This window comes from Elaeis guineensis, chromosome 15, assembly GCF_000442705.2.
Source record: "Elaeis guineensis isolate ETL-2024a chromosome 15, EG11, whole genome shotgun sequence".
NCBI lineage: Eukaryota > Viridiplantae > Streptophyta > Magnoliopsida > Arecales > Arecaceae > Elaeis > Elaeis guineensis.
The window spans coordinates 16913158-17057336 of NC_026007.2; the positions used below are offsets into that span (position 1 = coordinate 16913158).

Genomic DNA, 144179 nt, shown 5'->3' on the forward strand with positions numbered 1-144179 from the left:
GATAACTGTTATTGTAAGCGAACTCAATCAAAGGTAGATGCTCATCCCATGAACTTTTCATATCCAAAATACAGGTTCTCAACATATCTTCTAAGATTTGAATAGTTCTCTCTGACTGACCATCAGTTTGTGGATGAAAAGCTGTACTGAAGTTCAATTTTGTTCCTAATGCCTTGTGTAAGCTCTTCCAGAACTGTGATACAAATCTGGTGTCTCGATCCGATACGATGGTCACTGGAATTCCATGTAATCTTATAATTTCTTTCATATATAACTTTGCTAGTCATTCCAAAGTAAATCCAACTCTAATTGGAAGAAAGTGTGCAGACTTTGTCAATCGGTCCACAATCACCCAGGCTGCATCATTTTTACTGGGAGTCTTTGGTAGTCCAGTTACAAAATCCATAGTGATATGTTTCCACTTCCAAACTGGAATATCAAGAGGTTGAAGTAGTCCCGCCGGTCTCTGATGTTCAGCTTTAACTTGTTGACACACCAAACATTGAGCCACGAATTGAGCGATCTCTCTCTTCATATTATTCCACCAGTACATTTCTTTTAAGTCTCTATACATCTTAGTACCTCCCGGATGAACTGTATAACCGGTCTGATGTGCCTCCTGAAGTATTTCATGCTTGAGTGCTGAATCATTGGGTACGCAAATCCTGTTGTCGAACCTTAACGAACCATCTTCATGTATCTTGAATTCAGATTGAACACCAGCTTCCACGGAATTTCTTATTTTTATTAGTTGTGGATCATCATTCTGGGCAACTGAAATTCTTTCAATGAGTGCTGGCTGAATCCTCATGTTGGCTAACCGTACTGTTGAGTCATATTTTCGGATGTCTAATTCTAATTTTCTTATATCCTTTAACAATTGGCTTTGGTGTGTGATTAAAATTGCCAAATTTCCCACAGATTTCCTACTAAGGGCATCAGCAACAACATTAGCTTTTCCCGGATGATAATGGATTGTTAAATCATAATCCTTTAATAGTTCTAACCACCTTCTCTGTCTCATGTTTAATTCTTTCTGTGTAAAGATGTACTTCAAACTCTTATGATCTGTAAACACTTCACACTGCGCACCGTATAAGTGATGTCTCCAAATTTTTAGGGCAAAAATCACTGCAGCTAATTCCAAATCATGTGTCGGATAATTTTGTTCATATGGTTTCAATTGTCTTGAGGCATAGGCTACTACCTTACCATGTTGCATCAATACACATCCGAGTCCCTTTTTAGATGCATCACTATATATTGTAAAACCTTCATCTCCTGTTGGTATAGTAAGGATAGGGGCTGACACTAATCGTTGTTTTAATTCTTGAAAACTCTGTTCACAATCTTCAAACCACTCGAATTTAATCCCTTTTTGAGTAAGACGAGTCAAAGGTGCAGCTATGCGGGAAAATCCTTCTACAAATCATCTATAATACCCTGCCATTCCCAGAAAACTTCGAATCTCAGAAATATTTGTAGGTCTGTTCCACTGCATCACAGCTTCCACTTTTGCTGGATCCACAGAAATTCCATCTTTAGATACGATGTGTCCTAAAAAGGCTATTTTGTCCAACCAAAATTCACACTTCTTAAATTTGGCATAAAGTTTTTCTTTCCTCAATATTCGTAGCACACACCGTAAATGTTCTTCATGCTCCAATTTACTTCTTGAATATATCAGGATATCGTCAATAAATACGACAACAAATTTATCAAGATAAGATCTGAATATTCTGTTCATTAAATCCATAAAGGCTGCTGGAGTATTGGTTAACCCAAAAGGCATCACTAAAAATTCATAATGTCCATAACGAGTTCTAAATGCCGTCTTTGGTATGTCCTCTGTTTTAATTTTTAACTGATGATACCCTGAACGAAGGTCAATTTTAGAAAAGACTTGTGCACCTTGCAGCTGATCAAACAAATCATCAATTCGGGATAGAGGATACTTATTTCTGATAGTATTTTTATTCAATTCTCTATAGTCGATACAGAGTCTCATACTACCATCTTTCTTCTTCACAAATAAGACTGGAGCTCCCCAAGGAGATACACTAGGCCTTATAAAACCTTTATCCAATAAATCCTGTAATTGATCTTTTAACTCTTTTAATTCCATAGGGGCCATTCTGTAAGGAGCTTTGGAAATCGGATTGGTATTAGGTGCCAACTCAATAGTAAATTCAATCTCTCTATCTGGGGGTAGTCCGACTAAATCATCAATGAATACATCCGAAAATTCATTTACGATAGAAATATCCTGTAACTTCAATTCATCATGTTCTTTATTCTTTATTGATACTAGGTAACCTCTACATCCCTTTCTTATCATCTGTCTAGCTTGTTCAAGTGAAATAATACGTGGAGGGGTGGTTCCTGTACTTTCATCAAAACTAAAAGTTAATTCTTCCGGTAAGTGAAAATTCACTCTCTTTCCATGACAATCCACAGAGGCATGATAGGTAGCCAGCCAATCCATTCCTAGAATGACATCGAAATCATGTATATCCAGGATCACCAAATCTGTCGGTAATTCTCTTTCTCCTATCTTGATACTACAGGACTTGCACACACTTTCGGTACCCAAAATACCACCTACTGGTGTCTCAACATATAATTTGGTTTCCATGGGTTCACAACCTATATCATGCTGTCTAATAAAAGTAGTGGATATAAAGGAGTGTGTAGCATCAGAATCAAACAAAACTGAAGCATGAATACCAGATACAGGAATGGTACCTGTCACCACAGCATTGGAGGCCTGAGCATCTTGTTGTGTGAAAGCATAGATTCTTCCTTGAGTTTTCGGCCTTTGACCTCCGTCCTTTGCTTGTGTTGATCTATTTTCGTCCATCTGCGGGCAATCTGCAATCTTGTGTCCTTTCTGGCCACATCTAAAACACGAACCAGTATTCCATGGGCAATTAGAAGTCTCATGCTCTCTTCGACCACATCTCGAACATTTAGCTGTCTCATTCTCACGATTCTTATCAGTTGCTGGCTTCTTTGCTGGAACCTTATTGTTCTGGTTTTGTCCTTGAGTTTCACTAAACCTTTTCTCTTCTTCTGATTCCGTTCACGCTCCGCATGAGCTTCATTAGCTTCTCTCTCAATTATTAGAGCTTTGTTCACAACTGAGGCATAGGTAGTTAGCTCATAGGGTACAACCTGTCTCCTGATTTCTGTCTTCAGTCCCATTTCAAATTTGTGTACTCTGTCTTGCTCAATCTCAACTAGTCTCGGAACAAATTTGGCTAACTCCGTGAATTTGGCTTCATATTCTGCAACGGATCTGTTACCCTGTCTCAGGTGAATGAACTCCTGTTCTTTCTGTATTCTGACACTTCGGGGGAAATACTTGTCAAAGAATTCGTCTCGAAATCTCTCCCAAGTGAGTGGTATCCCATCGTGCTCATATTTTTGTTCCAGTATACGCCACCAGTTGTATGCCTCGCCTTGTAACAGATATGCTGTATAGCGGATCTTCTCTTCATCTTGGCATTCTTGCACGGCGAAGGCCTTCTCCATTTCCATAATCCAGTTATCTGCTTCTTGTGGCTCGATGGTCCCTTTGAAGGCTGGAGGAGCTAGCTTCTTAAATTCGACGATATTGTTTTTCTGCATCGGATGTTCTCCATATCCAGGTGCCGGTGGAAAATGCTGATGTGGCTGTGCATGTTGTTGTTGAAGTAACTGTTGTTGTGTCTGAACTACTCCGATCAGAGTTTGTATTAGTTGAGTCATGTTCGGCTCCTATGCTGTCGGAGTATTTCTGGTAGGATCATGGATTCCCTCCTGCTGAGTTGTACCGCTGTTTAATTGGGGAGTATTATCGCCAAGTGGATTTGATGTCCCTCCTACCATTCCTTGAGTATTCCTCTCTCGTCGTGGAGGCATATTGACCTATGTTAGATTTGAGATAATAACTTATCCTTAATAAGGTTATATCTTGTGACAAGTCAAATCATAATTATCATAACTTAACCTTTCAATTTTCTAATGTCTACCCATCACTCACTTTATTCTACATGTCTCTATCTATCTACTTATGCTCTGATACCATATTAATTGTCACGCCCCCGACCCGAGATTTGAATCGAGGGTCATGGCAATCGCCGCATACTTATAGAATACTTTTTTCATAAGCATGCAAGGCATCTCATCATGATATCTTCACAAACAGTTAAATAAATTTTTCTTCATTTAATAATCAAATCTTGGTTCAAATAACAAATCAAAACTAAGTGTTCAAAAGAAAGTAACTGTCTGACAATGTCAATACTAAAAGCAAAACTAAAGGTCTTGAATCAATTCTGAGAAAATCCTAAATCAATGAGTTAACTCCATCTCTAATCGCTCTCCCAACCGAAATCCCGCATCATGCTAATTTTCTGGATCTGTAAGAAAAACATAAAACTTATCATGAGCTAAATAGCCCAGTAAGCAGTGTATACCTTTAACTGAATAATCAAGCAAATAATACTATGCACAACAATTCAATATGTATTTTCATGAAATCATATTCATACTGTCAATCATATTTAGAAGTCAATTCATCACAATTTTCAATTATGCTTTTCTTCTTAATTTCATCAATTTCTTAAATTCTTCTTACCAACCATGACTATGACCACATTATCCCTGTGGCAGGGTCATAATACCGCATATCTGCTTGCGGTGGGCTGCGAATCATCTGACAGCCAAGTCCTTTGGAACCGCTGGTCTAACTGGCGGTTTTGTCGCTGGTCTATCTGGCGACATGTCGCTGGTCTATCTGGCGACATGTCGCTGGTCTTACTGACGACGTAAATCCTCAGGACAGTCAATTGCCAACGTATATGCCCCCATTGGCGGGGTCCTCAACACAGTCAGGTTGTCAATTTCATATTGTCTTCCAATTCATATATTATTTTCAAGAATAATAAAATTAATTGATATTCGAATCAAATCAGTTATAACATTCTTTGAGATCATATATCATCAAAATAATTGTTCCACAAATAACTTCAATCATAAATAATTTTCTACAATTAACTTTCATCATAAATAATTTTCAACAATTATTTCAATAAATAATTACAATCGCAAGCATGCATAAATTTATTTAATTCATAATTTACCAGATAAATTCAGTAAAAGTAAACACTACTTACCTCAAAAGAAAGTCCAAACTAAAAATTCTAGGGATCTCGAAAATCCTTCTCAGAACCTGATACGTCAAATATCATATTTTAAATCAAATTTTTATCAAATTAAAAATAACTAAATTATTAAAATCTAATATCTCCACTAGGATCAATTCGTCGACAGCATCCCGATTTTCGAATTAACCCATGGACACCCTATTTTTATTTTTATTTTTATTGCTAATTTTTTTTTAATAATAAATTAATTCCATAAATCCTATGATCTAGAGAGAGAAAGAGAGAGAGAGAGAGCAAAGAGAGTTTCTCTCTCTCAGCCCTTTTTTTTTTTTCCTTTTCTTTTTCTTCTTTTTCTTTTCTTTTTCTTCTTCTTCTTCTTTTCTTCTTTTTTCTTCTTTTTTTTTCTTCTTCTTCTTCTTCCCGCGCCGGAACAGAGGACTCTTGTCCTCAGGCCTCAATCGGCCGTTCGGGCCGTGGCTGCCACGGCGGAGGCCGGTGGCCGACGGGCCATCTCCCCCAGTCATGGAGGAAACAGGGCCGGCGGTCAATTCCGATCGCCGGCGCCGGAGATTTCAAGGAAAATAAGCCCAAAAACAGGGGTCTTTCCCGACCCAAAAATCGGCGACGTTCATCGCCGGCCACCGCGCACAACGCACGGGGGAAAGAGGAAGGAAGAGGGGAAAAAAGAGAAGAACTTACCTCGGCCTCTTGGGACTTCGTCGGCGGGCAATCACGACGGAATTCACAACGGTGTCCGCGGCTCTTCTTCGGGAAAAACGGAGAGAAAGAGAGAGGGAGGAGGCCGTTCTTCGGTCTCAAGGGGGAGGGGTCTACTTATAGAGGACCCTAGGACTCCGAGGGGTCCTAGGAGTCCTGATTCCGTCCGGATTTCGCCGGAGAAGGAGACTCCCATCGGGAGTCTTCTTCCCGATATTGAATTCCCCTATTTTTTTTTTTTTTTTTTCGTTTTGGGCTTTAATCTGCTGGGCTGAAACGGGTTTGGGCTATAACAATTGGTGAGTTAGAAAAAACTAACTGGATTAGATTGTAAGCCCATGAAAACAATCGAACTATAATTTTGATGGGTTATAGTTGGAATTTTTAAGTAGATTGACCGGAAGAATAGATGTGGGTACTGAGTTTAGTCCTGAAATACTATAAATCTTATTTGTGATTGTGTTGCTGTGTTTATCTTTTATTTTTTACTGCTTAATTATTTTTTGTTAAGCACATCACAAATACTCTTCAATTTACTTTTGGACATAAGTTTTAGTAATTAAATTTTTTAAGAAACTCAATTCATCCCCTCTTAGGTTGCCTACTTTGGGGAATAATTAGAATTTCGTGCAAGTTTTGGTGGTATAAGTTGGTTTCTTAAGGCTTTGAAAGGTTAATCTTGGTTGAAGCATGATATTTTATGGGGTTTGGGAGATTTTTGGCCAAAAAAATATGGTTGGAGGACAATATTTGTCATGGTAGTTTGCACTGGCCACCACATAATGGGAGAGACCCAACACTCATGATTTATTCCGGTTAGGATACTTGAATAATTCGATCCAAATGGGATGGATTTGGATATCCGATGAGTATACTAATTTTAAGTGGGATGGGTTTGGGATTTTTTAGTTAATTTTGCAATCAAGATTGAGATGGGGGTGGGGGGCTTCGGATTGTCACTTTAAACGGGTTTGGATATGGGTAGGGTAAATTTTGTGGGCACCTTACCCGTTGCCATCCCCGCCGAATATCTCCCACCGCGACTTTGTTCGCAAGCCTCAGCTTTCGCAGGAAGGCTCGGAACGTCCAAAATTGCGACGACGCGTCTTAAATTAGGAAAAAGCAAAAGTGAAAGTTTCTCGCCTGACCCACACTCCCTCCGGGTAAAAATCAACCTATCGACTTGGAGAGGACCAGAACTCCCTTCTCGCAATCCTCCGTGTCTTCTTTCCCTGCCCTCTGGACCTCAACGGACAGAACTGGCACGCCGGTCCAAGTGGCTCTAGCGAAAGCGGGGACCTGCGAACCAAACCGATAAAACCCGTTTGTTCCGTGGCCATCTCCGCCACAAGAATAACATGAGCCCTTCACCTCTCATTCCCCCTCCCACCAGTACCGTCCCTCTTCTCCTTCGCCCGCCTCCTCCACCTCCTCAAAGGACTACTTAGGCTTCCTATCCATGTTCTGCGTTTCCTGGTCTTCCACTTGTCTTCCAAGGCGCCAGGTGTTCGGCTGCTCTCCGGTCCTGCAGAAGGAGAAGCCTCAATTGAAGCTGTCTGAGGGTTGTAACGCTTTCTCGGACATGAGCGCAGCCGGTGCGCTCTTTCTCTTGATGCTAATAACTCCACATATTTTTCTCGCATTTTGATGAGGTTGCTAGGGCCTAGAGATCACAATGCTGCGTTCTATTTAAACAACTCGTGCACTCTTCATATATTGACTTCTGATAAGACAAATATTTTCCCTAATTCCATGGATTTCATATGGATCCGCAACAAGGAATACACATTGTTCTTTCATATTTTTTTCAGACAATTGTGCAATATTGTTTTATCGTTTCTGTTCTCCCATGCTGTGTCATTACTTTTTGCTTCAACAAAGATTTTGTGGTTTCCTTCTGCTAATGCGATTGTTACTACAGCACACCCCTAGAGTTTTCTGTTTTGTAACTCAGACACTTTATATATCAAGTTCTTCTTGGGAATGCTTACTTACTAGGAAGTATTCTAGAGTATTTATGCTATGTTAGTGACGTTATAATAGGCCTGCGTCTGGTTTGATTAGGTGGAGTGTGAATGTCGTGGAGTAGAGAACATCGTAGAACTAGGAATGGAGTAAATAGATATAGTTGTGGACGACATATAATTTTCTCAGTCCTTTTCTGTTTTTATTTGCTAATTTTCCACAGGTATTGCAAATTATTGTATGCATGATCTTCGTGGGAGCACTGGCTGCTTGGATCTGTATTCTGGGACAAGCTCTACGTAGCATGATATAAATTGATTTTTGCACAGGAGCAAAATTATATATTCGAAGAACAGGAGAGAAATTATATGAATGACGATACAAATAAATTGCATTAAACATTAGAGACAATGATCTCCTTTATTGAGGCAAGATCTCTAACGGTTTAGCTATTTGAATCCACTTTCAAATTTCAAATTTATATAGAACCATATCCTTTATGTTGGTAAGCTTTGTCAAATCCTTTCTCATAAGCTTCATCCTTTTTTGGCCTACATCCTACGTTTTTGTACATGGCATGACATTGGTAAAGGCAGAGTTATAGATGGTAGGAGGCTGGCTATAGGGGACTTGACTAGGTTAGATTTCCTTGGAGCATGTTGTGGGGGAATGATGCTGTTCTCTTTTCTTAGCTTTTCTCCTTTATTTTTTTCCTTTTATCCATAAAGACAAGGTTTAATCAATCCACTAATAACTGAGATGGCACGATTTGGATCTTCCAATTATTCTAGTAATTGGAGAGGGTCCGAATCTACTAGTAACCACGCCAATCTAAGGACAGCTTGGGTAATTAGAAATTGGGGATGTAGGGTTTTAATTAAGGGGTTATTTCATTTATACTTATTCAATCCGAAGCCAGTCAGACAAGAATCAAGGCTTTGCCTTATTCTTCAACTCAAGAAAGCCACTCTGCTCTCCCTCTCATATTTTTAATTCTTATTTTAATCTTCTTATCTGTTCTCTTCTAATCGTTTCCTCATTCCCTTTATTAATTGTTGAAAATTTTCTACTGTTTTCAACTGATTGGTGAATGATAGTTCACCTATCCAAATTAATGTTCTACAATTGATATTTTTCATCATCAAGGTAAATCTCATATTTAACCTAGGTTTATAATTTTTATCTGAACTCTTGATATTCTTTCTGCGAGTACTTGTGGACTGCTAATGTTTTTGCTAATAAACCCCTTCCAAACCCAATTTAAGATCCTTATAATTCATGCACACATTTTTTATTATTTCTTAAAGTTTATTAATTATTTCAGTAAGTTTGCAAATTTCTGAATGTAGATTTTCTGGACAGCACGTACTTGTGTTCTTTAAAGCTTTATGTTGTAAGAGGCTTCCTAATCTCTGGATTAGTTGAATCTTCTGACTTTTTTTTTTTACTGAAACCCCTAAGGCTTTATGCATTTATACAGCAACCAAAAATCTACCTGACCTTCTTTAGTCACTTCCAATAAACTCCCGATACTGTGGTAATTAGTCCTTAATCCTATTGCTGCATTACTTTGCCATCATTTAACCTGATTTTCACTTTTCCTTTGCACTAAATCCTTTGCTTGCTCCTATTTTTCCAATGACTTATAACACTGTGACTGATGATCCATCATGGTTCAAAGCCTTCAGTAGGATATTTAAAGCACTCAAAGTCTTTTGCAGCTAAATGCAATGCCAAGTCAGACCTAAGGAAACAGGAGGAAAAAATTTTAGTGAGCTAGTTAGGCACTAAATTAGGATTCCTAGCAACTGAAGAACTCAATCTAGGAGGCACTGAATGGAGCAGAAAGATTTTCCTGAATCTTTGCATGATTTAAGACAGAGTTGTTGCAACTTGCCAGAGATGATTTCAGACTGAAGGATGAGAGATCATTTTCAGAGGATACACCTAGACAAATTATTAGAGAAGCATGTGTGGTTGGAGGTGGCAAGCTATAGGGAAAGATGGATTTTGAGAACATATTGGACCAATTTGATACTTGCAACAACTGATTTGTGAGGCACTATATGTCAAATGCTCATTGAATTTAATTCACAACATAAATTTGAAAAGGGAAGCTTCTATGTGGTGGAGGCAGTAGCGAGATGATATTAGATGACAGGATAGAGAGACTGACATATAGGAGAATGTATATGGTGCAGAAGAGATGCAAAAAGATGCTGCAGATTCAGCACCACAAGTTGCAGTAGGATGACAAATGAAGCCATAATGACTGGTTCCATGAGTTGGCGATGGAGATGGTTTTGTTGCACAATTTGGAGACTTTAGCTGCCAAATCTCGTATTAGACTCAAAGAAGACAAAAGGATGATATGTTTGGAAAAGAACACTGGACATCAAAGAAGTTGTATCTGATGTCTTGGAGATAAAGGTCAACTTATTAAGCATCACAAAGAAGAGTAAAACTCAAAATAATAGCCCAGATGTTGTTCCTGCCAGGCATAGTTAGGTTGCACAATATGTACCACCACAATCCAGACAAGAATGAGTGAGGTTAGGCAGCAAGTGGAGCATGCTACCATTTTGGGAAGATAGGATGCTGAGCCAGTAAGTTTTCATGTGGCAAATATAGTCTTTGGAGAGGAAATTGTTAATGAAAATAATGGAGAGCAGAATAATGGTATTACTAAAGTTTTGCTCAAAGGAGATACCAATGTTGGTCCTAGGGCAGAGCATGGGTCGGGTTGAGAGAAAAATTTTATCCGATCGAATCCAATCGGATTGAAAAAAATTCAACCTGCTGCCGACCGTTTATCATGTATAAACCGTTTGAAACCGAAGTTAATAATTTGTAGCAGGTTCGGGTGGGTTATGTTGGTTTGGACTTCAATGTTGACCCAATGTTGATTATAAGTTTAATGTTGGCCTACTCAAGCTCATTTACTTTTTTTTTTTATCAATTTACTGTAAAAGAGATCTAAACCTTATAAGTTACAATACACCATTCAATTCATATAGAAACTAGGATACAATAATTTCATAACATCCATAAGTCAGTACATAACATGTCATAATTGTCAATTTTCAATTCCCCAAATCGGTACTAAATCTATACCAAATCAGCAAATCTACCATAATTCCCATTTTCTAAATCTGTACCAGATCTGTACCCAAAAAAATAACCTCCCTAAACTTAATTACAGGACTAACTGAACCTGTACCAGAGAGTTTACTTACAAAATGAATCAAGGCACCTTACTAACAAAAAAGGTACCTTACTGTCAACTAAGGTTTGCCATATCGTGCCGAACCGACCGGTACACCCCATCTCGTAACGGACTTGCGGGGAACCGGCACGATTCGGTCGGTAAAATCGGTACACCGACGGTACCGAAGAAAAAGGAACGAAAAGTGAGAAAGAGAGAGAGAGGGGAGGGGAGGGAGGGAGGTGGGAGCCGTCGGAGGCCGGCGGTGGCCGGCTGTGGCCGTCGGAGGGCTTCTGAGCCTTGTATCGCCCGATAGGGCTTTCAAGAGAGCAAAAAAAAGAGAGAGAGCGCTCGGAGGGGAGGCGGAGAACCTACCGGACGGACGGTGCCTTTGTTGCGAGGCTCTCGATGGCCGGCGAGCCGACGCCGACGGCCTGAGGGCGGTCGAGCGGGCGGAGCCCCTCTGCGGCTCCGTCCCCTTCTTTTTTGAAACAGACGTCTGTTTCGATTTTTTTTTTTTTAAACTTATGAAGTCGGCAATTAGGTTGCCGACTTAAGAATTTTTTTTTAAAAAAAATAAAAATCGTGAAGCCGGCAAATCGTTTGCCGACTTTACTTAAAATCATATTTTTTAAAAAAAATTGCGAAACAGGGGTGATGCCCCTGTTTCATGCCTGCGGCGCCATGCGCGTGGACTGCGCCCTCCGACGGCCACGGCGGCCAGTCGGAGGCCGTTCGGTTGCCCCGCCAGCTCCTTCCCCTCCCTCTTTTTTTTCTTCCTCTTTCTCTCTCTCTATTTCTCTCTATTTCTTTCTTTTTTTCTTCCGATTCGGGTCGTCAGTTCGGTACGGTATGAAACCATACCAAACCGTACCGCCGGTCGGCCAAAACGGCCGACGGTACCGGTTCAGTATACCTTGCTGTCAACTGTACCTTAGATTAATATTACTTACAAAATGAAAAAAGGCACCTTAACAACCAAAAAAGAAGGCACCTTTGCATTGACAGCACACTAACTGAACCTATGTCAAATTGTTAATCAACAGCCTTAGGCTGTTGGTCACCCTCACCACCTGCACTTTCACTTGGACCACTTCCACTTCCACCTACACCTGCACCACCATTTCCACTTGCAAGTTCTAGAAATTCATAAGAAAAAACAATGTATCAGTTCACAATGCTCACTTAAATACATAACATAATTACATATAAAGATAAAACCAGTATTTGTAAACTTTTGCAATAATAAATAAAGGATTTACCTGCCTCAATCATCTCACATTGTTCAAGGTTTTCAATGAATTCGTGGTCCTGAAATCCAAATATTGTGGGTCTTAGCCAATTTTGTGTGCAAATGAGTGCCTCAGTCATCTTAGGAGACAGTGAACTCCTAAAATTATCTAACACTCTGCCCCTAGTACTGAAAGCTGACTCAGAAGCCACTGTTGATATCGGGACAGCTAAGACATCACGCGCCATCTTGGAAAGAACATGGAACCTAGAGCAATTTGATTTCCACAAGCTCAAGACATCAAAGTCATCATCTGAATCATCTACACGGTGCTCAAATATGTATCTTTCTAGCTCATTTTTTGACTCAATGCTTAAACCTTCCTTTAAATGTGATCTGAATGCTTCAGCCCTTGCTTTATCAGCAGCTTTCTCTGTTTCAGGTTGCTTATTTATAGCTTCCAGTCCTTGTGATGATTGAGTATCTTCACTTGAACCCCCCACTTTCTCATATGCCTTAGAATACCATTCATATAGCCTAGTCAATTGGCTTTTCACTCTTGCAGTCATATCTTTACCTAAAGTTGGACCATAAATATCAGCAAATGACCAATCTATATAAGCCAGCATCTACCTAGGGTCAAGTATATTTGCAATGAACAACAATGGATTTATATTTTCAACTTTCCCCCAGTACTTATCACACTTCCTCTTCATATCAGTGGCCATCAAACGCAATAGAGAATCCAGGTCACAGCTCCATTTCTTTATCTCACTTTGAACTAAAGCCAGCTGATGAAAAGCACCATTTGAAGTCACATACAAGGAACCAGAGAAGGCTAAGGTCACATTATAGAAAATTTTAAGAAATTTGACAAACACCCTGGTGTTATCCCAGTCTTGATAATTTGGAGGACCCACATTTTTGTCATCATCAACACCTCCAAAATATACCAGATAATCAGTGTCTTCATCTTCTAACCTATCAAATGCTTTCTGAAACTTTTCTGCAGCTTCTAGCATTAAGTTGAGTTCCACCTAGTGGAAACATCAAGGCAGTCTAGTCTTTTAGATGAGATATGTTCTTGCTCAATACACCATTTAAATCTAGCAAGCCTAGCAGGAGAAGACCTCACATACTTCACAGCATTGCGAATGGTCTCAATGGAGGAATCGAGATCCTTCAATCCCTCCTTCACTACTAAATTCAGAATGTGTGCACAACACCTAATGTGCATAAACTCACCATCCAATACCAGACCTCTCCAATTTCTCACCTTCTTCTTCAAATATGATATGGCCTCCTCGTTGGAGCTAGCATTATCTACCGTCACCGTAGAAACATTCTTAATACCCCATTCATTCAAGCAAGTCTCAATTTGCTTCCCAATGGTATCACCCTTGTGATTTGGAATAAGACAGAAACTTAAAATTCTCTTTTGCAGCTTCCAATCTTTATCCACAAAGTGAGCAGTGAGTGTTAAATAATTTAGATTTTGAACTGATGACCAGCAATCAGTTGTAAGACAAACTCCCTCACAATCAAACTTTAAAAAATGCTTCAACCTCAATTTTTCATTCAAGTACAACTGATAGCAGTCCCTAGCCACGGTAAATCTAGAAGGAACATGCAATTGGGGCTGCAACCTTTTGCACATATATTTAAACCCAAACCCCTCAACAACCGTAAACGGCTGCTCATCAACAATCACAAAAATAGCGATAGCTTTCCTACATTCCTCTACATTAAAAACCTGTGGGGCAGTGACTAAATTACCTCCTTGACCATCTTTCTTTGGTTGAAAGTCTAAAACTTGTTGTGTAGGATCTGATTTTAGTGCATATGGATACTTAGGACATATTTTCATATGAGAAAGCATATTAGATGTCCCTTGCACTTTTTGGTCACAAAGATACCTCTTTCCACAGTAGTTGCAGGCTGCAGTAGGCTGATCTACCTTATTGTCAGGTACCTTGGTGAAGTGATCCCATGCTGGAGATGTTTTGCGAGGGCCATTAGCATTAGGCTTCCTCTTCTTAGCAGGTTTGGGTGGTTTGCTGTCAGCTGCAGCGGCAGGCGGTGCTGGAGAGGGTGCACCTTTATCTTTTTGAGCCTCCATAGTCCATCAATAGAAGAAAACAGAGAAAATCACTGTAAATAGAGAAATTGATTATTGGTAATGCTGTAAAAGGCCAATAGCAATAGGAGAAATTAATTTACAAGTTCTAGAAAAAAAAAAAAGAGACATAACAATAGGAGAAATTAATTTAAAATCAAAATAGGATGTATTTTGGGGCCTTCATGGCATACTATTTCAGGTTGCTTATTTAAAAGCCATTATTATCAGAATAAAGCTTAACACTTAGCAGAGTCAGCAACACTAATTAAACATCATCACAAGCCCAATAATGGGAAAAAAAATAAACCAGAAAAAACTGAAATATGATCCAAATGAAGCAAAAACTCAAATTACAGAGAAGGGAAACTCAGAAAAAGAAAGGCCCAACAGAGAGTAGAGAATGATGAATGCGGGAGTCTAAAAAGGAAGAAGAATAAAAACCCGGAATAGACTCATTCTTGAGAATCATAGAAAACCCAAAAAAATGCAAAGCAATGTAAGTATGTAACCATCGATTTTGTAACAAAGTAACTAAATACAGAGAAACAAAAACCCAAACAAAAATAAGTAACCAAATACAAAGAAACCAAAGCCAAACATTAGTGTCATTGAACTTATCTCTGAAATGAAACAAAAATCAAGCACAACAGAACCCAGATCTAGAACAAATTGGATACCTAAAACAAAATAAATAGTAAATAGTAGAATATAAACTAGGAGTAGAGAGGGGAAAATAACATGAGGCAGAGGGTGTAGAGCTGTGCTTGCTGGTCACTGGCCAATGCTTCACTTCAAACCTGCACTGTAGCAGCTTTCAAGTGGCCTGAAATCAAATATATGGACCTAATTACAAGACTGAACCGAACAATATAATGCTGTATTAGGATGTTTCATGTTGGTAATTGTGAGTCTGAGGAAAAGAAACAAAGAAACAAGCCTTGTGGAAGGGAGGGGGCGAGGCGAAGGAATTGCGAGTCTACAAGAGAAGGAAGGATGCAGGTTTCCTGCCAGCTAGGAGGGCAAAGGGTTTGCCACCATTGACAAACCCTAAAGAGCAAAGAGAGAGAGTGAGGAGCAGAGGAAGGGAGATGGCCAGAGTGCTAGGGTTTCTGAGTTTTGAAGGCCGAATGCCAAATGGGTGACGGAGTGTGGGCCGAATGCCAAATAGCCAAAGTGTTGAAATACGACATTGGTCGGTTGGGTTTGGTTTCAAACGGGTTACAAATGTAGGAATCGAACCGACCATAAATAATCAAATTTTTTACAAATCCTAACATGATTCAACCCGATTGAAGTCTTTCAACTGACCGAAACTGATGTTTGTTGGGTCGGATTGGGTGGGTTTCTTCGGATTTTGGTTATTTGTTCAGCCCTAGTTGGTCCGTTGGCATTGGTAACCAACAGTGCAGATGATTAGAAATTGAGTAGCTATTACTGCACGATAGTCTCTTTCAAACAGATACCCTGTGCTTTAGTGCTTGATTTAGGGACTCCATGGAATGTGGTGTAACCTAATTTGGTGGAGATGCATACACTCAATGCCAAACCACATCCTTTGCCTTCTTAATATTTGCATGGGATTTGAAGGGATAATCTATGTTTGCACACAGATGCATCATGCTCATTTAGCTAGTAGATCTGGTTATTCATGGATCTATTGTAGAGACACTGTCTGTATTGGTTGGACTATTAGTTACAGCATCAGGATTCATGAGCAATAATGTTGGTTACATCTGGAAAAGATGGGGCTAGAGTCTAATCAATGAGAGAAGCTGCATTTCATGATAACTACCTCTAGCAATGACATCTACCATTTATGAGTGGATTCTTGTCCATATCTAGGTTTGACTTCCATTTCAGCACAATCATGCACATTGGAAGCAATTGTTACCCGGGAGGTCTTCAGATCATTGGGATCCTTACCAAAGGTCTTTCACAAATTGATCTTATTTGGCTGTCAGTGATTGCTTTGTTTCATGAACCTTAAGATCACCTTCCTTTTCTTTTTACCTATCCTCTGCATGATAAATCCCATTTTATTTCCAAATTGCTGGTATATTGCTAATAAATCCCTTCTTGACCAAATATAAAGTATTTATTTTCTAAGATATAGTTTTATTTATTTTCACTATGAATTCTTAATTTTCATGAATAGAACTGAGGGTTGCAGTCTCTAACATATCGTATTGGCTCTTGCAAATTCTATGTTAATTAGATCTTTGACTCTCATCATTTTTCCAGGGTTTTTTTTGTTTGAGATAATTTTCTGATGGGTTTTTGGAACTCTTCAATGATCCACCCTCGATTTGAGAGTTGCGCCATGTTCCATTCTTCCTTCAATGATATTCCTGTCAAGGATTACATCCTTCGCAAACTTTACAAAATCATAAATGGTGAATAGATAGCAAAGTTAATTGCTTTAGAGTAAAACCTGCCTATCAGGTATAATTGGAGCTTTGTCAATGCACACATTATATCTCAAATTGATTCAACTGATTTTAAGACTATCAAACTCCATTTCCTCTTCAATTTGGGTTCATTATCTAGCATCTTGATGTATGTCTTAAAGTCTAGAAATAACAATATTCTTAAATGTTAGTAGATTATCCTGTTGGGTTCTGATGGCACAGCGGAAGGCTCAGGTGTTTAAAATTTTCATTCAAACACCTTAGTGCATCGACATCCTAAGACCCAGGAACCCTGGACAATAACAATCTAAGCATGGATCTATAAGAAGTATTAGGAAGCATACCTTTTAAATTCTGATTGGTGAAGAATTACTTCCATAAAGCACACAAGTGTCTGTCCTCCAATGATGATCCACACAAGAATCAATCCAAGGACAGCGCCCCTTAATCTTATTTCAAGAGTTCTAGTCCTTAGAACTCGACCAGCCTCTAATTGATCAGACCCTTCTCCAGACCTGAATCTGAACCTTTCAGAATCTCCTTCTGGCCTTGACCTTCTTCTTTAGGACTTCTTAAACTTTTTGTTCTAATAGGAATAGGCTTGTCTTAAAAGAACAAACCTTGTCCTAAAGGAACTAGAGTTGTAAGAGAGGGAGAGAGAAAGTGGATAGCGTTTGTAAGAATTGAATGAACAATCCATCTGCCACCCCCTATTTATAGAACTAGAGGAGGCGCCAAATGAGAAGTCATGCCCCATCTAAAACACCTTATCACATCAATGTATTAGATTGATAAGACTCTTCGAGCAGGAGTCTTTCAGAATGGATACGGCGTTCCACAACTCTTCTCTTATGTGCGTGCAAAAGAAAAGGTGCATAGGCGTCCCTTTGGTAATTAGATTAATCCAAAACTTGCCATGTGGCAAGAGCATTCAAATTTGATTTCAGATGATAAGCAGATAAGGGGCGCCTCCTTTTGCCAAAAGCAGAAGGACTCTTCATGTGACTCTTCGCGTGATCAGCTTCTCAACTGCATGCGTCAAGAAAAGCCGGGCATGCCATGCCCATTCAAAGCCACTTCATGCTTTAAAACATGTGCCAAGGAGGTTAGGGAGCTTATCTACATGCCATATGGGTCAGAGACCCAAAGCAGAAGGACTCTGGTCCTTCTGCATGCTAAAAACAAAATGGGCATGCGCCCCACTTCATTTAGCACCAAGAATCCCTAACCACTTGGGACTCTTGGTTTCTTGGTGTGGTAAGGCTTGAGGCGCCCCATTTTGGGTTGCCTCCAGATGGCTTGATCTAACCCAAGTGCTCATCAAATTGGGTTAGCCAAATAGCAAGGTTTGAGATCAAATGTGATTTCCTAAGGAGCTAGAGTTTCCACACGTGCTAGCATGCTTATCGAAAATTCAATTGGATCCAAAATTTCAATTAACCATATCAAATAGGTCTTTGGTCAATTCTTTTATGTGTGTGATCTATTGGATTTCACATCTAGCCAGCAGTAGGTTCGGATGCAAGTTGACCTAATTTGATTAGAATCTTTCTAATCGATTAAGGTCTAAACCGTGCTAACCCGAGTTCAGCAATTAAAACTTTTTTAATTGGCAATCGAATTAAACTCTTTAATTCGATCAAACTTACAAGTCAAGATTGACGTTTAGCAACGTATTATAACTATCCAGAAGATGTGAAATTTGGTGGAAGTACTAAATATATCCTTCAGTGATAAGTTACCGTGCAATTCAATCCCTCGATCATCTCGCATCCTGAATATGTTCATGAGTATGGAATCATGTCAAACTTAAACATATATTCATATCGATTTTCTATAAATCAGTGATGACTTCGATGATGAAGCATTAGAAATTTTTTTTAATCTTCATCCTGCTTCGGCCAAAAACTTTTTGAGTCATCTAAAAATGAGAATGCACTGAATGTCATCTTCTCTTATAGGAGTGATCGATTTCTTGTCGACTAACTCACAACCTCTATACACACTCCACCATATTCAGAACATTCTGTACATGTCTTAATGCCATGTCTGGGTATGAACCAAAATATAGATTCATGTGCACAAGATTTTATGGTGGTCTCAGGTCTGAGGATCACTTGCACAATTTTTACTTAGAGAACCATCTTTTGACATGCAAGGAAAGCTCCATAAGATGTTTTCTATCGGCGAGTCAATTTAGTGAACTCATTCCTTAATGAGCATCCACATCTTTGTATTAATGTCTCACATAAGTGACTTGTGAAATTAGCCACTCTCTCCATTGAGCATCATAGGTTGTGCCAATTTATTCGGAACATTGATCTCCGACTCAATGTTCCTACGATCATGAATGTTTAAGATTAGGATTTTGGGACTTTAGATTTCACAGGCATGAACTCTTCCTGGTCTTAAAATCATTATCCTAATCTATGGGATTCATCATAATCTTAAACACAATAAGATGCAGCTGTAATGATCAATCCATATCTCATTTCATTAATAAATAAATAATGTCATTACATGAGTTGGAAGTTTACAAAGAAAAGTCCCATTGCATTATTCATGCGATTGGTTTGTAGGGTACTTTTCTTTTAATCTCCTACTTGCACTAAAGCCAATCGCCTTTGTATCTCAATTCCATACAATCGAGATGGCGATCAAATAGCGGCTATCGTATAGCCTTAGTGAATGGATACGTTATATTATTTTTAGTATTAACTTGTTCTAAGACAACATCTTGTTTTAACAATTTTTCGAATGAGGTGAAAGTGTCTGAGGATGTGCTGATGAGACCTAAGTTCCTTGGCTTGAAAAACGGCTTCAGTATTATCATAATAAAGTGGCACTGATTGTTCTATCTCAAGAATCACCCCTAATTCAGTGATAAACTTCTTCATCCAGACAGTTTTCTTGGCAGTTTCACTAGCAGCGATGTATTTTGCCTCAGTAGTTGAGTCAGCTACAGTCGGCTGTTTGAAACTTTTCCAACTCACTGCTCCACCATTCAGAGTAAACATATATCATGATATTGATTTGCTATCATCCGGATCAGATTGAAAACTAGAGTCTGTATATCCTTTTAGTTTTAACTTTGAGAATGTTTTTCACTGCTTTCCAATGATTCTCTCTTGGATTAGTCTGAAACCTGCTAGCTACGTCTAAAGCATAAGCTATATCAGGCCTGGTACATAGCATGGCGTACATGATCGATCCCACAGCCGAAGTATAAGGGATTTCATTTATTCTTTTTCTTTTCTTAGGTGTCTTAGGATACATTTTGTTGGAGAGATGTCTGCCATGTCTTACATGCAAGTAGCCTTTTTTATTTGCCTCCATGTTGAATCTCTTCAATACAAGATCTATGTATCGAGATTTGGACAAGTCTAGCATCATTTTAGATCTATCTCTATAGATTTTTATATCTACTATATAGGATGCTTCACCCAAATTTTTCATAAAATATTTATTTGATAGCCAAATCTTGATTGATTATAATATTGGGACATCATTCTTAATGAGTAGTATATCATCGACATACAGAATCAAGAAGACAATAGCACTCTCACTTATCTTCTTATACACACATGGTTCATCTTTATTTTTAATAAAGCCAAACTCTTTGACTGTCATATCAAAACGGATGTTCTAACTCTTTGAAGCTTGCTTCAATCCATAGATTGATTTCTTTAGCTTGGATACTTGATTTGCCCTCCCACTTGCGACACATTCCTCTGACTGAGTCATATAGACCTCTTCTCAAGATTATCATTGAGAAAAGTGGTCTTGACATCCATCTGTTAGATCTCGTAGTCGTAGTATGCAGCTATAACAAGCAAAATCTGAATGGACTTGAGCATAGCCATTGGTGAGAAGGTTTCATCATAGTCAATTTTTTGTCTTCGCCTGAAATCCTTTGCCACCAACCTAACTTTATAGGTTTCGACTTGGTCATCTGCTCTGATCTTTTTTTTGAAGATCCACTTGCACTCTATTGGACTCACACCCTCAGGCGCATCAATCAAAGTCCACACTTGGTTGGTATACATTGAGTCTATTTTGGATTTCATGATGTCTAGCTACCTATCTGAGTTTCTACTCATGACAGCTTCTAAATAGATCAGTGAATTATCATCCTCAATGATGTTGATCTCATTGTCTTTCCCAATGATAAAACCATATCTTAGAGGCGCTTGTCGCACTCCATCTGACCTTTGGAGAGGAGGTGTATATTATGGATGTATCTCATCCTTGGTACTTCTGGTTGAGGATCTCCTTGTGGTCCAACCATAGGTATTTCTGGCATGGTTTGTAGGTCTTGAACTTTTCCAAGTTCAACATTCCTCCCATTTGCTCCTCTTTGGATTAATTTTTTTTCCAAGAAAATGGCATACCTACTAACAAACATCTTTTGTTCAGTAGGGTGGTAGAAATAATATCCCATACTCTCCTTGGGATAATCTATAAATCACATATGTCTGATGTAGCACTAAGTTTATGTCTAAATTTTTTTTTGACATATACCGGACAACTCCATATCTTAAGATACTTAAGATTAGGCTTTTTTTCTCTCCATATCTCATATAGAGTACTAGCAATAGACTTTGAAGGCATTCTGTTCAATACGTATGCGGCAGTTTCTAAGGCATATCCCTAGAAAGATATTGGAAGTTTTGTGAAGTACATTATGGACTGCACCATATCCAATAGAATGGATTCCTTCTTTCTGCTACGCAATTTAACTATGGTGTATAAGGAGGGGTCCATTCAGAGAGAATACCTTTATCTTTGAGATGATCGAGAAATTCACTGGATAAGTATTCTCTTCCTCGATTAGATCGAAGGACCTTGATACTTTTTTCAGTTTGTTTCTCGATCATACTCTGATACTCCTTGAACTTATCAAAGATTTCGGATTTGTGTTCATCAAATACACATATCCAAACATTGATAGATCACCCGTAAAGGTGATAAAATAGGAGTATCCTCTTTTAATCTGAGTTGTCATCGGTCCACATACATCTGAATGTATGAAGACTAACAACTCCCTTGCCCTCTCTTTCCATATCCAGAGAATGGAATCTTGGTCATCTTATCCATGAGACAAGATTCATGAGTTTTTAATTATTCATAATCATAGAGGTCAAAAAATTCTTCGTTATACAACTTGTTTATCCTTGACTCACTAATATGATCAGGACAGCAATGCCAAAGATATATGACATTCACATCTCTTTTTTCTTTTATATTTCTACCAATATGAAAGATATTTTTATTGAGTGCAAGGATTAGAAGATTGTTATCAATATAACTACTGCCATAAAATTCATTAGAAAGAAAAATAGAGCAATCATTGCTCATTAATTTTATTTCATAACCTTGTTTTAGTAACAAAGGTAAGATATAATATTTCTAATTACCTTAGGTATGTAATAACACTCTTCTAATTTCAAAGTCTTGTTCGAAGGTAACTTGAGCATACAGGTTTTCACAGCTTCTGCATTAATGAACTCTCCACTTACGTCGAAAAGCTCGAGGTCACCTCCTTTCAGTCCTCTGATATTCTGTAGTCGCTGTAATGAATTGCAAATGTGCAAGGTGATATCCAATACTCAAATATCAGAGTTTGAGGCACTTAATGAAAAATAGGTCTGTATTATATATATATCTTTCGGTGCAATACTTGTACTCTGCTTCAAACTTGCAAGCTAATTATTGTAAATTTTCTTATAATGTCCTATCTTGCCTTAATAATAACAGGTAATATTTGTAAGATCATTATTTGCCTTCTTCCTTTTGAAGATGCTAGCTTTCTGGCTTTGTTCTCCATATAATTCCTTAAGATTAAGGATTATGGAGTGAGGATCCACGTTATTAAATTGCCTCTATAACTCTCTGCTCATCGAGGCCAACATAATACTCTTGCAGCCATGCTATCAGACTGTCACATCTTATATATAGCCTGATCCTTTTCAGAAGCATCTTCATTGATCGGACTAGGTTTAGGAATATCCAGAATATAGGAGATCTTCTTTTGTGTAAATCTAATTCGCAAGTTCTTCAACCAGTCCACATAGTTCGGATCAATCAATATGTTTGCATCAATGATGCCACGCAATGAGAGTGAAGTTGCTATAATAAAGAATTAATCTACATGAATTAAGAATAATAGTATAAGCAGACCACTCATGATGACATGCATAATTAGATGAGGTCTTCTGTTTAGTTATATCTCCCACTATTTTATTGGATACCATAGTTTTCACCTATGGTAAGCAAGAAATCATAATCTAGTTTCTTAGTGGGATTGAGATTCTAATTCCTCATAAAAGTTTTGTGATTGCACAACAAACTTTTAATGATTTTAAAGGTAGAAATTTTTTTTCAATTACATCTCATGCAATTCTTAACATACTCTTGCTTCTAAAATATCTATAGTCTTATGGTTGCACAACAAACTATAATGTTTTAGTTAAGTCAGATCTTTCATTTTCATACAGTTATATTTGAGTAACACTGCTCTTGTGGTTGCGTAACAAACCAATATATCTAAACATGTCGTAAGCATCTACTATACATCAAGACAATCCATATCAATCCCCATAGTAAGCCTTGTGGTTGCACAACAAACCTACTATAGTTTTTGATATGGTATTGGCTTAGCATGAAGGAAGATTTGTGTAGTAATCTTAACACTAAGCATCTCAAATTTAGACTAATTAATCCAATTGGCCAGGTAAGTTTAAGATTGATGGGAGGCTCCCCGTGCTTTCGCAACGGTCCTAATTAACCATCGCTCTTGAATATTTGCTTAGTCACCAATCAATCAATCAACTTCAAACTCGATTCGCTTTTGGTTTCCACCACTATGACTTAATATAATTTTTAAGGAGGGCTTTATGGTCTCATGCACATCCTATCTTTAACCATTCACAATGATGCATAAACATACTTCAATCATGATAATATAATTTAAAGTAATGCATTTAAATATATCTCTAAGATAGATAAGTGTTTGAATGTTCAATCGAACTCAACTCTTGGTCCAACTTGAACCAAACTGAAATCCTAGCAGATCACAATCGACACTATATGTTAACCTTTAATTGTATTCATCAAGATTGGCTCTGATATCATTGTTGGGTTTCAGTGGCATAGCAAAAGGTCTAGGTATTTAAAATTTTTCATTCAAACGTCTAGGTGCATCGAAACCCTAGAACCCAGGAACTTTTGACAATAACAATCAAAGCATAGATTTATAAGAAGTCTTAGGAAGCATATCTTTTAAATTCTGATTTGGTGAAGAATTACTTTCACAAGATACATAAGTGTCTATCCTCCAACGATGATTCACACAGGAACCGATCAAAGGACAGTGCCCTTTAACCTTGCTTTAAGAGTTCTAGCCCCTAGAACTCGACCAGCCTACAACTGATTAGACCCTCCAGACCTGAGTCTGAACCTCTCAGAACCTCCTTCTGGCCTTGACCTCCTTCTTTAGAACCTCTTAAACCTTTTGTCCTAATAGGAATGGATTTGTCTTAACAGAATAAACCTTGTCCAAAAGGAACTAGAGTTGTGAGAGTGGGAGAGAGGAAGTGGATCGGATTTGTAGGAATTGAATGATCAACCCATCTGCCGTCTTCTATTTATAGAACCAGAGGGAGCGCCAAATGAGAAGTCACGCCCCATTTGAAACACCTTATCACATCAACGTATCAGATTGATAAAACTCTTCAAGTAGGAGTCTTTCAGAATGGATACGTCATTCCACAACTCCTCCTTTGCGTGCGTGAAAGAAGAGGTGCATAGGCATCCCTTCAGTAATCAAATTAATCCAAAACTTGCAATATGGTAAGAGCATTCGAATCTGATTTCAGATGATAAGATAAGCAAATAAGGGGTGCCTCCTGCTAAAAGCAAAAGGACTCTTCACACGACATCTTCGTATGATCAGCTTCTCACCCATGCGCACCAAGAAGAGCTAGGCATCCCACGCCCAGTCAAAGTCACTTCATGCTTTAAAACATGTGCCAAGGAGGTTAGAGAGCTGATCTACATGCCATATGGGTCAGAGACCCAGAGCAGAAGGACTCTGGTTCTTCTACATTAAAAACAAAGTGGGCATGCGCCCCACTTCATTTTAGCGCCAAGAGTCCCTAACCACTTGGACTCTTGGTTTCTTGACGTGGATGAGACTTGACGCACCCCATTTTGGGCTGCCTCCAAATGGCTCGACCTAATCTAAGTGCTCATCAAATTGGGTTAGCTAAATAGTAAGGTTTGAGATCAAATCTGATCTTCCAAAGAGCTAGGATTTTCACATGTGCTAGCATGCTTATTGAAAAACCGATTGGATTTAAAATTTCAATCAACCATATCAAATGGATCCTTGGTCAATTTTTTTATGTGTGTGATCCATTGGGTTCCATATCTAGCCAGCAGTAGCTCCGGATGTAAGTTGATCTAATTTGATTAGAATCTTTCCAATCGATTAAGGTCCAAACCGTGCTAATCCGAGTTTAGCAATTAGAATTCTTTTTAATTGGCAATCGAATTAAACTCTTTAATTTGATCAAATCTACAAGTCAATATTGACGTCTAGCAACATATCATGATTACCTAAAAGATGTGAAATTTGGTAAAAATATCAAATATACCATTCAGTGATAAGTTATCGTGCAATTCAATCCCTCGATCATCCTGCATTCCGAATATATTTATGAGTATAGAATCATGCCAAACTCAAACACATATTCATATCGATTCTCTATCAATCAGTGATGACTTCGATGATGAAGCATTAGAAATCCTTTTTAATCTTCATCCTGCTTTAGTCAAAAACTTTTTGAGTCATTTAAAGATGAGAATGCACAGAATGTCATCTCCTCTTAATAGGAGTGATCGATTTCTTGTTGACTGACTCACAACCTCCATACACACTCCACCATATCCAGAACATTCCGTACATATCTAAATGCTATGTCTGGATATGAACTAAAATATGGATTCATGTGCACAAGATTTCGTGGTGGTCTTAGATCTAAAGATCACTTACACAACTCCTACTTAGAGAATCATCTTTTGACATGCAAGTAAGGCTTCATAAGATGTTCTCTGTCGGCGAGTCAATTCAGTGAACTTCTTCCTTAATGAGCATCCACATCTTTGTATTAGTGTCTTACATAAGTGACTTGTGAAATTAGCCATCCTCTCCATCGAGCATATATAGGATGTGCCAGTTTATTGGAACATTGATCCCCAACCCAATGTTCATACGACCATGAATATTTAAGATTAGGGTTTTGAGGTTTTAGATTTCATAGGCATGAACTCTTCATAGTCCTAAAATCATTGTCCTAATTTATGGGGGTTCATCATAATCTTAAACACAATAAGATGCAGCTGTGGTGATGAATCAATGCTTCATTTCATTAATAAATGAATAATGTCATTACATGAGTTGGAAGTTTATAAAGAAAAGTCCTATCGCATCATTCATGCGATTGGCTTGTAGGGCACTCTTTTTTCATATAGTTCTAGGATCTCATATTAATCCGTGATTCAGATTTCTTGATCTACCACCATTAAAGTTTGTCGATAGGACTCCTTTTTTCTTCATCACCCCATATTAAAACCCATCGCATGTCATACAAGTTAAAGAAAATTTCTGATTTTTTCTTCCACCACCAAGGTTTTACTATGGGCCATATATCACAGCATAAAGCCAAATTGGTTCATAAAATTTACCTTCTAATGTTCCTTATCCACGGCATTCTCCTACTTTTTACTGTGGCTCTTAACTTGATATTCAAGTTTCTTGGTGTCCTCTACAGAAATTTCTTTTTCCTTGGTTTACCATGCAGTGCTTTTTGTCCATTATTATGTTTGATCTTTAAGTGCTCAAGGATTCAAATATAAAGATTCAAGACTCTACCGGTCGTTGGTCGGTGCCATACCAACATGATATATTGTTGGTGCACCATTATGCTGAATTTCACCCTCTTCATTTGCCTTTTTGGGTTTTCTCTTGGGTTCTAACCCACATATATGAGCTTTTCAAACATATCATGATTGAATATATAGGATTTTAGGTGTACTAATATATGGAGACCATTGATCGAAATTCTGTGACTCTTATGTCCAATAGTTTCATCCTTAAATTATTTGCAATTTATTATACTAAAAACTACCAGTGGATTAATGAATTATGCTAAATTTTCTTTTCCAGATCAAACAGTCAAAGCATATAATTGATTTAACAAACAAACAACTCATACATTTGAATATGTTTAGACAACAATGTCTATGGTTTGGTATAGAAATATAGTTCCTCAAACTGACACTTGGAGAGTTCAACTATCTCTCTCTCTCTCTCTCTCTCTCCCCCACCCAACCACCACCCCCCCCTCCCTCCCTAACCTTGATAGAAAACCTAAAATGGTTAATAGCTGTTTCACTTAATGTTGAGTGGCATCCCGTGTTTCAGGTTCAAGTGGTCCAGATCAGGTGTTATGTAGGTAGTTTGGGGCCTGCTGTTGGATTTTGGGGTGTATGGATGCCCTCTCTACCAGCTCAAGTCCAGTGTGGACTGCTACTTTAAAATTTGGAACTAATTATCATCTAGCAACATGTTCATGTACTCCAAAACAAGGGTGCATGTGTATTTCTTACATTGCAATTATATTGTTCCCGTTCACATGAAATACAATGAATCCTTCATTTACATGCTTTGAAGAATAGATATCATAAGATAGAAGCGAACATCTTCATGTAGTGCCGCATAATGTGCTTTAATTTGTCCTTTTAGAGTTTGACTCATTTTACAAGAGCATCAATCATTGGGGCTGGCCTAATCTAATGTTCTGCTTCAAAATATTTCTTTTTATGTAATGCATGAATGCGATATCTAAATGAATGATTTCTTCATGCTGAAGTCCCTAAATTTATTAGATGCTCAAAGGCAGTATAAAAGGGGAGATATGTTGATGCAAAAGGTGTCTAGAAGTGATTGTGTCTTCAAGACTTTAAAGATGTTCATGTGTTATGTTCTTATCTATGTCCTTGCTTGTACTGGAAGCAGATACTCCAGTGGGTTCAGCCTGAAAATAGGGAAGTGAAGCTCTAAAATGAATTTTTACCAAGAAAGCTAGGGCTGCAAATGATTCGTGCTGCTCATGGGCTGCCTGGGATTGGTTAGAACTGAGACTTGGTTTAGGCTTGGTCAGTTAGAAAATTAGCCGAGCTCAAATAGTTTTAAGAGCTCAGCTCGCCTAAACGGGGATGGATTATAGAATTAAAGAGAAGATTGATTTGGCTCTTTAATAGCTCAACTTAGAGCTTATATGAGCTGATCCTCAGCGGGATATATCAAGCTTAGCTTGAGCTTGAGCAACTCCCATATACCAAGTGTTAGAAACTAGAGGTTTATTGATATGTGCAGTAGAAGGATAAAATAAAATTTTCAATTAGTCACGCAGTAGAATAAAAATTAATTTCAGATTATTAAAGACATGAGATCTCATCTCGAATCAACCTGGATCTCTTATAATTGTTAAGATTAAGATTAAAAAGAAGAAGATCAGATCTTCACCTTCGTGCGGATAGTTCTTCACCATAATCTGATGATTGTGGATGTCTTCTTGGTTCCTTTGAAGCCACACAAATGTCCGGCCTCTACAGGTATCCATACGAGGTTGTCGTCTGATCAGAGTGCCTAATCTTATCGGGATGCTAGCTTCCTTGGAGAGATCCTCTTCTGATGGTGGATTTTTTTTCCTTTGCTGAAAATCCTTCTTAAGGTTTCTAGACTTTTCTCTTCGCATGTCACGCTTCCCATGCAAACGGATCAAGATCCCTTCTTGATCCTTTCTTGATTTCCTTCTCTAGGAAATTAGCATGCCCTGTTTCTTTTCTTTCTTCCTTTGCGAAGAAACTCTTTCTTGACATGAGATTCCCTTGGGCATGAAGCTCCTGGGCGTGATCTAATCACATGTGAGGAGAGGTGGTGCGTGAGAAAGCTTGTGGTGTCAATACACCTTTGACGCTCTCTTCCTTGGGGCATGAAGGGCGTGAGATAGGAGGGACGTCTGAAGTAGGGCGTGAGACTTGAAGCCCTTTTATTCTTCTAAGGTCAGTTAGGGCATTAGGCCTTTTTCATGTGAACATCTTTGTGCAAAATTACCTTGAGGCGCACCAACTTTTGGCATGAAACCCTTCTCACGATAACCCTTTTGACATCCAAACTATTTGGGCATCCATATCTCTCTTGGGAGTGGAAAGAGTCTTGAGAGAGGACTCTCTCTTGGTTGCGTGTGAGGAGGTCATGGGTGCCACAACTCTTGGGCTAATCCATCTTGAGGTGTCCAACAACTTGGAGGCATGAAGAAAGGCTAAGGCACACCTCCACATTTCTTCTTAAGACGAGATCTTTTCTCATCTTATAACTAAATTGAACCCCATCAAAAGAGTCCTATTGCAACTAGTCTTTGACATGTCAAACCCTTTGACCTTGTTAGTGACTTAAAAAAGAGGACTCTTAGCCTTTTTGGATTAGACTTGGGGCGTCCAACTCTTGGACGCACGCCCAATCCTTGGCGTGAGAAAATATATGGCACCTCTTGGGGTGAGGAGTCCTTCGCACGTTAAATTCTTTGACATGTAGAGTCCCAAGGGGCATGGACTTTGACCAAATCAAAATCCTTATATCATAAAGAGTTCTATTGCCTTTGGGTTTGATCGTGTCAACTCTTTGACACTGTCGAACCTTTATGTGTGATCCCTTATGTTCCATTCTATCTGGTAGTGAGAAATATTATGATTTCCATCAATAATATCATTGAAACTCCTGATTCAAATAATTCTAACTCATTCAATGAGAATTATTGACCATCAAAATAATTCTTATGAGTTTCATAATTCATTAGTGACGTCTAGCAACATATAGTGGCATTCCAACAGAACGAAATGAATGAACTTCTAGATGCAGTTATCATGTGATTCAATCTTTCTATCGTAAGTTCTGACAAGACAGAGATTATAGAATTTCTCATCAAATACCATCATCTGTCATATGTCAAATTTATTCGACTCGAGTTCCTGATGTGAAAACTATGAAAACTCTTTTCACTATTCACACTGTCCTGATCAAGATCTTTTGAAATCGGTCTCATAAATCACATAAGATAACCTGCCTTACCTACCAAGAATGATAGATTTAATATAGGTGCACATCCTATTCCTACAATGAACTTACTGCAACCAACATGTACTGTAAGAATCCATTTGGCTAAGAGATCAAGTGTATGTGCCATCAAATTATAGCAATCCCATTGTGAATAATCGAGGCACCGTAGGTCTAAAGATTAGTCATACTACTGCAGCATCGAGCAAGTCACTGACGAATGAGTAGACATCCAAGTGACTTCTCGTATTATCATGCTCGATATCCTTGTTCTCTAACAACCACCTGCACTCTCGCTCTAGTGTCTCCACATTATAAACTCAAGACTCGTCTACTCTAAAAGAGAAGTGATCCATGCACCAATCTATCTAGATCAATCACTATCCCCATGATCATCCATCGATCGGGAGCATTTAAGAATTAATCACCAATGACACATGCCTCAAATTCTCAACTCTTAAGAATATATGTTATCGTTTTATTAATTCTTTGGACGATTCATGGACACATACACATGAATGGAATAAATAACCCAATTTCATAGATATCAAATACAAAATTATGTCTTAGAATAAATGTGTCAGTCTGGTTGGCTTTTCGGGCATACATCTGACACCAAGCTGAGCCCAAGCGCCTAATACTTGGCCTAGCTTGGCTTGACTTATTGCAGTCCTCAAGAAAGTACCTAGGAAATGGGCACAGAAAGATCTCTTAAAGCAGGCGTCGACCATAGGTAGAATATTGTGGGTATAAATCCATGTGAAAATGTTTTTATGGTCAACTAGAACACAAGAATTTGCAAACATGCATATCGATCTGATTTCAAACAAGAGGTCTGCTTCTTTACACGATCTGACTTTTAGGTATGGATTCAAAATTAATACTTGAAGTCGTAAGAGTATTTGTAATAACTAAAGTTGAATGATGGAACTACTAACAAAGGTAGCCTGATGTTCAAGTGTTTTCAGGGGCAGAATATAAAGGGAACATGGTTTCAAATGCTGGTGGATGTGACTACTCATGAATTGTGCCTTGCTGAATGAAAAGAAATTAAAAAAAAAAGATTTAATACTCTTTTTCAAAGCATCTTTAAGCAAAGTACCTTCTCCATCGAGGTGTGGTACTAAAATTAAATAATGCAACCATGAAATTGCACGAACAATAATGTGGTTTGAAGCAACAAAAATGCAGAGGATAAGCTATTATATGGTGTTACATAAAAGTTTCAAAGGCATATGGGAACCTTGGAACATGATCAATTCATTCAAAGTTTGAGAAAGATATATGAATTAATCTCCAAATATTAACTTGATGACTTGTTGACTAGGTAATATGCGGCTCTAGTTCGCAATCTCATGTAACTGATGTGAAAAAAAATGGAGGAAAATATGAGGGTTAATGCTAGCCAAATATTTGGTTGGATTGTATCTGCAATATGACGATATGTCAAAATTCACACTCACTGGTTGTGAAGCATACTTCTTTGGCGAGTTGCATTGGGTACAGATTTTCTACGTGGTCCCATTTTTTTGACCTGGCCAGACCCGGCTAATCTCTTTCATAGAGTTCACAAATTTGGTTTGGATCAGACTTCCATGACTATGGGTTGGTTTGGGTCGAGGATCCTTGATCTGTCAGGTCATGTTATATGCTGCAAATAAATTATTGTTTAATATAATGAAACATAAAATCATTGGGTCTAGGATCCAATGTTTAACATTGCTTTACTTTAAAATTATTTTCCAAAACAAAAGGATTTAACACTATCCGAAATCTATTAAGGCACTTTTTTAATAATCTTTGCTTCTCCTCTCATCATCTCGCTCCAAGTCATCATCCTCTCCCTTCCTAAATGCTAACCTTTCCTGTTGCTAGCCTCCTCTCTCATCCTCTATAAGCTTTCTCTCTCTTTAATTCTTCTCCTTTTCCCATCCTCCTCTTCTCATGTTCCCAACTACCAATGTAACCCCTCTCTTCATTGGGGTTCCAACAACCCAGCTCACTGCACCAGTAAGAAAGCTCAATTGTTGCTGTTTTGCCATTAGAGTGCTTGCCTATTATCGCTATCCTACAATTAATGTATTTTGTGACTACTCAAGGTGTTGCCATTGTAGATCTCAATGATTCTAGCTGGCCTGTGACAATTTATTATGGCCATTCCACCTTACCATGAAGTCAACAGCCACTTGTGTCTCCTCAACAAGGTTGTCGGCACCTAGCTCCTGGATCAATAGATTCTTGCATACCTTGATGGTTCTTCCACTCATGTTAGATATGGGGATTAGGGAGTTGCAGACAGCTTCAAAGGAAAGCATTCCAAGAACCTAGTTGGAACCCCAAAGAAAAATTTAAAGAATTTCACATATGATGGCCCAAACAGTGTTGCCTATCCAATAAGAAATCCCCAAGATTTATGAGGGCTTAAGTCCTAGGTGGGTCAGTAGGTTGGGTATGGGTTGATTTCGTTGGCCTTGGATCGGGCTAAGTTAGCCACCCTTGCCTGGCTTATGGGTTGGATCAGGTTAAGGTCAAACACTCGAAACCCCTATGACTGTGAGATATATCAAAACTTAACTTGGACTTGACTAATGACCACCCCTACCTTCTATCATCAAATTCAGTATTTGTTATTGGTGAGAGCTTTACCTATGTTCGTTCCTGCTATAATCTTGGTGAATACTTAAAGAGGCTAATGTAGCTTATGCATATGTGGACACTTTAAGGGGGTGTTTGGTTGGAGGGTGTTGGGATTTAGAATCAGAATGAGAATAGGTGACTCCCATTCCAATTGTTTGGTTGGAAGGAGTCCCATTCCGATTTCAATTCTAGGATGGAATGGGAATGATCCAGTCCACCTAAAACTCAATCCCCACTCTTAAGGATTCAAATTTTCATTTTGTTGACAGTTTAAGAAAGAAATCATGTAATTTAGGAACTTGCTTTATTGTTGATAGAAATCAATTTAGGAAAGTAATCTTAGCTAATAGCTACTTTAGGAAAGAAATCATTTAATTTAGGAATTTGCTTTATTAGGGGCGTTGATTATTTTTGTAGGTTTTGTATATAAATGTACAGAGGGTGGCCATTGTATTAAACAACAATTTTTGCAATTAAAATTATTTCCTCCATTTTTTCTTCTCTTCTCAACATGGTATCAAAGCACGATCTCTTAGGGATTTGTGTTGTTCTTCCTACTTACCTCTAAGAACACTCCAGCCTAGCCTCGTCTCCCATATGGCATCTAAGTTGCGTTTCAGATCTACATATCTGTTCACTACATCGGCAATCTCTTCATCTCATGCTTGCATGTCGCCGTTGTGAGATCTTTGTTGCTGATGCCATTCTGTTGTCAAATCCACTATTCCCATCAGCTGCTCTCGCTTGCGTATTGGCTCCGTGGTTTGTGACAAAGGTAGGCTCTATCTCTGATTGTCGCCATTGAGAATTGCTTCGCTGTCGGAGATTGCATTTGGCTTTGAGAGTTTTTTAGTGGGGATTTGGGTACTGTGTATGATCCGACTAGTATTTGTTTTTTTTTGGGGCTTGAAGTAGTATAAAAAAAGGGCTAGAAGGAAAGCAATCTACTGACAACAGTAGCAGCAGGAGCAATAGAATCTTTGATGATAATCCCTCTTTAAATATTGGTCCTGTTGGTGCAAAAATCCGCTTGCGCCGGAGAAGCTGGAGTCGCGGTCGCCGCCGGGACCTGCAAAAGAAGTCTAAACCGGAGGTGGGGTTGCTCCGGCAAGACCCTCCGATGCTCAAGTCAGTTCTCTGCCTCAACAAGCATGGAGTGCTCGAACGAAAATTTTAGCAGAGTTTCTAGGTAAAAACGAGAGCTTAGAGGATAACGTATCTGGGGTCCCCTTTTTATAGGCGGAGGGAGCAACAGACTGATAGTGATGTTTGTAACCGTCTGGCAGTGGGCTGCCCATGGTCAGGAGGAGTTTATCATGAAGAGTAATGGGGTGGAGTCGTGGCTGTCATCATGGCTTGCCACGTGGAATCAGTTGCGGGGAGTGGAGCGGCGTCCGTTGTCGCGACTCGCCAGGGAGTGGTGGAACCGTACAGGATCCGCCGCAGGGAGTGGAGCAGAATCGTGGCCGTTAGTACGGCCTGCCAGGGAGTAATGGAGCTGCGTAGGGTCCGTCGCAGGGAGTGGAGCAGAACCGTGGCCATTATTGTGGCCTGCCAAGGAGCAATGGAGCTGCGTAGGGTCCGCCGCAGGGAGTGGAGCAGTGCTGTCCGTTACTGTGGCCTGCCAGGGGGTCTAGACTTGTCGGTTGAAGTTCGGTTGGAGTCGGTAGCTGGAGTCGGAAGCGAAGTCCGGCACCTGTAGGAGCTCGGACGAGGTCTTCCTGCAGTCGAAATAGAAGACGGAGTCCGGACGAAGTCTGCCTGTAGTCGGAGTAGAAGACAGAGTCCGGCTCCCGTAGAGGTCTGAACGAAGTCTGCCTGCAGTCGGAGTAGAAGACGGAGTCCGGCTCCCGTAGAGGTCGGAACGAAGTCTGCCTGCAGTTGGAGTAGAAGACGGAGTCCGGCTCCCGTAGGAGCCCGGACGAAGTCTTCCTGCAGTCAGAGTAGAAGGCGGAGTCCGGCTCCCGTGGGAGTCCGGACGAAGTCTGCCTGTAGCTGGCGAGATCAGGCTCCCGTAGGAGTCCGGTCAAAGTCTACCTGCAATTAAAGTCAGAGGCGAAGTCCGGCTCTCGTAGGAGTCCGAACGAAGTTTACCTGCAAGCGAAGTCGTGGGCGGAGTCCGGCTCCCGTAGGAGCCCGGGCGAAGCCTTCCCGCAGTCGGGGTCGAGGACGGAGCCCGGCTCCCATGGGAGTCCGGGCGAAGCCTTCCAGCAGTTGAGGTTGGGGACGAAGTCCGGCTCCCGTAGGAATCCGGATGGAGTCTTCCCGTAGCCGGAGCTGGGGACGGAGCCCGGCTCTCATAGGAGTCCGGGCGAAGCCCACCTGCAATCGAGGTCAGGGACGAAGTCCGGCTCCCGTAGGAGTCCGGACGGAGTTTACCTGTAAGTGAAGTCGCGGGCGGAGCTCAGCTCCCGTAGGAGTCCGGGTGAAGCCTTCCAGCAGTTGAGGTTGGGGACGAAGTTCGGCTCCCGTAGGAGTCCGGACGAAGCCTGCCTGCAGCTGGAGTCGGAGACGAGATCTGGCTCCCGTAGGAGTCCGGTCGAAGTCCACCTGCAATCAAGGTCAGGGACGAAGTCCGGCTCCCGTAGGAGTCCGGACGGAGTTTACCTGTAAGTGAAGTCGCGGGCGGAGCTCGGCTCCAGTAGGAGTCCGGGTGAAGCCTTTCAGCAGTTGAGGTTGGGGACGAAGTTCGGCTCCTGTAGGAGTCCGGACGAAGTCTGCCTGTGGCTGGAGTCGGAGACGAGATCTGGCTCCCGTAGGAGTCCGGACGTCGCGAAGAATTCGGTCGGTGCTGGCGGGGTCCTACTCGTCGACAAAACTTGGGAGTGTGGCGGAGGCTTGGCCGTCTGGGAGGTTTGAAGAGACGTTGCCGGAGGTCGAAAGTCAGTTGGATCCCTGGAGGGTCACTCCCATCACGAACTTCGGATGGGGGGTATTTTATACCCAACACCAGTCCCCCTACTTCCGAGTTCGAATTTCGAATGAAGTACAGAAAGATTGTCGCAGCCGAAGTTCTTCCCTCAACGTCCGCGTGCGATCGTCCTCAGATATGTCGGCATTTAATGCGGGCATGCTGGAGCCTTTTTCCGATTAGGGCGACCCGAAGAGTCTTTTCGGAACTCTCACCGGGACGTGATCCCAAGCGTCGTGCTATGAAAGTTTGCGAACGGTCAATCCCAGGTCACGGTGAGTGGGACATGCGGGACACGTGGTGGGCACTGGTTGGCCTAGGGACACCTGCCACCATAACTGCGTCAGGCCCCGTTGCCTATTTAAGCCCCCACCTTTCCTCCAGGGGCTTCACGACATCCTTCTTTCGCCTGAGAGCTTAGCCACTCAGCCACTCCATCGGTGCCCCTTCCGACTCCGAGCGTCTTTCGCGTCGGTCTTTGCCATCTCCGCCGGCTTTCCGCCACTTCCGGTCCCCCGAGTCTCTCCAAGGGGTTCCCCCACTGGGGCCTCCGCCCCGGAGGCCAATCTCAAGATGATGTCACAGACTAAGAGGAGTGCAAGGAGGAGAACAGCAGTCTGCGAGTTCTCCGATTGTCAAGCCGCTGCTGAGGGTTCCCGCCGCTTTAACTGGGGCTCAAGGGAGAATTCCTTCAACAATATGGGTTTAATAACGGGGACAACCGGTGAAGACGTTCCGCCTGAGAACTTCGGAGTAGCCGAACGGGGCGACACCGGTCAAGGGGCAGAGCCTTCGTCACAAGCCGTGGTGGGATCCTTGATGCCGTCGGGGCCGAGGGACCAGAAGCGGTCGGCGCCGACGGCGGGGCAGCAGAACTTGTTGCGGGGACGGTGGAAGTAGCGCATGCCGACCTTACCAGAACACCCAGGACGGTGGTTGTCATGGAGTGCATGGCGGTGGCGCATGTCTTCGGTGCCACCGCTGCCTTCGGGGTAATTCCGGTTCTTCTTGAAACAGGTCGTCATCGCCGCTGCCGTTGCCCTTGCTGCCCCCTAGAATCTATCCCATCCTTTTCCCCCTAGGATTGGGGTTTCGGAGGTGGAGCAGAACGAGGCGGGGGGCGAGAGCCGAGAGGCTTGTCACATGTGCTGGAAAATGCTGCTGGGAAGGATGGAATCGAGAAGAGAAGTCTACAGCTCGAAGTAGCCTCCGATGTATCCCTTTCGAGTCTTGTAATAATGTTTTCTTTTTCTGGCCCTCCGGGTCTTGTAACGTACATCGAGAAATGAGAAGGAGATTTTGTTACTTCGTTTGCGCTTTGCGTCGAACTGTTGTCTGCCGAACTTCCTTTCTTTACCATTGTTGTGGTTGTATTACCTTCTCTTTACTTCTCTTCTTCTCTCTCTTTTCTCTTCTCTTTTTTCTTTTTTTTTTGACGTCGTCCATAGGTTGCCGGTAGTGGTCACGTCGGCTCGCCTTTCAGTTGTCCTTCTCGTTCAACTAATGGCTCTGTAATGTATATTGGATAAATAATATGAGAAGGAAAATTTCTGCTACCTTTTATACTCACGTGTTGAATTGTCGCTTGCCGAGCTTCTTTTCGGCCTTCGCGTCGTTCGGAGGTACCCGATTGCCATCGTATCGATCCGTCCTTTTCGTCCATGGCCGCAGATTTGTCTGGAGCCGCTCGGGTTTGGTGCCCCCCATCAGGGCTCGGGCTCGGAGGTCTGATCTTTCGTCACCCCAAGGAAGTCTCATCTCGGACTCGTGCTGAGAGCTTCCTTGAGAGCTGGGGTCCTTGATAAGAACCCCAATCCTTGCTGAGACGGGGTTCTCTGCATCTTCGACGCTGTTTGTTTTCCATTCGTCACTGACGTGGTCCATCGCCTTCCTTTTTAGCCCCTCCCTTTTTCTTCTTCGTTTGGAATTTTTCCTCCGCTCTTGGTGGGGCTATGGGAGTTCGGCTCCCGTAAGCGAAGTCGGGGCGAAGTCCGGCTCCCGTGGGAGTTCGAACGGAATTTACCTGCGATTGAAGTCAGAGGCGAGATCTGGCTCTCGGACGGAACTTACCAGCGGTCGAAGTTGGGGACGAGGTTCCGGCTCCCGTAAGAGTCCGGAAGGAGTTTGCCTGTAGCTGGAGTCGGAGGCGAGATCTGGCTCCCGTAGGAGTCCGGTCGAAGTCCACCTGCAATCAAGGTCAGGGATGAAGTCCGGCTCCCGTAGGAGTCCGGACGGAGTTTACCTGTAAGTGAAGTCGCGGGCGGAGCTCGGCTCCCGTAGGAGTCCGGGTGAAGCCTTCCAGCAGTTGAGGTTGGAGGCGGAGTCCGGGCCCCGTGGGAGTCCGGACGGAGTTTGCCGGCGGCCGAAGCCGGGGATGAAGTCTGGCTCCCGTAGGAGTCCGGACGGAGTCTTATTGCGAAGGGGCCGCTGGGGAACGTCCCCCCCTTTTTCTCTTCTGGTCTTGAACGACCCGACTTTAATTGATGTCGGGACGAGGTTCTTTCCCTATTTCTGTCGTAACAGATTTCAGCTCTGGTTAGGACGAGGTCCTCCTCTTGTCTCTAACGCGGTCGTAGGCGTACATATAGGCGTTGCTGGGCCCTTCCCCCCTTCCGGCCTAAAGAGAACCGGGCCTTCGACTTTGCTCGAGTTAGGGCGAGGTTCTCCTCCTGTCCCTAACAGGGCTGTGGGGGCGCATATGGGCGTTGCAGGGCCTCTCCCCCCATCCGGTTTAAAGAGAACCGGGCTTTCGACGTTGCTCAAGTTAGGGCGAGGTTCTCCTCCTGTCCCTAACAGAGCTGTGGGGGCACATATGGGCGTTGCAGGGCCTCTCCCCCCATCCGGTCTAAAGAGAACCGGGCCTTCGACTTTGCTCAAGTTAGGGCGAGGTTCTCCTCCTGTCCCTAACAGGGCTGTGGGGGCACATATGGGCGTTGCAGGGCCTCTCCCCCATCCGGTCTAAAGAGAACCGGACCTTCGATTTTGTCGAGACGAGGTTCCCCTCTTGCTTCTAATACAGTTTGTTTGGACTGCCCTGTCGATGTAAGATAGTGCCAAAGGGGGGAGACATGTAGATATACAACTTTTAATTAAAATAAAGTTATTGGTAGTACATCCGTAAGTTTTCCGAGCTCCATGGTCGCGGGAGGTCGGCTCCTCCGAGCTCCTTAAGATAATAAGTTCCGGGCCGGACTACTTCTTTGACCTCATACGAGCCTTCCCAGTTTGGGGCGAGCTTCCCTCGATCCTGAGGTTGCGAGACAGCGGCTCGTCGAAGCACTAGATCTCCTACTCTAAAGGCTTTGTTCTTGACCCGGGTGTTATAATAGCGAGCGACTTTCTGTCTGTAGGCTGCCATTCGAACCTGAGCTACCTCCCGCCTTTCTTCCAGCAGGTCGAGGTTGGCTTTAAGACCTTGCGAATTTTGATGTTCGTCGAATGCCATGACTCGTGCCGACGGGAGTTTAAGCTCAATTGGGATGACGGCCTCCGTACCGAAGGCTAAAGCAAAGGGGGTCTCCCCTGTGGGCAGTCTTTGGGTAGTTTGATACGCCCACAACACATGATAAAGTTCGTCCGCCCAAGTTCCCTTCGCCTTTTCGAGCCTTGTCTTAATCCCCTGTAGAAGGGTTCTGTTAGTCACCTCAGCTTCGCCGTTCGCCTGAGGATGGGCTACTGATGTGAAGTTGTGGGAGATATTTAGATCTTCACAGAATTCGGTGAATTTTGCTCCCGCGAATTGCCGCCCATTATCAGTGATTAGGGTCCTAGGCAGACCGAACCTGCACACGATCGACTTTCAGACGAAATCTTGCACTTTTACTTCTGTGATTTTTGCTAGTGGTTCGGCTTCAACCCATTTGGTGAAGTAGTCGATCGCTACAAGGAGGAACTTCTTCTGCCTCGATGCCATGGGAAAGGGGCCAAGGATGTCCATCCCCCATTGCGCAAAAGACCATGGGGCACTCAAGGGTGTAAGCTCGGTGGCGGGCTGTCTTTGGATATTGGCATATCTCTGGCATCGATCACACTTTCTGACATATTCAATCGAATCATGATGCATTGTCGGCCAGTAATATCCTTGGCGCAGCAACTTGTGGGATAAAGATCTAGCCTCCAAATGGTTTCCGCAGATTCCTTCATGCACCTCCCACAAGACGTAGTCAGCTTCTGAAGGCCGGAGACATTTCAAAAGGGGCAAAGAGTATGATCTCTTGTACAACTTGCCCTCGTAAAGGATGTATCGGGAGGCTTGATTTCTGAGCTTTCGAGCCTCTTTTGCATCCTGGGGGAGAACCCCATCTCTGAGATAGGTTATCAATGGGTCGATCCAGCTGGACTCGTGGTCAATTTCCATCACGGGCCGCGATTCTTCTGTACTCGGGCACTTTAGAACTTCAAAAAGAACGCCTTTAGGCAATTCGGCCGGAGCCAACGTTGCCAGCTTGGAGAGAAGGTCAGCCCTGGTATTTTCCAACCTCGGAATCTGTCTGATGTTGAAGCTGCTGAAGGCGGGGACGAGCTCCTTTACCCTTTCAAGGTATTTAGCCATGCTGTCCTCCCGCGCTTCGTAATTTCCGTTGACTTGTCCCACTACTAGTTGAGAGTCGCTGTGGACCCAGAGCCGATCTATTCCCAGCTTTTTGGCGATCCTCAGTCCTGCGATCAGAGCTTCATATTCCGCTCCGTTGTTCATTGCGGAGAACTCAAAACGCAGAGCATACTCCGCGACGATTCCCTCCGGACTGATCAAGATCAGGCCCGCACCTGCGCCTGACATGTTGGAAGACCCGTCCACATAGAGGGCCCAAAAGCGATCAGAGGGATCCGCTTCTTCTTTGGGGGAGTTCGGTCGGGGCTTCAGGCCGTCAATTTTGCCTTGTTCAGGTTCGGCCTCCTCTGGGATAGTACACTCCACTATGAAATCTGCCAATATTTGGGCCTTCACTGCAGGCCTGGGTCGATAGTTGATGTCAAATTTTGTGATCTCGATCGCCCATTTTGCCATCCTCCCGGAGGCATCCGTCCGGTGCAAAATCGCCTTGATTGGTTGGTCGGTGAGCAGCGTTACGGTGTGTCCTTGAAAGTAGGGTCGGAGCCTCCGGACTGCAATCAACAAGGCGTAAGTCAGTTTTTTAATTTGGTATACCTGGTCTCGGCGTCTCTCAACGCGCGACTGACGTAGTAGATCGGCCGTTGGACTTTCGCTTCTTCTTTGACAAGGACAGCCGCGAGAGCCATGGGAGAGACCGCCAGGTATAAAAATAGTTCCTCCCCAGGCTCCAGCTTTGCCAACAGCGGGGGTGAGCCGAGGTAGCTCCTTAGTTCTTCGAACGTCTGTTGGCACTCAGAGGTCCAACAGAAGTTCTTCGGCTGCTTGAGGGTTTGAAAGAAGGGTAAGCACCGTTCGGCCGACCTTGCGACGAAGCGATTCAGGGCCGCTACCCTCCCTGTAAGGCGCTGAACCTCTTTTATCGACTTTGGGACGGCCATCTCCTGGATGGCGCGAATTTTTTCTAGATTGGCCTCAATCCCGCGCCCCGACACCATGAAGCCCAGGAACTTTCCCGAGGTTACTCCGAAAGCGCATTTAGTCGGGTTCAGCTTCATTCTATATTTTCGGAGAGCGTCAAAGGTCTCCTCGAGGTCGGCGACGTGGTCCACGGAAGATTTGCTTTTTACGAGCATGTCGTCCACGTAGACCTCCATATTACGGCCGATCTGCTCCTTGAAGATTTTGTTCACCAACCGCTGGTAGGTTGTGCCTGCATTTTTGAGGCCGAAAGGCATGACCCTGTAACAGTAAAGGCCACGGTTAGTAATGAAAGCGGTCTTTTCTTCATCTTCCGGTGCCATCCTGATTTGATTATAGCCGGAGAATGCATCCATGAAGGTGAGGAGCTCATGGCCCGAGGTCGCGTCCACCAGTTGATCGATTCTGGGAAGGGGGTAGCTGTCCTTTGGGCAGGCCTTATTCAGCTTTTTGAAGTCTATGCACATCCTCCACTTGCCGTTTGCTTTTTTGACTAGGACAACGTTGGAAATCCAATCAGGATAATTGACTTCACTAATGAATCCGGCTTTAAGGAGCTTGTCCACTTCCTCGGCTATCGCCCTCTGCCTCTCTGGCGCATGACCTCGGATTTTTTCTTTCGTCGGTCGATGCTTTGGATCGACGGTCAGACGGTGCTCCATGACTTCCGTGCCAATCCCCGGCATGTCTGCTGGAACCCAAGCGAAAACGTCCGCATTCTTTCGTAGAAAATCGATGAGATGCGTCCGCACCTCCTCCCCCAGGTTAGAGCCGATCATCGCTACATGCTCCGCGTTCCCGTCGTTCAAAGGGATCGGTACCAGATCTTCAATTGGAACGCCCCTCTCTTCAGTGAGGTCGTCGCGAGCATCCAGTCCATCGACTGGACAGGGGTCAGATTGGTCGCTTCTTTGCAAGGCTATGTTGTAGCAGTGTCTGGCCAGGGCTTGGTCTCCTCGGACCTCTCCGATCCCCTGGTTGGTGGAGAATTTCAACTTTAAATGGTAGGTTGATACGATGGCTCGGAGAGCATTGAGGCCAGGTCGGCCGAGGATTGCGTTGTAGGCTGACGGCGCCTTCACCACCAGAAAATTCACCAGAGCCCTGGATTGCCTTGGATATCGACCTGCGGCCACAGTCAAAGTTATTATTCCCTCCGCCGGAACAGCGTCGCCGGTAAACCCTACCAGAGGGGAGCTAATCGGCCTCAAATGGCCGTCAAGGATGGACATTCTTGAAAAGGCATCGTAGAACAAAATGTCGGCCGAACTTCCATTGTCGACAAGAATGCGGCGGACATCGTAATTTGCTATATTCAAGAAAACTACAACCGCGTCGTTACGAGGGAATTGAACTCTCTAAGCGTCTTCTTCAATCAAGGTTATGGGCTTCTCAATCTTTTGTCGCTTGGGGGGTACGGCCAGTACGTTGGTTGCTTCCTGCCGGGATCCTCCCGAGATGGTGTTGGCGAAATCCGTCGGAGGCCGATTGTCCGACCACTCTATGCCGGTGACCATTGCCGGAGGATGTGGGGCCCGGGAAACCAGAGGCGAGACCGGAGCCTGAGATCTGGCTGCGGAGGCCGTGGGTCGCCGTGTGGATGCTTCGCGAGAAGTCATCGGGCGAGGATCCAGTGGGGGGAAGGAGGAGCGGATGTTGGAGAAGATGACCAGAGGCGGTTCCGTTGAGCGCTCCTTTAAGAACAAGGGTACTGCGAAGGTTCGCCGCCCTTCCTCTAGCGCCAATCCTGTTGGTGCAAAAATCCGCTTGCGCCGGAGAAGCTGGAGTCGCGGTCGCCGTCGGGACCTGCAAAAGAAGTCTAAACCGGAGGTGGGGTTGCTCCGGCAAGACCCTCCGACGCTCAAGTCAGTTCTCTGCCTCAACAAGAATGGAGTGCTCGAACGGAAATTTTAGCAGAGTTTCTAGGTAAAAATGAGAGCTTATCATGATCAGACTGATAGTGATGTTTGTAACCGTCTGGCAGTGGGCTGCCCATGGTCAGGAGGAGTTTATCATGAAGAGTAATGGGGTGGAGTCGTGGCTGTCATCATGGCTCGCCACGTGGAATCAGTTGCGGGGAGTGGAGCGGCGTCCGTTGTCGCGACTCGTCAGGGAGTGGTGGAACCGCACAGGATCTGCCGCAAGGAGTGGAGCAGAATCGTGGCTGTTAGTACGGCCTGCCACAGAGTAATGGAGCTGGGTAGGGTCCGCCGCAGGGAGTGGAGCAGAACCGTGGCCATTATTGTGGCCTGCCAGGGAGCAATGGAGCTGCGTAGGGTCCGCCGCAGGGAGTGGAGCAGTGCTGTCCGTTACTGTGGCCTGCCAGGGGGTCCAGACTTGTCGGCCGAAGTTCGGTTGGAGTCGGTAGCTGGAGTCGGAAGCGAAGTCCGGCACCTGTAGGAGCTCGGACGAGGTCTTCCTGCAGTCGAAATAGAAGACGGAGTCCGGCTCACGTAGGAGTCTGGACGAAGTCTGCCTGCAGTCGGAGTAGAAGACGGAGTTCGGCTCCCGTAGAGGTCCGAACGAAGTCTGCCTGCAGTCGGAGTAGAAGACGGAGTCCGGCTCCTGTAGAGGTCGGAACGAAGTCTGCCTGCAGTCGGAGTAGAAGACGGAGTCCGGCTCCCGTAGGAGCCCGGACGAAGTCTTCCTGCAGTCGGAGTAGAAGGCGGAGTCCGGCTCCCGTGGGAGTCCGGACGAAGTCTGCCTGTAGTTGGCGAGATCAGGCTCCCGTAGGAGTCCGGTCAAAGTCTACCTGCAATTAAAGTCAGAGGCGAAGTCCGGCTCTCGTAGGAGTCCGGACGAAGTTTACCTGCAAGCGAAGTCGTGGGCGGAGCCCGGCTCCCGTAGGAGTCCGGGCGAAGCCTTCCCGCAGTCGGGGTCGAGGATGGAGCCCGGCTCCCATGGGAGTCCGGGCGAAGCCTTCCAGCAGTTGAGGTTGGGGACGAAGTCCGGCTCCCGTAGGAATCCGGACGGAGTCTTCCCGTAGTCGGAGCTGGGGACGGAGCCCGGCTCCCATAGGAGTCCGGGCGAAGCCCACCTGCAATCGAGGTCAGGGACGAAGTCCGGCTCCCGTAGGAGTCCGGACGGAGTTTACCTGTAAGTGAAGTCGCGGGCGGAGCTCGGCTCCCGTAGGAGTCCGGGTGAAGCCTTCCAGCAGTTGAGGTTGGGGACGAAGTTCGGCTCCCGTAGGAGTCCGGACGAAGCCTGCCTGCAGCTGGAGTCGGAGACGAGATCTGGCTCCCGTAGGAGTCCGGTCGAAGTCCACCTGCAATCAAGGTCAGGGACGAAGTCCGGCTCCTATAGGAGTCCGGACGGAGTTTACCTGTAAGTGAAGTCGCGGGCGGAGCTCGGCTCCCATAGGAGTCCGGGTGAAGCCTTTCAGCAGTTGAGGTTGGGGACGAAGTTCGGCTCCTGTAGGAGTCCGGACGAAGCCTGCCTGCAGCTGGAGTCGGAGACGAGATCTGGCTCCCGTAGGAGTCCGGTCGAAGTCCACCTGCAATCAAGGTCAGGGACGAAGTCCGGCTTCCGTAGGAGTCCGGACGGAGTTTACCTGTAAGTGAAGTCGCGGGCGGAGCTCGGCTCCCGTAGGAGTTCGGGTGAAGCCTTTCAGCAGTTGAGGTTGGGGACGAAGTTCGGCTCCCGTAGGAGTCCGGACGAAGTCTGCCTGTGGCTGGAGTCGGAGACGAGATCTGGCTCCCGTAGGAGTCCGGATGTCGCGAAGAATCCGGTCGGTGCTGGCGGGGTCCTGCTCGTCGACAAAACTTGGGAGTGTGGCGGAGGCTCGGCCGTCTGGGAGGTTTGAAGAGACGTTGCCGGAGGTCGAAAGTCAGTTGGATCCCCGGAGGGTCACTCCCATCACGAACTTCGGCTGGGGGGTATTTTATACCCAACAAGTCCTATTAAGTTAGATGGGTCAAATTATCTGGCTTGGTCAAGATCTTGCTTACTGTTTATTCAAGCCCGAAGATTGCAAGGCTATATCACAGGCAAGAGGTAGAAACCTCCGGCCACTGATCCGACCCTAAGCCAATGGAAATTTGAAAATTCTCTTATCATGTCTTGGCTTATTAATTCTATGCAACCACAAATTGCTCATGGTTATTTATTTCTTACCACAGCTAAACAAATATGGGATGCTGCTGCTCAGACATACTCATCAAAGGAATGATGCATTGGTATATGAACTGCAAAAAAAGTTCATGAAATGAAGCAGGGGGAGATGTCAATTGCGTAATATTTTTCTGAGCTTAGTGCTTTATGGTAGGAACTCGATTACCATGAGTACTTACCCTCCAACTCTGAGGATGCTTCTAAGTATCAGAAAGTAATGGAGAAACACCATGTGTATGATTTCCTGGCTGGACTAAATGCTGAATATGATCAGATTCGGATCCAGGTTCTGGGTAAGAATCTTTTCCCTTCATTGAGGCAGACTTATGGTTATGTGCAGCAGGAGGAGAGCCGGAGGAATGCTATGTTAAATGCCACTCCTATAGATCGTACGGATATGGTGGCGAACTCATTCTCTAAACCTGTCAAAGTAGAACCAGTGAGGATTAGTGATCAAAAATCCTCTGCAAAAGATAACCTCATTCGTGATTATTGCAGAAAACCTAGACATACCAAAGAAAGTTGCTGGAAACTCCATGGTTGGCCAATTGGGGGACGAGGTGGTCGAAAAATGGGAAGTCCTCAATCACAAGCTCATATGTCAGGTATAGTGGAGACAATTGGGCCCAATGAAAGCACTAATACCGGTGATCTTTCCACTGAAGAGTTGCAAACTCTTCAGTGCCTTATGGCTCGACTTGATTCTCCCTCCATTGCTTCTTCCTCTTCCTCTAATCTTCCTTAGTCAGGTATATCTCATACATCTTTTATCTCTATTTCTTCAAATTCACATCATTCCTGGATTATTGATTTTGGGGCTTTTGATCATATGACTGGGTCTTTAGATAATTTCTTAACATATTCCCCTTGTTCGGATAAAGATAAAGTCTGTATAGCCGATGATTCTTTATCTTCGATAATAGGGAAAGGTTCAATACGTTGTACCTCTTTACTTTCTCTGCCCTCTACTCTTCATATTCTTAGTTTTTCCCATAATCTATTATCTGTTAGTGCTCTCACTTGCGATTTGAATTGTAAAGTTGAATTTTAGTCTTCTCATTGTGTTCTTCAGGACCTGAGCACCGGGAAGACGATTGGCTATGGGAGAGTGCAAGATGGTCTGTACTTGTTTGATATAAGCCTTGATAACCGTCAAGCCTTACTAGGTGCCTCCACATCTACTTCTCAACAATTAATTCAATGGCATAGACGATTAGGACATCCATCATTTTATATTTTAGAAAGGTTGTCTCCTGAGTTAATTAAACAGGTGATTTGAAGATTTTGGTTTGTGATGTTTGTGAATTTGCTAAGCATACAAGAACTTATTATCCTTCTAGTAATAATAAGAGTCATGTTCCTTTTGCAGCCATTCACTCTGATGTGTAGGGTCCTAGTCCTATTGTGTCTTTGTCTGGTTATAGATAGTTTGTCTCATTTATTGACTGTTGTAGTCGGATGATCTGGATTTATTTGATGCATGCAAAAAATGAGGTGTTCTCTTATTTTCAGTCCTTTCATAATCTGATTTGCACCCAGTTTGGTGTCAAAATTCAGATTTTGCGAACTAATAATGACACAAAATATATGGAACGTACTTTTTTCAGCTACTTGGAGGGATATAGGATTGTGCACCAAACCAGTTGTGTTAACACAGCTGCTCAAAATGGGATGTCAGAATGAAAGAATAGGCATCTGTTAGAGGTCGCCCATTGTCCTATGTTTACTATGAATGTTCTTAAGTCTTATTGGGGTGATGCTGTCCTTTCAGCGGCCTATCTAATCAATAGAATGCCTCTGAATATACTCAACTTTAAAAGTCCCCTAGAAATTATTCAAGGCACTACTTCATATCTTATTCCTCCAAAGATCTTTGGGTGTGTGTTTTATTCATCGGCACCATACCGGCTAACTAGATTCTTGGGCACTTAAATGTGTGTTTATTAGGTATTCTACTACTAAAAAGGGCTATAAGTGTTATCATCCTCCCACTAGGAAAGTCTTTGTCAGTATGGATGTCCTTTCCAAGAAATAGAACCGTATTATGTGTCACCTCTTCAGGAGGAGAATGGAAAGGAAGAGGTGATTCCAAATTGTGTTATCAGATTTACCAGCACATGTGTCTCCTATCTACCTTATTAGACAGAGGGAGGATAAGGGTCAAATAAGTCAGGATAAAAATAGTGTTTTTGGAGCAGAATGAGCAGCACCTGAATGAAGGTGTTGGAGGAACAAGTAATGCAACTCAGAGGAATATGAAATTGAATAAGCCAGACTTGTTGTGATATGCTCACAGGAAAAAAGCAGACTTGGCCATTGAACACATTCTACCTACTCAAACTTCAATCCTGGACTCAAATCCCATGAAATCATATGGTAAGTCTCCTATTTCAATTCCTACTTTCAATTTTGATGATTCAATACCTACTTCCAATTCTGATGATTCAAGTCTTGATCTTCCAATTGCTGTTAGGAAAGGAATTAGATCTTGCACTAAACATCCTATCTCTAACTTTGTTTCGTATAACTCCTTATCTCCTTCCTATAGAGCTTTTGTGTCTTCTCTATCTTCAGTTTCTATTCCACAAATTTTGAAGGAAGCCCTCAATGACCCTAAGTGGAAATAAGCCATGATAGAGGAGATGAGAGCCTTAGCCAAAAATGGAACCTAGGAGCTTACTACTATTCCTTTGGATAAGAAACTAGTAGGATGCAAATGGATTTCCACTGTTAAGTACAAGGCTGCTGGATCCATCGAGAGAATCAAAGCTCGATTGGTAGCCAAGAGATTCACTCAGACCTATGGAATAGATTATCAAGAAACCTTTGTACCTGTTGCAAAGATGAATTCCATTCGTATTCTTTTATCATGTGCAGCTAATCTTGATGGGGAGTTGTAGCAATTTGATGTAAAGAATTCTTTTTTATATGGTGATATGGAAAAAGAAGTTTATATGGAGATTCCGCCTGGCTCTGAAGATCAGAAGACTGAAGGAAAAGTCTGTCGGTTGAAGAAAGCTTGATATGGCCTAAAACAATCACTTAGAGCATGGCTTAACAGATTCAGTAGCGCCATGATAGCTTTTGGTTATCAACAAAGCAATGCAGATACTATATTTATCAAACATTATTGGGTAAGATTACAATTCTCATTATGTATGTTGATGATATAGTTGTGAAAAGGAAACAACCAAGAAGAAATGCTCACTTTAAAACATTATTTGGCTAGGGAATTTGAGGTCAAAGACTTGGGTAGTTTGCAGTATTTTCTTGGAATAGAAGTTGCAAGGTCCAAGAAAGGTATCTTTATATCTTAAAGAAAATATATTCTGGATTTACTTGAAGAAACTGGCATGTTAGGGTGCAAACCTGTTGATTCACCTATTGAAGCTAATCATAAGCTAAAAGGCGGCATTGGAGAAGCAATAGATGTGGGACAATATCAGAGATTGGTTGGGAGGCTAATCTATCTTTCACATACATATTCTGACATAGCTTATGCTGTAAGCCTGGTGAGTCAATTCATGCATGATCCTTTAACTACTCATTTAGATATGGTTTTCCATATTTTGACATACTTAAAATCTGCTCCTAGAAAAGATTTACTTTTTTCCAATCATGGACACTTAAAAATAGAAGCTTTTACTGATGCTGATTGGGTGGGATTCCCTGATGATAGAAGTTCCACAACAGGATATTGTTCGTTTGTTGGTGCCAATCTAGTTACTTGGGGGAGCAAAAAATAGTGTAGTAGCAAGGTCAACTGCAGGAGCGAGTACAGAGCAATGGCACAAGGTGTTTGTAAGCTTTTGTGGCTTCAGAAGCTAATGCGAGAGTTATGACTACTTGAAGAAAAGCCACTGTTATTGTATTGTGATAACAGGGCAGCCATTAGTATTGCTCACAATCTTCCACGTGATTGTACAAAACATTGAGATTGATCGGCATTTCATCTAAGAAAAGTTGAATGTTGGGATTCTAGATATTATGTATGTGAGTTCTGAAAATCAGTTAGCTGATGTTTTCACAGAAGGGTTTGGTAGTAGATTGTTTCATTCCCTTGTATGCAAGATGGGTACGAGGGATATACGTCCACCATCTTTAGGGGGACTGTTAACAGTTTAGCAAAGAAATCATGTAATTTAGGAATTTGCTTTATGGTTGATAGAAATCAATTTAGGAAAGTAATCTTAGCTTTAGGAAAGAAATCATGTAATTTAGGAATTTGCTTTATTAGGGGCGTTGATTATTTTTGTAGGTTTTGTATATAAATGTGCAGAGGGTGACCATTGTATCAAACAACAACTTTTGCAATTGAAATTATTTCCTCCATTTTCCCTTCTCTTTTCTCAACACATTCCGATTCTGATTCTGATTCTCATTCCAATTCTCATTCCGGTCGCGAGCCAAACACCCCCTTATATCAGTCATGATGGTGCTATTTGTTGCAGCAAAGAATAAGAAGATGAGCAACCTCCTTGTGGATTTCTCAGCTATGTGGTCCACAAATGCTAGGACACTTGGATACCAAAATTGGCTGATTATATATTTGCTCTAGATGTATTGTCAACTCCACAGGAACTACTCATCATTTTTCATGCATAACTTACTGATGATTATATAGGAAATCAAAGTATTACTAAAGAATTAATTAGGGTAAACTGCAGTAGTGGTAGTTCACGGTCATCTGCTACTTGGGCTGATGCAGATAGTCAATGTCCTGTCTTGAAATTATTGAATATGGCACCTCAAGTCGCATGGCTGGTTATCATCCTATTTTTCTTCCTGTAATGACTTTTCCTGCTTATTGTGGATTTCTCAGCAGTGCGGTCCATGAATGCTAGGACACATGGATACCAACCTGTCTGATTATATATTGCTGTGGATATATTGTCAACTCCAGACATCTACCAATCATCTTTGATGCACACTTTGCTGATGATTATAAGAAACTCAAAGTATTACTAAACAATTAATTAGTCTAAATTGATTGGTAGTTCTTTACCATCATCTGCTACTTTGGTTGATGCAGATAATCAGTGTCCTGTCTTGAAATTATTGAATATCGTAACTCAACTTACATGACAGGTGACATGTTATAATCCGATTTTTCTTTAATAATTTATATTGTTTAACTTCTTTTCCGACACTTAGAGAAAGTGATATAGTACAATTGCTAGTGCTGGTATTGATTGTCCTGGTATAAATTTCTCTGTTCTATTTGTCACAAATAATCCTAAATTCAGTGCGAGTAATATTTGTTGGTAAAGTAATCAAGTCTTTAAGATGTTCTATAATATTTTTCCCTACACATGGTGCATTCCCAGATGTAAAGATAAAGAAGATGATGGGTGCATGTATGAAGCTAACAGGCTTTATTCCTGAGATGAATTGCTGACTAGTTTCACATATCAGTCAACCATTTTCCTTTCAGCAATATTATTGATTTAGACACCTTTCACATTGATAATTAGGAGTTCGTTATCGAGATAGAAAACATTGTGTGAAGGTTGCTGGAATTTCTTGTTCATGTACACGCAGTAATTCTTCCTCCTTTGTTCATATTTGATGCATGGGAGATCCAAGGATAAAAACATGTTTGTACTTTGTTATTGCTTATTATGTAGTTTTTTTTGATGAATTATTTAGAATTACTTACATATATCTCAAAGAAAATCATTATTAATTATTTGATGTTTTAGTTTATTTTTTTTCTGGAGGAAGAACTGATATTGATTTTGCTACTAAAATTGTTTTACTTGACAATGCTAAGCAACACAGATTTTCTTTTTTTTTTTTTTAAATATTTTTTGGACATAGTTCATCTGATATCATTCTTCTATAATCATTAGTATACTAAGGTGGTTGGCATAAAATAAAATATCCTAAAAAATGTGTAAGCATGTCAATATACTATGTTAAAACTTTCCTACTCAAAATATCCCTTTCCCAGAATATCCTTATAATAGTTAAAAATTTTTCATTCAGAACTTTCCCAATAATATTTTAACTTTTGCCACCAGGCTGGGTCCCAAGAAACTCATTAGCCAAAAAAAAATCTCACAATTCCACGCGATTAGGCCAAATTCTTCTAGCATCATCATTCCTTAACACATAGCTAGCCATTTGAAATTGGGTCATCATTTCATCACTGCTCCTTGAATTAGGACCTTTACTCATGACAAAAGAAAATCAATTTAGAAGATGATCCATGTGATAAGACTCTTTTATTGCTAGAGATTTTGGTGTGTATAGATGGAGAGAGTAGTTTGAGTCTGTTAGAGATTTTGGGACACATCTTAGTAGTCTTAGATAGGTATTGGTATCTCCTACTTATCCGATATGGACATACCATGCAATTTGAAGTATCCATGCTTTAGTAACAGGATGTGCTACCTAGGGTCATACACTTGCTTCAAAATTCACCTTGAATCTTGAACCAGTACCCTTTGATAAAATCCTAATCATTGGGATACTTGCAGAGGAATATTAGGATATTTTCATGATATTACTATATAAAAAAGCTTGTATATGGGTTAGAAAGAATTACACCTTCCCATGATTGTGATTCTATAGTTGATCTTCATGTTCCTAGGAGATGTTGAGGCGGCAAAAGCAAACTTCCCTTTGAGAATTATTAATCTTACTTGCTTTAGTCCATATGAGTGTCTTCTAGAGCTTTGTGAGATTTTGAATCTCTAGGAACTGTAGGCTAAAGGGATGCTCTGCTAAAATGACTTCTTTCGCATGCTTTCCTATCTCTTTCTCTATCTTTTAATTAGAGAGGGAAACCCTTGCCATTTAGTGTGCCTCCCTTTGGCATGGGACCAATGTGGAAATTGGGACTTGAATACCAACCCCAGGGGATGCCCTTTCCTTATATAGAGGAAGGGGGCACCCTCCTTGTTGAGTCCTACTAGGACTTGAAGAGAGAAAGGAGAAGGGAAAGGTGGTGGTGGGTTCTTATCTAGGTAACCCCTCTTTGGAGTCCTATTGGGAAGTCCAGAGAGGGAGCCGACCCCTACTTCTAGATGGGTGCAAGCCAACCACCTTTGGGAGGTATCTTGATATAATAGGTTGGGGTGTTGTTCCAGGTTGGCTAACTCCCATTTGGATCGTATCGAAGTGCCTCTAGTTTGTTTAGGTTAGGTCTACTTGACCTAACCTAGCCTAATCCGAGTATACAAGCTAATGCTCAAGCTCAATCTCTTCTCCAATCAAATCTGGATCTTTCTTAATCCAATTAATGAGAGAACATTCAACTAAAATCCTATTCCAACTGGTTCGAAGCAAGGTTGGCGGACTCGGTACCGGAACCTATGCCAGTCGGCTAGTGGTATGGGTTGGTATGGTTCTATACCGGATCGGACCGGTGCGAACCGACACAAAAGGAGAAGGGAAGCGGGAGGAGAAAAAGAGAGAGGGGAGGGAGAAGGGGGGAGGGAGGGAGAGTGTGGTCGGAGGACACACCGGTGGTGGCCCCAGGCAGGCCGCCGACGCGCTCAGAGGGCCACCAAGGCCTCTGTTTCATCCTCAATCCGTGTTCGAGAGAGAGGGGGGAGGAAAAGAAAAGAAGAGAGGAGAAGCCATCGGAGGGCCTCCAGCTGGCCACCATGGCCGTTGGACGGTGCAATCATGGCCTCTCACGTCGCGAGTGTGAAGGAGGGGCGATCACCTCTGTTTTATAGGATTTTTTTAAAAAATTCTGATTATAGTGAAGCCAGCAAAGGCAATAGGTTTGTCGGCTTCACTTAAGTGAAGTCGAGACACCTATTGTTGGCTTTAGTATTTTTTAAGTTTTTTATAAAAAAATTCTTAAACAGTAAAGCCGGCAAATCCATGGTCGAGGATTTGCTGATTTCACTATTTATCTTCGTTTTTAAAAAAATCGATGAATGAACAAGGACGGTTGCCCTTGTTCCTCGACCGTGGCTCTGCCTGCGTATTTTTTGCCGTCCGATGGCCACGGTGGTCATTCGGCATCCTCCGACATCTTCTTCGCTGGCTGCACCTCCCTTCGATACTATCGTTCTCCCTCTCTCTCTTTCTCGCTTGATTAAATGCCCTTTCGAATAACGTCGAGCTGCGGAGGCCTCCGCGACCCTCCGATGGCCTTAGCGGACCATCGTCGGCCTTCAATGGTGTCGTCCCCTGTCTCCCTCTCCTTTCTCTCTTCCTTTCTTTTTCTTTTCTTCCTTCGGTATGCTGTTTTGCTCAGCCGAACTGTCTTGATTTGTCGTCGGGATGGCTCGGAACGTCTTGCACCATCTGGTTCGGAACGGTTTGATGATCCAACTTTGGAGATTAATGATATATATTATGTACATTAATGGGATAGATCAATTGAGATTTCTATTTTCTAAAAATCTACTCCTTTAGGTCTGCCTTAGTCACATATTAACAATATGGTCTAGTATGGAGATAAGGAGCCCAATGCATTACTGAACCTCTTGGTGAATAGGATGAAACTAATTGGTCTTCCTATTCTTGCATAAGCTGTCCTGCAATTCATGCACATCATTCCAATATCATAGTATGAGCATATGACCATCGAATATAGCATTATCAGAATTATGGAATTTCGTATCGATCCGAACTAGTCGGTACACCCTGTACCAAGCTGGACCGGCGGAGAATTGGGATGGTTCGATTGAGAAAATGGTACATCAGAGGAAGGAGAGGAAAAGAGAAGAAGAGAGAGAGGAGAGGAGGGAGATACGGCACGACGTCCTTGGAGGCCGATGGTGGCCTACTGAGGCCGTCGGAGAGCCGTGGAGGCCTCCGCCGCTCGGCATTATCCGATAGGGCACCTAATCAAGTGAGAAAGAGAGAGAGGGAAAGCAACGTATCGGAGAGAGGCGTAGCCTGCGGAGGGGTTGTTGGAGTTTGCCGGGTGGCTGTCGTAGCTATCAAACGGTGGAAAATGCGTGGGTGAACCACAACCGTAGAACAGGGGCTACCGCCTCTGTTCATGCATCGGCTTTTTTTTTAAAAATCAAGATGAACAGTGGAGCCGGCAATGTGTTTGCTGGCTTCTTCACTATTAGATTATTTTTTTAAAAAAGCTAAGAAACAATGAAGCTGGCAATGGGTTTGCCGGCTTTACTATAAAATTGGGATTTTTAAAAGAAAATCCCATGAAACAGGGGTGGCCATAATTGCATCGTCCGACGGTCACGGTGGCCAGCATATGGCCACTGCCGGCGTCTCCTTCAGCCACTGCCTCCCTTCTTCTCCCTCCCCTTCCCTCTCCCTTCCCTCTTTCTCTCTTTTCCTCTTGGTTTTGCATCTTCTCCTCTGTATCAGTTCGTGCCGGTCCAGTCCAGTACAGATCCGTACTGATTCGTACCATCGACCGGCCGGCATAGGCTCCGATACTAAGTCCGTAAATCTTGATCAGAACTATAATCATACAATGTCATACAAGATTCACCGTCTCGGTACCGGATCCTGTACTGATAAAATTCTACTGTAATATTGGTACGCGGTTTGGTACCGTACAGTAGTATTAGTATGCTCTAAAACGATGTATCGGTGTGAGATCGTTGTGGTATGGTACATCCGATACCGGGGGGTATGGGCCGGTACGGCATTCCATGATGTCATGGCTCATTTAAACCATAGATCATATTAGACATCTTTTTTGTAAAATCTATTTGCATAAAATCCTTTTTAAAATTAATTAATTGATTAATTATCATCATAATTTTATAAAAACAATTATCTTCAAAACCTATTAAGTTATTGCTTGGATTTGAGGTCTTATACTTATCTGACACTATAATCTAATATAGACACTATGCGGTTATGATGGTTTCCTTGTTGGAAAGTTTGGCCCTTACATTTGGACCCACTAAACTATTGTGCTTCTCTTAAGAACATAATCCAGAATATCATTGTTGATACATGGGTCTAGCTGCAAATTTATCGATCCACCAGAATATAGTAAAGTATCCTGCCTTTCAGGTTAAGGGATCACTTGGAAGCTCATGCAGCCAGTTCGCTCCTCTATCCTTGACATTGCTTTGTGATGTAGATTGCCAATAATCACTGTTTAGTATGATGGCATACCTGGACGTTATTGCTCCGTCTCATCTTTGTGAAGGAGGAACTTCAAGAAATCACTGTCCATCTCAGCAACCTTGTAAGTGCAATGCCCAACCTCACCCATAGCTATGAATAAATTTCGAATACGTAGGTTTATATGATCCTTCTTGTTAGAAAAACACTCAATTTAATTGGATAAAATCCTTGGAGTATTTGTGAACTCTTTTCTGTCTCTGTGGCCAACTTCTGGTACATATAATATACTGTATGTGATCATGGAAAGGAAACCTTTATGCATTAATCCAACAAATGTTTGCAATGACATGGAAATAGCTTTGAGGGCATACACTACTCTAACACCGGCTTCTTAAGTTCTTACTAAACTGTCTCTACTCTCTAGAATATTCACTTCCCTGTACTTGCACTCACATCTGCCGCCGCACCAGCTTCTGGTTTGGAAACTAAGATCCATGCTTCTTTGTTTAGCAAAGTCCAATGACTTCTATCAGAGATGATGATAAAGAAGGGGGTTTGAGATTTTCCTAGTGTTTCAATTGCAACAAAATTTGGGAGGATGAAGGAAGTGGTTTCCATGGTTTGCTTCTGATTTAAGATTCCATTTATTGCTCAGATTTGTTCTACAGAATAGAAGGTAGAATTGAGAAAAAAAGAAAATAGAGTAGGTGAAGTTAGGGGGAAGAGAAGGAGCATGATGATAGCTTAGCAAGGGAAGTGGAGGCCAAAAGGCATTTCTTTTCTCTTCTTTTCCATGCTGAAATAGAAATCCTGATTTTGATTTGCTTTTCAGGAAATTACCATCCCATTCAATGTACTAAATTCACCCCCTAATTTTTCCAACTTGATTCCATTTAAATCTCCTGCTAAGCAAAAAATAAAAGAAGGAAAACGTTGATTGTCATCTCCAATCTCGTTAAGGCTCTGTTTGGGATTGCTGTTGGTAGTAAAATTTTTGGAACTTTTTGAAGTAGAATTTTAGAAAAGTAGAGCTTTTGAAAATAGAGTTTTTATCAAAAACTATTTGTTGTTTAATAATCACATTTATAAAATGCTCTGAAACTTTAACATATGTTTGGTAACTAAAATAAAAAAGTATTTTTGATATGATAAAATAATAATAAAAGACATTGCATAATATTGTATAGTAGAGAATAATATAATATAATATTATATATTAAAATATTATTATACTATATAATATTATTATCATATAATATATAATATAATATTATTATAATCATAATCTAATTTTATTATAATAATGTAATATAATATATTAGTTATAATCTAATGTAATAATAGATTATAATGTGTTATATTATATTATTATTAAAATATTATTATGTTATATTGTATTATTATAATATAGTAATATTATAATAGATTATTATATTATATGTCTAATATAAATATTATTACAATTTAAAATATTGTTTTATTGTATAATATTATTATCATATAACCTAATATAATATAATATATACTATAATATTATTATAATTATGATGTAATATATAATGTAACATAATATAATGGATTATAATCTAATCTAATAATAAATTATAATATAACAGATTATATTATATTTTTATAACATAATAATATAATATAATTGTATTATATTGGTATTAAAATATTATTATGTTATAATATAATAATATTATAATAGATTATATTATATGTCTATAACATAAGTATTGTGCTATTTTATTGTATAATATTATTATCATATAATGTAATATAATATAATATAATATTATTATAATTATGATGTAATATATAATGGATTATAATCTAATCTAATAATAAATTATAATATAATTGATTATATTATATTATAATATAATAACATTATATTATTATATATAATGGATAATATCTAATCTAATAATAAATTATAATATAACAGATTATATTGTATTATTATAATATAATAATATTATATTATTAATAAATATTGTTATATCAAATTATATTTTAATAATATAATAATACTATAATAGATTGTATTATATATTTGTAATATATCATAATATTAATTTATTATTATATTATATTATATTTATAGTATAATGATATAATTATGAGATTTGTTAGTGGATATTTCTGTTATTAAAAAAAAATTATTTAAATCAAAACAGCTTTTCGATATTAGTTAGAAAATACTTTTGGGGAATGCTTCAAAATAGGGCTTTTCTCAAATAGATTTTTTTAGCTTTCTGATAAAGCCAAAATAGTTTTTTGATTTTTTACCAAACATCACTGTACCATCCTAGAGTGCTTTCTAAGGGCCAGAAAGTATTTTCTGGCACTCTTAAGAGCTTAACCAAATAGAACCTTAGAAAACTAGAGGGTAAATAAATATCATATGACTGGCCATACAACTCCTAAATTGTCTCCAACAAAAACAATAAAATCATGACTAATGTGCCCTCTAATCAATTGTTGAAATCTTCATAAAATATGGTTTAGATGTTATGATGTTTGAGGTCCTTTTGGGCTCAAAATGTGCTGTTTATAGCCTTGGCCCATCCTAACCATGGCTTGCATTGGCCACAGCTCATCTAGAAATAATAGTTCTCCTTTTCCATTCATGAGCCTTAGTCTTAAATTGTATACTCATGCAAAAAGGAATGAGGTCCTGAATTTGCTGAATCCTTCACGGCAGGAAGTATGAGAATCGCATTCATTTCAAAATCTCTTTGCAACTTATCTATACACCATCTAAGCATTTTTCTTATTTTATTTTAGTACTTCTAAAAATCAGCTTCTTCTTACCTGACTCAAAATTTGGTTGCACCCATCTCTTGCTTCAAGTAAATAAGATGAGGTCACTTAATTTTGACTAGGCTCTGTTGTAATATTCAAAGGGTACACCTCAAGATTGATAATTTGGGCCACATTCAGGAAGTAATTCTAGAAACTTCGTTAGGTGCTTTTTGTTACATTACAATATTAAAATATCTAGAAGTGATGTCACACACACACACACACACACACATAATGTTAAGAGGATTTCCTGGATAGAACTTTTACATTAGTTAGGGCAATCTTGTATATTTTCCACAACTGGAAGTTGTAGATCAAAGGAGCAAGTATCTCCCGAACATACTCTAATGACATTTTATCAAAGATAGTCATTGTCTACTCAAAGCAAATTCTGTACATGCTCAGATTAATTTCAATTTAGTATTGATTGTTGACAAAGTTCCTTTAGGAAAAATGTATCTTTGAGAAATGACCATCTTAAAAATGTAGGGGAATATGAGGTTGTCTTGTATGCTAACTCAACTGACCATTAGTGAATTGGATGTTTTGTTTTCTATTAGTTTTTTGAGTCTAGGCATGCCCTTCAAATCAAGTGATTGCTAGAGGTCGACTTGGCTGGCATGGCTGTCTAATGTTTACTAGATGTATATGTAAAAGAAAGGAAAAGAGTTTCTTGGTCAGGCCAAGTGCAGTAGTAAGGGCACATATATTGACTATTTGTAATAATTAAATTGTCTCCCATTGAATATGAACATTGTTATTAAAAGAACCAATATATTTCTACCCTAATCATTAAAGAATTGTATATATTGCAAGTAATTTACATACTTTCCTAGGGAACTAAGCTCTGAAGTCAATTACATGGATTGGTGTGACCACCCATGGTAGTCAGCATTGTATGGCACATGCTGCACTAGCATTGGGCTAACATGTGGCTTAACTTTGTTCCTAGTCTGCCTGCAATCAGAAGGGAACCTGTATGCACGTTTTTGAGTGGGTAACAAGCACCGACATGACACAAAATGACATGTTCCATTCCAGTGAAAACTCATTAATATTTTTCCTTCAAAAGATTAGGAGTAAAGAATACAACTGCTCCATTTGTTAGGTCCTGAGAACAGCTTGCTTATATGTCAATGAGGGAACCTAGAAAAGACTGGCATTTGTCACTCCAAACTTAGATGCTTCAATATCTATGCTGCACCATGAGGATTCTTAAAAAGTAAATTTTATTAAATTAGTTTATGCCTTTATATCCCCTCTTTTTTTTTTCTTAAATTAGCTGAACCTTGGTTGATGGATCTAGAACTAGTTTACATCAATTTATCGCTCCGCCCAGTACTGCCCCAAACCAGGGTGCGTAGCGTACCATACCGACCCATACCACATGGTTTCAGATGGTACTATGATAAAAAGCGAGAAAAAGGGATCTCAGTACTGGTTGCGTATTGTATTGAACCTGTAATGTACCATAATGGTGCTTGATATTAAGATTGCAGACCTTGATATAAGTTGCAGCTGGACCATTAGGAGCATTTGGTCTCTTAGCTACTAATAGTTGTTGCTGCCAGATGAAGGAAAAGCGACGAAGCGCATGTCATCTAAATAATCTAGCAAAAAACTGGAAATCCTCTCTTCCCATTCATCTTTCTTTCTTCTCTCACAAGCTGTTTTAATCCTCATAGAACATTTATAGTTTGTTATTTCTAAGTTTCTTACCTATAGATTAATGGATATCCTTTTGAGGTTACTTTTCCTCTGATTCACAAGGTTTACTTGGTAGAAGTAATATAAACACTTTGTTTTGGCCTTTAAGGATTGTATGATCCATTGTGTAAAAATCTATGAGTTTTTACAACATGAAACAACAGGTTCAATTGAATACTTTACAATTTACATAGATTTTAAAGTTTTAAGGACAAATTTGCTTATGTAACATACTGTTTGTAATGCATCCAGCCTAGACAAACACAGTTTAATGAACCTATTAATGCAGGAAGAAAGTATAAGAAATCTTAGTAGCTGGAATGACCTAGATTTGGAATCCTCTCAGAATCTCAAACCCACACTCACTTCCTATCCACTTCATATTGGAAGTGTTTGTACAACATCTGCTTCCTATAACCTGCATCTGGTTTTGCTCTTGCACCCACCCCCCATTCTGGCAATTAAGTGAAAAATATCTCTACACCACAATTGTAGAAATGATATAACAAATCAGCAGCAAACTCAGACTCTTGATTAAAAAAGAAAAAACTCTTACATCTAATTTTGTTTTTCTCTCTTCTCCTCTAATACCTTTTATTGTGTAGTTTTCTTTGCAGATATCTTTACTTCTCAGTCTGCTTTTAGAAAGCATCTAGGTGCACTAAAGACTCAGCCCCAATGTCATGGCAAAATTGTGGACAGACTTTCTTTAGTAAAGGAAGAAAGAGTGGGCTCTTTGTGGAAATACCCTATTCAAATAGCAAGGAAAACAAATTTTAAAGGATGGTCTCTTGACAAGCAACAGACACCTCTTATTAAAGTAGATGCTACTGTTGAACCAAAGTACTTGGTTCCCACTGAGAATGACAACAGAAATGATTTTATGTTGAAATTTTGTTCTAATTCAGATTCTCAACTGTTCCAAATTTCAAATGATGAGTCTTCTGAAATAGATGATAAAGAAAGACTGAGACGAATGAAGATTTCTAAAGCAAATAAGGGGAATGTTCCATGGAACAAGGGAAGAAAACACAGTGCAGGTATTTAGATGAATCTGACATGTGATTTTTTGCATCCTTTGCTCACTGTTTTTTCTTCTATATTTTCCCCTCATTATTTTATTCAAATTGGATGCAGAAACACTTCAACGCATTCGAGAGAGGACCAGAATAGCAATGCAGGATCCCAAGGTGATGTCATGTAAGAATATTGCAAATTGTCACTAATGAATTATTAGCAGTAGTAAAATAATGAAGATCTAATAAAGGGAGTTGATCTCTAAAGAAAGTGCGAACTCCTACATGACCATCCTAAAATAGAATTTTCCATGTGCCATGCACATGACTTTTGAGAAGGGGGAGGGGTGAGAGAGACCGGAAAGAAATGGGACGTGGAGTCACATGGACTCTATAGCAGACTTTTTTTTTTTCAAAGAAATTAAATAAGACACACAGAGGCTCAACTTTTGTGGAGTCTGGCTTCAGGTTTCCAACTTCCAGAGTTCTCATTACAATATGTTAGAGTTTCATGTTGGCCATATGACAATCTTTATAATTTTTATTATTATTCTGTAATAGTTTTATACAATACATATTATTTCTAAGGCATCTTTTGAATATAGAGGACATTCCCAACAATCCACGAGAATATCATACCCAACTATGAACTATGCAAGCACGTCCTTTGTCACCCCTCACTGCACTTACGGCATAAAGGAGTAAGAATCTGCTTATCTTGCTTTCTTGCTTGCCTGCTTAATTTTCAGATCATGCCTTGCACTTTTCATACACTAATGATGATTATAATTTTTGAATAGGAATTTTTGAAATCATATTTTCAATTTGGCCTAACTTATTTGGTGCAAATTTATAATTAGCATACTAAATTAGTCAGATTTCAACGTTGAGTAACAAGTTAAGTTCTATTGGAACTTTTATGAGTGCCATATGTCTATGTTTCTATGTACGACCTATGTTACCCAGACATTTAGCCTAAAGTAACTGCAACAGACATCCAAACATGGACAATTCTTGGATATTGAAAGGTCCAATTCTTAGGCATGCACCCATGCCCAAGTTCATGTAACATAACACGCGGTTATATATATTAGGTCTTAAGCAATTGTTTTTTATCTAGCCCCCTCACTCTATGCCATTATATGCTTATGCAACTTTACATGAAATACTATAGCTTTTCAATCAATTATTTTTTTTTCATCTGCATCTTTGATATGCTGATGATTTTGATGTGCAGGTCAAATTGAAGTTAGTGAATTTGGGACATAGTCAGAGGTTGGTAACCCTTTATATTATTTATTTGGATTTCAAAAGAAAAGCTTATCAATATATTTTTCTCACGAATATCACCAATAATTATTAATAGGCTAGAGTTAATAGTAATCAGTACTTTTTGTAGGTCGAATGCCTGAACCAATGCTCTAATGAATTCTCTTGCATAAAACCGATCTTGTTTTCTCAACAATGAATTTTGCTTGCATACTTGTTCATGTTGTTGAGAATTATGTTTGGAATTTGAGTTACAGCTCATCCTATCTTGAGAGGAAAATGCTTGGTGGTCGTTAATTGTTTGTATGCTCATGTTATTCAGATTGTTATTGATAGAAAATTTGGTTTTCTCATATATAATTTTCATCAGCATTTTTCATTTCTGAGGTAATTGTTCTTTTGGCAATATGTTAAGCAATAGAGCCTTATTATGCTTGAAACATGAGGGAATTACTAATCTTGCAAAAGCCCATCTGTTTTCACCATAAAACTACTATAGCAGCAACCATGGTTTATGATGTTTTAGCCCTTGATGGGAACAAATAACAAAGATGATTCAAAAAGCTGTAATAAGTGTGATGGCTTGTTAGTTTTTATTTTCTTAACCTTAAGGATCAAGGTATGCTGAACCGGTACCGCCGGCCGTTTTGGCCAGTTAGTGGTACGGTTCGGTATGGTTTCATACCGTACCGAACCAACGACCCGAACCGAAAGAAAAAAAGAGAGAAATAGAGAGAGAGAAAGAGGAAGAAAAAAAAAGAGGGAGGGGAAGGAGCCGGCGGGGCCGCTGGACGGCCTCCGATTGGCCGCCGTGGCCGTCGGAGGGTGCAGTCTACGTGCACGGCACCGCAGGCGTGAAACAGGGGCATCGTCCTTGTTTCGCAAATTTTTTTAAAAAACATGATTTTAAGTGAAGTCGGTAAACGATTTGCCGGCTTCACGATTTTTATTTTTTTTTAAAAAAATTCTTAAGTCGGCAACCCAGTTGCCGACTTCATAAGTTTAAAACAAAAAAAAAGAAAAAATCGAAACAGACGTCGTCTGTTTCGAAAAAGAAGGGGGCGGAGCCGCGGAGAGCCCCGGCTTCGCCCACTCGACCACCCTTAGGCCGTCGACGTCGGCTCGCTGGCCACCGGGAGCCTCGCAACGGAGGTATCGTTCGTCCGGTAGGTTCTCCGCCTCCCCTCCGAGCGCTCTCTTTTTTGCTCTCTTGAAAGTCTTATCGGACGATACGGGGCTCGAAAGCGCTCTGACGGCCGCAGCCGGGTACCGCCGGCCTCCGGCGGCTCCCACCTCCCCTCCCCTCCCCTCTCTCTCTCTTTCTCACTTTTCGTTCTTTTTTCTTCGGTACCGCCGGTGTACCGATTTTACCGGCCGAATTGTGCCGGTTCCCCGCCGGTCTGGTACGAGATGGGATGTACCGGCCGGTTCGGCATGGTATGGCAAACCTTGTTAAGGATACATAAATACCTTCAGAAGTACAGCATATTCCTTACACTTCATATCAACAAAGATCTTAATTAGATCTTATTTCTAAAGATACTATTTTTTCTAAGCCCATATAGACCAAATACCTGATTACATATTCTGATCTAAAAGGGTTTATTGTATATAGCCATCATTGTTAGGAAATGTACCATGCCTATCCTACATACCTATCCCATAAATTTTTCACCTTGTTGAGGTATTTGTGTCTGACAGTTTTTCAATTTTTCACTCATGGTAGTGGTAGTGCGTTAATAACTTGGATCATTTTATTGCAAAATCTTGGTTTGTAAAAAAGAATCTTACAATTCTAGAATCTAGATCTCAGAAAATATGTTTGTCTTCTATTGATCTCTTTTTGCCCTTTGAGCTACATGAGTACTTTAATGTGTTCAATAAGCAAAAAGTGTGCACTTAAGAAGCTCTAGGAATGTATATATGTTGCAGTTATTTCCCTGGACCTATAGTTCACATGACTTTATTCTTATAACAGATTAATCATGCTTAAGAAATGTCTCTCATGGGTCTAGCATTTCCTGAATTTCAGTTTGACAATCCTTTATCTCTAGCAATTTTGGAGTTTTTTAATGCTTAGAGCAAATAAATCATTTCTTCATCATTTTCTAATAAATTTGACAATCCTAATGATTTAGGATACTTTTTTGATTTTTAAAATTCAAGCTAGTATTCTATTAAATGGATGTATTTAGCGAATGTTACATGCCATTAGTTTGAATATGGGTGCCTTTTGTTTACTTGTTTGCTTTAGTCTTTAGTTTGTGTTGCTACTGAAATCTGGCTCTCGATCAGAAAAGTTGGAGCGATGGCGCATCCTCTTGAAAGAGAGACCTGCAAGATAAGTCCTGACTAGAGTTAGCTCCAGTAGGGACCCTCCGACGCTCAAGTCAAATCTTAGAAAAATATAGGAGCATTTTTATGAGAGATTGTATGCGTACCTTGGGGGTCCCCTGTAGACCATTTTATGGACTAGGACTGAGAAGCCGTTTTGGGCAGGTTGTCTGAATGATTTGGGCGTGATATGGTGAGATTTTCATTCGAGATCTTTGGGACTAGGTAGTTATGTCTGTCTTATCTGCTTTGGAGCCAGTTGCGATATCATAGGCACTTTTGAATTTGAAATGAAGGTGCAGGCATGATCCGGCTTCAATTGAGGGGGCTTTGGAGCAGTCTGATGAATAAAAACATCGAAGGAAGGAGGTGGCCGGGGTCCGCTGTGTTTAGTGGGATAAGGATCGGTGGAGTTTGAAGTATATTTGTTGCCGAAGTCAGAGATTGATCTGTCCAGATGTTAGCTTATTGCGGAAATGGGAATCGACTGGCGAAGTTTAGGTCAGGGGACGAAGCCTGGATCAGTTGGGAGTCTGATGTTCTACTTAGGGGGATCGTCGGAAATAAGGATCATAGGAACCCAAATTTAGGATCAGAAAGGTCCATAGTTATGTACCGAATGACCTCCTTCTGACCATCCTCTTATGGTTCAGGGGAGACATGTACTTCGAGATCGGGCACATTCATCTCCAACAATGCTATGGTGTCGGCTTTGTACACTTCATCACGTGCCCTTCCACTGAGTTATGTCTTTGGCTTTGGCAACAATTTACCTCCCAACATATGCCCCCTGTTTTCAAGTTCGGTGCAGACGAAGAGAGTACATGAGTTCTGACTTACCGAAGATATGTTACTTGTTGCTGCTGAAACGGTGCTTGTGGTCCTTAGGCGAAACGAAGAGTCACATCAAGGATAATTATAATCGTAGAAAACGGAGGGTTGGTGGAATTCGAAGGGTGGCGTGTCTTATTTTCAATACAAATCATTAATGAGCTGATTGACGCTCCCTGCTCGTCGATGAGGACAAGCCAAGTGTCATTCATTGGACGGTTAGGTAGGATTGGATATCCTGATCATTTCGATCTTCTGTGCCTATAAAAGGGGGCCGTATCTCTTGCCTTCTCTTTCTTATGCTTCCAGACTTTTCATAGCTTTTCTTTTTCTTTCTTCTCTGATCAGCCTCCCTACTTTGAGAGCCTTTCTAGTTGTCTCGATGCACCAAGAGTCCTTCCGGGTCGCCGGCGGCTCCCTTTTGATCTACTGTCTCTACCTCCTGTGCAGTCACAGGTGGATTTTCTTCCCCTTCCCTGGTTTCTTTTTTGCTTTTTTGGTCTGATTTCCCTTTCTTCCTCTCTCTGGATCTATTTTCTTTTCTGTTCTCTTCCTGTGTCTTCCAATGGCTGATTCTAGGAGTCTTAGCAAAGGCTGATCTTCTGAATTGTCTTCCTCTTTGGGGGAAGCTCCTGTTGGTTCGAATGAGGGGTGTGGTATTGCACCATCTTTTATTCTCGATGCAATCGGATCCAAATTAGGCCCAGAGGATTTGAGTCTCATCCGTGCTCGATTCGGGATCCCATCTTCATTCAAAGTAGAACCCCCTAGCCCTAGCGATAGGATCGGTAACCCGCCTCTTGATAGGATCGGCTTGTATGAGGAAGTCTTTAAGGCCGAACTTATGTTATCCATTCATCCTTTTGTCACTGAGCTTTTTTGCTTCTTTGACATTTCTCTTTGTTCTGTTATTCCGAACTCTTTTCGTTTCATCATCAGCTTCATTGTTCTTTGTTCCAAGACCAAAGTCTGTCTTTTTTCTCTCTTTTTCGATCCTTGTATACCATAAAGTGGTGTACCGATGATTAGTGGTACGTCTCTCCTCGGAGGGGATCTCCATCTTGATAAAAGGGGCTCCATCTTCGGTCTATAGTTGGAAGGATCGGTTCTTCTTTGTTTCAAGGCCCTCCGTTGAAGAATGGAGACTTCTTTACTAGGGTAGGCTGAGGGATTCTATCTTTCAGATCTCGAAGCTGGGAGATGAGGACTTAGAGCACTCCACAATCTTGAGGGGATACAAAATTTTTCCACTAAGGAGTTGTTGTCGGAGCAGACTTTCTTCAATGCTAGCATCAGTTTGGCCGACCCTAGAGGTGAGGATTTCTTCGATTTTTCGATGTTTGATCTCTTTTTTTAATGGGCGCTAACTTCTTTTAACTGTAGAAATGAGGCTTGAGGAATTGAAGAAGTTGAAGAAGGGTGTGATGAAGAAAAGAATGGCACCCTCTTCATCCGATGCCCAGAAGAAGCCAAAAACTTCGGGCGAAAGTCAGAAGGAGCCCCCTTCAGCCCTTGCTCAGGTGGGGGTCATATCAATTCCTCTGATCTAGTCTCGCCCTCTGAAGCCAGCTGCACTCCTAGCTCCCCCGACCGAAAGCAGTAGTTCGGCTCAAGTGGGATCAGACTCCATTGGAGTGCCTACGGAGCGAAGATGGGACTCAGCTTCACCACCCTCCGGTGACGTCTTCGACGATTGGAAGACTGCCAACATCATTTTCCAAGGGAGGCTTTTTGAAGTAGGCTTGGAGAAGGTTGAGGGGGAGAGCTTCGCAAAGCAGCAGAAGCGGATGATAACCTCCCTGGTCCAGATAAGTTCTTCCTCTCTGTTCTTTTTATATGGTGCTAACTTCTTGCTTCTTGGATGCAAACAGGCCATTATGTCGCTGCCATCATCAACAGGCTAAGGGATGTTGAGATGGAATTGGTCAATATGCCTGAAAAGCGCAAGATGATTAAGGCTTCTGACGCCAAGGTGAATGCTGCTGCCGTCGAAGCCAAGTCCAAGGCGGAGGTTGTGGAAGCCGAAGTTGTCTGCCTGAAGGTGTTGGAGGTCGAAGCTGCGAAGGCAAAGGTCAAGGCTGACTTGGCTTCAGAGAAGGAGAAACGACAGAAAGTCCAAACTAAGGCCATCAAAGCTGAGAAGAAGGCTGAGGATTGAGCTGCCAAAGTTGGGCGCACGGCAATGGAAGCTTTCCATGCGTCGGAGGGGTTCTCCTAGGAGAAGGTTGATTTCGGTCAGGATGCCTTCATTGTCGGGCAGGACGTCTACCATTAGAAGGTAGCGACGCATTTTTCGGAGATGGATCTGAGCTTCCTGGATGAATAAGAAGAGGCAGGAGCCGAAGAAGAAGAAAGAGCCAAAGGAGGAACCATAGGAAGCAAGGCTCTTCCATTTGTAGAGGCTGTTGAAGGACGTTTCGAAGTTGTTCCAACATCGAAGGTTATGCCGGCATTCGTTCCTGTAGAAGCTGTGCTAACTTTGTTGCCATCGGTGGAGTTGAAGCAGCCAACCGTAGCTGTTTCAAGCTCCTTCGTCGATCCTCACATTGAGGTCGGAGATATATGAGTTTATACTTTTTTCTTCTATTTTTTTGTCAATGTAATGAGAATTTTTATATCAATGAAGAAGTAATTTTTACCTCTATATTTGTTTTTGGTATTTTCTCAGTTGGTTTGGTGTGAATGTTGTGATTGTATGTTTACTCAATATTGCACTAAACGTCTGCCAATAGCTCTGCCTTTAAGGACTCGAATTGAGAACCTTGAAGACCTCTATCGGGCTCAAAGAGATGCTGCCAAGGCAACAAAGAAACTTCGAAAGATAAAGAAGAATAACGATGAGGCTTCTGCAGAAGTAGAACGCCTAAGGAAATGCTTGAAGCAGGTCGAAAGAGAATATTTTGTCGAAAAGCACAAGTTAATCGAAGAGCGCCATAAATTCGTGAAGTCAGGTGGAAAAATAACTGGAAGATGGCTGCGATGACAGTTCTTTACAATGAACAATTGTACAAGGCCTAGGATAAAATAATAGGGCTGAAGTATACTATAGCATCGGGCAAAGTTGCTAACAAAGCCAAAGCAGATTCAGTTGCTCAGGTCGGTCAACTTCAAAGCAACCTTTGTTCGACCGAGGACATGATCAGAGAACTCAACCGAGCGGTGGATACTGAGAGATCAGCAGCCGATGATATTCGGCATGAATTTATCTCGGCCCGATAAACCACCGTAGACCTTTGGGAAGCTTTAAGTAAGGTAGGTTTGTGATGATCGAGCTCCATATTAAGCTCGTGGAGAGCACGGCGGTAGCCAACCACGCCAAAGCTACTGTTAGGTAGTTGGAGGACTGACTTGCCATGACTTTATGCAATGCAACTCTCAAAGTCACGAAGGTATCGGCCATGGCTTTGGACGTCGCTTCGAAGAGTGCAGGAGCTTAGACGATTTTTCTCCGAAGTCGACTCCTATCTTAATGCTCTTCGAGATAGTAGACATGTCGATTTTGTGGGTCCTACAGCTGGAGAAACATTAGGTACTACAGTTGGAGGAATATCGGACCGAAGACATGTTGAAGCTCCATCAATCGAAGGCAGGCCTTCTAAATGATTGTTGTGCTTTTATTTTTCTTGTAGATATCTTTTTGTACCTTCTGTAATCTGTTGTAATCAAGTTTATTAGTAAAATGAATTTGGATTGAAATTTTTCGTTTTGCTAGTATTTTTATGTTTTGGTGACTTTATATTCGCATGACTCAATCCTTGTATACGGTCTCTGCCTTGTGGAATTTTACGGAGATATTCATGGATCAACTTTAGTCTTCCGCTTCAAGAGGTCCTTAGAGGTTAGCTCTCCAAAGGTTCTTCTAGATTAGCTTCAGTGTCTTGCATAGCTAAGGTTGGTGAGCTGAGGATCCTTATAAGTTAGTCCTCCAAAAGTCCTTTATGGTTAGCCTTCACTTGTTGCCAAAGTTGGTGGGCTGAGAGTCCTTGTAGATTAGCCCTCCGAAGGTTCTTTTAGGTTAGCCTTTGCTTCTCGCATAACTAAGGTCTTCATGGGCACTGACTCGCTAAAAAGTGAGCGATCTTTGGGGTTCCTTATAGATTAGCCCCCATTTCTTAATCATCGAGGTCTTCTGTCCATATGGGTTGGAATGGCGAACATTGGGGGTCCTTATAGGTTAGTTTTTACTTCCTGCATGACTAAGGTTTTTGCGGGCATTGGCTCGTTGAATGGCAAGCGGCCTTCAAGGATCTTTATAGGTTAGCCCCTGCTTCTTAACCATCGAGATCTTTGTCATTGATGCCTTGGATCGGTGGATTTTGAGGGTCCTTTTAGATTAGCCCTTGCTTCTCGCATGACTAAGGTCTTCATGGATATTGGCTCGCTGAAAAGCGAGCGGCCTTCAGGAGTCCTTATAGATTAGTCCTCGCTTCTTTAGCCATCAAGGTCTTCGGCTTGCTGGTTGCAACAGACGATAACAATCTTGAAAAAGATAATTTTATTAGTTGATTATCAAGTTACATTATTGATAATATATTCGAAGATTCTCTGAGTTTCATGGCCGAGGTAAGGGTATCTCATCCCGTTGCTTGAGACGATAAGTTTTCGATCTGATAACTTCGTCCACTTGGTAGGGGCCTTCCCATTTTGGAGATAATTTTCTATATTCTATAGATTGGGAGACTTCGGCTCATTGTAGAACTAGATCTTCGGCTTTGAATTCTATTCCGGACATGAGAATTGTAATATCCTGTGACCTTTTGCTGATAGGCTGTCGTCCGCACTCGTGCTTTCTCGCGAACTCTTTCGAGCAAATCTAGGTTTGCATGAAGCTGCTCTGTATTACTTCAATCATCTTAGTCAACCCGATGTGGAGGGAGTCTAATTTCTATGGGAATGATGGCTTCCGTTCCGAATGAGACGTTGAAAGGAGTCTCTCCTGTGGGTATCCTTTAAGTGGTTTGGTAGGCCCAGAGTACACTATGTAGCTCGTCCACCCATGCTCCTTTAGTTCGACTGATCTTGACCTTCAATCCCTATAAAAGGGTTCGATTAGTTATCTTAGCCTCCCTGTTATCCTACGGATGTTCCACTGAGGTGAAGTGTTGGAAAATGCTGTAGCTTTGATAGAATTCGACAAACTTGGAGCCTGAGAATTGGCATCCGTTGTTGGTGATCAGCATTCGTGGGAGACTGAACTAGCAAATAATGAACTTTCAGACGAAGTCTGTTACTCTGGCTTTGGTGATTTTGGCTAGGGGCTCAGCTTCTACCTATTGGGTGAAGTAGTCAATGGCCATAAGCAAGAATTTTTCTAATTCGATGTTGGTGAAAAGGAGCCTAGAATATTCATCCCCCACTATGCGAATGGTTGAGGAGCAGCTATCGAGACAGCTGGTTGATGCTGAACATTAGCGTTCCGTTGACATCGGTCGCATCGTTTGGTGAAGTCAGCCGCATTATTCTGCATTGTATGCCAGTAGTACTGTCACACCCCTCTCTAGATCGGGCATGAGTGTGGCAATCGGGCAGAGTTTTGGTAGCATCTTGTGCCGTGGTTCACAAGGCATTATTAAACTTTGGCCGTTTACTACAACCTGCCAAAGCTCTAATCAGATATTCAACCTGCTACAGTGTAAAGCAAATATAATACTCATAATAGCCAACCATCAACATAACCATAAACTAGAGTCATGTCCCATTTAACATGGTTGAAGAGCAACATTAAGTTTCATTTAACATCCATACTTTTATATTTAAGTTTACAATACATCCTATTGCCACTTTCTTTTAGTCTATGCATACTCCACCCAAAATATAATTCAACATAGAATACAACTCCAAAATATAATTTCCTCAAATGAGCTCCCCACACTCGCCAACATGCACAAGGATGAAGGACCCAAAATGAATATTTTTCCCTCTAACCGTCATGACCAACCTCCGCTAGAATGAGTGTTGAGGATGCAACTGCTATGCAGAATTTTAAAGCCTTAAACCTGTCAAAAGAGAAAGAAAATAGAAATACATAATGAGACACTAGTCCAAGTGAGTGAACAATCCATCGAACAGTAGGGAAACACGAAGATTTGCTATAGTACTCATGATACATATGTCATAAGTAATTAATAGGCTTTCAAAACTTTATGTGCCAAACAAAAGTAAGCGGTGCAAGTAACATTAAAATATAAAATAACTGGGCTACCGACAACGACACCACAGTGCAGCCACCCCTATTATGGGCAGTCGATACGGTGCATCGGATAAAACTGAGCCCCATTGGGCATACGGGATCGCAAATAGGTGCCACTGGGCTACCGTCGACTACTCCATAGTGCACCCTTACTATGGATAGTCGATACGGTGCATCTGATACAACTAGGCCCCCCACGGGCATAATGTTTCACAAAGAGGTGCCGCTGGTACTTAAGAACACCCAAAAGATTGATCACTCCTATGAGTGGCTTGCTGAAAACATGTTCGATAAAACTCAAATGCCGATAAGCTGTTTCAACATATTGCAAACCATAATTTGCCATGCTATTCGAATCTTAAACACTTATACATACAGAAGCTGTATTCGTAGGTTATCAAAAGAACAATCATGTTCTCATGCTTCATATAAGTGTATAAGCTATAAAGTAATAGGAAATTGATCTTCTTTTCAAGATAAGATCTTTTTCATATCAAAATATAATGAAACATCAGAGTTAGATGGAATTTCACTCACCTCGGGACAGCTACTGCACCACTTTAGTGCTGGACTGATCCAAAGCCCTCTTTGGGCTCTCTTCCTCTCCTATAAGAAGTAGATACACACTTATTAATTATAGTACCACATGATATATGAGGATAAAGATGCATATTTTGCCCTATTTGCTTAGTTTCTAGCCTTTTCCATCTGTTACTTTAGTTCTATGCTTTTTATTTTATCTAGAGTTAGCTGATCCTCAATATAACTTGAGAATTTCAGCAATTCAATCCATATCTCCCTTCCATGACTCTTTTCATATTCAGCCAATTCTAACTTAAACCCCTTTTTCTAAAATAATTCAGATAAATTTCAAGGAAACTAGTAGTAGCTTTTACTTCCTGATTTTTAATCTAGAAATCTCACAATTTAAGTCATCTAAACCTCGTATCAGTTAAAAATCATTTAAGGTTTAGTGTAAACTCAGTTTAGGAAATCAAAATCTTCGCCTCAGATAACCAAATCCCTGCTGCTATCCACATAGGTTTCTTTCTCTCCCAACAACAAATTTTCCTCTTTCGAACCAGTTTTCTGTGAAACCTCCTTTCTAGCTGAATTTCCTTCAAATTTTGCTTGAGAATTTCCTCCTTTTCCCGCTCTCTTCCCTCACTAACATTTCTGTTTTAGCTAGGGGACAAATTTAACAGCAAAAGGATTGGTGACTAAGCTTTGGGATGAGAATAAACTAAAGTTTAGTTTGCTAAGTGTCAACTCCATGAAAAGCCACTCAATTATAGACTTATTGATGTGGTGCTAAGGGAATTTTCAGTCCTTTATTTATGGAATGAAGCTGCTCAGTCATTTTCCTACAGTTTGGTTTTTAATTTGGAACACAACATCCAGAAAATTCCTATTTCTGAGCAACTCAAACCCCTGTTTCAGCCAAAGGTATCAATTCAATTCATCCATTTTTTCTCGATCATTCTTTGATTATTTTTTCATAATTAATTACTAAATCTGGGTTTTGCTACTACTAATTAGTTAACATATAAATACTCAAGTGTATCATGAATGACATGCTGTGCCACATACCAAGATGAATGCTAGTGTACATACAAGTTCTTAACTACCATAGTCTCGACTCGGGGTGTTACAAGTACCCCTATCGAAGTATTTTATAGGCCAGCGACTTATTGTCCAGATGATTTTCACATACCCCTTCGTGCACCTCTCGAAGGACATATTTGGCTTCGGAAGGATGAAGGCATTTGAGAAGTGGTAGGAAGAAGGATCGTTTATAAAGCTTGTCTTCGTAAAAAACATAATGAGGAGCTTGATATTTGATCTTTCGAGCCTCCTTTGAGTCTGTGGGTAGCACTCTGTCTCGTAAGAAACGGATAAAGGGATCCATCCAACAATGTTTGTTGTCGATCTGCAAGACTGGGATTGGTTCTTCAGTGCTGAGCTTCTTTAGAACCTCAAAAAAAATTTTCGAGGTGGATCTCTTAGAGCTGATGTTGCCAATTTGGATAGTAGATCGGCTCTCGAATTCTCGGATTGAGGTACTTGCTGAATGTTGAAGTCAGCAAACATTGAAGTTAAATCCTTCGCATTTTGGAGGTATTTATTCATATTTTCTTCTTGGGCTTCGAAGTCTCCTTTCACTTGTCTTGCTACTAGCTGTGAATCGATGAAGATCCTCAGCTTTTGCACTCTGAGTTCGCTTGCAATTTTTAGTTCGGTGAGGAGAACCTCATACTCAGCTTTATTATTGATGGCTGGAAAATCAAACCTTAAGGCGTACTCCGCAACGAATCCTCTAAATTTAAGGAGTAATAGTCCTGCTCTTGATCTTGTAGAGTTCGATGATCCATCCACATGGGCCACCCAAATATTATCTAGTTCTTCTGATGAACCTTGTTGTATCGGTATATCCTCTTTTTGAGTTGGCTCTGGCATTTCTTGATCCTCCTGGATGGTGCATTTCACAACGAAGTTTGCCAAAATTTGAGTTTTCATAAAGGGCTGAGGTTGGAATTTAACGTCAAACTTTACGAGTTCAATTGCCCACTTCGTCAATCGCCCAGAAGCGTTTGGTCGATGCAAAACAGCCTTGATCGGTTGATCCATCAACACTGCAATGGGATGTGCTTGGAAGTAGGGTTGAAGCTTCCGGACTGCAATGATGAGGATGAAGATTAACTTTTCCAATCTAGTGTATATGGTCTCTACGTTGTGCAACACTCGACTGACAGTAGATCGGCCTTTGGACTTTATCCTTCTCATGGACCAACACTGCGCTTATGGCAGCTGGTGAGACCATCAGGTATAAGTAAAGTTTTTCATCAAGCTTCGGCTTGCTGAGTGGTGCAAAACTGAGCTAGTTTTTTAACTCCACGAAGGCACGTTGGCATTCTTCAGTCTATTGGAAGTTCTTAGGCTCCTTCAGGGTCTAAAATAATGGAAGACAGCGTTCGGCCGATCTTAAGACAAACCGGTTTAGTGCCGTCACTTTGTCTGTGAGGCGCTGAATCTCCTTTATAGCCTTAGATGGGCTCATCTTTTGTATGATTCGAATCTTCTCAGGATTGGCTTCTACCCCTCGGCTGGATACCATGAAGCCTGGGAACTTATCCGAAGTAACCCCAAAGGCACACTTAACTGAGTTCAGTTTCATCTGGTACTTCCTCAAAGCGGCAAAGGTCTCTTCGAGGTCCTCAATATGGGTTCGTAAGGTTCTGTTTTTGACAAGCATGTCGTCCACGTAGATCTTTATGTTCCGTCCGATTTGATTCTTGAAGATCTTGTTCATAAGGTGCTGGTAAGTTGCACTTGCATTTTTTAGGTCAAAGGACATAACCCTATAATAGAAGAGACCTTGGTTAATAACAAAAGCAGTTTTCTCCTCATCTTCGGATGCCATTCGGATTTTATGATATTCAGAAAAGACATCCATGAAAGTGAGGAGTTCATGTTCCAAAGTGGCGTCCACTAGTTGGTTAATCAAAGGTAGGAGATAGCTGTCTTTTAGACATGCTTTGTTGAGGTTGGTGAAGTCGATGCAGATCCATCATTTGTCATTTGTCTTTTTCACCAAGATCACGTTTGCGATCTAGCTTGGATAGGTCGCCTCCCGAATGAAGTCCGTATCGAGTAATTTGTCCACCTTTTTAGCTATCACCTTCTGTCGCTCGAGAATGAAGCTTTTCTTCTTTTGTTTGATGGGTTGATAGTTTGGATTGACGCTTAGCCGATGCGTTATCACCTTCGGATTGATGCCTGGCATATCAGCTAGGGTCCAGGCGAATACATCCGTATTTTTCTACAAAAAAGAGATGAGGCCTTTTTTGGTTACCTGATCGAGTTTTGACCTGATCTAGATAGTATGCTTCTTGTTGTCATTATTTAGTGGGATGTCTTCAGGTCCACGGCTTTCCACATTTTTTGGATAGCTCATCTCAGATGTCCAGTCCGTCTATTAGGTAAGCTTTAGAAGGTCCCGTGCCACGAAGTGTGATGGCATAGTACTATCGCGCCAGGGCCTGGTCTCCTCTGACTTTGCCAACTCTGAACTCAGTTGGGAACTTCATCTTCAGGTGTGATAGGTGGACACCATAGCTTGCAGTGCGTTGAGTCCTTGGTGTCCAAAGATGGCATTGCAGGCCGATTGTGCTTGAACCACTAAGAAATCAATCTGAGAGCTGGATCGTCGGGAAGATCATCCAGCCACTATAGGGAGAGTAATGACTCCTTCAACGGATACTGCGTCTCCAGTAAATCCTACAAGGGGTGAGTTCAGCGCCATAACTACTTAGGAGGAATGTCCATTTGGGAGAAAGCATCATAAAATAACATATTTATCGAACTTTCATTATCAATCAAAATACGACATATATCATAGTTGGCAATATTTAGAGACACAATCATCGCATCATTATGCAGGAACTGAACTCCTAGTGCATCTTCTTCAGTGAAGACAATGGACTTTTCAATCATCTGCTTAGCAGGTTCGGTTGACTCCTCCGCTCGGCTTTGATGTCCCCTAGTTATTGTGTTTATTACTCCGACTGAAGGTCCGACTCTGGAAGGCTCTCCTTACTGCTGCTCTGATGGGCATGGCGACCTTCGTCGGTCTTCCGACTGCTCTTGTCGATGCCTGATGAATCGATCCAAGCACCCACGTCAAATAAGCTCCTTGATTTCATCTCGAAGTTGAATACAGTGTTCGGTATCGTGGCCATGGTCGTAGTGATAGAGACAGTACTTATTAGGATTTTGTTGTTCTGGATGGGACCGCAACCTCCCTACCTGAGGGATCCGATCCCCGATCTCCATCAATACTTAGGCTTGGGCAGCGTTTAGCGGCATGTAGTTTGTGAATCTCTTAGACGGAGATACATGTCGCTTCCCTCTGAAGGGATTCTTTTGTCGGGGGTTCTGTGGGGGAGTTCGGGACCTCCAACTTCTGGGTGGAGATTGAGAGTGCTGCTGATACCTCGGTGGAGACTGTCTCTTCTTTTTTCTTCTCTCCAATAGCCACATCTATCGGTGGCTCATCTTCAAATGCTTCGCGGGTCCATGTGTACTCCGTCCGAGCCAACATATTGGCGAAGTCGCAAGGGGTAGGTCTTCTTCAATATTAAAGATCATTCCTCAGAAGTCCATCTTTTAGGACTGTCATGGCGACTGATTGATCTAGATTGCGAATCTCTAGTACAGCCACATTGAAGCGATTGAGATAGGATTGGATTGACTCTCCCTCTTTCTGCTTGATACAAGTCAGAGTCCGATCTTTTTTGCTGCCTCCTGCTGCTGACGAAGTGACCCATGAACAAATGACTTATTTGGTCAAATGGGTGAATTGTTTGTGGCTTTAGGCTTGAATACTAGTGCTGAGTTATGATGTTCAAGGTAGATGGAAAAGCCCGACAGAGGGCAGCATCGGTAGCCCTGCGAAAAAGCATCAGGGCCTTAAGGCTCTCCAGATGGTCCATGGGATTGATAGTCCCATGGTATCTCTCCAACTGTGGCATCTTGAAGTTGTGGGAGAGCGGTTCTTGCATGATCCAGATGTTGAATGGCGGATCCATGTGGTATCCATCATCCTGTATCAAAGCCTGGTTGTGAAGTATCTCGATCCGCTCGTTCATCTTTTGAAGTTTGTGGTTGATGTTTGCATCTTGGGCAGTGCAATCCTCTGAACACTGTGGAGGAGATCGTCGGCCAGGAGTCGAGTCTTGCTTGTAACAGGGACTCGAAGACCGCCATCTTCTCCATTTTGAGCTTTGAGGCCGGCTGTGGTGAGTCTGCCTCCCCCGCTCAAGGCTCTGCGGAGGGATCTGTGGTTGCTCCTACGACGGTGGTGCGGATTGTTGCACAGGGTTGGCTGATTGTGGCTCTACCATCGATGCAGCGTTAGTCGGTTGCGCTGTTGCTACCGAAGGTGCAACATTGATCTGTTGTGTCGTTGCCACTGCTAGTGCGGCGTTGAGTTGTTGCATCGCCTGGATGGTGGTGGTCAGGATTTGCACCTACTGAAATAACAGGTTGAACTGCTCTGCATTGATGGCCACTATCGACGGCGGAGGTGGTGGAGGAGCCTCCTGGGGTTGCACTTGGGCTTGGGGATTGGCCATGTTCTCCACTTGTCAGGAAGTGGCATTAGATCATCGAGAAGATATTTTGCGCGGGACCATGATCTTGATCTTTTGCTTCTCAACATAGGGTCAGTGAGCCCTCTTAGCGCCAATATGTTGCTGCTGAAATCCAGCTTTTGGTCGAAAAAGTTGGAGCGGTGGTGCGTCCTCCCGGAAGAGAGATCTGCAAGACAAGTCTTGGTCGGAGTTCGCTTCGGTGGGGATCCTCTGACGTTCAAGTCAAATCTCAGAAAAACAGAAGAGCATTTTTGGGAGAGATTGTATGCGTACCTTCAGAATCCCCTGTAGATTGTTTTATGGGCTAGGGCTGAGAAGCTGTTTTGGGTAGGCTGTTTGGTCGATTTGGACGTGATATGGCAAGATTTTCATTCGAGATCTTTAGGACTAGGTAGTTACGCCTGCCTTATTTGTTTCGGAGCCAGCTGCGATGTTATAGGCACTTTTGAATTTGAAATGAAAGCGCAGGTAGGGTTGGACTGGCTTCAGTTGAGGGGGCTTCGAAGCGGTCTGATAAATAAAGACACCGAAGGAAGGAGGTGCCCGGGGCCAACTGGGTTTCATGGGATAAGGATCGGTGGAGTCTGAAGTATACCTACCGCCGAAGTTAGAGGTCAACCTGTCCAGATGTTAGCCCACTGTGGAAATTGGGATCGGCCGGCGAAGTTTAGGTCGGGTGCCGAAGTCTGGACCAGTTAGAGTTTGATGTTCTGCTTAGGGGGATCGCTGGAAATAAGGATCGTTAGAGCCTAAATTTAGGATTGGGAAGGTTCATAGTTATGTACCGAATGATCTCCTTCTGATAGCCCTCTCATGGTTCGGGGGAGACATATCCACCTTTAAGATCGGGCACATTCAACTCCAACAGTGCTATGGTGTCGGCCTTGTACACTTCATCACGTGCCCTTCCATAGACTCATGTCTTCGGCTCGGACAACAATCTATCCCCCAACACTCTGTATGAAGTACTATAAGAAACCCTCACCCCAGCAAGGTTTATTATCATCTATTTCCTCTTTCAATGGGAGATTAAAGGAAAGCTACCTAAAATTGACAGTATATAGCTAATACACTTAAAGTAATAAAGACAACTTAAGAGGATAGTGAATACCACCTAAAACTTTAAAAGAGCATCCACTAAACTAGTTTCAATGGGACAAAAACTGAATCTTGGTGAAACCACCAAAATTGGACAAAAACTGGTTAATTTTGGTGGAAATTGACTGAAATCTAGGACCGGGGTTAATTTTGGTCAACTCATAGCTGAAACTGTTATTGTTTTGGTTGAAAATTGAAACCATAGGCTGGACCAACTTGTGTTAGTTATTGTTAGGTGTTCATGATTTTGACACATCCACCTTTCAAATTCCTTTTGAAGACTGCCATTGACCATAGCTCATCTTATCAACATTTGATTGTGGTATGACAAAGGTTTAGAGATTTGTTAAACTGAACAACGAAGGCTTTCCATAGTCACCAAGGAACCAGAAAGCATCCAAAATGTATAGATTTTCTTATGGATATAAATTCTAGTGATCTTGGATTCATCGGGGAGGACTCTTTTATTGATACTTCATGGGCCCTAGCCAAATTCTGGTATTTTCTGTGTCAAAAGGTTCATTTGTAATTTAATGATGACTATCTTTCTATCATTAGAAATTTAGTCATATTGAGTCCTTTAGTTAGGTGTAGGATCTCGGTTAAAAGTTGTCTAGGATTAGTATTACTGAGAGTTTATTCATTTAGCTTACATAGAGTTTAAAGATGCTTTCAATATTTTCAGAACTATGAGTTATTGATTTTCTTGTGGTGGAGCCCACAATTTGCCATCTACTCTTAATTATCTCTGAATTCTTCTTGTTTCTTTTCCTAGTGTGCTGTGACACCCCAATACTTGGTATTGGCAATGGGAAGTTTGTGAAAGATTCACAACTAGCAAGCTAATATTTGATTTTCCCTTCTCTTTCTCTCTCTCTTCCTCTGTCTATGCATGTGAATATTTATCATCTTTGATATAGTCCATTTTTTTTTGTTACTCATTAACATGCTTTAGATAAATTAATGGTGGTTTTATCAAGTTTATGGATATTAGTATTGTAATTCTTTCTAGATATCCACACTGGTTAACATGTGTAGTATATAGCTCCATGTAATTTATCTTACAAATCAATCACAACCATTTGAACATTGTCTGTACAAATTAGCTTAAAGTCATCATAAAAGCTGCATGGGAACATCTAACCATTTGGCCAGTACCAAGGGAAGTTCTCATATTCTTATCTTGATTTAACCTCTTATAGATTTAGGGTGATGCTTTTTTTGATTCACATGTCCTATTTCTAGATTGGTCATTGAATCTTCATAAAAAAGAAAAATGAACGGGGGAGTTTTTCACTATGTAGGTAGCATTTGGTGATCCAAATGAGATTACCATGGTGATCTAAGATCATCGGTGATTCAAATCCTATGGTGATCTGATCATCAGTGATTTAAGATTATGGTGTTTGGTAGGCCATAGTCTAATGATTAAAGATCATCGAGTATCTATAAGTAACCTATTTGGTATTCTATAGGAATCTAAGATCATTAATTATATAATACCAAAACTATCCATAATATATTTCATAAAAATATATTTATTAATTATACATGATATATTATAAATAAAATATTACTATATCTATTAATATATTAATAATTAATAGATTCTATAAAAATATATTTATTAGTTGGAAAATATGTCCTAAAGTCAATCATTTAGGTTGTAGATGATCGTGCTCCATGCATGTATATGAATTATAAATTGATAAATATTATCTGGCAGATTCATCATAAGGAATACATCTTCCTAAAAAGAACTCATGTGTTATGATGAAGTCCTTAGAGCTACTTTCAGAAACAATAAAAAAGGATTTATCATGTAGTTCTTAAATCCTGCTCGTGACCAAATGATACAATTGTTACAAGGACGATAATTGTATCGAGTGTAGGTCGTTGTGCGCCATATTAGTTGGTTGTCTTCTTAACCAAAGCATGTGATGACGGATATGATATAAGGATGAAATGTAGGAGTACATTTTACTGAGCGTGATCAACTCCGGAGCACTTTGCTGTCAAGGGTTGCTTTGATGGGATATGGGTATTAGTGTTTCTTTGATCTGAGACTGTCTTGGTGACTTGCAAGCAACTCACTTTACTTTGGTGTCAGACTATTTGAATTTTTAATTCGATGACGGAAGATTTCTAGGTACAGTCAAGTACTTGTGAAGTCTGAATGCGAGTCAAGATGGGATTGACCGCTTCAAGTAAAATTGGAGATGATACATCACTGTGTTTCAATTCAACAAAACTCTGATCAGAATAGTTCTAGTGAAGAGTCATAGGATTTTTGAGGTTGAGCCACAATGTTGACCACTCATCTAGGGTTAACAGTTTAACCTTAAGTCGTTCTTGAGCATCGAGAGTCAAAGTGATGAATTATACGGTAATTATATCCACGTAGGTTCTAGAGTGTTGCTGAGCATACATTCAGCCTATCCAGATGTCGGGTCTCATTGCTAGATGGTTATATCGATTGGTATAGGAATTGTTCTTGTGCTATCGGCTTAGGTTCGAACATATGGGGTCACACACATAGAAGTACATGTCTGATCAAATGGCTGATCGATGATTATAAATCGTTGAAGGATCTAATTATCAATGTGATTGACGATTAACCCTATGCAAAGGTTGTAATAAATTATTTACTAATGGTTGGTAAATTAGAGAAAAAATTAATTAACAATATGATTGTTAATTAGCTCAATTTGATTGAGTAATGGGGATTGGATCAAATCTAATTGAATTGGATTCAATTAGGTTTGCTTTGGATTGACTGGATCCAGTCCTAATTGATAACAGGGTTTATTCTAATTGATCTTAGGGATGCAAATCAAATTTTGAGTTGAATAAGGTTCAATTTAATTTGATTTAGGTTTGATTGGATCCAATCCTAATAGATAATACGCTTGATTGGATCAAGTCCTATTATCAAAAGCTTCCCTGATATCCAATAAGATGAGAAGAATCAACCCCTGGATTGATGGGGTTTTAATCTAACTAATTTCTTAATTGGATTAGGGCCTAATTGGTTTCCTAATTGATATAGGACTTAATTAGTTAGTTAGTTATAACTAATTCCTAAATTGGTTAGGATTGGTCCTAAAATTAGTTAAAGTTTGATCAAGAATCATAAGTCTTATTTGGAGTGGACTTAACCAACTCATAGCCATCCAAAATCCCATGTGCCTATTTATTCTTCACGCCCCACTCCTTTCATCATGAATAACTCGTGCCCCAAAGAAATGCCATGCCCCCACTTTTGTGATCGCGTGAAAAGAAGGCGCCCCTCCCCTCTCACTTTGTCGCCTAAAAAGGAAGGGGTGTCCAAGATGCCTAAGCCTCTTCAACCCCTTTTGAAGGGATTTTTGTGACCGTTTGCTGCTAGTTCCAAGGCATCAAAGAGAGGTCCTCTTGTTGGTTTTACAGCAAAAAATTGAAAAAGAAAGGTTCATCCCAATGAAAGGAAGAGAAGGAAGAAGAAAGGTCTTCTTTCTAGTGCGCAGCTTTGGAGAAGTTCTTCTCTCTGATTTTTTCTTTATTTTTCTCTAGTATGAAAATCAGATTGGATCTGATTTTTAACATGAGAACTTGGAGAAGAAATACCAGAAAAATCTGGTTGGGTGTTTGGGGGTTCTTAGGGCTCTAGATCAAGGAGAAAAAGGAAAAAGAAAAGAGAAGAACAGTTCTTCTCCTAGGTCTTTTTTTAAATTTTTTTAGGACATGAAAATCCATGTTATTTTCTGCATGAGAAATCAGATTTGATCTGATTTTTATCATAAAAAATCAGAGAAGAAAAGTTCTTCTTAAAGGTGTGAAAGGAAGAAAAAAGGTTCTCTTGTGCATGAGAGAATTGAGAAGGGTTCTTCTTTTGATCTCTATCGTAGAGATCTAATGCGTGGATCCAGAAAAAAGAGAGGGTCTCTTTGTTCTTCATCTTCTTCATGTTTCTCTTAGATCAACCAACAAAAGGTATCTTCATGAGCTAGCACTCCGGGAGAGACCGATCAGTACAAAGATTTCGTGTGGATATCCGTAGAGATCGGATGCGTGTGCGGCTGCTGAGCATCATGAAAAATCAACTATCACGGATTTCGGATGTGGTGATCTGCTACCGGCGTTTAGGTATCGAGTTTTGAACTTAATTTATAATTTAGATATGATCTAATATAATATAGATATGATCTATATTTGTTGAATTTTAGATTTTAGATTTATATATATGTATATTAGTTCGTGTTATACATCTTGGGAGGTAGGTTTAAATTTGATCTATGCATGCATTGTAGATTAAATTATTTAATCTATGTATGTTTCGCTGCAAAATTTTAAAAATGCATGCATGAAACCGCCACGCTTCTCTTCAAATGGTATCAGAACGAAGGTTTGTTATGACATGAACATATATGTATGTAGAGTTGAAATCTACATTTAGTAATAATGGGATGTGTTATGATCTGATTTTAGATATGATCTAATGTAAAAATTAGATCTGATATAATTTAAATTAGATCTAAATTTTTACATATATGATATGTGAGTAGATTAGATGATTCGATTAGCAAGTACTTGATTGGGTTGATCACTAGGCCGTTTGGTCATAGAAGCAAAAAAAGTTTAAAAGCCCTTTCTTCCTATTCGATAGAGTGTTCTTGTGGCGTGTAGGGGTACCATGTGATTTAATCCTATGAAGAAAGCAAAAGGAAGAACTTATTTTTCTGCAAAATCCTAGATGTTGAGATCCTAGGATTTGTTGTATGTGATACAAAATTTGAGTTGTATGAAAAGTAAAATATTTAATCTATATGATTAAAATTATTTTAATCATGAAAAATAAAATTTAAAATTATAAAATATTTAGATATGATCTAAAAGTTCGTTATAATTGATTTTATTTCAGTTTATGTGAGAATTTTCAGATCTGAAACTATATGATATTTGTTGGCATGCCAACTGAGCCGACTCAGTTTTGAACTAAGTCGATCCAGTCTCCTGGTTTAGTCGGCTCAGTGTTGATTGACTCATCCAGTTGTCTCAGGCCGAACAGTAATGGTTATAGTTCATGATCAGTTAGTTGATCAAGTATCAGGCTTAATCGACTCACTGAAGTGAGCCGACTCAGTTCAGGGGTGAGCCAACTTAGTTTTCAGAATAAAAAATTTTGCATAAAAATGATGTAAAATTATTTTATAAAATTAAAATGGTTTCAATTAATAACCTTAACCCATATTAGTGCTATACTTAATTAAGAATTAAGAAATATATTTTAGATCTAGAATTGTGATTAAAGATCTAATGACATTGCATAAAATATGGGACATGGGTTCGCTCAAATCAGATTTTTTTAATTGGGTTAGACCTAAGGTTCGAATCAAAGACTTAATGGATTAAAAAGAGTAGATTAAATCTATCCAATAGTTGATTTAGATTAGGTCAAGGATTCTCTAGATCAAACACAATAGTTGTAGAAAGTCGAGTCCATGTCTTTGATTAACCAAATGGACCTTGATTGTGGCTCAAAGGTCGAGCCCGAATCATTGGACTGATTAGATCACTAAGTGATTCGAGTTGACCCATGTCGTTAAGGTTAATCAGTATGACTGATTTAGGTGTCCTGGATCGGCTTGTCTCAGTCATTCTCACCGGCTTGTCTCAGTCCTTCTCATGACTTGATGAAGTCAGTGGGAGGATTTACGACTTACCGGTTGACTGATTATTTCTAAAATATATTAACCAAATCTTTTAAATTATTAGGTCTATAAAATGAGTTAGTTATGGGGATAACTAGATCATAGCCTCCCATTAAGTTGGGTGATAATGGATCCATTAGTATAATGATCATTAGAGGCCCAAAGGCTTGGTGCTCATCTGCTATTGAAATTATCATTCATAATATGATGACTCAGTCGAGTCTCTCTAGCAAGTGGTCAGGTTGGCCGGTCAAAGTCGGACCTGATCATTTGGTAGTTGATTCCTGAGTATGATCATGTTAATGGTTGGACCTAGCCAGGACTTGCCAAGAAGACCAAAGTCAACTGAAAAGTTTTCTGAGGCAACATCAAATACTGAAAATCATTTGATGAAATAATTGGTTAAAGAACTTACCTATAGATGCACATAAGTGGGCCGGCCAAAATCGGGCTCATGTGCAACTGTGTGGATTCTTGTATCCGTTAAGGAATTAAGGTAATTCTTCGAATTAGAGGTAGGGGCTACCAATTCGTATAAAATAGTGAAAAAATCTTTGGACTAAAGTTCAAGTCTTTAGGCTTAAAATAGTTTATATACTAATAGGTTAATTGTTCTCTTTTCAGAAATGACTAGAAAATTGTCGTTCTATTCACTATTAGACAGTGATAACATTATTGGACCTAACTTCGATAGCCAGTAGCAGAAGTTGAATATAGTTTTTGAGCAGAATTGATCAAGAAGTTTAAGGCTAATCCAAATAGGTTTAAAAGAGAAATCAGCAAGTGGTTGCTGGTCAAGATAGTTATATGATAACTCTTTAAAATTTTTCTATTGGTAATACTACTACCTAGGTGTAGGATACCGATAGTACAAGTCATGTTTGTAAATAATTGCAAAAGACTTCAGGATAGTAGAAGGTTCGAAAACGGTAAGAGACTCCTGAATGTAAGAGATAGAAGTTTGTTCCAGTCCTAACATTAGGAATCATCAAGCTTGTTTTCAATCCTGAAGATATTATTTTAAGTGATTGTCACTACTATCCAATCTTATTGATTGTGTCAATAAGAATGATTATTGTGATATCATTGTGAATGATACTACAATAATGAGTGGACAATTAAAAATGGCATAAACTCAGTATCACACTCTGTTAGTGTAATGTACACGTCTAACCAGCATCCTAGATTAGATAATGTCACTAAAGTCTATTTTTAGCATAATTGACTTAGTCATTTTTTATTGAAAAGGGTGAATGAGCTAGTGATGTTCTGAGTTTGGTATATATTGATGTATTTGCACTCATGAACATAAATACTAGAGGAGGGCTTACAACATTAAAATCCTTGACAACCTATCTTGGCATAGGTATATTTTGCTTATGAAGTATAAGTTCGAATCGGTTAAAATGTTCAAATGATTCGGTATTGAGGTAGGAAAACAAACTGCAAAGAGTAGTAGAACTCATCAGTTAGACTGATGACGTGAATATCTTTGCAGTAAGTTTTTGACATGTCTTGAAGAGAATTGGATTCTCTCTCAATGGATCTCTATTGGGACACCACCGTTTAAAAGGGTGTCTGAAAGAAGGAATTGAACTTTGTAAGATATGGTTCGGTCCATTATGGAGTTTGCTGTCTGTCTGAAGTTATGTTTTAGAGACTACTTGGTATGTGCTCAAGAACGTTTCGAGCAAATCGGTCATCAAATCTTTATATGAGATATGGATTTGGATAATTCGATGCTTTCTTATCTTAGGGTTTGGGGTGTCGAGCTTATGTGAAATGTTCACAAACCGACTAGTTTGGATTTTGGTCTGATAAATATTGTTTTAGGATATCCCAAAGAAATTAGGAATATTCCTTCTACCTTCCTAATGGACATAAGATGCTTGTGAATCTTAAGACATTCTTTTTGCAAAAGAAGTTTCTTGGTGATGAAACTGATGTCGTTAAGAACCAGCTTGGTGAAGCTTGATAGGTAGAGGAACCGACATTGACACATGAATCAATAGAACCAGAGTTGAGTAGATCAAATCTGGAGCCCGATGTAAAGGCATCCTTGAGTAGATACGATAGAGTACTGTATCAGCTGAATAGATACTTCGATTTCTAGATTCGGGATGAAAATTTGATCTCCAATACGGATGCCATACAGGGCTCTAACTTTGAGAAGTGGCTTGGAGCCATTAAATATGAAATAAAGTCTGTTGGTGCAAAAATCCGCTTGCGTCGGAGAAGCTGGAGTCGAGGAAGTCGCGGTCGCTGCCGGGACCTGCAAAGGAAGTCTAAACCGGAGGTGGGGTTACTCCGGCAAGACCCTCCGACGCTCAAGTCAGTTCTCTGCCTCAACAAGAATGGAGTGCTCGAACAGAGAATTTAGCAGAGTTTTTAGATGAAAGATGAGAGCTTATCGAATAACGTATCTGGAGCCCCTTTTTATAGGCGGAGGGGGCAGTAGCCTGATAGCGACATCTGTAACCGTCTGGCAGTGGGCTGCCCAGGGTCAGGCGGAGTTTGCTGCGAAGAGTAGTGGAGTGGACCCGTGGTTATCATCGGGGTGTGCCACGTGGAGTCTGCCGTGGGGAGTGGAGCGGCGTCTGTTGTCGCGACTTGCCAGCGGATGGGAGAATCGTGCGGTATCCGTCGCAGGAAGTGGAGCAGGATCGTGGCCGTTATTGTGGCCTGCCAGGGAGTAGTGGAGCTGCGCGAGATCCGTCGTAGGAAGTGGAGCAGTGCTGTGACCGTTACTGCGGCCTGTCAGGGAGTGATGGAGCTGCGCGGAATCCGCCGCAGAAAGTGGAGCAGGATCGTGGCCGTTATTGTGGCCTGCCTGGGAGTGCAGATCCATCGGCTGAAGTTCGGCAGCGGTCGGGGCTGATGATGGAGTCTGGCTCCCGTAGGAGTCCGGGCGGAGTCCTCCTTGCGGTTGGAGTTGTCGGCGGAGTCCGGCTCCCGTAGGAGTCCGGGCGGAGTCCTCTCGGAGTTGAAGTCGCGGGCGGAGCCCGGCTCCCGTAGGAGTCCGGGCGGAGTCCCCTGCAATCAAAATCAGGTGCGAAGTCCGGCTCCCGTAGGAGTCCGGACGGATCTTACCGGCAGTCGAAGTTGGCGACGGAGTCCGGCTCCCGTGGGAGTCCGGGCGTAGTCCCCCTTGAGGTTGGAGTCGTGGGCGGAGTCCGGCTCCTGTGGGAGTCCGGGCGGAGTCTGTCTGCAGCCGTTGGAGTCGAGGACGAAGCCCGGCTCCCGTAGGAGTCCGGGCGGAGTCTTCCTGCAATTAAAGTCAAAGGCGAAGTCCGGCTCCCGTAGGAGTCCGAACAAGACTTACCGGCAGTTGATGTTGAGGACGGAGCCCGGCTCCCGTAGGAGTCCGGGCGGAGTCTACTTGCGGTTGAAGTTGTCGGCGGAGTCCGGCTCCCGTAGGAGTCCGGACGAAGTCTGTCTGCAGCCGTTGGAGTCGAGGACGAAGCCCGACTCCCGTAGGAGTCCGGGCGGAGTCTTCCTGCAATTAAAGTCAAAGGCGAAGTCCGGCTCCCGTAGGAGTCCGGACAAGGCTTACCGGCAGTTGATGTTGAGGACGGAGCCCGGCTCCCGTAGGAGTTCGGGCGAAGTCTACTTGCGGTTGGAGTTGTCGGCAGAGTCCGGCTCCCGTAGGAGTCCGGACGAAGTCTGTCTGCAGCCGTTGGAGTCGAGGACGAAGCCCGGCTCCCGTAGGAGTCCGGGCGGAGTCTTCCTGCAATTAAAGTCAAAGGCGAAGTCCGGCTCCCGTAGGAGTCCGGACAAGGCTTACTGGCAGTTGATGTTGAGGACGGAGCCCGGCTCCCGTAGGAGTTCGAGCGGAGTCTACTTGCGGTTGAAGTTGTCGGCGGAGTCCGGCTCCCGTAGGAGTCCGGACGAAGTCTGTCTGCAGCCGTTGGAGTCGAGGACGAAGCCCGGCTCCCGTAGGAGTCCGGGCGGAGTCTTCCTGCAATTAAAGTCAAAGGCGAAGTCCGACTCCCGTAGGAGTCCGGACAAGGCTTACCGGCAGTTGATGTTGAGGACGGAACCCGGCTCCCGTAGGAGTTCGGGCGGAGTCTACTTGCGGTTGAAGTTGTCGGCGGAGTCTGGCTCCCGTAGGAGTCCGAACGAAGTCTGTCTGCAGCCGTTGGAGTCGAGGATGAAGCCCGGCTCCCGTAGGAGTCCGGGCGGAGTCTTCCTGCAATTAAAGTCAAAGGCGAAGTCCGGCTCCTGTAGGAGTCCGGACAAGGCTTACCGGCAGTTGATGTTGAGGACGGAGCCCGGCTCCTGTAGGAGTTCGGACGGAGTCTACTTGCGGTTGAAGTTGTCGGTGGAGTCCGGCTCCCGTAGGAGTCCGGACGAAGTCTGTCTGCAGCCGTTGGAGTCGAGGATGAAGCCCGGCTCCCGTAGGAGTCCGGGTGGAGTCTTCCTGCAATTAAAGTCAAAGGCGAAGTCCGGCTCCCGTAGGAGTCCGGACAAGGCTTACCGACAGTTGATGTTGAGGACGGAGTCCGGCTCCCGTAGGAGTTCGGGCGGAGTCTACTTGCGGTTGAAGTTGTCGGCGGAGTCCGGCTCCCGTAGGAGTCCGGACAAAGTCTGTCTGCAGCCGTTGGAGTCGAGGACGAAGCCCGGCTCCCGTAGGAGTCCGGGCGGAGTCTTCCTGCAATTAAAGTCAAAGGCGAAGTCCGGCTCCCGTAGAAGTCCGGACAAGGCTTACCGGCGGTTGATGTTGAGGACGGAGCCCGGCTCCCGTAGGAGTCCGGGTGGAGTCTTCCTTGGCGTCGTGGACGGAGCCCGGCTCCCGTAGGAGTCCGAGCCTTCCACTTTGCTCGAGCCAGGGCGAGGTTCTCCTCTCGTTCCCGGTTTGGCTGTGGGGGCGCGTTAGGGCGCTGTAAGGCCTTTCCCCCCATCCGGTCTTAAAGAATCGGGCCTTTGACTTTGCTCATGTCAGGACGAGGTTCTCCTCCTGTTCCTGACATGGCTGTGGGGGCACATTAGGGCGCTGTAAGGCCTCTCCCCCCATCCGGTCTAAAAGAACCGGGCCTTTGACTTTGCTCATGTCAGGACGAGGTTCTCCTCCTGTTCCTGACATGGCTGTGGGGGCACATTAGGGCGCTGTAAGGCCTCTCCCCCCATCCGGTCTAAAAGAACCGGGCCTTCGACTTTGCTCATGTCAGGACGAGGTTCTCCTCCTGTTTCTGACATGGCCGTGGGGGCACATTAGGGCGTTGTAAGGCCTCTCCCCCAATCCGATTTCGAGATAGTTGGACTTTCATTTTAGGTATGTTAGGACGGGGTTCTCCCCCGTTCCTAACATAACTTCATTTCAAGCGTTTGGAGGGGTCATATCCAGTCGTAATAAATCCACGCCAGATGGGAAGAGTACGTCAAGTAGAAAGAAATTTAGATTCAAGGTGAAATCGTAAGTGATACATTTACAGATTTTTCGAGTTCCACAGTCGCGGGTGGTCCGCTCCTCCTTGAGGCCCTCCGGTGATGGAGTCGATGGTCCCGATGGGAGGCCGGTCCCCGGGTTGCTCCTCCCTTCTTGGCGGTTCAGGCTGCGGAAGGGCCCTTGGCCGATCTCCTCTACCCTCAGGCCTGCGTCGGATGAACCTGTCGAGTCGACCTCGTCGAATGAGCTCCTCGATCTCGTCCCGAAGCTGGATGCATTCCTCTGTGTCGTGGCCGTGGTCGCGGTGGTAGAGGCAGAACTTGTTGGGGTTGCGCTTCCCGGGGTGTGTGCGCATCCTCTCCGGCCTAGGGAGCTGCTCCCTGACCTCCATCAATACCTGGGCCTTCGAGGCATTGAGGGGGGCGTAGTTGCGGAATCTCCCTGGTGGGGAACCCCGCCGAACCCCGCGATCCGGGCTTCTCTGCCTGCGCGCTCGGGGTCGAGTATGGGCGCGCTTATGCCCAGGAGGGGATCGAGAACGCAGCCGGGCTTTCTTTGGCCTTTTTTCAATTGCGGGCTTACTCGAGTCTCCCGCTTGCCGCTCCCTCGCCGTCTCTTCATCCTTCATTTTGAAGGCTTCTTCCGCTCGGGCATATCCTTCGGTCCGGGCCAGCAAATCAGCAAAATCCCTGCGATACTTCTTCTCTAGGGAGAACAAAAGATCATTCTTCTGAAGGCCACCCTTCAGGGCGGCCATTGCGATTGATTGGTCCAAGTTCCGGACCTCCAGCACCGCGATGTTGAAACGGTTGATGTAGGCCCGAATGGACTCCCCTTCCCTTTGCTTGATGTTGATGAGGGACTCCGAACCCTTCCGGGGGCGCCGGCTGCTGACAAAATGGACCACAAATTGGTGGCTCATTTGATCGAAGGAAAATATGGTATCCGATTTCAAAGCCGAGTACCAGTTTCTCGCCGCTCCCTTCAAGGTGGACGGGAAGGCCCGGCATAAAATGGCATCAGGAGCACCGTGAAGCAGCATCATCGTCCGGAAGGCCTCCAGATGATCAACCGGGTCCGAAGTCCCGTCATAGCTTTCGAACTGGGGAAGCTTGAAGTTTGGCAGGATCGGTTCCTGCATGATCATTTGGGAGAAGGGAGGGTCAGTACAAATATCCTCACCATAAGCGGGGGGCGCATGGCGGAGTTCTTCGATCCGCCGGTTCATCTCCTGGAGCCTCCGGTCCAGAAAATCCTCTCGACTTCGAGTCTCGAGGGTCCTCTGGCAGAACGGGGGCAGGGATCTTCCAGGGGTGGAGTCGTGGTCCGATTGAGGGCTCTCTACCCTCGGGTTCGTTTTCCCAGGAAGGACGGGGCGGCTGGCCCAAGTGGCCCGCCCCGTCGCCGGATTCTAGTGTTCCGGGGACGCCCTTTCCGGGCGTACCGATGCCTGCGGCTGCTACTGCTGCATAGCTTGCACAGCCTCGGTGAGGCCTCTGACCTGCTGCGCCAGCAGGTCAAACTGCTCCACGCCGACCGCCGCCGTCGGAGGAGGTTGAGAAACAGGAGGGGAGGCCGGAGCCTGAGATCTGGCCGCGGAGGCCGTGGACCGTCGCGTGGACGCCTTGCGAGGAGGCATCAAGTATGGATCCCGTGGGGGAAACAAGGAGTGGGTGTCGGAAGAGACGATCGGAGGCGGCTCCGTTGAACGCTCCTTCAAGAACAAGGGTACTGCGAAGACACAGGACCCTTCCTCTAGCGCCAATCCTGTTGGTGCAAAAATCCACTTGCGCCGGAGAAGCTGGAGTCGAGAAAGTCGCGGTCGCCGCCGGGACCTGCAAAGGAAGTCTAAACCGGAGGTGGGGTTGCTCCGGCAAGACCCTCCGACGCTCAAGTCAGTTCTCTGCCTCAACAAGAATGGAGTGCTCGAACGGAGAATTTAGCAGAGTTTTTAGATGAAAGATGAGAGCTTATCGAATAACGTATCTGGAGCCCCCTTTTATAGGCGGAGGGGGCAGTAGCCTGATAGCGACATCTGTAACCGTCTGGCAGTGGGTTGCCCAGGGTCAGGCGGAGTTTGCTGCGAAGAGTAGTGGAGTGGACCCGTGGCTATCACCGGGGTGTGCCACGTGGAGTCTGCCGTGGGGAGTGGAGCGGCGTCTGTTGTCGCGACTTGCCAGCGGATGGGAGAATCGCGCGGTATCCGTCGCAGGAAGTGGAGCAGGATCGTGGCCGTTATTGTGGCCTGCCAGGGAGTAGTGGAGCTGCGCGAGATCCGTCGTAGGAAGTGGAGCAGTGCTGTGACTGTTACTGCGGCCTGTCAGGGAGTGATGGAGCTGCGCGGAATCCGCCGCAGGAAGTGGAGCAGGATCGTGGCCGTTATTGTGGCCTGCCTGGGAGTGCAGATCCGTCGGCTGAAGTTCGGCAGCGGTCGGGGTTGATGACGGAGTCTGGCTCCCGTAGGAGTCCGGATGGAGTCCTCCTTGCGGTTGGAGTTGTCGGCGGAGTCCGGCTCCCGTAGGAGTCCGGGCGGAGTCCTCTCGGAGTTGAAGTCGCGGGCGGAGCCCGGCTCCCGTAGGAGTCCGGGCGGAGTCCCCTGCAATCAAAATCAGGTGCGAAGTCCGGCTCCCGTAGGAGTCCGGACGGATCTTACCGGCAGTCGAAGTTGGCGACGGAGCCCGGCTCCCGTGGGAGTCCGGGCGGAGTCCCCTTGAGGTTGGAGTCGTGGGCGGAGTCCGGCTCCCGTGGGAGTCCGGGCGGAGTCTGTCTGCAGCTGTTGGAGTCGAGGACGAAGCCCGGTTCCCGTAGGAGTTCGGGCGGAGTCTTCCTGCAATTAAAGTCAAAGGCGAAGTCCGGCTCCCGTAGGAGTCCGAACAAGGCTTACCGGCAGTTGATGTTGAGGACGGAGCCCGGCTCCCGTAGGAGTCCGGGCGGAGTCTACTTGCGGTTGAAGTTGTCGGCAGAGTCCGGCTCCCGTAGGAGTCCGGACGAAGTCTGTCTGCAGCCGTTGGAGTCGAGGACGGAGCCCGGCTCCCGTAGGAGTTCGGGCGGAGTCTACTTGCGGTTGGAGTTGTCGACGGAGTCCGGCTCCCGTAGGAGTCCGGACGAAGTCTGTCTGCAGCCGTTGGAGTCGAGGACGAAGCCCGGCTCCCGTAGGAGTCCGGGCGGAGTCTTCCTGCAATTAAAGTCAAAGGCGAAGTCCGGCTCTCGTAGGAGTCCGGACAAGGCTTACCGGCAGTTGATGTTGAGGACGGAGCCCGGCTCTCGTAGGAGTTCGGGCGGAGTCTACTTGCGGTTGAAGTTGTCGCCGGAGTCCGGCTCCCGTAGGAGTCCGGACGAAGTCTGTCTGCAGCCGTTGGAGTCGAGGACGAAGCCCGGCTCCCGTAGGAGTCCGGGTGGAGTCTTCCTGCAATTAAAGTCAAAGGCGAAGTCCGGCTCCCGTAGGAGTCCGGACAAGGCTTACCGACAGTTGATGTTGAGGACGGAGCACGGCTCCCGTAGGAGTTTGGGCGGAGTCTACTTGCGGTTGAAGTTGTCGGCGGAGTCCGGCTCCCGTAGGAGTCCGGACGAAGTCTGTCTGCAGCCGTTGGAGTCGAGGACGAAGCCCGGCTCCCGTAGGAGTTCGGGCGGAGTCTTCCTGTAATTAAAGTCAAAGGCGAAGTTCGGCTCCCGTAGGAGTCCGGACAAGGCTTACCGGCAGTTGATGTTGAGGACGGAGCCCGGCTCCCGTAGGAGTTCGGGCGGAGTCTACTTGCGGTTGAAGTTGTCGGCGGAGTCCGGCTCCCGTAGGAGTCCGGACGAAGTCTGTCTGCAGCCGTTGGAGTCGAGGACGAAGCCCGGCTCCCGTAGGAGTCCGGGCGGAGTCTTCCTGCAACTAAAGTCAAAGGCGAAGTCCGGCTCCCGTAGGAGTCCGGACAAGGCTTTCCGGCAGTTGATGTTGAGGACGGAGCCCGGCTCCCGTAGGAGTTCGGACGGAGTCTACTTGCGGTTGAAGTTGTCGGTGGAGTACGGCTCCCGTAGGAGTCCGGACAAAGTCTGTCTGCAGCCGTTGGAGTCGAGGACGAAGCCCGGCTCCCGTAGGAGTCCGGGCGGAGTCTTCCTGCAATTAAAGTCAAAGGCGAAGTCCGGCTCCCGTAGGAGTCCGGACAAGGCTTTACCGGCAGTTGATGTTGAGGACGGAGCCCGGCTCCCGTAGGAGTTCGGGCGGAGTCTACTTCCGGTTGAAGTTGTCGGCGGAGTCCGGCTCCCGTAGGAGTCCGGACGAAGTCTGTCTGCAGCCGTTGGAGTCGAGGACGAAGCCCGGCTCCCGTAGGAGTCCGGACGGAGTCTTCCTGCAATTAAAGTCAAAGGCGAAGTCCGGCTCCCGTAGGAGTCCGGACAAGGCTTACCGGCTGTTGATGTTGAGGACGGAGCCCGGCTCCCGTAGGAGTTCGGGCGGAGTCTACTTGCGGTTGAAGTTGTCGGCGGAGTCTGGCTCCCGTAGGAGTCCGGACGAAGTCTGTCTGCAGCCGTTGGAGTCGAGGACGAAGTCCGGCTCCCGTAGGTGTCCGGGCGGAGTCTTCCTGCAATTAAAGTCAAAGGCGAAGTCCGGCTCCCATAGGAGTCCGGACAAGGCTTACCGGTAGTTGATGTTGAGGACGGAGCCCGGCTCCCGTAGGAGTTCGGGCAGAGTCTACTTGCGGTTGAAGTTGTCGGCGGAGTCCGGCTCCCGTAGGAGTCCGGACGAAGTCTGTCTGCAGCCGTTGGAGTCGAGGACGAAGCCCGGCTCCCGTAGGAGTCCGGGCGGAGTCTTCCTGCAATTAAAGTCAAAGGCGAAGTCCGGCTCCCGTAGGATTCCGGACAAGGCTTACCGGCCGTTGATGTTGAGGACGGAGCTCGGCTCCCGTAGGAGTTCGGGCGTAGTCTACTTGCGGTTGAAGTTGTCGGCGGAGTCCGGCTCCCGTAGGAGTCTGGACGAAGTCTGTCTGTATCCATTGGAGTCGAGGACGAAGCCCGGCTCCCGTAGGAGTCCGGGCGGAGTCTTCCTGCAATTAAAGTCAAAGGCGAAGTCCGGCTTCCGTAGGAGTCCGAACAAGGCTTACCGGCAGTTGATGTTGAGGACGGAGCCCGGCTCCCGTAGGAGTCCGGGCGGAGTTCCCCTTGAGGTTGGAGTCGTGGACGGAGCCCGACTCCCGTAGGAGTCCGGTCGGAGTCCTCCTGAAGTTGATGTTGCGATCGGAGCCCGGTTCCCGTAGGAGTCCGGGCGGAGTCCTCCTGGAGCTGAGGCACAGATGGAAAGGTGGAGACCTATTAATCTGTCTGATTATCAAGGAATTTCATCAAAGTTATAGTGTTGACTATGACGAGACATTTTTTTTTGACAATTCTCAAGTCCATTCGGATTGAATTAAGCTTCTCGGAATTGGAACATATGTTTTGAATGTATGGCTTCATTGAGAACGAAGTAGAATCCTATATGTACAAATAGGCTAATAATTCTGTAATAGTATTCTTTATGTTGTTTGGGATGAAATTTTTTTAATCGAGAATAACATCTCTATATTGCAGAGAATAAAAGCTGGATTGTCATCTCTGTTCTCTATAAAGATTGGAAGGTCATGAGAACCATCCTTAAGTATTTGTGAAATACTAAGGATAAGTAGTTCATTTGTGGAGAATTTGACTTAAAACTTGTGGACTATAGATTTCAATTTCTAGTTGGATCGAAATGACAAAAATATGTCAGGTTATGTTTTTACCCTAAAAAGAGGAGCGACATACTGAAAAGGTTTCATGCAATATTTAGTAGCTAATTTTATTTGTGATACAGAGTTTTTTGCGGCATTTGATGCTGGTGAAGAAGTTATTTGGTTATGGAAGTTCATTAGCGAGCTTGGAGTGGTACCTTCGTTGATGGTCCAGTCCTTTTGTATTGACAGCAGTATTGGAGCCATAGCTTAAGCTGAAGAACTGATGTTCCATCTGAGAACCAAACATTTTCTGCATTGCAAACACCTTATCTGAAAAGATTGAGGTAAAGTTGACCTTAGGAAGATCGACTAAAAGGAGAATTCGGCCGACCCATTGACTAGAGCAATCAGATCTAAGGAGTTCGATGATCACAAATGGAAGATGGATATTTGATATCGATCTGATTGACTTTAGTCTAAGTGAGAGTTGTTGGAAAATATGTCCTAAAATCAATCTAGGTTGTAGATGATTATGCTCCATACATGTATATGAATTATAAATTGATAAATGTTATCTGACAGATTCATCATAAGAAAAACATCTTTCTAAAAAGAACTTGTGTTATCATGAAGTCCTTAGATCTATTTTCAAAAATGATATAGGAGGATTTATCATGTAGTTCTTAAATCTTCCTTGCGATCAAATGATACAATTGTTACAAAGACGATAATTGTATCGAGTGTAGGTTGCTGTGTGCCATATTAATTGGTTGTCTTCTTAATCAAGGCGTGTGGTGACACGGGTATGGCATACGGGTGAAATGTAGGAGTATATTTCACGGAGCGTGACCAACTTTGGAGTACTTTGCTGTCAAGGGTTGCTCTGATGGGATATGGGTATAAGTATTCCTCTGACCTGAGACTATTTTGGTGATTTGCAAGCAACTTGCTGTACTTTGATGCTGGACTATCCGAATTTCTAATTCGATGATGGAAGATTTTTGGGTATAGTAAAGTACTTGTGAAGTCTGAGTGTGAGTCAAGATGGGATTGACTGCTCCAAGTAAAATTGGAGATGATGCATCGTTATGTTTCAATTCAGCAAAACTTTGATCAGAGTAGTCTTAGTGAAAAGTCACAAAATTTTTGAGGTTAAGACAATGTGGACCACTGATCTAGGGTAGACAGCTTAATCCTAAGTCGTTCTTGAGCATTGAGAGTCAAAGGGATGAATTATATGATAATTATATCCATGTAGGTTCTAGAGTGTTGCTGAGCATACATTCGGCCTATCCGGATATCAGATTCCATTGTTAGATGATTACATTGATTAGTAAAGGAATTGTTCTTGTGCTATCGGCTTAGGTTCGAACCTATGGGGTCACACACATAGAAGTATCTATCTGATCAAATGATTGATCAACGATTATGAATCGTTGAAGGGTCTAATTATCAATGTGATTAATGATTAACCCTATGCAAAGGTTGCAATAAATTATTTACTAATGGTTGGTAAATTAGAGAAAAAAATAATTAACAATATGATTGTTAATTGGCTCAATTTGATTGAGTAATGAGGATTGGATCAAATCTAATTGAATTGGATTCAATTAGGTTTACTTTGGATTGATTGGATCCAGTCCTAATGGATAACAGGATTTGTTCTAATTGATTTTAGGGATACAAATCAAATTTTGAGTTGAATAGGATTCAATTTAATTTGATTTAGATTTGATTGGATCAAACCTTAATGGATAATAGGCTTGATTGGATCAAGCTCTATTATCAAAAGCTTCCTTGATATCCAATAAAGATGAGAAGAATCAATTCCTGGATTGATGGGGTTTTAATCTAACTAATTCTCTAATTGGATTAGGGTCTAATTGGTTTCCTAATTGGGCTAGGATCTAATTAGTTAGTTTGTTATAACTAATTTCTAAATTGATTAGGATTGGTCCTAAAATTAGTTAGAGTTTGACCAAGAATCATGAGTCCTATTTGGAATAGGACTTAACCAACTCAACCATGCAAAACCCCATGTGCCTATTTATTCTTCATGCCTCACTCCTTTCACTGTGAATAACCCATGCCCCAAAGAAGTGCCGCCCCCGCTTTTGTGATCGCATGAAAAGAAGGCACCCCTCCCCTCTCACTCTGTCGCCTAAAATCCCACACGGTGTCTCAAATCCCACATGCCTAAGCCTCTTCTCCAATCCCTTTTGAAGAAATTTTTGTGAGAGTTTGCTGCTGGTTCTAAGGCATCAAAGAGAGGCCCTCTTGCTGGTTTTATAGCAGAAAATTAGAGAAGAAAGTTTCTTCCCAATGAGAGAAAGAAAAGGAAGAAGAAAGGTCTTCTTTCTAGTATGTAGCTTTGGAGAAGTTCTTTTCTCTGATTTTTTTCTTTATTTTTCTCTAGTACGAAAATCAGATTGGATTTGATTTTTAACATGAAAACTTAGAGAAGAAATACCAGAAAAATTTGGTTGGGTGTTTGGGGGTTCCTAAGGTTCTATATCAAGGAGAAAAGGGAGAAGAAAAGAGAAGAACAGTTCTTCTCTTGGGTATTTCTTTTTGGTTTTTCTAGGGTATGAAAATCCATATTATTTTCTGCATGAGAAATCAGATTAGATCTGATTTTTATTATGAAAAATCAGAAAAGAAAAGTTCTTCTTAAATGTGTAAAAGGAAAAGAGAAAGGTTCTTTCTTGTGCGTAAGAAGAGAGGGGATCTTCTCTTGATCTCTATCGTAGAGATTTAATGCGTGGATCTAAGAAGAAAAGGAGAGTCTTCTTATTTTTTATCTTCTTCATGTTTCTCTTAGATCAGCCAACAAAAGGTGTCTTCGTGAGCTAGTACTTCGGGAGAGACTGATCAACACAAGGACTTCATATGGATATCTGTAAAGGTCGGATGCGTGTGCGACTGCTGAGCATCATGAAAAGCCAACTACCACAGATTTCGGATGCGGTGATTTGCTATCCGCGCTCAAGTATTGAGTTTTGAACTCAATTTATAATTTAGATATGATCTAATATAATATAGATATGATTTATGTTTGCTGACTTTTAGATTTGAGATTTACATACATGCATATTAGTTCATGTCATACATCCTGGGGGGTAGTTTTAGATTTGATCTATGTATGCATTGTAGATTAAATTGTTTAATCTATATATGTTCCGCTGTAAAATTTTAAATATACATGCATGAAACCGCCACGCTTCCCTTCATTAGTCCTATAAATCATGGATCCTATAAAAATATATTAATTATTGGTATAGAAATATTATTTTTATTTATACTTCTAATATATTATTTATTAATATGAATATTTATTTTGATTAGAAAAATAAGACAAATTGAAGTAATATATTAAATATTTTATTATATAAATATAAAGTACAATAAGATATTTTTACTCTAACCTAAAACTCATAATATGATTAATAATTTATTATCATGTAATATATATTATAAATATAATATATAATATCAAATATAATATAATATAATATATAATATTGATACAACATATCAATGGTATATTGATATATTAATTTTTTTACTAGATTGAGAGAGATTTTTATCTTTATATTTTAGTCTAAGATCACTGTCTGAGGGTGATCTTGGATTTCCGACCTCGAGGATGGGTATCTCATCACTGGTTTGGGGGATAATTTGAAGAGTGGGGATGATTTGAAATAACTGCTATATAGGATCACCATGTTGCAATCAAATATGGTGATTTCATCACCTCCCCTCATATCACCCTTGATCTTGGATGGATCATCCTATATCAAATGCCCTCATAGAGGACAAATGTTCAAAGTTCAAATTGGTAAGTTTAAAGAAAAGTAGGATAGAAGCCTGTAACACAATGTAGTGGCCAATATAAATCTGTACAATATACATGTATTGTTTTGTGCTGTTGCTAATAAACCTTAATATGGCTGATAGACAAAGCAAAGACGTTAACAACTTAATAGTATTCCGATATCCTGTCAACACTATTTGCATTGTAGATATGGTATAATTGATGTAAACTTAACCCTTGGGAAATAAGGGGTCAAAGTGCGTACAGTGATGGAGTTGTAGCTCTTGCTTCTTTAGAGCATAGAATTAATAAATAGTCGTTTGAGAGAATATGGCTAGCCTGCAAAAAAAGGCTGTGTACCTGTTGGTAAGTTAGAGACACTTGGAAGAGGGTATAATTGTTTTTTAAAGAAACTAGAGAACAAGGCAATGACTTTTTATGAAGATTATTAAGTTATCACTAAATATTTTCCGAAGCTTTCTTTCAGAACATGTAGTCCTCAATAGTGATAAATGGTGAGGTAGGATTGTTAAGGCTTGCAGTTATTGTCCCATTGCCACTCACTAGATAATCTCCTTTCCAACTTTGTCTTAGTAGTATGTCTTTTATTTTAATTCTTGGATTTTGTGAAGTTCTCTCTCTTTTAATGCTTTCAACTTCTATCTTGGTTGCAACTTTTGAAGGAGTTTTAAATTCACATGATAAAACTAATTGATTGTACTACATGAACTTGCTGATCTTTCTGATATACTTCATGAACATGTTAATTTTAATTATCAACACAAAATGTTTGCTACCAGCACTGAAGTTCAATAACTTTCTGAAAATTTACATCTACCTAGCAGGGCCAACGTTTGCTAGATGCCCTATATCCTGATCACCTAATTTCTTTAACCACTATCTTGAATCCATTTTGTATTTGACCTGGTTTTAATTAAACTTTTCTAAGCGTCAGATAGCATGTCTCTTTAAGCATTTTTTTCGTAATTATATAGTGAGGAGACAAGGATTAAAATTGGAGCTGGTGTGAGGCAAGGTTGGCGGCGGCGACGTAAGAAGTTGATCTTGCAGGAGAGCTGCTTTGTTGAATGGCGGAATATGATTGCAGAAGCAGCTAGGAAGGGTTATGCTGGTGAAGATGAGCTGCAGTGGGATTCATACAAAATCTTGGATGAACAACTGAAACAGGAGTGGCTGGAGAGTGTTGAGAAGAGAAAAATGATGCCTAGGCCAAAAGGGAGCAAGAGAGCACCTAAATCACCTGAGCAGCGTAGAAAGATATCAGACGCCATTTCTGCAAAGTGGGCAGATCCTGTAAGTGCATGCCTTCAGACTGGTGGGGTTTATTTGCATCATTATCAAGGAGTTGTTATATAGGCTTCCTCCTGCATAGATGCACAATCCTTACGTCAAGCTCTCTTTTGACAATGTTTAGAGATGTACATGCCAATGAGTTAACATCTATCAGAGGAGGGAGCATTTATGGTTCCCTGCTTTTCCATCTTTGATTGTTTTGTATGCTTATTTAGTTTTCCATGATTTTTTCTCCCTTTCTATTAGGAATATCGTGACCGAGTATGCACTGCACTGGCTAAGTATCATGCTACAGCCATGGGAGCTGAAAGAAAACGAAGGAGAAGACCGACCGGCAAAACTCCCTTGAAAATGGATTCTGTGGAAAAGAAACTTACAGAGGCTAAAAGCATTAAAAGTGAGTTAAAAAGTATCCAGAAAACAATATCAAAGAGAAAGAGAACCTCGATTCCATACAAAGACCCAATGGCGAGATCCAAGTTGGAGATGATAAAAAGAATTAGAGCACAAAGGGTAGCTATAGAGGCAAAAAAGAGAAAAGCCGTGAACAGGGCAAAGTAAGTTCTCTATATTTACTTGTGATACATATATCTGGGGCTATACAATCTATTTTATAAAGAAAACTCTAATAATTGCACAGTATGTTGCACGTGCGTATTACATGCAAAATACTAGTATATTTAGTAGCTCTTAAATACAGAAAAGTTATTGCAACATACTGTGCTGCTAATATGCTACTATTTAGTTGAACAATATCTTGCAACTTGTTTTGAACTTCTGTTTGGCTATTAGACCAAGAAAAAACTTCTGTTTGGCTATCATAAATTTTATGCTTGTATTTAATATGATGGTGATCATCTTCATTTGTGTGACCATAGTCTCTTAATTGGATTTCAGGTTATTAATTGCTGAAGCAGAGAAGGCTGCAAAGGCTCTTGAGCTGGCTGCACTAAAAAGCCCTCTCGCACAAGCTTCGCTTTTGGAAACCAGGAAGCTGATTGCTGAGGCAACACGTTCCATGGAAAAAATAGAGAATGGACAGTTGACATCACAGGATGTTGGAGATGATGCATCTTTTAGTTCTGGTGGACCAACAGAAAATTTGCATATTAATCAAAGAACTCAAAGCCATGATGAGTTCTTGGATGAGCGACTTGTGAATGGCATGCATCTCCTCACTTCAGGTGACAGTAATCACAGAGATTTTGATTTTAAAAAATTCACTCTGCAGAATGCACTGAATGGCAGGGAGCCCTTGACGGCAGAAAAGTGCACAGAGAATTCCTCTGATGTAATCTGTGGAGATCTTTCATCTCAGTCTAGATATGTGAGAAACGAATTGGAAGTAAATAATTTGCAAGTGGATCAATTGACGGTAAATGGATCTGTCAGCTACGACAAATTTACAGCTAGTAGAGAAGAATTGAGAACTTCAGAATTAAACGAATGTGAGGGCTCCACAACATTTGTGACTAAAAGTAAGAGGAAATGGGTGTATGGAAGGTTAATTGAAGTAGAAGAAGATTAAGTGAGAGGTAAACGGTATGGTGGGATGAAAATAGAAGCAAGCAAATTCTTTCTTTCTCATGTTCAGTAGTCCACGCCCTTACCAATGTATGATCATCGTGTCATATATGTTGTCAAGTTATGACCTCGGTCCCCTGGTATAGTGTTCTGGCCAAGACAAGATTGCGGTGGGGTAATTTCTTGGTTTGTGTTGCAAAGTATGACCAGGAAAGACTCGGATCACTGACGGGCATAACTTACCAGAATGAAAATTTTACCGTATCCTTCACCATGTTCAAGGATTGGGGCAGTCTAATATGCGTTTTTGAGATGTATGTCGGGGATTCCACTATTAAAAATAAAAATCAACGTGGAAGAAGGGAGAATTCGTGTATCAATTATTTTAGAACTATCATCATAATTAACTAATGGATTCCATGGTAACATGGTTCCTTGTGGTGCATTTTAAGAGTCTCTCTCTCTCTACTTTGTTTTGAAAAATGTAGTATTAACTGAATTTAAGAAATTAGTGCTTACGCTATGAAATTTAGGGCCATGAAGCGCATAACCTTTTTGGGTTACCAACATGAGATGGACATAGGGCAATAAACTTTTTGCAGTCAAATTTTAATTTGAAAGGATTTACCCGAGAATTTCCAGCCAAGGAGCTAAATCAAGCTGCTAATATAATACACAACTGTTTTATGAAAGCTATCACAAACATTTTGTCCTACTTGTGTTTTCAAAATAATCATTCTACTTTGCACATCTGTAAGTTTCAGGAACATGATAAACACCATTGCCATCTGTGCGAAAGTATCTTTAGCATGGAGAATGATATTTCAAAATAAACCTTGGTCATATTTCCTTTTTATGGTAGACCATTTCATAGTTTACCATGCTTAGAAAAGAATTTAGCCCTTTGCAAGTCTATAAGTTTTTTCCCTGGGTGACATGAAAAATTACAACAATGTGGAACAAAACCAAGTTAAATGGAAAAAAAAAAAAAAGATCCTTCTTCCACCATCTTAGCATGGAGAATGATATTTCATATTTCAAAATAAACCTTGGTCATATTTTTTTTTTATGGTAGATCATTCCATAGCTTACTATGCTTAGAAAAGAATGTAGCCCTTTGCAAGTTTATACGCATTTTCCCTGGGCGGCATGAAAAATAACAACAATGTGGAACTAATGTGGAACAAAACCAAGTTAAATGAAAAAAAAAAATCCTTTTTCCACCATCTTGCTCCTACCTAAAACCCTCTCCCCATGCCCCTCGTTTGCCTCCCCCTTCCCAACTCCCGGGCCTCTCCCCTTCTTCCAAATCCCTCATTGTCTTCTCATTCCTTGTCTCTCCTCTACTGCCACCTCCCACCCTTTCAAATTTTAATTTAATGCTAGAATTTTAAAATTGTTATGATCCTTACAACATTGCTTGTGAACTTTTCTATCGACAAATGAAACAATTATAATTCAAGAATTGAAAGATAAATGGGAAAATAAACTTTAAGAGCCCAGCATAGATATTGTTGTCTAAAACATATGTATAGCATTAGATTGCAATTTTGAGCCACCGAAATGATTGTACATGGTGTGATTTTCCTTTTTTTTGCTTAATATAGAAAGCAATATTTGTTCAGATCTCAAAAGCTTTTAGGGAAAACAATACAATATCAGCATTCAATGTACCATGTCAATCAATTGATTGTTGTGATTGCAGTGAGCATCTAACTTTTAGATGAGTTTATATCATTTTTGCAAAGAACTATTTCATAACAATATTCTTTTATTTTGACTAAGTTCATAATAGTATTCTTTAGTCTTTAGCATTTTATATTGACCTAGCTATGTCATCAATGCACACAATTTGTGATGATAATGAAGGAAATGCCATCTAATGGCGATTTTTATGTATGGTGAATTTCAAAACTTTTATTTATGTGCACAGCAAAAAATAATTTCAAATTTAAATAATTTAAATCTAATTAGATTTAATCTAATAAACATGTATAAAAATCATATTTCATACCCAAGAATCATTACATTAACAAGATTTAGATCTGTTCTATTAAAATCTAAAATTTTACCTTTATGCGGGTAGATCTTCACCACAATTTAAAAAAGGTGGATATCTTTTGAGGTTTCTTAGAGCCGCATAAGCATTCGGCCTCTATGGGTCTTGATCAGGAGGCTCCAAAGATCACCAAGATACTAGCTCCCTTGCAGATATTTCACCTTTCAAATCAAATCTGATTTCTTCTTCTTTTCTTCTCAAGAAAGAGGAAGAGGATGATGAACTAGAAGAAGAAAGAGAGCTTCCCTCTTGGGCAGCAATAAGAAGGAAGGGGTCCTTCTATGTGGGCAGCAAGGAGAAGAAGAAGAAAGTGGGGCGGCAAAGGGAGAGAGACTAGATGGATCTCATCAATTGCTTAAGGCATCCTCTCTTAGGGTCCTATTTATAGACCTCAAATCCTTATCCTTCCATGAGATAAATCTGAATCAAATTTAGGTTACAAGGATTTGAATCAAATTTAGGTTACAAGAATTTGAATCAAATTCAAATCTTGAATCCTATCTGGATAAGAAGATAAGGAGGAGAGGGAGGAGAGAGAAGCCTAGACAGGGTGCCAACACCTTGGCCACACCCTCTCTCTTCCTTCTTTTATTACACGTATGTCCATGAAGGGGGTGTTAGATGTATGCCCTAGATTGGCTAACACATGTACACATTCTAGGAACATAATTTTATAATTAAAATTTTAAAATAAATAAAATTTAAATTATTTTTCATTCATATTATGTTTAAATTATGTCCATGAATCGTCTGAGAAATTAACGGATGATGACACTATTCTCAAGAGCTGAAAATTTGAGGTACGTGTCATTAGTGATTAATTCTTAAATACTTTCGATCGATAGATCGTCACAGAGATGGTGATTGATCTAGATAGATCGATGCACGGATCATTTTTCTTTATAGGTAGATGAGTCTCGAGTCGATAATATGGAGATACTGGAGTGAGAGTGCAGATGCTTGATTGAGATCAAGGGTACTGAACGTGACCAACATGAGAAGTCACTAGGATGGCTACCCACTTGTCAGTGACTTGTTCAAAGTTGTAGTGGTGTAGATAATTTTTTGACCTATGGTGCCTCGATTGTTTACAGTGGAGTTGCTGAGTTTAATTACACCAATACTTGGTTACCCAGCCATTTAGAATCTTGAGGTGTATGTTGGCTACAGTAAGTCCATTGTAGAAATAAGGTGTGCACCAAGATGGAATTTATTGATCCTGATAGATAGGAAGAGGTCCTATGCAGTTCATGAGTCTGAGTCCTAAAATCCATGATCATGGTAGGTGAATGATGGAAAGGAGTTTTCATAAGATTTTACATAGACTCACGTCGATTGAATCGGATATATGATGGATAAATGATTTGATGAGTTATCTTTGACCTACGTTTTGTCAGGACTCATGATAGAAAAATTGAACTACACAATAACTATCTAGAAGTTCAATATTTCATTCTTCTGATTGCCACTACATACTGCTAGGTATCACTGGTGGATTGTGAGACTCGTCGAGCATCATCTTGATGATCGATATCCTTTGATGGACAGAGTTAGAATTGTTTCAACCCATCAAAAAAATTTTTGATGATATTGTGATAGAGATCATAGTATATCTCACTATCAGATAAAATAAAATCTATGAGATCATATATAAAAGAGATCTTTGTCCGATCAGATGATTGATTAGCGATTGTGAATCATTATTGGATCGAATCGTCAATATGATTGATGATTAATCCAGTGGAAGAGTTGTAATAAAATAATTCATTAAGAGTTAGTGAGCTGTAGGAGGATTAATTAGCAATTAGATTGCTAATTGACTCAATTTGATTGAGCAATGGGGCTAGGGTCAAGTCTAATTTGATTGAATTCAATTTAGATTGATTTGGATTTAATTAGATCAAGTCTCATAATCCAATCTCAAGGGAGATCAATTTCTTATTTAATTAGGATTTGGGTTTGACCTAATTCCTAATTGAATTAGGATTTAACCAAGAGGATTTTGGGTTCTTATTTAGACAAGGAATCCTTCTTTAAATTAGATGCAACCAACTCCTAATTAGATTAGAGTTTAATAGAGTGCCATTGAGAAGTCCCAATTGAATGGGACTTTATCTCCTTTGCCACCCCAAATAAACACATGACAACCCTTGCACCCCCTCTTTGATTTAGCCTGAAAACTCCATGCTAAAACCTTCTCACCGTCCCTTATTGCATGCTCTTTGATCTAGATAAAGATGGGTTTGAATTCAAAAGAGGTTTGGAATTTAAGTCTTATGAGATAATACTTCAGCCCTATCTAAAACTCCTTGGGCACCTACCATAAAAGAGGTTTTCTTTTATGCAACAATAGAAGGAATTCACCATGAGAAACCATATTTCACCATGAAAACCATCTTGGCATGAGCAAAATAAGAGAGTGCATGGGCTTTCATAGGGTGTGAGGTTTTGTGCATGGAGGGTCCTAGGGTTTCATCTAAGATTTTGGAAAGAGAGAAAAAGAATAGAGAAAAAGATTTTCTTAAGGATCTTCTTCTTCCTCCTCTATATCTTCTTTCTCTCCTATTCTTCCTCCTATTCCTCTTCAGAGATCTCAGAGAGTCTAAGAGATCTGAAGAAGAAATCAGAATTAATTATCAGGAGACGACTTTTGTAAGGGAGCTAGCACTCCGATGAAATCAAGAGCCTCTGATTAGATTGAAGACTTCGTATAGATATTCATAGAGATCAGATACGTGTGTGGCTTTACAAGAACCTCATCGATTTATCACGATCATCAGCAGCAGAGATCATTAACCTGTGCAAAGGTATGAAGATCGGATCTTCAATTTTTTAATTTTATTTAAATCTGATTTAAATTTTAGTATTTTAAAAATATGTAATCTATTGTGTTGCATGTAGATTAAATCTATTTCATGCATATTAGATAGATTAAAATATTTAATCTAGATCAAATTTTTATTTCACTTACATAATCTGGATATGCATATATGATATGTGTAATTATTAGTAGATTAGTACTCTTTCAAAATTTATAGTAAAAGCCATCCTGCCATAAAGGACTATGGTAGAATGAATCTAGAAGAAGAACCACGAAAATAATTTATTTTATGATGCATGAGATGCGTGTTAATAAATCTAAAATTTATTTAGTTATGTATGAGATACATAATTTGTTTTAATATGCATGAGATGTATGTTGTTAAATCTAAGATTGCATGAGATGCATGATCTGAAATTTGCATGAGATGCATGTTTATTAGATCTGAAAATTGCAAGAGATGTAGTTTATTAGATTTGAAAATTGTATCAGATATAGATTTGAAGATACATAAGATGTATGTAATTAGATCTAATTTTTGATGAATATATGTGATATATTTGATCATATTTAGATCAAATTTTATGATTATGTATGAGATACATAGATTGTTAGTTTAAATCTGAAAGTAGTTTCGACATCTAAACTACTTCATGTTCATAACACATTTAATTAAAGATCTGAAATTATAAATTAAAGATCTAAAATTAAGATTAAAATCTAAAATTGAGGATTTAAGATCTTAATCTTAAGCATAAAATATGAGGGTTTGGGTTTGGATGGTTTAATTAGGTCTAGTAATTTGATTTCTTTTTGATAATTGATTAATACATGGTGGGACTCAATCGAGATGATTGGTTGATCCAACCCAATCAAGAGTTGATTAGAATTAGGTCAAGAGTGCTCAAGATCAATTCCAATAGTTGTAGATTGGTCACATCGATTAACTGCCTCATATTGGATCGATTAACTTAAAGACTTGATTTGACTCAATGGCTCGAGCCTGAGTTACACAAGCTAATCTATTCAAAATTGATTAACCTATTAGTATCTAAAAAAAGTGATTTGATTTGACCTAAAGAGAGATAGTTATTTAATTGATTTCGTTCACTGACCTGATCAATTAATTGGTATCTAAGAAAAGCAATGGGGGACCCCCACCGATCTTACACTTTTCTGATCAATTTGATTGATTAGTCTTGACATGATTGCTTGGTGATTCGAGCTAGCCCGCACCCTTAGGATTAGTCATAACAGTTATGACTAATTAGGATTAAAGATATTTAAATTAAAAATCTTTTTAATAATATTAAGTCGAGGGTCTTCCACCATTGCAGAGTACTGTGCACTCTCCGATGTTGACTGTTCTCGACTGAATATAGTGGTTCAGTTGCATAGAGGAGAAGCAACCACTCTATTTGTAGCGGAGTGGAGATGGGGTTGGGCCCAAGATTTGTTAGGTGAGGGTCCAATGACGGCTTTACTCACACTCAATGGTGGGTTTGACTTAACTAAAGAATTAGGCCAAGATCTGTCAGGTAAGGTCACAGGACTTAGAGACTAAGTTTGCTGTAATTTATTTGAGAAGTATTAGATAAAAGTTATCCACTCATTGGTTGATATATTCATCAAGATCTGTCAGATGAGGTGGTGTGCCAATCGGTGGGACCGCAGTACCCACTAAGAATCTTACTCGCGAAGGAGTTTTTGCTTCCCAACCTGAGGAGTGTTGGGATCCGAAGAAATAATGAAAGCTCCAAAAAAATAGTGAGAGCTAAGTTTGTTTTTAAAATAAATTCTCTAAAATAAACTAAAATCAATTACAAAAGTCTAACTAGAAACTTCTTTTCTCTATAGAAAATTATCCGCCTCTAATAATCTATCCTGTATCTTAGAAATCAACCAATTGCTAGTAGCCAACTGTAGGGATTAGCTAAGGGAGTTGAAAGATATTTTGAGTTCTAAAAAGCTAGGTTGTATCTTAGATATGAAAATACCGATGGGGATCTTGAAAGGTTCAAGGGACACATCTTTAGAAGGTATGTCAGATCTGTTCATGATTGAGACTAACCTAATAATTTCTTCTACTACCAGTTGGATAATAGACTCTGGTTGTAGTATATGCTTATGTACTTTAATGCAGGATCTTAAGGAATATAGAAGGTTAAGGTTAAGAGAGATGGCCCTACGAGTAGGCAACAGAACAAGAGTTGCTGCTATGGCCATAGGAATCTATCCTCTTCGACTACTATCTGATTTTTATCTTGAACTAAGGAATTGTTATTATATGCCTAATGCAAGCAAAAATTTGATTTCTATTTCATGCTTAGTACAGAATGATTATGAAATTAGTTTTAATAAGGATCATAATCTTATTTATTTTGAAAATAAAATAGTTGCATGTGGTCACTTAATCAATAGTCTCTACCATTTGCATATTGATGTAGATGAATCAGTTAATTTATTCGAGCAAACTATGTGTTGTTGGATCTAAGAGATCTAAAAATGAGGTTAACCTAAAGTACATATGGCACCTTAGGCTAGGTCATATCAGAGAAGAAAGGATCAACAGACTGGTGAAAGATGATCTTTTAGACTCATTCTCGGATGAGTCATTTTCAGTCTGTGAATCCTACCTTCACAAAAAGATGATCAAGCTACCCTTTATAGGACACGAAGAAAGGATCACTGAGGTACTGGCTTTGGTATATACTGATGAGTGCAGCCCATTTGATATATCGACTAGAGGAGGTTATCTTTATTTCATCACTTTTATCAATGATTTTTTATGGTATGGATACATATTTCTTATGAGACATAAATCTGAAGCCTTTAAAAAATTCAAAAAATTTAGATGTGAGGTAGAGAAGCAAACTAAAAAATCACTTAAGATATTTCGATCAGATTGAGAAGGAGAATACATGAGTAGAGAATTTTTTGATTATCTCAAAAAAAAAATGATATAGTTTCTCAATGGACTCTACTTGGGACGTCTTAGCTCAACAAGATTTCAGAATGGAGAAATCAAATCCTATTGGATATGGTTCGATCCATGATGAGTTTCATCAATCTCTCTTTATTTCTTTGGAGATACGCTTTAATGACCGTCAATTACTTAATTAATAGGATTTTCTCTAAATCCATTCCTATCACACTATATGAGATATGGTATGGTAAGAAGTCAAATTTTGATTACCTCAGAACTTGGAGATATCTGGCCTATGTCAAACAGCAACAGATGGATAAGTTAGAGGCTAGGTCTATGAAAGCTCATTTTATAGGATATCCAAAAGAGTCTTTGGAGTACTATTTTTATCTCTTGGAGGATCACAATGTGATTGTGAGCCGGCATGCCATATTCTTGAAAAGAGATTTTATCTAGGATAGAGATAGTAGGAGAAAAATTTAACTCAAAGAGAGTGTCTCTGAGGAGCAACAAGTCATAGAGCTGTGGAACCCGTTCCACCTTATAGATCCAGTAGGATCATGCGTCCTCCTGAAAGATACATAGGTATGCTGACAGATGATATAGAGAAAATATTCCTCATGGGTGATATGACTTGGTTGATGATCTTAAAATCTATGATGAGGTGATGTTAGACATCAACTTCAAAAAATGGTTGGAAGCGATGAGGTTAGAGATTAACTCAATACATACTAATCAGGTCTAGACCTTAGTAGATATACCAACAGGAATAGTTTCTATTAGATGTAAATAGATCTTTAAGAAAAAGATCGGTTTGGATGAAAAAGTGGAGATCTTTAAAGCTAAGCTTGTGGCTAAAGATTATAGTCAGCGTAAAGGTGTTGATTATCAGGATACTTTTTCACCAGTAGCCAAGCTAAAATTCATTCGGATACTGCTTGCTGTTGCAGTAGCTCATGACTATGATATATGACAGATGGATGTGAAAATTATCTTCTTGAAAAGATATCTTAAAGAAGATATCTATATGGAGCAGCCTCTGGGTTTTACTTCCAGTGATGGGGATCATAAGGTCTGTAGGCTACAAAGGTCTGTCTATGGATTAAAGCAAACATCTCAGAGTTGGAATATTCGATTCAATGATATGATAAAATCATTTGATTTCATCAAGAATGAGAAGGAACTGTGCATGTTTAAGAAGGTCAGTGGGAGGGTTGTCACATTCCTTATATTATATGTGGACGACATCCTTCTAATTGAAAATGATATTCTCAAGACTTCTGTTGGGTATAAAATACCCTCGGCCGAAGTTCTTGGCGGGATCGACCCTCGCAAGTCTCTTTCGACTTTCGACTACTGTTGGTGAACTCCCGTCGCTCCGCCCGAACTCCTACGAGAGCTGGGCTCCGTCACCAACTTCAACTGCTGGTAAGCTTCGTCTGGATTCTTATGGGAGCCGAACTTCGCCTTTGATTTCAATTGCAGGAAGGCTCCGCCCGGACTCCTACGGGAGCCGAGCTCCATCCACAACTTCTACTGCAAGGAAGACTCCGCCTAGACTCCTACGGGAGCCGGGCTCCGTCCATAACTTTTACTGCAAGGAAGACTCCGCCCGGACTCCTACGGGAGCCAGGCTCCATCACCAACTTTAACTGCTGGTAAGCTTCGTCCGGACTCCTACGGGAACCGGACTTCGCACCTGACTTCTACTGCAAGAAAGACTCCGTCCGGACTCCTACGGGAGCCGGGCTCTGTCCACAACTTCTACTGCAAGGAAGACTCCGCCCGGACTCCTACGAGAGCCGGGCTCCGTCACCAACTTCAACTGCTGGTAAGCCTTGTCCGGACTCTTACGGGAGCCGAACTTCGCCTTTGATTTCAATTGCAGGAAGGCTCCGCCCGGACTCCTACGGGAGCCGGGCTCCATCCACAACTTCTACTGCAAGGAAGACTCCGCCCGGACTCCTACGGGAGCCGGGCTCCGTCCACAACTTCTACTGCAAGGAAGACTCCACCCGGACTCCTACGGGAGCCGGGCTCCGTCACCAACTTCAACTACTGGTAAGCTCCGTCCAGACTCCTACGGGAGCCGGACTTCGCACCTGACTTCTACTGCAAGGAAGACTCCGCTCGGACTCCTACGGGAGCCGGGCTCCGTCCACAACTTCTACGGCAAGGTAGACTCCGCCCGGACCCCTACGGGAGCCGGGCTCCGTCCTCAGCTTCAACTGCTGGTAAGCCTTGTCCGGACTCCTACAGGAGCCAAACTTCGCCTTTGATTTCAATTGCAGGAAGGCTCTGCCTGGACTTCTACGGGAGCCGGGCTCCGTCCACAACTTCTACTGCAAGGAAGACTCCGTCCGGACTCCTACGGGAGCTGGGCTTCGTCCACAACTTCTACTGCAAGGAAGACTCCGCCCGGACTCCTACGGAAGCCGGGCTCCGTCACCAACTTCAACTACTGGTAAGCTCCGTCCAGACTCCTACGGGAGCCAGACTTCGCACCTGACTTCTACTGCAAGGAAGACTCCGCTCGGACTCCTACGGGAGCCGGGCTCCGTCCACAACTTCTACTGCAAGGTAGACTCCGCCCGGATCCCTACGGGAGTCGGGCTCCATCCTCAACTTCAACTGCTGGTAAGCCTTGTCTGGACTCCTATAGGAGCCGGACTTCGCCTTTGATTTTAATTGCAGGAAGACTTCGCCCGGACTCCTACGGGAGCCGGACTCCGCCTACGACCCCAACTGCAAGTAGACTGCGTCCGGAATTCTACGAGAGTCAGACTCCATCTTCTATTCTGACTGCGGAAAGACCTCGCCCAAACTCCTACGGGTACCGAACCTCGCTACCGACTCCAATCGAACTTCGACCGACAAGTCTGGACCCCCTGACAGGCCGTATTAACGGCCATGATTCTGCTCCACTCCCTGCGGCGGACCCTGCGTAGCTCCATTACTCCCTGACAGGCCGTATTAACGGTCATGATTCTGCTCCACTCCCTGCGGCGGATTCTGTGCGATTCCACCACTCCCTGACGAGTCACGATAGCGGATGCCGCTCCACTCCCCATAACTGATTCCACATGGTGAGCCACGGTGATAGCCACGATCCCGCTCCACTACCCTCCGCAATAAATTTCTCCTGACTCTGGACGACCCACGACCAGACGGTTACAGGCGTCACTATCAATTTGTTGCCCCCCCATCTATAAAAGGGGAACCCCAGATACGTTATTCTATAAGCTCTCATTTTTACCTAGAAACTCTGCTAAAATTTCCATTCGAGCACTCCATTCTTGTTGAGGCAGAGAACCGACTTGAGCGTCGGAGGGTCTTGCCGAAGCAACCCCACCTCCGATTTAGACTTCTTTTGCAGGTCCCGACGGCGACCGCGACTCCCTCGACTCCATCTTCTCCGGCGCAAGCAGATTTTTGCACCAACAGGATTGGTGCTAGAGGAAGGGTCTGAACCTTCGCAGTATCCTTGTTCTTAAAGGAGTGCTCAACGGGGCCGCCTCCGGTCATCTTCTCCGACACCCGCTCCTCCTTTCCCGCACTGGGTCCTCGCCCGATGTCTTCTCGCGAAGCATCCGCACAGCTACCCACGGTCTTCGCAGCCATATCTTGGGCCCCGGTCCCACCTCTGGTTTCCTGGGCCCTGCATCCTCCGGCAATGGTCGCCGGCATGGAGTGGTCGGACAATTGGCCTCCGACGGATTTCGCCAACACCATCTCGGGAGGATCCCGGCAGGAAGCAACCAACGTACCGGCCATACCCTCCAAGCGGCAAAAGACTGAAGAGCCCATAACCTTCACTGAAGAAGATGCCCAGGGAGTCCAATTCCCTCATAACGATGCGGTCGTAGTTTCCATGAATATAGCAAATTACGACGTCCGTCGCATTCTCGTCGACAATGGAAGCTCGGCCAACATCTTGTTCTACGATGCCTTTTCAAGAATGTCCATCCTTGACGGCCATTTGAGACCGATTAGCTCCCCTCTGGTAGGGTTTACCGGTGACGCTGTTCCGACGGAAGGAATGATAACTTTGACTGTGGTCGCAGGTCGATATCCAAGGCAATCCAAGGCTCTAGTGAATTTCTTGGTGGTGAAGGCGTCGTCAGCCTACAATGCAATCCTCGGCCGACCTGGCCTCAATGCTCTCCGAGTCGTCATGTCAACCTACCATTTGAAGTTGAAATTTTCCACCAGCCAGGGGATCGGAGAGGTCCGGGGAGACCAAGCCCTGGTCAGGCACTGCTACAGCATAGCCTTGCAAAGAAGCGATCAATCTGACCCCTGTCCCGTTGATGGATTGGATGCTCGCAATGACCTCACCGAAGAGAGGGGTGCCCCAATTGAAGATCTGGTACCAATCCCTTTGAATGACGGGAACACGGAGCATGTAGCGATGATTGGCTCCAACCTGGAGGAGGAGGTACGGACGCGTCTCATTGATTTTCTATGAAGAAATATGGATGTTTTCACTTGGGTTCCAGCAGACATGCCAGGGGTTGACACGGAAGTCGTGGAGCATCGCCTGGCCGTTGATCCAAAGCATCGACCGATGAAAGAAAAAATCCGAGGTCATGCACCGGAGAGGCAGAAGGCGATAGCTGAGGAAGTGGACAAGCTCCTTAAAGCCGGATTCATTAAGGAAGTCAATTATCCTGATTGGATTTCCAACGTTGTCCTAGTCAAAAAAGCAAACGGCAAGTGGAGGATGTGCATAGACTTCAAAAAGCTGAATAAGGCCTGTCCAAAGGATAGCTACCCCCTTCCCAGAATCGATCAACTGATGGACGCGACCTCAGGCCATGAGCTCCTCACCTTCATGGATGTGTTCTCCGGCTATAATCAAATCAGAATGGCACCAGAAGATGAAGAAAAGATCGCTTTCATCACTAATCGTGGCCTTTACTGTTACAGGGTCATGCCTTTCGGCCTAAAAAATGCGGGCGCAACCTACCAACGGTTGGTGAACAAAATCTTCAAGGAGCAGATCGACCGTAACATGGAGGTCTACATGGATGATATGCTCGTAAAAAGTAAATCTTCCAGAGATCACGTCACCGACCTCGAGGAGACCTTCGACGCTCTCCAGAAATATAGAATGAAGCTGAACCCAACTAAATATACTTTCGGGGTAACCTCGGGAAAGTTTCTGGGCTTCATGGTGTCGGGGCGCGGGATCGAGGCCAATCCAGAGAAAATTCGCGCCATCCAGGAGATGGCCGCCCCAAAGTCGATAAAAGAGGTTCAGCGTCTCACGGGGAGGATAGCGGCCCTGAATCGCTTCGTCGCAAGGTCGGCCGAACGGTGCTTACCCTTCTTTCAAACCCTCAAGCAGCCCAAGAACTTCTGTTGGACCTCTGAGTGCCAACAGATATTCGAGGAACTAAGGAGCTATCTCGGCTCACCCCCGCTGTTGGCAAAGCCGAAGCCTGGGGAGGAACTATTTTTATACCTAGCGGTCTCTCCCATGGCTCTCGCGGCCGTCCTTGTCAAAGAAGAAGCGAAAGTCCAATGGCCAATCTACTACGTCAGCCGCGCTTTGAGGGACGTCGAGACCAGGTACACCAAATTAGAAAAACTGACTTACGCCTTTTTGATTGCAGCTCGGAGGCTCCGGCCCTACTTTCAAGGGCACACCGTGACGCTGCTCACTGATCAACCGATCAAAGCGATTTTGCACCAGGCGGACGCCTCTGGGAGGATGGCAAAGTGGACGATCGAGCTCACAGAATTCGACATCAACTATCGACCCAGGCCAGCAGTGAAGGCCCAAATACTGGTAGATTTCATAGTGGAGTGTACTATCCCAAAGGAGACTGAACCTGAATAAAGCGAAATTGATGACCTGAAGTCCCGACCGAACTCCCCCAAAGAAGAAGCGGATCCCTCTGATCGCTTTTGGGCCCTCTATGTGGACGGGTCTTCCAACATGTCAGGCATGGGTGCAGGCCTAATCTTGGTCAGTCCGGAGGGAATCGTCACGGAGTACGCTCTGCGTTTTGAGTTCCCCGCAACAAACAATGGAGCGGAATATGAAGCTCTGATTGTAGGACTAAGGGTCGCCAACGAGCTGGGAATAGACCAGCTCCGGGTCCACAGTAACTCTCAACTAGTAGTGGGACAAGTCAGTGGAAGTTATGAAGCGTGGGAGGACAGTATGGCCAAATACCTTGAAAGGGTAAAGGAGCTCGTCCCCGCCTTTAGCAGCTTCAACATCAAACAGATCCCAAGGTTGAAAAATATCAGGGCTGACCTTCTCTCCAAGCAGGCAACGCTAGCTCCGGCCGAACTGCCCAAGGGCATTCTCTTTGAAGTTCTAAAGCATCCGAGTACAGAAGAGTCACGGCCCGTGATGGAAATTGACCACGAGCCCAGCTGGGTCGACCCACTGATAATCTATCTCAGAGATGGAGTTCTCCCCCAGGATGCGAAAGAAGCTCGGAAACTCCGAAACCAAGCCTCCCGGTACATCCTTTATGAGGGCAAATTGTACAAGAGATCATACTCCTTGTCCCTCTTAAAATGCCTCCGGCCTTCAGAGGCTGACTACGCCTTGTGGGAAGTGCATGAAGGAATCTGCGGAAACCATTTGGAGGCTAGATCTTTATCCCACAAGTTGCTCCGCCAAGGGTATTACTGGCTGACAATGCATCATGATTCGATCGAATATGTCAGAAAGTACGATCGATGTCAGAGATATGCTAACGTCCATAGACAGCCCGCCACCGAGCTCACACCCTTGAGTGCCCCATGGCCTTTTGCGCAGTGGGGGATGGACATCCTTGGCCCCTTTCCTATGGCGTCTGGGCAGAGAAAGTTCCTCCTTGTAGCGATCGACTACTTCACCAAATGGGTTGAAGCCGAATCACTAGCAAAAATCACAGAAGCAAAAGTGCAAGATTTCGTCTGGAAGTCGATCGTGTGTAGGTTCGGTCTGCCTAGGATCCTAATCACTGATAATGGACGGCAATTCGTGGGAGCAAAATTTGCCAAATTCTGTGAAGATCTAAACATCTCCCACAACTTCACATCGGTAGCCCATCCTCAGGCGAACGGCGAAGCTGAGGTGACTAACAGAACCCTTTTGCAGGGGATTAAGACAAGGCTCGAAAAGGCAAAGGGAACTTGGGCGGATGAACTTTATCATGTGCTGTGGGCGTATCGAACTACCTAGCCCACAGGGGAAACCCCCTTTGCTTTGGCCTTCGGTACGGAGGCCGTCATCCCAATTGAGCTTAAACTCCCGTCGGTGTGAGTCATAGCATTCGACGAACATCAAAATTCGTAAAGTCTTAAAGCCAACCTCGACCTGCTGGAAGAAAGATGGGAGATAGCTCAGGTTCGAATGGCAGCCTACAGATAGAAAGTCGCTCAATACTACAATGCCCGGGTCAAGAACAAAGTCTTTAGAGCAGGAGATCTAGTGCTTCGACGAGCCACTATCTTGCAACCTCAGGATCGAGGGAAGCTTGCCCCTAACTGGGAAGGCCCATATGAGGTCAAAGAAGTAGTTCGGCCCGGAACTTATTATCTTAAGGAGCTCGGAGGAGCCGACCTCCCACGACCATGGAGCTCAGAGAACTTACGAATGTACTACCAATAACTTCATTTTAACTAAAAGTTGTATATCTACATGTCTTTGGCACTATCCTACATCCACAGGACAATCCAAACAAATTGTCTCAGAAGCGAGAGGGAAACCTCATCTCGACAAAATCAAAGGCCCAGTTTCCTTTAGACCGGATGGGGGGAGAGGCCCTACAATGCCCATACGCGCCCCCACAGTCCTGTTAGAAACAGGAGGAGAACCTCGTCCTAACTTGAGCAAAGTCGAAGGCCCGGTTCCCTTTAGACCGGATGGGGGGAGAGGCCCTACAATGCCCATACGCGCCCCCATAGCCCTGTTAGGGACAGGAGGAGAACCTCGCCCTAACTCGAGCAAAGTCGAAGGCCCAGTTTCCTTTAGACTGGATGGAGGGAGAGGCCCTACAATGACCATACGCGCCCCCACAGCCCTGTTAGGGACAGGAGGAGAACCTCGCCCTAACTCGAGCAAAATTGAAGGCCCGGTTCCCTTTAGATCGGATGGGGGGAGAGGCCCTACAACGCCCGTGCGCGCCCCCACAGCCCTGTTAGGGACAGGAGGAGAACCTCGCCCTAACTTGAGCAAAGTCGAAGGCCCGGTTCCCTTTAGACCGGATGGGGGGAGAGGCCCTACAACGCCCATACGCCCCCCCACAGCCCTGTTTGGGACAAAAGGAGAACCTCACCCTAACTCGAGCAAAATCGAAGGGCCGGCTCTCTTTAGGCCGGAAGGTGGGAAGGGCCCAGCAATGCCCATATGTATGCCCATGGCCGTGCTAGAGATAAGAGGAGGACCTCGTCCTAACCAGAGCTGAAACCTGTTACGACAGGAATGGGAGAAGAACCTCATCCTGACGTCAATTAAAAGTCCGGTCGTTCAAAGACCAGAAGAGAAAAAGGGGGGGGACTTACCCCAGCGGCCCCCTCGCAATAAAACTCTGCCCGGACTCCCACGGGAGCCGGGCTCCATCCACAACTTCTACTGCAAGGAAGACTCCGTCCGGACTCCTACGGGAGCTGGGCTCCGTCACCAACTTCAACTGCTGGTAAGCTCCGTCCGGACTCCTATGGAAGCTGGACTTCGCACCTGACTTTAATTGCAGGAAGACTCCGTCCGGACTCCCACGGGAGCCGAACTATGCCCCGACTTCGCCTACGGGAGCCGAACTCCCGTAGCCTCCCCAAGAGCAGAGGAAAAATTCCAAGCGAAAAAGAAAAAAGGAAGGCGATGGGTCACGTCAACGACGAATGAAAAATAAACAGCATCTAAGATACAGAGAACTCTGTCTCGGCAAGGACTGGGACTCTCATCAAGAATCCTAGCTTTCAAGGAAGCTTTCAACACAAACTCAAGGTAAGACAACTTCCTCAGGGTGACGAAGCTCAGACCTCCGAGCTTGAGCCCTGATGGGGGCACCAAACCCGAATGGCCCCTGACGACTCTGCGACCATGGATGAAAAAGATGGGTCGATACGATGGCAATCGGGTACCTCCGAACGACATAAGGGCCAAAAAAAAGCTCGACAAACGATAATTCAACACATGAGAAAAAAGGTAGTGGAAAATTACCTTCTCGTATGCATTATAGAGCCATTGAGGTTGAAGGAAGGGGATAACTAAAAGGCGAGCCAGCGTGGCAACCACCGATAACCTAAGGACGACGTCAAAAAAAAAAAAAAAAGAGAGAGGAGGGGAAGGGAATACAACAATAACAATGGCAAAGGAAAAAATTTGGCGGACAACGATTCGACGCAAAGTACGGATAAGGTAACAAAATCACCTCCTCATTTTTTGACTAACAAGATGTACGTTACAAGACCCGGAGGGCCGAAAAAGAATACATTATTACAAGGCTCAAGCACACGGCTTGGAAGGGATACACCGGAGGCCACTTCATGCTGCAAACTTCTCTTCCCATTTCTGTCCTTCCTAGCCGCATTTTTCGGTGCGTGTGACAAGCCTATCGGCTTTCGCCCCCGCCTTGTTCCGCTCCACCTCCGAAATCCCAACCATAGGGGGAAAAGGATGGGATAGATTCCAGGGGGCAGTAAGGGCAACGGCAGCGGCGACGAAGACCTGTTTCAAGAAGAACCGGAGTTACCCCAGAGGCAGCAATGGCGCCAGAGATATGCGCCATCATTGAATGCTCCATGACAACCACCGTCCTAAGTGTTCCGGCAAGGTCGGCATGCGCTACTTCCACCATCCCTGCAACAAGTTTTACTGCCCCACTGTCGGTGCCGACCGCTTCTGGTCCCTCAGCCCCGACGACATCAAGGATCCCGCCACAGCTTGTGACGTCAGCTCTGCCCTCTTGACCGGTGTCACTCCATCTTGCTACTCCAAAATTCTCAGGCAGAATGCCTTCACCGGCTGTCCCCGTTATTAAACCCCTGTTGTTGAAGGAATTCTCCCTCGAGCCCCCTTTGAAGCGACGGGAACCTTCAGCGGCCGCTCGATGATCGGAGAACTCGCAGACTGCTGTTCTCCTCCTTGCCCTCCTCCAAGCCCGTGGCATCCTCTTGAGGATGGCCTCCGGGGCAGAGGCCCTGGCGGGGGAACCCCTTAGAGAGGAATCGGGGGGCTGGAGATGACAGAGAGACGGCAAAGACCGACGTGGAGGATGCTCAGAGTTGGCAGGAGCACCGATGGAGTAGCTGAGTGGCTAAGCTCTCAGACGAAAGAAAGGTGTCATCCTTCAAGCGAAGTAAAGCCCCCGAAGGAAGGGTGGGGGGTTTAAATAGGCAGCGAATCTTAGCGCAATTATGGTGGCGAGTGTCCCTAGACCAACCGGTGCTCACCACGTGTCCCGCGTGTCCCACTCGCCGTAACCGAGGGTTGACTGTTCGCAAACTTTCATGGCGCGATGCTTGGGATCACATCCCGGTGGGAGTTCCGAAAAGACTCTTCGGGTCGCCCTAATCGAAAAAAGGGCTCCGGCATGCACGCATTAAATGCTGACATATCCGAGGATGGTTGCGCGCGGACGTCAGGGGGAGAACTTCGGCTGCGACAACCTCTCTGTACTTCCTTCATTCGAAATTCAAACTCGAAAGTAGGGGGATTGGTGTTGGGTATAAAATACCCTCGGTCGAAGTTCTTGGCGGTATCGACCCTCGCAAGTCTCTTTCGACTTTCGACTACTGTTGGTGAACTCCCGTCGCTCCGCCCGGACTCCTACAGGAGCCGGGCTCCGTCACCAACTTCAACTGTTGGTAAGCTCCGTCCGGATTCCTACGGGAGCCAAACTTCGCCTTTGATTTCAATTGCAGGAAGGCTCCGCCCGGACTCCTACGGGAGTCGGGCTCCATCCACAACTTATACTGCAACTTATACTGCAAGGAAGACTCCGTCCGGACTCCTACGGGAGCCGGGCTCCGTCCACAACTTCTACTGCAAGGAAGACTCTGCCCGGACTCCTATGGGAGCCGGACTCCGTCACCAACTTCAACTGCTGGTAAGCTTCGTCCGGACTCCTACGGGAGTCGGACTTCGCACCTGACTTCTACTGCAAGAAAGACTCCGCCCAGACTCCTACGGGAGCCGGGCTCCGTCCACAACTTCTACTGCAAGGAAGACTCCGTCCAGACTCCTACGGGAGCCGGGCTCCATCACCAACTTCAATTGCTGGTAAGCCTTGTCCGGACTCCTACGGGAGCCAAACTTCGCCTTTGATTTCAATTGCAGGAAGGCTCCGCCCGGACTCCTACGGGAGCTGGGCTCCGTCCATAACTTCTACTGCAAGGAAGACTCTGCCCGGACTCCTACGGGAGCCGGGCTCCGTCCACAACTTCTAGTGCAAGGAAGACTCCGCCCGGACTCCTACGGGAGCTGGGCTCCGTCACCAACTTCAACTGCTGGTAAGCTCCGTCCGGACTCCTACGGGAGCCGGACTTCACACCTGACTTCTACTGCAAGGAAGACTCCGCCCGGACTCCTACGGGAGTCGGGCTCCATCCACAACTTCTACTGCAAGGTAGACTCCGCCCGGACCCCTACGGGAGCCGGGCTCCATCCTCAACTTCAACTGCTGGTAAGCCTTGTCTGGACTCCTATGGGAGCTGAACTTCGCCTTTGATTTCAATTGCAGGAAGGCTCCGCCCGGACTCCTAGGGAGCCGGGCTCCGTCCATAACTTCTACTGCAAGGAAGACTCCGTCCGGACTCCTACGGGAGGCGGGCTCCGTCCACAACTTCTACTGCAAGGAAGACTCCGCCTGGACTCCTACGGGAGCCGGGCTCCGTCACCAACTTCAACTGCTGGTAAGCTCCGTCCGGACTCCTATGGGAGCCGGACTTTGCACCTGACTTCTACTGCAAGGAAGACTCCGCCCGGACTCCTACGAGAGCCGGACTCCGTCCACAACTTCTACTGCAAGGTAGACTCCGTCCGGACCCCTACGGGAGCCGGGCTCCATCCTCAACTTCAACTGCTGGTAAGCCTTGTCCGGACTCCTACAGGAGCCGGACTTCATCTTTGATTTCAATTGCAGGAAGACTTCGCCTGGACTCCTACGGGAGCCGGACTCCGCCTATGACCCCAACTGCAAGTAGACTGCGTCCGGACTTCTCCGAGAGTCAGACTCCATCTTCTATTCCGACTGCGGGAAGACCTCGCCCAAACTCCTACAGGTATCGGACCTCGCTACCGACTCCAACCGAACTTCGGCCGACAAGTCTGGACCCCCTGACAGGCCGTATTAACGGCCACGATTCTGCTCCACTCCCTACGGTGGACCCTACGTAGCTCCATTACTCCCTGACAGGCTGTATTAACGGCCACGATTCTGCTCCACTCCCTGCGGCGGATTCTGTGCGATTCCACCACTCCCTGATGAGTCACGACAGCGGACGCCGCTCCACTTCCCGTAATTGATTCCACATGGCGAGCCACGATGATAGCCACGATCCCGCTCCACTACCCTCCGCAATAAATTCTTCCTGACTCTGGGCGGCCCACGACCAGACGGTTACAGGCGTCACTATCAATTTGTTGCCCCCTCTGTCTATAAAAGGGGAACCCCAGATACGTTATTTTATAAGCTCTCATTTTTACCTAGAAACTCTGCTAAAATTTCTGTTTGAGCACTCCATTCTTGTTGAGGCAGAGAATCGACTTAAGTGTCGGAGGGTCTTGCCGGAGCAACCCCACCTCCGGTTTAGACTTCTTTTGCAGGTCCCGATGGTGACCGCGACTTCCTCGACTCCAGCTTCTCCGGTGCAAGTGGATTTTTGCACCAACAACTTCTATGAAAGTTTGGTTATCTAAAGAGTTCTCCAAAAAAAATTTTGGAGAAGCATTTTATATTTTGGGAATAAAGATTTATAGAGATAGATCTAAGAGGATGCTAGGTTTATCATAGCAACTGTACATAAAGAAAGTACTGAAGCGATTTAGCATGAAAAACTTTAAGAGGAATCTGTTATCTTTCAGGTATGGAGTTCATCTCTCCAAGAAAATATGCCCTAGCACACTTGAGGAGATTCAACGTATGAGTAAGATCTCTTATGCTTCTGCTATGGGGAGTCTTATGTACGCTATGCTATGTACTTGACCTGATATTGCTCTTGCTGTGAGTGTCACAAGGAGATATTAGTTGAATCAAGGTGAGGAACACTGAATTGCTATGAAGAATATCCTTAAGTACTTAAGGATTAAGGATCTCTTCTTGGCCTTTGGAGGAGGAGACTTGTGGGTATAGGGATACATAAACTCAGACTTTATGTCTGACATTGATGATAGAAAGTCTATATCAGATTTTATGCTCCTGTGTAATGATGGTGCGGTTAGTTGGAAGAGTTCCAAATAACCGATCATTGAGGCAGAGCACATCACCACATTGGAGGCAGCTAAGAAAGGATTCTTGTTCAAGAAGTTCGTTGCGAAGCTGGACATGATGCCATCAGATGCCATTCCACTCTTCTACGATAATAATGGTGCCATAGCACTCGCTAAGGAACTGAGGTCTCACCAAAAGTTCAAGCATATCGAGCAATGATTTCATCTGATTCGTGAATATCTTGAGAAAAAATTTATCGAGGTGCAGAGAGTTGACTCCACAGAAAATGTGGCTGACTTGCTGACCAAGCCACTGAGCCTACAGAAGACTGAAGCTCACTTTGAGAAGATGAGGCTTAGGTTCATAGCCAATTACTTTAGGTCAAATCAGAGTTTGTTAGATGTATGCCCTAGAAGCCAGATTGACTGACATATGTACACATTCTAGGGACATAATTTTATAATTATAATTTTAAAATAAATAAAATTTAGATTATTTTTTATTCATATAGTATTTAAATTGTGTCCATAAATTATTCAAAGAATTAACAGATGATGACATATATTCTCAAGAGTTGAGAATTTGAGGTACGTGTTATTAGTGGTTAATTTCTAAATACTTTCGATCGATAGAACATTAAGGGGATGGTGACTGATTCGGATAGATCAGTGCATGAATTACTTTCCTTCATGGGTAGACGAGTCTCGAGTCAATAGTGTAGGGATACTAGAGTGAGAGTGTAGGTACTTGACAGAGATCAAGGGTACTGAGCGTGACCAATATGAGAAGTCACTGGGATGGCTACCCACTTATCAGTGACTTACTCAAAGATGCAGTGGTGTAGGTAGTTTTTTAATCTATGGTGCCTCGACTGTTCATAGTGGGGTGCTATAGTTTGACTACACCAACACTGGATTATCTAGCCATTCAAAATCTTGAGGTGTATGTTGGCTATAGTAGGTTATTGTAGAAATAGGATATGCACCAAGATGAGATCTGTTGATCCTAATAGATAGGAAGAGATCCTATGTAGTTCATGAGACTGAGTTCTAAAATCTAAAGTCATGATAAGTGAATGATAAAAAAGAGTTTTCATAAGATTTTACATGGACCAAGTCAATTGAATCTGACATATGACGGATGAATGGATTTGACGAGTTATCTTTGACCTGCATCTTATCGAGATTCACAATAGAAGAACCAAACTACACGGTAATTGCACCTAGAGGTTCAATATTCCATTCTGTTGGGTTGCCACTATGTACTGCTAGGTGTTACTGATGGATTATGAGATTTATCGAGCTTCATCTCGATGATCGATGACCCTTGATGGGCAGAGTTGGAATCATTCCAACCCATCGAAAGGAGTTTCAATGATATTGTGATAGGGATCATAGTATATCTCATTATCAGACAGAATAGAATCTATGGGGTCATACACAAAAGAGATCTTTATCCGATCAGATGGTTGATTAGTGATTGTAAATCACTATTGGATCTATCATCAACATGATTGATGATTAATCTAGTGCAAGAGTTGCAATAAAGCAATTCGTTAATAGTTAGTGATTTGTAGAAGAATTAATTAATAATTAGATTGCTAATTGACTCAATTTGATTGAGTAATGGGGATAGGATCAGGTCTAATTGAATTGGATTCAATTTAGATTGGTTTGGATTTGATTAGATCAAGCTCGATTAGATTATGAGGTAACCTAATCATAAGGGAGATCAATTCTTTATTTAATTAGAATTTGGGTTTGACCTAATTCCTAATTGAATTAAGATTTAACCAAGAAGATTTTGGGTTCTTATTTGGACTAAAAATCTTCCTCTAAATTGGGTGCAATCAACTCTTAATTAGATTAGGGTTTAATGGAGCACCATTGAGAAGTCCCAATTGAATGGGACTCTATCTCCTTTGTTGCCCCAAATAAACACACGCTAACCCTTGCACCCCCTCTTTGATTTAGCATGAAAACTATTGTGACATCACTTGCTCTGATATCACTTATTGAGAATTCGATACCATCCATTGTAGCAGAAAAAAAGAAAAAATAAAATAGAATACACAATCAAGTACGTAGAATAGTCCAAGTGCTACTTTTATGGGGCATGCAAGCTTCACCTCTCAATTCTCATATTCACACCTCTCTTAACTAGAAGCTACCCTCACAAAAGCTCTCACAAATCCCCCAAGGAGACCCTCTCATAGCCCTACCAGTACTAGGATCCTCAATGCCCTTGGATGCTTCCTGTGGAGCGAATTGCTACATCATGCCTCTCTGTAGCTGCTCTGCCTGATGCTCTGCTCTGCCCCCGATCTCCTGTCAGTACTCTGCAGTGTCTGCTCTGCCTGCTGTATGCACTCAATGCTCGTCAAACTCCCCTTGGCTACTGTCTGAGCCTCCCACGGCTGATGCCCCTCTCTACTCGTCAGACTCTTCACGGCTGCACACACACCCAGCTTTATTACCCACAGGGCCGTTTAAAGCCCTAAAATCGAAACAACATCAGAATCAGGCTCTTGATCAAACTCCAAAAGCTCTGCTACTGTATGATCTTCACTGCTTGCCTTCTTAGCCATCAGATTGTGCTCATTAATGCAGATCAACACCCGAACTAGCCTCCCAAGTGTTCGATCAAGCCTTAATCATCATCTGGATCATTCGATCATGCAGATACCTTAAGAAATGCCTGCAAAACACCTCTGATCGATCGTGGACTGTGAGAAGCACAGGAGAAATGGTGCGCCAGTCCATGTGCCCTCCTATGGACCATGGTCCGTGGTGGACCACGATACACCGCTAGGCCGCACGCTCGCTGGGCTGGCCTGCGTGCGCTCATGCATGCCCGTTGCCAGCTCATGCACACCAGCACATGCCTGGGCTGGCCCATGTGCTCGCATGCACCTAGACCAAGCCCGCACGCTCTGGGCCCGCTCATGGGCTTGGGCTCATTTTTTGTCTTTTGACCTGTGCGCTATGGGCCCCATTGTTGGAAAATATATCCCAAAGTTAATCGTCAACCTGTTGATGGTTGTGTTAATTGATGTAATTATATATAAATTAATTAATAAAATATTTATTTGATAATTTTCATCTTAAACTTGTACATCTTCTATATCAAACTTCTGTGTTATGATGAAAGTCCTTAGGACTATTTTAAAATTGATAACGGAGGATTTATCACTTAGTTCTTAAATGAGTTCGCGATCAAATGATATGATATTACTAGGATGATAGACATATCAAGTGTAGGTCGTTATGTGCCATATAGGTTGGTTGTCCTCTTAACCAAAGAGCATGAAGATGCTGGTATGGCATGATGAAATGTATGAGTATATTTCACTGAACATGACCAACTCTAGAGTACTCTGCTGTCAAGAATCACTCCAAAGGGATATGGTATAAGTGTCCCTCCGATCTGAGATCACCACAGTGATTTGCAAGCAACTCACTTTGCTTTGGTGCCAGACTACCTGAATTTCTAATTCAAGATCGAAAGATTTCTGAGTACAGTCAAGTACTTGTGAAGTCGGTGCGTGAGTCAAGATAAAATTGACCACTCTAAGAGATTAAAAAAAATGCTTTGTGTTTCAATTTGGTAAGACCTTGGCTCGGACAATCTTTGTGAGAAGTCACAGGATTTATCAGGTTGAGATATATAATAGATGTACTATTAAGAGTTGACAGTTTAAACTCTAAGTCATCCTGGCATCAAGAGTCAAAGGGATGAATTATATGGTAACTATATCCAAATAGATTCTTGAGTGTTGCTTTGCATATATTCGACCTATCCGAACGTCAGGTACTATTGCTAGATGGTTACTCCAATTGGTACAGGAATCAATTTCTGTGCTATCGATTTAGGTTCAAACTTATGGGACCACATACATTAGAAGTTTTTCTTTGATCACATGGCTAATCTGAAGAGTTCCAGCAGACAGAGACTCTGGTGAAGAGTCCCATTGGATGGAGACTCTAGAGAAGAGTCCCACAAGACCTAGACTCTATCATTAATGGAGAATTAATCAGTGATTAGATTATTAATTAGCTTAATTTGATTGAGCATTAAAGTTTGAATTAAGTTTGATTGAATTAGATTCAATCAGGTAAAGTCTGATTAGGTTATGAGATGACCTAATTGGTAAGGGAGAAATGATCCTGATTTGATTGGATCAATGGCTCAGTTAATTTATTGATTTGATTAAATTTAATTGAGATTATAGGAGCTTAATTAGATTAAATTTATCATATTTTATTTGGATCTAATTGGATTGGGTTTGAAAAAAATCCAATTGATTAAACCCTAGAGTCCCAAATGAGTGGGACTCTCTCCCTTGCGCCACCCAAATTGTGTCGCACCTTTTCTCACCATATAAAATCAGTTTATGCATGATAAAATCAAAATATAATCTTTTTTTTGTCACCCATTATGTATAAGAATTGATTGGTTTTGATTTGAATTCAAATTGGTTTGAATTTCAACTTAAAACCTTAGCCATATCCTTCTACACATTGGCTATTTTTGAAGGGGCTCATTATGTGAGAGAAAAGAAAGTCTTTCCAATTAATTTTTATATCCAAATTTTTTTGGTAAGTCCCTCTTTAAGTTAGATAAGGATGAGAAAAAGTTAAAGTTAAATTTCAATTTAAAATGGTTTGAATTATAACAAACTCTAGCCCTTATCCTGTCTAATCTAGTTTGTATGACAATCATAAAAAGGCCATAATTTTGTATGCCAAAAGAGGAGAGCTTTTCACCATGAGATATCAGAGAAAAAGAGGGTCAAAAATTCTTCTTTGGGATGTGAGGTTTGGGTGGGTTTCCTTCTTCCTTGGTGTGAACAAAAGAGAAGACTGATCTCCTCTCGGGTGAGCGACCTAGAACTATTCTAAGATTTTTGGGTGAGAGAAAAACAAAAGAGAAGAGAGTCTTCATCTATTTTTCTCTACCATCCAGCATCCTCCTCTGATCCATTTAATATCAAAAAAGTTTGAGGTGATCAAAGGAAGAGATCAAATCAAATCTTTCATCAGAAACTGACTGCACGAGCTAGCACTCCCATGGAGGGCTGATCGATCCGAGGGCTTCGTGTGAACCATCCGTAGAGGCCGAATACTTGTGCGACTGCGAGCGATCAGAGAAAATTTTTAGATCTATATTTTCAATCATGGAGTTCAATTACACACACTTAGATATTGAGTTCGGAATCCTAGAAGTAGTAGATTAGATCTATTATTAAATGCTATTTTTGGTTCACATGCTTGTCATTTTAGATTCAGATTTTTTATGCATATAAATTTATGTCATCAATCTATTCGTAGAAGTTTTAAAATTAAATCTTATGCATGTATTTATAGATTAAATAGTTTAATCTAATATTCTTTCACTAAAAAATTTTTGAAATGCATGCATGAAATCCCTGCACATCCCAATAGTGCTATCAGAGCCACGATTCGATATGATATGATATTATATGTATTTAGATCTATAATTTAATTTAGATTAGATCTGATATATGATATTTAAATTTAAAATTATTTATAGATCTGATCGCACAAACTGATATAAGATTGTCTTGCTGTAAGGTTTACCTCTTATAGTGCAAAGGTTGTCCTAGTTTGTGCTGATCTTTATAAAATTTGATTTTAATTTGAAGCATATGAAATTTATTTATGATGATTATTATCTAATTTTGATATTATCAAAATATAATAATTAGATCTAAAATAATTTAGATTAGATCTAAATTATTTAGATTAGATGATCTAAGTAGCGAAGTAATTAGACTGGGTTTGTCACCAGGCCATCCGATCATAGGAGGTAATAGAGATTAGATTTATCTTTTTCTCATTCAATTGGATCCTCTTATGATGTGTAGGGGTACCATTGTGACTATATACCATGAAGATAAATGTAAAAAGAAAACTTTACTTTTCTTAAAATCCTAAGATTGTGTATTGATACATTGTATGAAAAGTAGTTGCATCTAATCTTTACAAATAAAATCTAGAATCATGAATATATTTAGAATAGTTCTAAAATAATTTATGATTAATTTTATTACTATTTATGTAAAGTTATTTTGATCTAAAATTAATATAATTATTGTAGTTTGCTTGTTGAGTCGACTCAGTATTATTTGGGTCGACTTAGGATCCTGGTTCCTCAGCTCAATTTTTATTGAGTTGACTCATTGTTATAGTCTAAAAATTATGATTAATAATTTATTATCAATGAGTCAACTAAGTCTTGAAACTTACTCAACTCATTAAGATGAGTAGACTCAATCCAGAAATGAGCCGATTCAAGTTTCTGATCTAAATGATTGTGCATAAAATTAATTATAAAAATATTTTATAAAATTTGAAACTATTTTTAAATATTGAATCCCTACCCACAACCTCAAACTTAATTAAGAATTAAGTTAAACCTATTAGATCTAAAATTATGAATTAAAGATCTAATATCATTTGCATAAAATATGGATGATGGGTTTATGGGTTAGCTTGATTAGGTCCTCCTAATTGGGTTAGACCTAGGGTTAGAATCAAAGATCAAATGAACTAAAAAAAAAATTAGATTAAATCAAAATTTTTCTAGAGTCAATATAATAGTTGTAGTTGGTTAGGTCCATATCTTTGATTAGACCCAAATAGATTTTGATCTTGAGCTCAGTGATTGAACCCAAATCCATAAGTAGATCAAATTAAAACTGATTAATCAGTTGGTGTCTAAGATAAGTTTGACAGTCTTGATCGGTGGTCATTAATTGGGAGCTACTCGCATAGATTGAGTCTATGATGAGTTAATGGCATATCCCTCCCACCGATCTCACTTACCTGGCCAACATGATGAATCAAATTTTGATCAGATCATTTAATGATTAGGGTTGACCCATGCTTACTAGAAAATCAGTTTGACTGATTTAGGTGCCCCTAGTTCGACTCATCTTTATCCTTGACATAATTTGATGAAGTCAGTGGGAGGATTGATGACTTATCAGTTGGACCGGCTTGTTTCTGATCCACCCTAATCTAACTTGGTGAAGTCAGTGGGAGGATTGAGATTAGTTGGTCTATGTATTTAATTTTGATAAATTATGTTAACCAAATCTTTTAAATTATTAGATCTATAAGATGAGCTAGTTATGGTGATAACTAGATCATAGCCTCTCATTAAGGTGAATGATAATAAGTTCATTATTTTTGATTGACATTGCAGGCACCATTCATCTGATATTTTTCTAAATGATGGAATTATTATTCATCATATGATGACCTTATTGTACTATCTAATGAATGGTTGGATTGATCGAGCTATACTCGGACCTGATTATTCATTAGTTAAAATCACGGAGTAGATTCATGTTAATGGTTGGACCTAACCAAGACTTTTAGTGGAGGCCCATTGCCTAATAAAATGATACCTGGGGCAAAATTAATTACTAAAAATTATTTAAAAAAATAATTGATTGAGAACCTATCCATAGATGCATATGGGTTGGCTGAACTATATTCGAATCTGTATGCAGTCTGTGTGGATTCTAGTACCCACAAGAAATTAAGGTAAGTTCTCGAATTAGAGGTAGAAGCTACCAATTCATATAAAATAGTGAGAGAACCTTTAGAATAAAGTCCATATCTTTAGGCTTGATTAATTCATATACTAATTAGGTCTATATTTTTTTTTCTTTTCAAAAATGGCTAGTAATATGTCACTCCACTCACTATTTGATAGTGATGAGCTTATTGGACCTAACTTTGATAGTCAGCATCGAAAGTTGAATATTGGTCTTGAGCTCAATTTAGCTAAAAAGTTTAGGACTAAATCAAGTCAAGCAGACTATGACCCAAATAAGCTAAAGAGAAATGAGCAATTAGTTGCTGATCAAGGTGCTTATATGATAACACCTTGTAATTTCTTTATATGTGACACTACTACCTGGGTATTGGATATCGAAAGTTCAGTTCACATATGCAATTCATTGCAAGGACTTCAAGTTAGTAGAAAATTTGAGAACGATGAGAGATTCTTAAATATGGGAGATGGAAGTCAAGTTTGAATCTGGACTTTAGGAGTTATCGAGCTTGTTTTTAAGTCTAATAGTATCATTTTAAGTGATTGTCACTATTGTTTATCTTTCTTGATGAATATAATCTCTTTTGATCTTTTGGCCAAAGATGGTTATAGTTTATCAATAAAGAATGATTATTATGATATTATTATGAATGATGTTACAATAATACAAGGATAATTAAGAAATGGTATCTATATATTATCATAGTCTATGAGTGTAATGTACACTCCAAATAAACATCCAAAGTTAGATAATATCATAGATACCTACCTTTGGCATTACCGACTTAGTCATATTAACAAAAGCAGGATAAACAGGTTAGCATAAGAGGGTATCCTCAATATCAATGATTATGAATCATTGTTGACCTATGAGTCTTGTCTTCTTGGAAAGATGACTAAGTCATCTTTTACTAAAAAAGATGAACGAGCTAGTGAAGTTCTAGGTCTAATACATAGTGATGTTTGTGGACCTATGAACATTAATGCCAGAGGAGGGTATAGCTATTTCATTATGTTCGTAGATGACCTATCTAGGTATGGATATGTCTACTTGATGAAATACAAGTCTGAATCATTTGAAATATTCAAACAATTTCGTAATGAAATAGAGAAACAAACTGAAAAAAGTATTAAGACTTTTCGGTCTGATCGAGAGGATGAATACCTTTTCAGTAAATTTTTGACATATCTTAAAGAGAATGGAATTCTCTCATAATAGACTCCTCTAGGGACACCACAGCATAATGGTGTCTCAGAAAGAAGAAATTGAATCTTGTTGGATATGGTTTGGTCTATGATGGGATTTGCAAGTCTGTCGATCGCTTTTTGAAGATATGCACTTGAGACAGCCTATTTTGTGCTCAATAATATTTCGAGCAAGTCATTTAGTAAAATACTATATGAGATATGGTCAGGGTATAGGTCGAACCTCACTTACCTTAATGTTTAGGGGTGTCCGACTTATGTCAAACGATTACAAACCGACAAGCTCGGACCTAGGTCCGATAAGGGTAATTTTGTAGGGTACCTCAAGAAAATGAGGGGATATTACTTTTACCTCCTTGCTGAACAAAAAGTATTTGTCAGCAATAAGGCACACTTTTTGAAAAAGGAGTTCCTTAGTGGAGGAATAAGTGCCTTTGAAGTCGAGCTTGATGAAGTTCAACAGGTGGAAGAACCGACACCAGTAACTGAATATGAACCAAATTTGATAAGATCAAATTTAGAGCCCAATATACAAGCATCCTTAAGGCGATCCGATAGAGTACCTCACCAGTCGGACAGATACCTAGATTTCTTGATCCGGGATGGAGATCCTGTTGAGCTCGATGAGAACAATGAGTCTCCAGTCACCATATGGATGCAATGCAGAGGTCTGACTCTAAAAAATGGCTTGAAGCCATGAAATCCGAAATAGAGTCCATAAAGATCAACAATGTGTAGACATTGGTTGATCCACCTGAAGGGATAAAATTCATAGAATGTAAGTGGGTCTTCAAAAGGAAAAGAGGCACAAACGAAAAGATTGAAATCTATAAAGCCCATTTGATTGCCAAGGGGTATCGTCAATATTATGGTATTAACCATGATGAGAAGTTCTCTCCTGTGGTAATGCTCAAGTCCATTCAAATCATGCTTGTGATAGCGGCATACCTGGACTATGAAGTCTGACAAATGGATGTGAAGATAGCTTTTCTAAATGGAGAGCTGAATGAAGAGGTGTATATGATGCAACCTGAAGGATTCACATCTGCAGACGAGTCTAAGGTGTACAAGCTTCAAAGATCCATTTATAGATTGAAGCAAGCATCTCAAAGTTGGAACATACGTTTTGATAAGGTGATCAGAACGTATGGCTTCGTTAAGAATGGAGAGGAATCCTGTATACATAAGTGGGCTAATGGTTCAGTAATTGTATTTCATATTTTGTATGTGGATGATATTCTCTTAATTGAGAATGATGTCCCTGCATTACAGAAAATAAAAGTGTGGCTGTCATCATAATTCTCTATGAAGGATCTGGAAGAAGCAGCCTACATCCTAGGGATGAAGATCTATAGAGATAGATCTAAGAGGCTGCTCGAACTCTCTCAATCAACATACATAAATACCATGCTGAAATGGTTCAGCATGGAGAATTTCAAGAAAGACTATCTTCCTATAGGTCATGAAATTTCTCTCTCGAAGAAAGATTATCCGATAATCTCTCAAGAAAGAGAGCGTATGAGTAGAATTCCATATGCCTCGACAGTGGGTTCTATAACATATGCCATGATATGTACAAGACTGAATGTGGCATACTCACTAGGAGTAGTGAGTAGATACCAATCAGATCTAAGAGAGAACCATTGGAAGGTTGCAAAAATCATCCTTAAGTATTTGAGAAATACTAAAGACCAGTGGATCGTTTATGAAAAATCTGACTTGAAACTCATGGGATACACTGATTCCAATTTTCAGTCAGATCGTGATGATAGCAAAAGCATGTCAGGATACATCTTTACCCTAAATGGTGGAGCTGTTTGCTGAAAAAATTTCAAGCAACGCACCATAATCGATTCTGTTTGCGAGGCGGAGTACATCGTGGCATCCGGACTGCAAAGAAAGCTGTATGGCTGAGGAAGTTCATCATCGAGCTTGGAGTGGCACCCTCCATCGATGGTCCAGTTCTGCTTTATTGCAATAGTATTGGAGCCATAGCTTAGGTAAAGGAGCCGAAGGCACATCAGCAGACAAAGCATATTCTGTATCGCTACCATCTTGTCCAAAAAATCATAGATCGAGATGACATTGATCTTCAGAAGATCGATGGAAAGGCTAACCTGATCGACCCATTAACTAAAGCCCTTATAGTAAAGGAGTTCGAAGATCGCAAAATGAAGATGGGTATACGATACTGTACTGATTGGTTTTAGTATAAGTGAGAGTTGTTGAAAAATATATCCCAAAGTCAATTATCAATTTATTGATGGTTGTGCTAATGATGTAATTGTATATGAATTAATTTATAAAATATTTATTTGATAATTTTTATCATAAGCTTGTACATCTTCTATATCGAACTTCTGTGTTATGATGAAAGTCCTTAGGACTATTTTAAAATTGATAAAGGAGGATTTATCATTTATTTCTTAAATGAGTTTGCGACCAAATGATATGCTATTACTAGGATGATAGACATATCAAGTGTAGGTCGTTGTGTGCCATATAGGTTGGTTGTCCGCTTAACCAAGGAGTGTGGAGACACTGGTATGGCATGCAGGTGAAATGTAGGAGTATATTTCATTGAACGTGACCAACTCTGGAGTACTCTACTGTCAAGAGTCACTCCGAAGGGATATGGGTATAGGTGTCCGTCCGATATGAGATTACTACGGTGGCTTGCAAGCAACTCACTGTGCTTTGGTGTCGGACTACTTGAATTTCTAACTCAGGATCAGAAGATTTCTGGGCACAGTCAAGTACTTGTGAAGTCAGTGTGTGAGTCAAGATGGAATTGACCACTCCAAGATATTAGAGAGAATGCTTTGTGTTTCAGTTTAGTAAGACCTTGGCCAGGGCAATCTTTGTGAGGAGTCACAGGATTTATCAGGTTGAAACACATAATGGATGTGCTGTTAAGAGTTGACAGTTTAAACTCTAAGTCATCCTAGCATTAAGGGTCAAAGGGATGAATTATATGATAACTATATCCAAATAGATTTTTGAGTGTTGCTTTGCATACATTCGACCTATCCGGATGTTGGATACCATTGTTAGATGGTTACTCCGATTGGTATAAGAATCAGTTTCTGTGCTGCCGACTTAGGTTCAAACCTATGGGGTCATACACATTAAAAGTTTCTCTCTGATCACATGGCTAATCTAAAGAATCTCAGTGGATGGGGACTCTGCTAAAGAGTCCCACTGGATGGGGACTCTACTGAAGAGTCCCACAAGACGGAGACTCTAGAGAAGAGTCCCACTAGACTTGGATTCTATCATTAATAGAGGATTAATTAGTGATTAAATTATTAATTAGTTCAATTTGATTGAGCATTAAAGTATGGATCAAGTTTGATTGAATTGGATTCAATCAGATCATGTCTGATTAGGTTATGAGATGACCTAATCGGTAAGAAAGAAATGATCCTGATTTGATCAGATCTATGGCTCAATTAATTTGTTAATTTAATTAAATTTAATTCAAATTATATAAGCTTAATTAGATTAGATTTATCATATTTTATTTGGATCTAATTTGATTGGATTTGAAAGAAATTCAATTGGTTAAACCCTAGAGTCCCAAATGAGTGGGACTCTCTCTCTTGTGCCACCCAAATTATCTCACACATTTTCTCACTGTATAAAATCAATTTATGTGTGAGAAAATAAAAAAATAACCCTTCTTTTGTTGCCTATTATGGATAAGAATTGATTGATTTTGATTTGAATTCAAATTGGTTTAAATTTCAACTTAAAATCTTATCCATATCCTTCCACACGTTGGCTATTTTTGAAGGGGCTCATTGTGTATGAGAAAAAGAAGTTTTCTCAATTAATTTTTATGTTTAATTTTCTTTGATAAGTCTCTCTTTAAGTTAGATAAGGGTGAGAAAAAGTTGAAGTTAAATTAAAATTCAATATAGTTTGAATTGCAACAAACTCTAGCCCTTATCCTATCTAATCTAGTTTGTGCAACAACCATAAAAAGGCCACAAGTTTGTATGCCAAAAGAAGAGGGTTTTTCACCATGAGATATCAGAGAGAAAGTGGGTCAAAAATCCTTCTTTGGGATGTGAGGTTTGGGTGGGTTTCTTTCTTCCTTGGTGTGAACAAAAGAGGAGACCGATCTCCTCTCGGGTGAGCGACCTAGAACTGTTCTAAGATTTTTGGATGAGAGAAAAACAAAAGAGAAGAGAGTCTTCATCTATTTTTCTCCACCATCCAGCATTCTCCTCTGATCCATCTTTGACATCAAAAAGGTTTGAGATGATCGAAGGAAGAGATCAAATCAAATTTACCATCAAAAGCCGACTGCACGAGCTAGCACTCCCGTGGAGGATTGATCGGTCCGAGGACTTTGTATGGACCATTCATTGAGGTCGGATGCTTGTGCGGCTATGAGCGATCAGAGAAGACTTCTAGATCTACATTCTCGATCATGGAGTTTGACTATCCACACTCAGATATTGGGTTCGGAACCCTAGAAGTAGTAGATTAGATCTATTATTAAATGCTATTTTTGGTTCACATACTTGTCATTTAGGTTCAAATTTTTTATGCATATTAATTCATGTCATCGATCCATTTGTTGGAGTTTTTAGATCAGATCTTATGCATATATTTGTAAATTAAATAGTTTAATCTAATGTTCTTCCACTGAAAAATTTTTGAAATGCATGCATGAAATCCCTACGCATCCTAACACCCGCTGCTCTGCACGCTATATGCTTCGTTGCTCCATATCTTCGGGTTCCTTGCAATGTGCTCTTCGAGCTGGACTTCTTTGCATATAGGTTTTCACTCTTGTGGATCAAATTTGAGGTATTTTTTTCAACAATCTCCATCTTGACTCGATATTCAGCCTCCTTCTAATTTGGAGAGCTTTTGGATCTTCTCAACCTCATGCCTTGGGGTAATCGCCTGCTACTCATAGATAGGCAAATATGAAAGTCAAGCCAGACCTCTTAATTCCATCTCTGTCATGTGTTGTGCATCTTCTGACCTAAGACCTACTCGGGGTTGCCACTTGACGACGTCGTAAATCATCCTCCCGAGTCTCTCATCTCATGCCTGATCCATCTCACCTAGAGCTCCATCTCTAACTAGGCTCCTACTAGCATCCTCCATGTAGATGGCTCCTCCTTACATAAGAGAGCATCGATAAATCCTTCGCTGTATATCTCCACTTTGATTGCGCCTATCTTCTCCATCTTCAATTTTGATCACCATCGTCGCAACCTTCACTTAGTACCAACCCAGCTCTGATACTAATTATTGTGATATCACTTGCTTTAATACCACTTGTTACAGCTTTGATGCCACCCATTGCAGTAGGAAGAAAAAAAAAAATAAAATAGAATGCACAATCAAGTACATAGAATAGTCTAAGTACTACTTCCATGGGGCATGCAAGCTTCACTATGAAAGAGAAACAAATATAAGAGGAGAACACCTACTCTCAACTCTCATATACACACCTCTTTCAACTAGATGCTAACCTCACAAAAGCTCTCACAAATCCCCCAAGAAGACCCTCTCACAGACCTGTCAGTACCAGGATTCTTGATGCCCCTGGATGCTTTCTGTAGAGCGAATTACTGCATCATGCCTCTCCACTGCTGCTCAGCCTGATACATTACTCTGCCCTCGATCCCCTATCGGTGCTCTACAATATCTGCTCTACTTGTTGCATGCGCTCGACACCCACTGAACTCCTCTCGACTGCTGCTTGAGCCTTCCACAGTTGATGCCCCTCTCTACTCATCAGACTCCTCAAGGCTACACACACCTGCTTCTGTTGCCCACAGGGCCGTTTAAAGCCCTAAAACCCAAACAACATCAGAATCTAGCTCCCAATCAAACTCTAGAAGCTCTACCACCATCTGATCTTCGTCACTTGCCTTCTCAGCCATCAGATCACGCTCATCAGCATAGATTAATGCCTGAACTAGCCTCCCAAGCATCCGATCAAGCCTCAATCATCATCTGGACCATCCGAACATGCAGATATCTCAAGAAACACCCATGAAACACCTTCGATCCACCATGGCCTGTGAGAAGCATAGGGGACCCTCCTATGGACCACGATCCATGGTGGACTGTGGTACACCACTAGGCCACATACCTACTGGGCCGGCCCATGCGTGCCAATGCTGGACCGCATGCCCGCAGTCGGCCCACATGCACCAGCATGTGCCTAGGCTGGCATGCATGCCCATGCACACCTGGGCTAAGCTCGCACGCTGTCGGGCCGCACTCACAGGCCTCAGCCCGTTTCCTTTCTTCTAGCCTACATGTTGCAGGCCCCACTCTCTGTGCGCTGCATGCTTCGCTGCTCCAGGCCTCTGAGCTCCTCGTGATGTGCTTTTCGAGCTGGACTTCTCCACATCTGGGTTTTCGCTCTTGTGGATCAAATTCGAGGTAATTTTTTTGACAAAAACTTCACATTAGAACCTTCTGACCATCCCTTGTTGTGTCCTCTTTGATCTGGATAATGATGGGTTTGGATTCAAAATAGGTTTTGAATTTAAGTCTTACGAGATAAGACTTCAGCCCTATCTAAAACTCCTTGGATGCCTACCATAAAAGAGGTTTTCTTTTGTGCGACAATAGAAGGAATTCACCATGAGAAAACATATTTCACCATGAAAAATATTTTGGCTTGAGAAAATAAGAGATTGCATGGGCTTTCTTAGGGCGTGAGGTTTTGTGTGTGGAGGGTCTTAGGGTTTCATCTAAGGTTTTGGGAAGAGAGAAAAAGAAAAAAGAAAAGAGAAAAGAGTTTTCTTAAGGGTTTTCTTCTTCCTCCTCTACATTTTCTTCCTCCCCTGTTCTTTCTCTTGCTCTTCATCAGAGATCTGAGAGAGTTTGAGAGGTCTGAAGAAGAAATCAGAATCAACTATTAGAAGATAATTTTTGCAAGGGAGCTAGCACCCCAATAAAGTCGGGAGCTTCTGATTGGATCAAAGACTTCGTGTGGATATCCGTAGAGGTCAGATATATGTGCAGCTCTGCAGGAACCTCATCGATTTATCACGATCATCAACAACGGAGATCATTGACCCGTGCAAAGGTATGGAGATCGGATCTTTGATTTTTTGATTTTATTTAAATTTGATTTAAATTTTAGTATTTTAAAAGTATGTGATCGATTCTATTGCATATAGATTAGATCTATTTTATGCAGTTAGATAGATTAAAGTATTTAATCTAGATTAGATTTTTATTCCACTGCATTCATGATTTTTAAAAGTTAAAAAATCTATACATTCTGATTTTTCTATGCATATTCTCGGATGTGCATTGGCTCTTGCTTCCATGTGGTCAGTGCTCCTCTTTAGGTGGTGTGTAAGAGGAGAGAGAGTCTCAATCCAACTGAGAACTCCTCTCCTAACCCTTTTAAATTGGTTCCAAACCAATTTAGATAAGGTTAAGCCAAATCCTATTTGGACTAGAAATAGCCCCAAATTGAATCAAATTAAATCTAATTTAATTTGTTCAAAGCTCAATCATTAATTAAATGATCAAATCAAATAAGTAATGATTAATTCAGTGACAATTTCTTAATGTTCTTCCTCTAACTCACTAACCCTTTAGTAAGTGCTCTTTTGTAACTCTTACAACTTAGTCTAATCATCAATCAAATTGACAATTAAGTTCATCTATAAATCAAATTTATTACTAGATTATTTGATTAAGTCAAAATTTATTTTATGCGTGATTCCATAGGTTCTATTTTGTCTGATAATAAGACATATCATGATCTGCATCATGAATATCATTGAAATTCCTTTCAATAAATTATATTACTTCCAACTCACCCAATGAGAATTATTGATCATCAATTAATTCTTATGGATCTCACAATTCTCTAATGATGTCTAGCAATATGTAGTAGCAATCTAGCAAAATAAAAGAGTCTAAACCTCTAGGTATAGCTAACGTGTGATTCAATTTTTTTGTCGTGAGTCCCAATAAAATGAAGGTTATGAAAAATTCATCAAACTCTATTGTCTGCCATATCTAAGATTTAATTAGCTCGAGTTCAATGTATGATTCTTCATGAAAATATCTTTCCATTAATCACATCATTGTGGCCATGGTCTTAAGAACTCAGCTTCATAAATCACATAACTACTAAGATCAATAGATCTCATCTAGGTGTGCATCCTATTCCTATAACGAACCTACTGTAGTTAACATATACCACAAAGATCTGCATGACTAGGAGACTAAGTGAATATGCAGTCAAACTACAGTAACCTCATAATAAACAATCAAGACACTGTAGGTCAAAAAACTATTCACACAACTACAGCATCAAGAAGGTCACTGACGAGTAAGTAGACATCCAAGTGACTTCTCATTTTGATCACACTTAGTACCGTTGTTCTCTAACAACTATCTGTACTCTCGTTTAGTGTCCTCACAATATAGACTCGAGACTCGTCTATCCTAAAGAAAGTGATCCATGCACCAACCTCACCAGATCAATTATCATCTCTATGATGATCCATCGATCAAGAGCAGTTTAGAAATTAACCATCAATAACACATGTCTCAAATCCTTAACTCTTGAGAATATGTGTTATCATCTTGTTAATTTTTTAGATGATTCAAGAACATATAACAAGAATGGTATAGAAAAATTATCCAATTTTATTAATAAATAAAATATATCAAGTATAAATTTATGTCTTAGAATAATACAATGTGTCTACTAGATTGACTTCAAGGGTCTATATCTAACAGATAAATGTTAGAGATCTAGTACTAATTATTGCGGTAGAAAGAATACAAAAATAAAAAAAAGATATAATTAAATATGTGGATCAGCCCAAAACTGACCTCCATGGGACACGCAAGATTCATTACGAGAGAAAATAACAAGTACAAGAAGAAATCACACTCTCTCAACTCTCATATACAAACCTCTCTCAATAAGAACCATAATTCTTACAAAAGCTCTCACAAAATCTTTCAAAGAGATCCTCTCACAGGCTTGTCGAGCCAAAATTCTTGATGCCCCTAGATGCTTCCTGTGATTCTCTCAGTCACTACATCATACTGCAGTCTCTGCCCCTACACTTGCAGCCACTCCCACAATCATTCTGAGACACTCTTGACTGATCTGCCTGCTACTCATGTCAAGCTGCTCCTCAATCGTTAACTGCCACTATTATTGATGCCCTGAATTCTCTTAGCCACTCACAGTTTCTCTTAGATCCTCACTAAGATGCGTTAAGATGCACTCTGATCTCTACAGGCCATCAGACCTCCTTTATAGAGTCGAAACCCATACTGGATCGAAATCTTGCTTTCAAAAGGACTCAACAATCTTTCCAGCTATTGGATCTTCCCCTCAGACCTCCGTGGCTGTTTGATCGTGTAAGTCTCTTCTTGGACTATGACTTTTGTGAAATAGACCAGGCCGGTCCATAGTAGATGTGTAGATCGTGACACCTCACACGGTTCACCATGGATCGTGCCACATTCCGCAACCCACATGCAGGGTGCCCACCTAGATTGTGCGCCCGCCTGGGCTGCCCACGTTCGCACGCCTGCTTGGGCCTAGGCCTGGGCCACATGCCTGTGCCAGCCCGCGTGCACCCATGCTAGCCCGCATGCACCCATGCTGGGCCAGCACGCACTTGGGCTGCACGTCTCGCGTGTGCTTGGGCTGCGCCTCCTACGAGCCTGTGTTTTCCTGCAGGCCTCACCCTGTTGCAGGCCTACATGCACTATGTCTCCAATCCTATTTTTGGGCTCCTCACATCGTGTGCTGCATGCTAGACTTCTCCACATATGGATTTTTTTCCTGTGGATCGAATTTGAAATGCCAAATCTAACAATAAATATATTTTAGATTTGACCTATTACTGTGGTTTCTTCTTCTTTTCAAAGAGAAAAAAAAAATAAAAAGGATTATGCTCTATTTTCCCTTAGTTATTAGGGTCTGTGATAACATGTTACCCAATTTCTATAGTGTTGCCTAAAATGCAACCCAAGAGGGAGGTGAACTAGATTCTCAAAAATTTTTATAACCATATACAACAAAAAAAACAACTTTTGAAAGTATAAGTGATGCATTCTAAGATAAATATATGTGGTTAAGATATTGAAAGAGTAAATACAGTAGATAAGATGATCAAGGCACAAAAAATATAGTTTTTATGGAGGTTCATTGCCAAACTCAACACCAATATTCACTTCTCAAAACATCATACTTAAAAATTCTACTATAATATATCACAAGATTATGGAAGGATTATTTTTTTAGGTTCACAATCAAATCTAATTGATTTTTACTAAAAATTAACCAAAAGCATTCCAATCATAGCCTTCCACAGGCTTGATTGACATTTAAATCCAACTACAAATTTGGATAAACCTGTTCACTAAGTTTCAAGCCACTTGAAACTTATTCATAATAAGAACAACAAATATTGTTAATATGATTAAAAATTATAGGGATCCTTAATGATCTAAATAAAAGTCGTTCAAGTGCAAGATGAATGCTACAAATGCTCTTCTTTAATACTATTAAGGCTTCACTTGAATACTCAATAAATGCCTCTTAGGAGTGGGTGGATGTGTGCTTGGAATCTTTTCTTGAATGTCCTCTCTTTTTGCTCAAGCATGCATTCATTACTCTTTCTTCTTTCTTAATTTGCCTTATTCAATTAAATTTGAAAGCATTTATATCATTAACAATGGTGGAAGAGTTATTTTGACTGTTAGAGGATTGAAACTAGTTATTGGGAGATATTTAATATCAACTATGCTCATTGAAAACTAGTCCTTGAAATTTCATTTGCAAAGGGTTTGACTCCTGGATACCTATGGTCGACTCCTGATTAGCTAGGGTCGAGTTCTTAAATGATTGAAAAATATAGTCTTCTATCTTCACCCTGTGGCCATTTTAGGGTCATCTCCAGGCAGTTAATGGTTGATTCTTGATTACTGAGGTCAACTCTTGAAATACCAAAAAATCAACATCTTTATTTTTGTTAAAAATTATGTCCTAAAGTCAATTGTCAGTCTGTTGATAGTTGTGCTAATCTTTGTAAATGTATATGAATTGATGAATTAATAAAATTATTTTTAATTTTTTCATCATAAAGTAGTGTACATCTTCTTAATGAACTCCAATGTTGTGTGAAGTCCTTAGGACTATACTAATTGATATAGAAAGATATATCATTTAATTCTTAAAATTAGTTCACGACTAAATAATATGCTATTACTAGGACGATAGCATTTATCGAGTGTAGGTCATTGTGCGTCATATACATTGATTGTCCTCATAACCAAGAGGTGTGGAGACACTGGTATGGCATACAAGTGGGATGTAGGAGTACATCTCCTTGAATGTGACTAACTATTGAGCACTCTGCTATTAAGAAAAGCTCGCGAAGGATATGGATATAAGTGTCTTTCAGATCTGAGATCACCACAGTGACTTGTAAGCAACTCACTGTGCTTTGGTGTCGGACTACCTGAATTTTTAATTCAATAATGAAAAATTTTTGAGTACAGTCAAGTGCTTATGAAATCGATATGTGAGTCAAGATAAAATTGACCCCTTTAAATAAGTAGGAGTTAATGCGTCAGTGTATTTTAATTCAGTAAAATCTTGATCAGGATAATCCATGTGATGGATTTGAAAGGTTGAAACAAAATATGATTGACTATACTAGGGTTAATAGTTAAACTCTAGATCTTCTTGAGCATCAGGGTCAAAGAAATGAGCTCAAAGGGATGAATTATATGGTAACCATATGTCAATAGATTCTAGAATGATGCTTTGCGATCTTTTGATCTATCTGGATGTCGGGTACCATTGCTTGATGATCACTTTGATTGGTATAGAAAGATTGTTCCTATGTTACCGGCTTAGGTTTGAACCTATAGGGTTACACTCAAAATAATTTTTTCGACTAATCATGTGGCTGATCAACGAATGAGAGTCATTCTAGGATTTAATCATCAATTCGATTGATGATTAACCTTGTGCAAAAGTTGTAATAAATTGATTCACTAATTATTGGTGAATTGAAGAAGAATTGATTAGCAATTAGATTGCTAATTAACTCAATTTGAATGAGTATTAAAGTTTGAATTAAATTTAATTGAATTGGATTCAATTTGATTTGATCCGATTATGTTATGAGATGACCTAATCGCTAAGGGTGTTTGATTTCTGAT

General features: G+C 41.8%; 1 protein-coding gene across 20 annotated transcripts; it reads left to right on the plus strand.

Annotated features, from left to right (window-relative positions):
• Window positions 1-7128: 7128 nt before the first annotated feature.
• LOC105057907 (uncharacterized) lies at window positions 7129-102439 on the plus strand. Of its 20 annotated transcripts, XM_073248985.1 has the most exons (11): window positions 7131-7462; window positions 46239-46332; window positions 50199-50254; window positions 55133-55310; window positions 60313-60747; window positions 60845-60897; window positions 61329-61424; window positions 61961-61998; window positions 100152-100470; window positions 100717-101027; window positions 101368-102439. In XM_073248985.1, the coding sequence occupies exons 4-11, from the start codon at window positions 55226-55228 to the stop codon at window positions 101996-101998; spliced, it is 1968 nt and encodes a 655-aa protein (XP_073105086.1). In that variant the 5' UTR covers window positions 7131-7462; window positions 46239-46332; window positions 50199-50254; window positions 55133-55225; the 3' UTR covers window positions 101999-102439. The 20 variants fall into 20 exon arrangements, with proteins under 20 accessions (XP_073105083.1, XP_073105089.1, XP_073105086.1 ...); XM_073248984.1 differs by lacking the exon at window positions 50199-50254; XM_073248986.1 differs by lacking the exon at window positions 46239-46332.
• The last annotated feature ends 41740 nt before the right edge of the window (window positions 102440-144179 follow it).

Bases quoted from the DNA above. Each gene is read 5' to 3' on its own strand.
- LOC105057907 (XM_073248981.1), top strand. From the start codon at position 7,327: ATGTTCTGCGTTTCCTGGTCTTCCACTTGTCTTCCAAGGCGCCAGGTG. The intron at 60,748-60,844 runs GTATTTAGATGA...AATTGGATGCAG, and splicing joins GGGAAGAAAACACAGTGCAG to AAACACTTCAACGCATTCGA. The intron at 61,425-61,960 runs GTAAGAATCTGC...TTTGATGTGCAG, and splicing joins TGCACTTACGGCATAAAGGA to GTCAAATTGAAGTTAGTGAA.